Source organism: Ambystoma mexicanum, chromosome 6q, assembly GCF_040938575.1.
Source record: "Ambystoma mexicanum isolate Mex_15411 chromosome 6q, UKY_AmexF1_1, whole genome shotgun sequence".
NCBI lineage: Eukaryota > Metazoa > Chordata > Amphibia > Caudata > Ambystomatidae > Ambystoma > Ambystoma mexicanum.
Window position 1 is genome coordinate 1,093,643,473 of NC_090937.1, and position 144,179 is coordinate 1,093,787,651.

At 46.5% G+C, this 144,179-nt stretch overlaps 1 protein-coding gene across 2 annotated transcripts; it reads right to left on the reverse strand.

The window, feature by feature from the left end:
• Window positions 1–1,921: 1,921 nt before the first annotated feature.
• PDGFRA (platelet derived growth factor receptor alpha) lies at window positions 1,922–74,708 on the reverse strand. Of its 2 annotated transcripts, none has more exons than XM_069631648.1 (23): window positions 74,535–74,708; window positions 49,323–49,386; window positions 46,316–46,627; window positions 44,659–44,925; window positions 41,697–41,827; window positions 36,295–36,466; window positions 34,519–34,708; window positions 32,617–32,732; window positions 32,036–32,162; window positions 31,704–31,897; window positions 29,889–29,983; window positions 27,654–27,786; window positions 26,760–26,864; window positions 23,936–24,046; window positions 23,536–23,689; window positions 22,141–22,307; window positions 20,070–20,185; window positions 19,374–19,496; window positions 17,409–17,520; window positions 16,449–16,548; window positions 16,232–16,337; window positions 5,638–5,873; window positions 1,922–4,377 (listed from the first exon to the last, which is right to left on the reverse strand). In XM_069631648.1, exons 2-23 carry the CDS (start codon window positions 49,372–49,374, stop codon window positions 4,230–4,232), a joined length of 3,267 nt encoding a protein of 1,088 aa, XP_069487749.1. In that variant the 5' UTR covers window positions 49,375–49,386; window positions 74,535–74,708; the 3' UTR covers window positions 1,922–4,229. The 2 variants fall into 2 exon arrangements, with proteins under 2 accessions (XP_069487749.1, XP_069487750.1); XM_069631649.1 differs by lacking the exon at window positions 74,535–74,708 and adding an exon at window positions 72,666–72,774.
• Window positions 74,709–144,179: the final 69,471 nt, after the last annotated feature.

Sequence of the window (144,179 nt, forward strand, 5' to 3'; positions counted from 1 at the left end):
CATCAATGGAAGAACTCTCCCAATGCTGTGAGGAAAAGAACTTGTTCCCGACCCAAACAACGCTGTTGCCGGGCAAACAAAAATGGCTGCCACGTAGAGCACCATTGATAGGTCCTTTCCTCAGACCTGCTAGTTGCTTCCTCCAGCGTCACCAAGTGTGTGCGCTCCGTCCCCCATCTGAAAACTGAAACACCGGGGACACCACCCGGACCTGGGACTCCGGGTATACTGGCCAACTGGCACTGCTCACTTTGCAGCTGCAATGGCGTACATATGTTTGTTTGTGGCCCGCTGTCCACCAGTTGTGCACTGCCCGCAACACGTACGTGGGTCTGTGGGGTCCGCTTCCACTTTTCTTGTGGAGTGTGAAGTAATAACATGCAGTCGGGTAAGTGAAGACTTCAGAAAACTGGCACCATGGCTGCCTAGTCACTGAGCCCCTCCCACATTCAGAACGTGGAACCTTGGCCATGGAAAAACACACTAGGGTTACATTACAACATGATGTCCACCTATTCCTAATTCAATCTACAGTACATTTTGATGCCAACGTCAGATTCACATGGTTCAATGTATTACAAGGTGAAGCCACCAAAGCTTTCCGAGTCCTGAGGCATCAATTCAACTTTTATAATTCACAAAGTATTCTAGAAATTCGGAAATAGGTAGAGTTTGCAGTCTGCGTTGTAAAATGTAAGACAGGATTGCCACTTAGGTGCTGCTGGCAATGGTCGAAGTGAGCGGGAGCGGACAGGAGCAGTGCTCCTCTACTTTTTTAAATTACCTTTTACAGCTCCTGTACTTTTATTTTAAAAATAAACTGTTCCGGAATGGTTTCGTTTTAAAATAGAAGTGTAGGAAGAAGTTGAAACTTACACTTTCAGTGCACTGCACTGGACGTTGCCTTAATCAGCAGGTGCAAGTGTTTGGGGTGTGTATTGTGTGTGGGAGGGGAGGTGGTGATGGGGTTTGTGGGGAGTGGATGCAGACCGGCAGGGAACATAGTTCCACTACTTCTTTTCGTACACTTCGACCACAGGCTGCTGGTTTTCATTAAGGACAAACCTAGATGTGAAGAAACATAATGCTGTACCACAAGGAGATACAATAATAGGGTGCACTAATAGGGGCACGATCAAGTGTGTGCTTTGAAGGGCATAGAGAGACAATATACAAAGGGTTACAGGCAAGGGACACACGCTTAGGAGAGCCTGGTATTAATTAGTTGATGAACCTGCAGCTATGTTCTCGCTGAAGATATAGTCCCATGGGCTTTGCCAATATGGGTCTGCATCAGTGATTCCCTGCCTTGACTTCTTCGGCTACGAGAGAGGAAGCAAGTGTGGTCCCTTTTAAACCCCACAGAATATCCCCAAGACAGCAAGATCTCCTCACACATCAATGTATGCACCCATTCCCCATCTGACGTTACTTTTGTACGTGTTAGACACAGTAATGCAGGACAGGTCTGTCTCATGTTGAGCAAGGACTACAAGCATACAAGGTCAAAGGACAGTGGCACAAGAGCGAAGACAGCAAGTTGGAAGGGATTCAAATGTAGACGGTTCTCATAAAAAACAAGCAAATGAAATACTAGAGCAATAAGAAAAGAACTCAGGGCACATTTGGATGACGTTTAAACAGAGCGCAAAGGACATGCTGTAAGTCAAGTTGTACATTTCCATTAGGCAAGTGGGGTAGAAAAGAAGAACGGCTGAAAATTGACACCAGTGAAGACCAGAGATGAAACCTCACAATGAAAAGTAATGAACATAAAGAAGGGGAGCGGAAGTGTGGACATGCAATGACAGATTAAAAGCAGAACAAAGAAATGGCAGGGCTGTGGACAGACTAATATGAATATAACATACTTCAGGAAGCCATGCCAAATGGTGGACATGTAATGAACAGGAAACACAAGTTAGTTATAAAAATGTTTATATATAAATATATATATCCATTTACACCATTTATTGAAATATATAAATCTTATTTTACATGTTTTACGACAAAAACAAACAGGGCAATATTCGAAATAACACCTTTTCCTTGTAACCAGTCATACCGTGATAATGTTTGTCAAAACACCAACTATTTGGAAACACTTACTTTTTTTATTATTCTAAAATAGAACTTTCAGACATTCAAAAGTGCAACAGTTACCACACCTGTGTAGTATATCACAGTCAAAACTATTATGGACAACGGCAGTGATGCAGCTAGACGTACACATTTTGGCAGTATTCTGTAAGACTTCATAAAGGAACATATGTACATATGGATGTATGACATCACTACAGCTTGCGTCCCCTCATTATATAGCAGGGTCCATTTCTCACAAAGCGAGCAACATGGTACAGGAATCCGTGGTGGCCGAAATCCCAAGATGTGTTTCTTTGTTGATTTCTGATTGTCATCTTATGGACAAAAAACAAGAGCTGCTACTCTTTGTCAGAGGCACTAATAAAAGTAATACAAATACAATATTGCATATTAAGCTCCACAGAGAGTTCACTGGATCTGGAAGCTGAGTGGGCAAAACTGAGCCAATGTATCCCGGGTCCGGTACAGCAGAGAAAATGCGTATATGGACTCATGGTCCCAAGACCGCAACGGCTTATAATGAAATTCATTGTTATGTCACGTTTTTGCTTGCATAGTTGTTGTTGGGGTAAGATGAATTTATGAGTTTCTTGATTCGGAGAGGGGCTGCACACATGCTAAATAAAACCCAATGTGGGCTTGGATACGCCTAAATGAGCCCTCTACAGTATTCAGTTAATTTGTACCATTTCACAGAGCAACAACAACAGAAAAAGTAAAGTAATCTTGGTCGTATGATTAAAAACTGCATAAAAACAGCTATCTATTTTCACAATACGTGTACTTATTACAGCACATAAGTGGCATAACAATGCGTCAGTGAAAACTGAAAAGAACATATATGGTTTCAATTCTGGAAAAATGCAAATAAAATGCATGCTGTTTGATTCAAATGAAACACTTAACAAAGTAACAGATAGCAAACAAGTTACATTGTAAGCAGCCATTCCAGTCCAGTTCAGTTTGCCTTATTTGCCCCTTTTGGTCCACAATGTAAAACTTCTGTGCTTGGAGCAGATAATTTTCATTGGTGAAGTTTGCATGTAAAAATGTAATACTGTTAGTGGTAGACATTCTGTACATAAACACAAGAAGCGGTTCAGCAGGGGACATAGTAAACTAGCTTGCAATTTTTGGCGAACGGTTTAAGGAAAATCTGCCTGTAAAAAAATATTATTGCATCTCTTGCAATTTCTTATCACACATTTCATTTAGTGGTCAGAACATTTATGATTTTCAACATGTTTACGTTCCAGCACTGATCTAATGCATGTTGCTGGTGAATGTTGTTTTAAAAAAGACTTTTCATAAATCATGCATTCACAGAAACAACTGTGTGTCTACTTCTAAATAGAAAAATTAGAATGGAAGGTACTTGACATATTTACAAAAATTGTGCTTTTCCCGAAGTACAATGTTATCAAAAATACATTTACTATTCTCACAGACACTAGTAATAATTGTACAAAACCAACATCATTCACAATGACTTGGTACACACGTATATCTGTTACCCACAGGCTATGAAAAGTCATGGTTATTATTTCCTCCGGACTTTTTCTGAATCTACGACAAACATATTCATAGTATCTGTACCGTGGCGTTTTTTCGAAAGTGGTTTTGTGTGGGTTGTATAGAAAGTATTTAACAGCGGTTCTTGCTCTTTAAGAGAAAGCGTACGTAGACACCTGTTTTGCGCGGCGTCCTGTGAATGTTCGAGGTTGACCGCTTACCTCACATCTGAAATTATTCTACTTGAGACGCAACTATTTACATATGTACAAGGTAGGGATCAGCCTCATATGGGTCCTGTTCTCTAGAGTCATAAATGCCCTTGAAACTCAATGTTGCTTATGGCCTTTTCCCTTTGTTCATCCATTCAATAAAACCACAAATAATGTTGAGATGCTGCTGTACCGGAAAAAAAGCCAGCATACTGTAGGCGCTCGGATGTGATGTACTGCTGTTTATCCAGCAGGAGGCAGCCTTCCTCATTCAGGCTCTTGAAAAATCACATTTCTTGTTTTTATTTCATTTTAAGTGGTTTTCTTATGAAAAGTCAGATGTAGCCAGCATAGCGGTTTCCTTCTGGGTTTGCTCAGTGATAACAAATGGCAGCACAGGGTTTACAGGAAGCTGTCCTCAACCAAGTCTGAAGAGTCCATTCCAATGTCTTCCATCATCTCGATATCCTCGATAGTCTCGTCCTCGCGCTTCATGAAAGTGGAGCTGCTCGAGCCAGTTTCGATGGCGCTTTCATCAGATGTCTGTGAGCTGTACAAATGAAAGACCAATAGCGGTAAAGCAAGCTGAAACAACACACATCTCCAATGCCTACACATATGACAAGTCATCAGCAAAGCCAACTCAATAATTCCAAAACTGATTTTCCAGACTCTCCTTTAATACATTTTATATCGATTATATACCTTCCTTGAAATCCTTGCTAATTTTCATTCCTTCCTTTCTCCCTCCACACGTTTGCTTTCATGTGTATTGTTTCCTTCTCCCATTAAACATTCTATATCATTTCTATTAATTCCCCTTGCTGTGTTTACACATATTTGCGCTCATATTACTTTCCTCCAACCATCATAAATGTAACTCCACTTCTAGTCTTTCCTCTCTTCAGTTTTTCATGCTCATGTCATATCATTTTTCTCACTTACATTACACATTCTCTATCCTTCTACTCATGTCACCCTCCAAAAGAAATGTTATTCTCTTAAATGTGTTTTCTTCCCGTACCTTTCTTCCATTATACATGGATGTTCTTTTCCACATATTCCTTTATCCGTCTTTTCTTTCATATCTACTCATTATTTGTTCATATTATAGTTTATTACCCGTACACTCCTTCTCTGGCATCAGACATTTAATTTTAATTGTATTCCTTCCTCCTAACCACTGCACATTTCTTGCAATGAAATGATCTCTCTCTTATACATTTTCTATCACTTTTATGCATATCTTTGTTCACGGCTAGCTTTCGTTATGGTGACCTTGTAATCCGTCCTTTCTCCATCATAGAGAGTGATCCCCTCATACTGCTCTTCCTCCTTGCAACACTTTTGTTTCCTTGAACTAATCTATAAGACAGTAGTCCTAACAGGGGCTTTGTTTTCACTATACCTGTAGACAGGTGTTTGCTGCAACCATTACCTGGCCTGGACACATTATCCAGATCATACTTCAAAGGACATTTGAATGATGATTAAAGATGCTTGTTGGCATACTATGACATGCTATTAAATACCAAGGCTTCCATTAAAAACCAGGATGATGACCCCCACCCCTATCTTGGGAACAAATGTCAATAAGAAGCTCCAGCTGCCAAGGTTTTATAACATTGATTCCATCTTCTTTGGCAAGATCAAAAAAGCTAAGACTTCAAAGGTTGAGGAGGATGGGGTCAATTCTAGACTATTTATTTTAGTAGGGATGGAACACAGATTTTGAAAACTTTACTTTGATATGGTTTTCAACTAGCAAATATATCCACTACTGTTGATAAAAGCTCTACTGAGTACATACCTATGCCTGTTTCGTTTGCCATATTCATCTTCTGAAACTGGATCAAGGTCGGGGAGAGGGATTATGTACCCGCTGTCGGCACTCAATCTCTGCTCATCAAATCCACTTTCCCGGTCCTTCATTTTCTCCTCATTTTTGTAAGTGACGCCGATGTAGGTGTTGTCCGAATCGATTCTCATGCGTGTAACGGCAGGGTGGTCACTCTTTAGGAAGTCCAGGTGGATTTTCTCATAGCACTGTAAGGCACAACAATACACGAAGCATGATCAGACTTTTCACACAGACTCCCAAATGTACAATAGGATCTGGGTTCACACAAACAACTGCAAATCTATCAATTCAACACCATTGTAAAGCCTTCAGGTGTTGTGTTTGGGTAACGGGGCTTAATTTCGACAGGAATCTCTCCCACTGGGAGAAGTGGGAACTTTTTAAAGGAGAAACTGTGCAGGCAGGAACTTGAGGTTGTAGAAACTAGAAAAAGTAGGAAAAGACTGAAAAGATGGAAAGAGCAATGCAACGTCTACTGAAACGTGTATGTGAGTGGAATCTCAGCTGGTGAAGAATGGTGATCAGAATTCTTAACAGAATAGTTTGGATATCCTTTGGTTCCTCTAAGAATCTTTTTTATTGACACATCACAGAAAAAATGAAATATTATTCAGAGATCTTCAATATTAAGAACTTGATGGATGCAATAAAGGAAGTTCTGAAAAAGGAAAGCATCTTCCAAAAGAAAAAGCAAATACACGGTCAATGGAAGTTTACAATTGGTGCACAGGATAACATACTGCTTTGGAACAAAGCAGAAATATATGATGTAAGGAAACTTGTTCTTAGAGCAGTATTTTCATCGGCAAATTAACTTATGTATCTACATCATTTAATTTACTTTTTGGATACTCTTCACTTGTTATACCATTAGATATAATAATGTACCTTTATGTACCACTTTCCCATTGAGCGTGTTGCTATAATAATGGCCTATAACATTTTATATATTGGTCAGAGTTTAATAATGTCATATTTACATGTATTTAGTTTCATACTTAAGGTTTTGTACTTTTATAAACAAAAAAATAGATGCGTTTCTTGGTATTTTACTAGACATCAAAAAATAAACATTACATAAAAGAAATTGGATATTAGGCAACATCATGACCCTATATTACTACTTGAGCTACTTCAAGAAGACTGTATAGAAAGGCTGCTGTGTCACATAGATATAAATAGTTTTCTGCAAGTGTACACCTCTCGCTGAGAAGTGTCAGTGATGGGATGAAAGGCCAGGCTATATACACATTTCTGCAAATCTGTGTGGTGAGCGTTTAATAGCCCAGTGTGCAATGCACCTTAATTCTTCCCTGTCCGGATGATACACGATGAAGCACTGATGCTTCTCCATTGGCTGGCTCTTTAAATGCACTGTCAGTATGGAGACATATGTGAAGGCAGATAGCATTTACCAGAAATAAAAAAGTACAACCTTTTTGTATGGAAGATTGTTCATAATTGGACAATATATTTTCATCATGCTTCGACAAGGGATCGTATTTATTCAGTTTTATGAAGTCTTCATAGAGACAAGGAAAGGACACGGATAAATTGATTGGATTTATTCTTGTAAAAATTGTGTTTTAATTAAAACAAGTAAATAAAAAAATGTATATATATTTTTCATCATTAGAAGATTCTTCTTTAGATGTTTTTACAAAGGAAATCTTGATGCATCTGCACTCAGAACTCTGCGACTGCCTGCATGAAATCTATTACTTTCTGAAAATGTACAGGCAACTTTTGACACAGGCTTCCGATCACCGTAAATTATAAACATGTGGTGTGCAGTGATAGTTTCCCCATTTTGTGTTTGGCATGTACAACTAGCATGCACAGAGGTATCTATTCTATAAAATAAAAATCACATGTAAAAAAATAAGATTGCCATAGGAGACTGTATACCCTGTGTTGCGGGTTTGTGTATGCTTGCATGCGCTATATGTATTTTTTAGTCAATATCTTTACTACTTGAACCAAATCCCACCCCTTTCAGACCTTTCTATCCGGTTTAGACATTGCTTATATAATAAACACATGCCAGATGTTCGTAGGAGGAGGATGTGAGCTGTAGGTAACTACACTGAAACCAGTACATACAAAAGTCCAAAGAAACACTTACACACAAAAAGTTACAATAAAATATATATATTTTATATACACAAGGTAAGAAAATAGTCTTTTAACATAGGCTATATGAACAATACTTTCAATAGTCAATGCTTCAATACTAGTTGCTTGCGCTTACAATTGATACAGAAAAAGACACTAATTACATTTCTACCATATATCTTGTAGTGCTGTGCAGCCACATTTGTTACAGATAAATGATAGGTTCATTAATTTATAAAGTTACACAGAAGAAGTCTGTAGGAAGGGAAAGGAGGGTTATCCAATACCATTAGCAGTAAGATATTTCTTAGCAACACGTTTCAAGGATTCTAATGCTTTGGAAGTCCAAGCCCTAACTATCCAAAAGTCAGTGTAGGACTGGAACAAAAGTGTTATGCAGCAGCGGGAAAGGCAAACATCCTCAGGATACTTTAGTCACTTTAAATAAATTACTTAAGTAAGATAACACAATGTCTAGGCACCCTGCAAAGGGCACCCTAGTAAGGCACAAGCTGCGAAGCCTGGGCAAGAGGTATGGGTTCACACCCAAACGCCTTATAACGCACTCCAGTCACACTGGAGTGACTAATCGGCTTGAGGTATGTTCTACCTTGAGCCGCACAGTACCTTTGGTTAAAAAAAAGTGAATGCAGCTGGGTTATTTCCTGTGCAGCAGCAACTGACCCAGTCTCCTGATTCCTCGGTCTGGTGATGAAATAATGGACTCTGAATGGTGTCACAGCAGCAGTCGTGGGAAAGGACTCTCAGCACGGATTTCTTCTGTCTCCCACATCGGTCTGTGGTTTTGGTGTCTTTTTATCAGCTCCAACAAAGGATGGTTATCGCCCAGTCGATCTTCCTCGGTTCTTTTGCCCTGCACTACGGTGAGGGGACTTGGATGAAGAGGATTATGCCTCTGGAGGTCCAACTGGAGCTCACCAAAGTTCTGGGTGGTTTCGGCCTTGCAAAGATGTTGCACTGCAAATGGGTCGGAGGTCCCCTGGTATTCGCAGTTTGCAGCCCTGGAAGGTCACAGGGGATGGCTCAATCTGCAGTTTGTCTTAGGCCTGGTTCATCCCACCAGCCAAAGGGAAGAAGTCGTCCTCTTCAGAGCTCCTCTGTCGATAAGAAAATGGGGTCAGGACAGCAGTGGTCAATTCACGGTTACTGGAAGGCTCGTCATGTGTCTCTGGTCATCTTCAGCTTCAGATCTTCAGTTCCAGTGGTTGACTTGCCTTCTGCCTCAGTAACCTCACCTTCTATTAGGATTTCCCATCCACTCCTCTGCAAACTCTCCCTGTAGTTTACAGAAATGGGCGGGTGGCTGTCCAACCAGGACAGCCAGCCCCCCATTGGGAACTGGTTCCATTCAGGCACTCTGGCAGACAAAGGACAGGGGAGTGTAAAACTCCTCCCCACTTCCTGCCTTCACAGACACACTGGAGCCTAGGCAGGGACACCAAAGGGTTCCCAGTAAAGGCAAAACACACATTCAGGCTTCTCCCTCCCAGAATGGTAGAAGAAGGGCTAACAAAGGACAACCATGCAAGAAATGGCAAAAAATGAAAAGGAGTCGCCGTGTTAGGACATAGGTGACCCTTTGATGCATAACCGAGTCTGTGAATACAGTCTGCAGTAGAAAATAGCACCAAGGTTGGTAGAACATGTCCACTGCCGCCAGCCACAACTTTAGGGTTGTCAATATGACTAGAAAGTCACGGGCAAAAGCACATGTTCCCAACAGGTTAATTCAAGAACCATATAATTATTTACATTCAATATAGGTAAACAATTTACCTGACCATTAAATGGAATTTCCACTTGCGAACTTTGTTAAATACATTTATAAACCATATTCATTGAATAAATCAGTGATCAAATTTATTAGGAACGCAAATGAAACTAGAAAAAGAAAAAGCATAAAACAGTCCATGAGGACAACAATATTCAAATATACATAGTCATTTGAAATTGATATACAGAACAAATTTGGAACAGGTTCTCCTTTCTGGTTCCTAATCCCACCTTCCATAACAAAAAAGGACTACACATCCTATTCTTATTCTAATCTGAGAAATAGAGAGGGGAAAAGAAGGGGCGAAGAAAGGAGAGCATGTATAAAACTAATAGACACATCCCAGGACCTGGGACAGTCTATGGACGGTTTCATTATTTTCCTTTTCTGGTTTCATTTGTGTTTCTAATAAATGTAATACAAGAGAGGAAAGAGTCCTACACACACACACACGCGCACACACACACACACACACACACACACACACACACGCGAAGAGGAAATATACAAGTAGCCTCTTGTTAGAGTAGATCTCCCTTTTGAATGAAATTCTCTCCACATGTGAGTACACTTTTTGCTGCACTCTCGTTATTTTACCTAATTCTCTTGAGTGAGTGGGACCCTTTTGCCCCACTCCCTCATTCTTTTACTCGGTACTTGGGAACCCTTTTATTTATCCCTTTATGCTTTCCTCCATCTTCTCTGGCATCTACATTCTACTATTGCAGCACACAGTCCTTTCTGTGCAGTGTTGCTGGAAGCTCCTTGAACTTTCCTTTTTATTTTACCTGGGTTAACTACTGTTACCAGGGCAGGGGGGTAGCGTTTTGGCCCTCATGTGTTTTATTTTGTAAGATCAGCACACCCCACCTTATGTAAAGTGCTGATGAGAAACATAGGGCCTCATTACGAGTGTGGCGGTCCGGAAACAAGGGTGCCGGTAAGTTTACCGGCACACTTGTTTCCGGACCATCACACTACAAGTCTGCCTTCCAGGGCTGTTGTGCCTGACAGGTCTGACCCTGCCGGGCACATAGGCCCCGGTAGGCAAAGTCGTCACGGAAGCACTGGCACTGTTAGCAACGGTGCCGGTGCATCCATCTCCCCACTCCCAGAGAGTCCTATGGGACTCTATGGGAATGGGGACTTACTAAATCCAGGGCCTGACTTCCTGCGCCACTGGGACTTGTAATGTCCCAGTGGCACCGAGAAGTCAGGCACTGGATCCGGTGTTATGGGGTTGGTGGCAACCTAGTAATGAGGCCCATTGTCTCCCTTTTCACACTGTTCCAGTAACTTTTATTTACTGTTAAAGTTCATCTGGCTTCTGGCAGTGTACCTTTTTGCACAACTTTGAAGCTGCAGTAGGGGATACAGGGTTCACCAGTTCCCTAAAATAGTAGCTGTACTTTCTTAGGCCCTGTTAATGATGACTTATTAGTTGTGCCTTCTCCTACCTGCCTGCGTGGGGGAGGCCTTGATGTTAATGTTAATGTTAATGTTACTACAAAATTAACATTAACTTCAGTGACTAGTCAGAGCACTTATATACATTTTAAACAGGGACGACACCCCCTTTGAGCCTCAGTTCCATGGAAAGGGTTACATGAGCTTCCCTCCCACGTCGCACTCCACCCTGCATATTGGTTGTATGTGTCGTCAAGATTGCATGAAAAAAGACTGGGTTTAGCCTGTTTTTATGGTACATTGAAGGAATGGAAAATCAGCAGAACAGCTGACGTCAACGGTACCAGATGCGAGCTGCCAGGTGGGAGTGAACTGTTCATTAGGAGCCTTGGTAAAGAACAAAACACGACACTGTAATAGAAACCCGGAAGAATCGAAGGAAGAGAGGAGACAAAACCTACACTGGGAACCAATACATTCATGTTTCTCTCTTCGCATCTCTACTTTTTTCTTTCACTCTAATTGCCCATTAAATCATAATGTTATAAGATTTGTAATTTTAATGTCTGACATTCCTGTACATGAAAGGCCAGCTGACCAAAAATTTTGAAAATAAATAAATCCTGTGTGTCCCATAGCACTCCCCTGTTATTTACTTGCAAGTTAACACATCCACCTGTTCCTTGGCCGGGGAATCCAAAATGGAGGAGTTGGATGTTTCCATGTTCTCACTTAACGACTGGCATGATTACAGCCTCACTACATGATGATGTGGGCGTGCCCACTTCCAGGACCACAGGACAGTCATAGCCAAAAATAAAAGCCACAGGTCAGGGTGCCCCTAAACAGGTTAATAACGGCCATGGATAGCTGCAGCCTTTGCCAGATTTCTGATCTGCCAGGGCCTCCTTAGTTAACATGAGTGGAAGGGAATCCGCACAACTGCTCTCCAGTTGATCAACTGATGGCGGTGTACTCTTAGATTGCAGGAACCAGGGACATAGATCTCCCTAAGGTAGATCCGGGGCTAGGCTAATGTCGGGACTGACGGGACTCACCTAAGCATTTGGTTGTAGCCCCTGAGCTTCTATCCGGGGCTGCAAGCAAAAGACCCAGGGCTGTAGCCCCCTCAGCTCCCCCAAACAACACCTCTGCGAGTCGCACCCCTTAGATGCTGAGAGAGTGTAGTCCTCCCATTTGAAATCTCTGTTGCGCCCAGACTTCAGAAAGCTCTAACGTTATTCTGTGATCCAGCCTATTTGAGGTTGGTTCATTCTAGGTCCCTGCTGTGTCTTTCTTCCTGTGGAGCATGTCGCCCGCTGCTAGTGTGTTAAGTGAACCAATAACAGCGGTCCAGTCAGTGCTTAATTTGTGCCAGTGGTTGCCGGTGGCCAACACCGGCAGTCTTTTTTGGGCACCGGAACATGATTGGGCCGGCTGGCCACGTGTAATTGCTTCGGCTTCGTTGCAATTGCTTTGTTGTTCAACTTTCTTTCCTGCAAGCTTTAGCTTCCATCATAAATCATTCATTGCTTTGCAGGGCCTCAGCCTGGCCGGGCCTGGGAGTTCACGACAAGGACAGCCAATGAAAACCAACATTCTGTTGTGTTTGATACATTCTGTATAGTAACACAGAATGTATAGTTTTCATTGGCTGTTCTTCTTGCGAGCCACTGAAATGACATGGTGACGTGGGGGGGGGGGGGGGTGGGGGTAATGTGGGTCTGTTGAGTGGCGCGCCACCCTCACTTCACTTGTTGTTGTTAAGGCGTGGTTCACTGGTTGCAGTGACTCGTGAGAGCAGAGCCTCCCTCAGTCTCCTTGCACGAACGTGTGGTCCCGTGACGTGCATTGCGGCCTAGAAGGTCTATTGCCTAGTTGCTTCGCGTATGTTTAATTTCCAGCTCAGTAAGTAATTTCTTTTTGGACTGTGAAAAAAATGATGCATTTTTTGTTTGCAAATATTTTGTATCATCATGTCGGCTGCCGCCGGGCCTACATTACATTATTATTGCGGCGGCTCCGCGGCCGCTGCCGTGGATATGGTGCCGGGCCCGTGGCCGTGGCCGCCGGCGCTGCAATAATATTGTAAGTAAATGCTGCAGCAGCCATCTGATCATGATCATGATATGAGCCTCCCTTCTTCATGCCTACATGCGGCGGCCCACCGTAATCAGATGCTTAACCTGACAGCCATGATGCCCAGCAGACACGGACATCCATCCAACACCCCCACTTTCTAAAATGAAGGCCCGCGCCGCGTTCCTCCCGGCTGCAGCTTCTGCCTGCGCCTTGCGCTCGCGTGCTCTGACCGCTTTGGGCTTTCTAAAATGTCAGCAACCTGCCAGGTTTTATTCATGAGAATTTGGGAACCTCTGCCGACCTTTTCATTGATGAGGGGGTGTATTAAACGGCTAGAGGTATTATTAGAGGCAGTGTGAGTGGATGGACGCTCCCGTACCATGAGAGATGAAGTGGCGTATAGATAGGCCTCTTCAAAGCAGGCTGCGGCCTTTCATTGTGTCAGAAACGACACTTCCCGCCTGCACTTTCCACTGTGTTGACGCGAACAAACGTGCTATAAAACACGATTTATCACCTCTTCACGAGTAAACATCAGCCACGGCGTTTCTTTTTTCAAAGCCCGTTTCCAAGAGAGCCAGAACAGATAAAGGGGACGTGCAGTGCTCCTTTCTGACAAGCGTTTAGTCATAGGACGCAAGTTTCAGTGCTTTCTCTGAAGGCACTGCAAATGTAATAAACAATGTCAAAATCTCCCATAAATCTATACAAAGTGGGTTTATTGATAATGATTTGTTACTGAAATAGCGCTTTCGCAAAAGCGCTGTAAATAGAGAATGTACATACACATTGGAAGCTGCAGAGGAATGCAGAGGAGTTAACAGTCCACTTTCTGTGATGTTGTCAGGGTGAAAACGGTGTGAAGTCCCTTCCCTATCAATATATTCAAAGGGCATATGATGCCATTTCCTGTTTGTGATGGTGTCCAACTAAGGGCACGTGAAGTCCCCTCCAATACAGCTGCTGTTTTGGCAAACTGACAACGTTTCTCGCACCCAGTAGCATGAAAGCCAGTTCCTACCTCCTTGGGGGGAGTGGGGGGTTGCGGCGAGAACTGCTGACTTGCCATGGGGGCAGATTGCAGCCCAACGCATCTGCCGAAACTGAATTACTTCAGCAAACCTGGCGCACACTTTTCTCCCGCTATTGTTCCTAATTCTTTTACAGTGGCTAACTACCATCAATTAACAGAAATAAAGACAGTTGATAAACAAGGTGCACAGTGGGGGAGTGGAGCCTGCTTCAGCATAAAGTGCTGGCATTTGGGACACTAGAAGAGGTTGGGGGCATCCCATAATGACGCACTAATATAGCACAGAAGACACAGCTGAAATGTGGATGTGACGGGTGTACTCCCCTCACACGCGACCTTTTTTTCCTCTAAGCCCCATTTATACATGTTTGAGTACACTTCATTGGCGTCCCTTCCAGGTAAGTGCCACAAAAGATGTATGATGTAATCTCCATCACCTCAATATAGATGATGGATTAGTTTCTCACTCCGCAAGCAATTATTGCTGGGCTGGTTTATTTATTTTGCATTTTTTAAAGCACTCACAGCCCCCGGGCATGGAGATGTTGTTACAGGTATTGTTTGTTTTTCAGTATCGTAATTGTTTTTTTTTGTCTTGGCTGCGTATTTATAATGCGCTTAAAAACCCAGAGGTTTCTAAGCTCGGACCCCGGGATCGAACCTGTGTTCTTTCGTGTAGTCTTGCTTCCACAGTGAACACGTTGACCCTGTGCTACCCTCTACTTTTGTGGCCGATTGTGAAACACTGGTTTACTACTGTCAAACTACATTTGCGTTTTTTTGTCTTTAAACGCACCGTTTTCAAATGGGATTACCGTACACCCTGGTTCAAAAAGGCGGCATCAAACACGTTCTCACATTTGCCAGAAAAAAGGCAAAAACGTGTGTTGTAATGCTTGGATGTGTAACTGGGGTTTATTTAAAGCGGGTGATGTAAATCTCAGTCAATAAACATGTGACCCAAGAGTGCCAGAATGAGTGAGCGATAATCCATGTTGGGGCCGGATATGGTGGCCGTGGCCCGCGGCCGCCGCAATAATAATGTAGGCATGAGCATGAATTGATTGAATCAATGATCATTCATGCCTACATTATTATTGTGGCGGGCAGCCCCGGGCGCCGTGGATATGGTGTCCTCCGGCCGCCCGCCGTAATAATAATGTAGCCCCGTGGAATGGATATTGTGGCTGTGGCCCGCGGCTGCCACAATAATAATGTAGACATGAATTGAATTTGAATCAATCATGCCTACATTATTATTGCGGTGGTCATGATGCCTACATTATTATTGCGCTGGCCCCAACCGCCGTGGATATGGAGGCCCGCGGCCGCCGCAATAATAATGTAGGCATGAATTGATTGAATCAATCATGCCGCAGAATACATTATTATTGCGCCGCCGTGTGGATAATATGGTGGCATTGGTGGCCCGCGCGCGGCCTCCGCAATAATAATGTTGAAGCAGACTAGTCAGCAGAGCAGAGGAATCAAGTCCAGTCATCAGCCGCCATTTCAAGTTTCTTGGCTATGCACTAGTCTTGCCGCTTGGTGATGGACAGTGTTATGAATGCCAGTCAGGATTAATGTCTATCCTAGAGTGAGGTGATTGAATGGTGATTTTGAAGGTTTGTACTGGAGCAAAGTGATTCCGCGTCGAGGGCCTCCATACTACAGTTGGGTGATTGATTGGGGTTTAAAGTCTATCCTAGACCTAGAGTGTGGTGAATGATAGTTTTCACGTGTTGTGCTGGAGCGGGGTTGTGGGCTGGTGGTGGGCCGATCTAGGTAGGTCTAGCACTGAACTGGCGCGGGCCGCGCATCCGCACTGTTGGGCGGGGCCGCGCCCGGCATTAAGGGGTCAATATTTTTTGGGCACTGGCACTTATTTTTTTACAAATTAAGCACTGGGTCCAGTGAAGGTAGGTATGCCGCTGCATGCACATGTGCAGATCACAAAATGGCAGCTTTGTACTAGAGTTTCCCATCGTACCACTTTAAGTTGTAATGCTGTAAAACACTCCAATATGGTGTCTTCTGCTGCGAGTGGTGTGCCTTAAACACCTGAAATAAATGACAGAATGCAACAACTGTGTGCTCCACAATACACGCACCTTCTTGTATTCTCCAGGCAACAGACTTTCAACAATTTCGCTCAGGTTGTAAAACGAGGGTCTTTTCTCGGGCTCTGTGTTCCAACACTTTGCCATGATGTCATACCTTGAAACAACAGGGGAGAGAGCATTACAACCAACACATGGCAGGGGTCACCCAGGCCTAAGCGGCTAAAACAGGATTTGACCAAGTGCATCTCTTCCGGTCAGTACTTACACTTCATGGGTCGCGTGGTCGGGCTTGGCCATCCTGTAGCCGCTCTTAATCTTGTTGTAGAAAGAAGAATCAACCATCATCCCTGGATATGGGGTGCCACCTAAAAAGAAACCATAACATGTAACCAACACAGTAAATGTAATTTGTACTGAAACGTTCATGCACACACTCCCTCTGTACCTGCTTCGCCGAGACAAATGGAAATTCTATATCATGGGCCATAGCTCACACTTATGAAATAATTTCCACACATTTCAAACTCTCGGCTAACATGAACTGAAAAATGATTAACAATTTTTTAGATGTAAAAAATCATTTTTTTTAAAGGTAGCATGTTTTGATCCTGTAATGTAATTTTTCTGTTTAAATTCCATTTATGAAGCACTTGAGACTTTATGGTTTATTATTACACAAGAACTTCTCAAGAACGTTATAGAGTCAATGGTTCACCTGGTTTGTGCTATTTTGCACTCAAGTGTTAATAGAGTGAATTGTTCTCTATAGCTTAAGGCTAAACAATATGCTAGCAGACAGCTCCCTAATGTACATCGATTTGAGTTTGCTTGTAATCAAACCCTTTTCATGACATTGTCCAGAGACCCACAATGCGCCATAGCTCGCGACAATCATCAGAATGTTAGTACAATCCCTCATGTGCGATCAGCACAGCCTTTTTAGACTCATAAACCATATAGGAAGGTTTGGAGTCATTTGAATAAAAACAAGACACCAACCAACAAAATTATGGTTACAGTTGAGTAACGTTTACTTGGCACTTTCACACTGGCATGGGTGAGCACAGAGAGTGTCCCTTTCCTCATAAGACTTCTGCAGGATTGGATGTGTTGCCTCTTATTGGAAACGCACACTTGAATAACAATTCCTCAATTGACTGGAGCATCGGAGCTGTATTCTTGCATGCACAAACTTCTTGCCAGACAGGAAGTTATTGGTACATACCCAAGGAGAAGATTTCCCACAAGAGGATTCCAAATGACCAGACGTCACTCAGTGTTGTGTACAGATTGTCAAAGATGCTCTCGGGGGCCATCCATTTCACGGGAAGGAAGGTCTGTGGAAAAAAAACAAGTTTACAGTTAATACTGATATTTCGCAACAAGGAGACAGAGCCAGGAAAGCAGGTGGTGCATGAAGAGTATATGAGTCACCCAGCTTGTGGCCTCTCCGCACTCAATGAACAAGCGCACATAAAGGATTTAAGGTTTTGCTACATGATTTCAACTAATTAATCAACCATAGCCTCAAACAATATTAACTTCCCTGAAGTCTTTCCACCTGTTCCAGAACATGTTAATGTGCAGGTCGGATGCAGCACCAGTGTCAAAAGTAAAACCACAGTGCAAGGTTTGCTAAAGCCAGGGGTAGATTGGCCTATAGGGAACTCTGGAGATTTCCTGGTGGGCCTCTTCACCCGGGGGCCTCTTTTGTATTTTATTTTCACATTTTCTCATAGGAAAAGGCTGGGGCTTGCTGAAAATATGTTATGTAGGGCCACTTTGAAAATTATTTCCGGGGCTTCTTTTGGTTTCCAGTCCACCCCTGGCTAAAGCTCTCGTCTTCTCACATCAGGATGGCCGAGACTCCGTTCATTTCATTAACCAATCTACTCATGCCCCAGTTAGTTAACTGGCAGATTTGCATGTTTGTAGAATGCAGTGTATAGTGGGCAGAGACATATTGTGCAGAGACAGCTGCAAATTACTCCTCAGATATGAGACTGAAAACATAGAACAGGCTCGGCAGGCGAATGTGCCTCCATTGTTCGATAATGGCCAAAAAAAGGATAAAAATCCCCGGCTGTGCATTCTGTGTGCTGCAGAATCACCATTTAAAAAAGAAAAATACTTGGAAAGGTGCATTCATATTTTCTTTTCAAATACATCGTCAATAAACTTACTTAAAGCAAAACCCCCAAACCTTCAGAGAAATTTTATTCAATGGTTTGCCAGAGCCTAAAAAGCAAAGCATTATTTTTGGCTATAATAGGCCTTAGTTTTAGTTTAGTTTTTAGCATTTATATAGTGCTACAAACCCTCAGGCATCTGAGCACTGCTTATTATTACCCATGGTGTGTGGTGTTCATTTATTGACCTCGGAAGGACGAAAGGCTGACTTTGGCCCTACAGGGATTCGAACCCGCGTCAGCAGGCCCCGCACAGATGTCAAAGCCAGTGCTCTACTCGCTGTGCCATCAGCCCTGTTAGTAATTGATTTGGCCACTCCGATATGACTCAGGTGCTTGTGGACACTACCACTGCTTCTTTAAAAAAAAAATCTGTGCCTTCTCATTCCTACAAAATATGACCATAGGACCAGCAACCAAATGCTGGTTGGAGAAGAGGTTTTTAATTTGAATTGGACAAAACTATATGGGAAGAAAGACTGGCCCCAAAGGTGGTGTAAACTGAGGAAAGCATTAGCACATTTTATCGGGCTGCGATTTGTTTTATAAGTCTCCATTTAGGAATGTAAAATAATGCTCTGCAGTGGAAGTGGCCATCAGGAATGACTGTGCACGATAACCGTGCAGTCGCCCCTCGATGTATCCTGAAGCGAGGGGCGTTTGCTTCAGTGGCATGTTTGTTTTTGTTAGACCACGAGCAAAGTGGGAGAACTGGTTTATTCCCCAGTACTTTCCTGCCGCCAAGATACATACGCCACACAAGACGACATGTCTGCTTTATAATAATAAAACCCAAGTGATTTTCACCCAATCAATTTTGTGGATATTCATCCGTCCTAAAGAAGCATATGGGATCTGGGACTCTGCCTTTTACTCTTTACAAAATGAGGTGAGGGCACCACCCCCAAGAACCAGAGACCTTGCTGCTAAACAACCAATTCAGTATATTATAGAGCGAAGCGCTGGCAGTGTTAGGGCCCACCCCTCTTCAAGATACATACGCTGCCTTTGGAAACGTAGTTGGAGTCATGCATGATGTCTCGCGCCAGCCCAAAGTCACAGATCTTCACAATTTTGCCCTGAGCCAAGAGGACATTCCGAGCTGCCAGGTCACGGTGCACACACTGCGGAGGGAGAAGGATGGAGATGGGAGAGCGATATTACAGGAGCATTTCTGGAGATGGAGCAGGCATAAAGGACGACTTAAAATAACGACACAAAGGAAGGACAAGAAGCGATAGTTGGCAAACATTTAAGATACTGCAGTCTAATTACCTCAGCAGTATGGATACAACGGAAGAAGTGATCATAGTGTAGAGGCGGGGCCTCAAAGGATTAAACATGTAATCAGACTAATTGGTGGGGGGGGCTAGGAGTAACATAAGAAAGCACTTCTAATAACAAAAAGAAATGACATATTAAGGGAAATTTTTATGGGAAGTCAATACAAATACAGGGACGGAAACAATAGATTACTAATAGCGTGCAGGCAAAGGCTAGGCTGCGTCTACAGAACAATGGCTGCCGGCCAATGGGAGCTTTAGAGGGGCCAAGTAACCTTTACTCAGTCATTATTAATATAGGCAGCATTTATTAAAAGGCATGGCCCAAACATGCAATTAAAACATCTGCATGCTGATAATGACTAAGATTGATGAGCCAGAGCCAATACGCTCACAGCTTTGTAGTGTGCTTACATTTTTGGAGGCCAAGAATTCCATTCCACGTGCCACCTGGTAGGCAAAGCTCAACAAATCCATCAGGGTGAGGCCATCAAAGTTCTCATCTGAGAGGAGGCTTGTGACCTCTGCTTCTGTAGCAAGGAAAGAAGAGCCGCATGTTCAAGAAAAAATAACGGGGTACTTTCCCTTTGAGAATTTACATACATAGTGCGACAAACAACATAGGCACCGGACACCCTCAGAACATAACTAATACATACATTGGACCTCATTACAGGTCTGGCGGTAACCCCGCTGGTGCTACCGGCGGGTTGCTGCCGGACCCGTAAATAATTCCCGGTGCCACCGGGCTATTCCAAGTCTGGCGGCCGGATAATCAGGTTCTGGCAATTTCGTTAGTACCCATTCCCATAGAGTCCCATAGGACTCTATAGGAATGGGGACACGGGGGCACAAGCACTGTTGCTAATGGTGCCGGTGCTCCCGTGAAAACTCTGCAGGCAGGGGCCGTCGCGCACGGAAGGTCTGACCTGCCAGGCGGAAGGGCACTCGCCCAGCAGAGTTGTAATGTGCTGGTGTGGAAACAATGGTGCTGCTAAGCTTACCGGCACCGTTGTTTCCGGACCGGCACACATATAATGAGGTCCATTGTGTTAAAAATGACATGTAAATTGAATAAACTCGTTTAAAAAAAAAATGACATTCACAAAACACACATATATACTTGAAGGAATTACAATGGAGATGTATTATTGTTTTGCACAATAACATTGAAGGACATAATAATTAAAAACCTCAGGTCACTCCTTATTTCTGGATTCAAAGTTAAACATATGAACTACAAACAAGCCTTTATTAATACTGCACCCTTGGTAATCTTCTGGTTAAAGCTAAAAAGGTAAGGCGTCTATAATAATAGAGTTAATTATTACTATCATCTTTATTATTAGCAGTAGTAATAACAGTGGCAGAAGCAGTGGTAGCAGTAATGATTGTTGTAACTTTAGCTGTAGTACTTATTTTCAAAGTATTGGCAGTAGTAGTAGAAAAGTAGTAGTCGTAGAAGCTATAGTACTCTGCTATAAGGCAGGTTCTTGGCATATCACAAGGAGTAGTTTTAGTGGCAGTACTGTGTGTATTAGAGGTAACAGTATTACCAGTAGGACTAACAGTACCACTACCATTACCAATAGTAATCATGCTCAATAGGGTCATTGTATCTGTGGTTCAATCAATAGAACAAGTATTATTAGAATAATAGTAGTACTACTACCCTTAGTAGTAGGTCAACTATTAATGGACTATAGAGGAAGCATTATTAGTGGTAGTAGTTATAATACTTGTGAAAGCAGCAGTAATAGTTGCAATAGCAGCAGTACTTGTGAAACATAACAGGAGTTGCATTGTAAGTAACAGCTTATTTTTTAGGAATGATTTTTGTTGCCAGGGGGCCATACATCCATCCTCCGGTCCATACTCAATGACTTCAATCTCTGCCGTGCACTCTTCTCGTTTTTGTGACAGTGCTGGCTAGTGCTGTAAAGCAGTAACCTTATGACATGATTTGGTTGTCATACAATACAGCATTTATGTTGTTTCATTTATATATTTTTTTCACAAATAAGCTAGGCTCTGGATATGGGGCTGGTGACTAGAAAATATCTTTGATTGTTAGCTGCTAGACCGTTCTGCTACGAGCGCCTTAAGCAGTGACCGAAATACACGGCAGTACACCCAGCACCCACTATTCTTCTTAAAAGGCAGAAGCGGATAGAACATTCGGGCTGGAGGAGCATTGAAATTTGGAGGCTGTCATCCCAGAGAGACACCCACACAGGCCTATGCAAATCAATTATAACACGTTCTAAGTTGTTAGTCGGGCAGTGTTCGTACTGCATTGTGTAGCCTTTGGCCTTTGTGTAGACTTTGGTCGGTGTGGTGGCTGTCAATAATACTAGATTTTTCACTGACAGCTTACTCATGTTTTTACCTGCTTTGCACAATACTCAGTCCAAGCACCCAACCTAATTCATGATCTTCGGCATGCAGAAAGATGGACTGCTAGCAAGAGACAGTTGCCGGTTACCTGAAGAGTGTTTTTTCTTGTATGATGCGGGACGGTCATACAGTGATCGCTGAATGTCGGAATATTTCGAGCCCTCCTTCCTTTCCAGCATCGGCACATACTGCGTGGTGTCCGCTTGCTTCATATCCATGTAATCGCCATTGTTTTCAAAAGATAAGATGACATAGCTGTGAAATGAAAGAGACCGGTTACTAAATGCTCGTCATTGCCCACGGGTCTCAGATAACCCTGTTTTCCAAAATGGCGGCAAAGATTCAGGTTACAAAGTGGCAAGAGGTTACCACCCACATACAGTTATGTGCTGTTTTCTGTGCAGGAGGTTTCCATACACAGGACTAAATATAATTCTTGTTATTAGCCGGCATATAGTTCCACTCATGTAATGCAAACTGCTCCTTTTCTAAAATGGCTGGCTAAGAGGAGAGAAACAGTTAACTTTGTTTTTCCAATTTTAACTGTGGCCACGCCCAGCAGCTGGTTGTGGGTTAGGTGGATTTCTACTGGGCACAATTCCCTTTGGGCCTAATTAGCTGTTAGGCAGTAGTGGTAAAACATCTGGCTTTTTACAATACCGGATGTTTCTCTACTAAATTCAGAGTTTCAGGCTTGAAACACTGCCCGCCTATAACGCCACACAAAAGCATTACTGAATGCAGTGATTACCTCATGCGATAATTAGTTGTGCCCATGGACTTTATGGGGGCGGCATATCTTAAGGGTCTGAATGTTTAGAAACGTACAGACCTGTACAATTACTGCATGCTTACCACACGCGGTATTGATTTGACCGTGTGATGCTATTTCCATTCTTAACACTCGAAATGACACCCATGTGTTCTCCAGGGGTCCTTCCTACCACGACTTATTTCAATGTGTATGTTAAAACATTGAAAGTTATTATCCGGAGGCATGGTTCAAAGTGCCATTAATGTACTGATACCACCCACATTTATATCTGGTCCAAAGTCAAACCAGTGGCAGCATTTCTATCACTATGACTCTTAGTGGTAAATGTAACTAGGTGCGTGGCTGCAATCGTGTGTAGTTCCACAGCAAAAAGATGGAAGCAAGGACCTTTGAATCACAGCGCCACCTCTGGCTGTATTTTGGGAGTAGGAACTGCTAATATTCAGTTGTGTCCACTGCCGAGGGCAGAGGTATACACCCTCAGTGCCCTGAATGTGAGCACTCCAAAGGTTGCAAATGGCATGGGAGTAAGAAAAGAACAATACTTCACAAGACCACTTAAGAAATGGAATAAGACCACCTCATGGAGATGTGCAAAGGAAACATTCATAATGGTTAACATGTATAATGTTGAAATAAATTAAAACAATATGCAGATAATAAAGAAAAATTTACTCAGGAAGGAGAATGCTTAGAGCATGATCTTACCTTCTCGTGGTCTCATCGACTGGGTTCATCCCAAAGATGTCTAAGTCTTTTTTGGGCTTGTCTGGGTGTCGATTTAGGAAAGTGTCCCTGTTCTTGTGCAGGTAATTTACCAGATCTCCATAGAAGCAGTACTCGGTAATGATGTAAATGGGTCCTGCAGAAGGCCACAGAAACATACTGTTAAATATGGGAATGCTACAGAAATGCCAGCCGACACGCTGAAACTAACAGTCAGGTGGAGCAACATTTTTGAACAGGTCAACATGTTAAACTGAATGCTGAATTGACACTGAGCAAGCTCACCCAATTCCTTTCTATTAACATATGAACCAGCAATCCCACAGCATTCCAGTATTCAAATGAGCTCCCTTTCATGATAATCCAAGTTCTTCTGGGCTACCTGATTTCGTGCAGGCTCCCAGCAAGTTCACAATGTTCAGATGGGGCCCGAGATGGGTCATTATCTTCAACTCTGACATCAGGGCCTGTTTTTCACTCGATCGAGCAGTGGCTGTCAGAAAAGGATATCAGTGAAAGAGGGATCAATACCTGAACAGATCCATGAGAAATGCCAGAGTAACCACGATTTACAATCACCACAATACCAATTTTACACCTTGTAGTGTTAACCATTCTAGCGTGGGTTGCTACAGAAGTCGACATGTTCAGAGACACGACTGAGTTATATTACAAAACCCTTTGTTTGATAATAGTTATGCATGATTGAGCTCCACATTTTTTTACTTTGTTGTGAATTTTCATTGCACCAACAATGCAGATACATGTAGGCTTCCCAGGTTAATGGCAACATTCCAAACACTGATGCAGAAAGTTTACAGAAGATCAACTCGTTAGGACATCTCTCTGACTGTGTCAGGCAGGGATATATATTACATGCTATTGTGCATCCGCTGATAGTAGACCCTACCATATCCTTGAGCAAAAAGTGATGTAAGTTAAGTATGTATTAAGCAATGTATTTATCTTATTAAAGCTTTTTAGCAACACAGCTGATAATATCCCTTACTGGCTAGCTACCATTGTACGGTTACGTGACCAGCATACCAGTGGTCGCATATCCTTAGAGATATTGACATTCCGATAACGAACGATACTACTCCATGCTAACTACTTACGCGACCCCAGAATCTAACAGTTGCTTGTTTGGTGTTCAGGGCCCTTTTGCATCCTCGGGCCCAGACCTCCCACACCGAATCGCCCCCATCTTTTGTCTACCCTCAGCACTTGCCTCGGCTCACCCTCCACCCTGGAGGCTTGCACCTATCTTACATAGCACTTCACCTGTTGCTCATCCATGAGCACCCCAGTACCTATCCCATTCCCCCTCCTTTCTGCACTTGCACGTTCTGAACACTCAAAGGCATAGTAGGTTCGTCCTCCCCCCAAATGTATTTAAAATTTGTTATGTATTTTAATTGTTTTACTTCCCCTTGTCCCCACCCTGTTGCCCTGTGGGCACTTTTAAACAGAATTCACTTCCTGGATAAGCGCCTAACACGTGAACAATAAATGAATAAATAAAATTGGCCGTTTTGGCCATATGCCAACATTGGTTTAGAATATTTTTTAACAATTGAGGTTATTCTTAGTTTAGCAACTGATAACATAGCATTGGAGGGCATGAATTAAAACGGTCAACGCGCGAGAAGATATGTGGGTGGATCATCACTGGCAAGCTGGAGGTGGCTGGTTGGCATGTAGCGGGTGCATGATGAATTTGAGTTGTTTGCCGGAATGGAAGATCAGTGTTTTTGCGACGTTAACTCTTTCCCAGGATGCGTCAAGTGTATTTTCTGCTTTTCTGTTTTGGGTCATAGAATTTGGAGCAGAGAGCGGAAGTACTGTGTAGTTTGGGGAAGACAGAGAACCCACTAAAATCAAGCGCATCCCAGTTGCCAGGATTTGGGCTAATTTGAATAGCACTGGCATTGCAGTGTCGAAAGAAAACTCACAGGAAATGCAACTAGTCTTTTCACATTGAATAAAGGTTCGATCCTTGAGCTGTTACAAAAGGCAAAATGTACTCTGCCGCTATGGCCCAATGGGCTTAAAGCCCAATGTTATGTTACGTTGTGTGCCTTTTATATTGTGCACATCACCACTGAGACTTGTCTGTGAAAAGGCAACGCAACGGCGGTACCAGGTCCATGGTCTGTGCGGTGACAAAAAGAGCGGCAAAGGGGAAGAGTGGGAAACGTCGTCAAGACATAATTATAGACTTAACTCTTAATACTTAATAAAGAGAGGAAATTAAAAATAGAGGTGAGTGATGGTGATCATCGGAATGTATGCATTCGTTTTTGGTGTTACGTAATATACGCAATTAAGAGAAGGGATGACAGCTCCCCTTATTGGCCGGCAGAATGTTCATGGAGGTGATGGTGATATTAATTATGTTTAGTCATCTTGCGGGTGCAGAATGCCTCGAGATGTGCTCAAGAGGGCCTGGGGGCGTGAGGGCTGCTAAGCAGGTAGCCATTTTGAATTCGCTCCTGCTGATAGCTGGAGGCGGGGCTCTGATAAAGATGACCCGCTGACGGGGGTGTCAGACAGAGCCAGGAATTCACTGTGATATGATATTAAAAATAGTAGATAGAGAAATTCTGGGGTGGGGGGGCTCGTTTGGAAGTTATCTGAGCAGGTGCAGGAAATGGGTGTGCTCCCTAATCATAGAAAATGAGCATCCTTGACCCAATTCACAAGCAAACAAAGAAAGCGCATCACCCCAATTGTAGACTAATAGCAATGATGGATGATGGGGCAAAACTCTCCACATGTGTCCTATCAAATCTCGCAGCATAGTGGGGCTATTGGGAATAAATGATGTATAATAAAATGCCTTGTTGTATGTCTGTACGCATCTATTTAACTGTTTTTTTTTGGTGTTGGTTTTCTTATTTCTCTGAAATGTACGTGTCATCGTTTAGCTATGCATTTGTGTAGACAGATTGGTAGCATGGCCATGAGGTAAGTTAATTCTTTAAAAAAGCTCCACCTAAATGTATTAAAATGGGTAGGCATGGCTTTGAAGATTGTAACAAAATGATTCTTGTCTTTTTGTGTGCCAAACAAGTGGTAAAGGTTTCATAGGCCACAAGACAGCAACAAACCCAGAGTAAGTACATCCGATGACAGGCATCGTGAGGTCACCATTAAATGCAAATCTTTCAGAAGTGTGATTAAAAGGCAGGCCCACTACTTACGTTTTAACATTTTCACAGCCACCTTCATCACTGGCTGGGAGTGGCTTAAGCCGTACGCCGTTCCTTCAACAACTTTCCCAAAAGCGCCAGAGCCAAGGATTCGACCTGCGGAGAATGTAGCATATTAGGAGGGCTTGTTGCATGGCCAGCATTGCCAGAGCACAGCAGCCATGCCATAGACACGATAACAGACATTGGCCACAAAAACAGATGATAGAACCAGCCGGAGATTGAAAAGATGAAGTAAAGTGAAAAGTACACATGCTGAAGTCATTTAATCGGTTCCATGCGATAATGTCCCTGCAAAGATGTCGCTTGGCAAAAAAGTTGCTATAAAAGGGACGTTTTTTTCAGGGAAATTATCCCATTGAACATGCTGGGGACACCCTTGCAACCCCCAAAACCCTTTTTTTTCCGTGGGGTGCGGGGGACACACCCGCCACCCCTGCTTCCCTTGACCCCATATATATGGTCCCAATATACAATGTTGCTGCTGACTTTTCCCAGCCACCATATATATGGGGATAATATAACCGGATACCATTTAATCATGTTAATGTTTGTCCTGGGGAATTTCGGCAAAGAATTGGGTGGGCAGCACAAAGCAATTTGAAAGATGTAGGTGAACACAAGACAAAGTCAAAATGTCTCTTCTGGGGATAAAAAGCCCATTTAGATTTAGAGAACTAATAGAGTCCTTTAAAAGAAATAAAAGATATGAAAACAATGCAATGTTGTTGTTTTTTTTAAAAGGGAAAATAAGAGAAAATGTTTGTGCCCCACTGGCCTTGTAGTTATTGCTTCTTTCTGTAACACAGAGCTGCCCAGCTGGAAAATCAAGGCACTCTCTCACGGGCCACCTAGCTTTCTCCCACTTTTCAGGCCACCACTTACCGAGCACTAGTCCATCGCGAGGAAACTCCCATCTGGAATCGTAGGGTAATTGCATCGGATCCACATAGATGTACTCATGACCGTCTGGGCTGATGGACTCAATGACCCGCCACCTGATCTCATACCTGGGCTTCTGCAGAAACAATGTGTACAACATGTGACTCTGTGCCCCCTGGCCTGCAGACTGGATTTATCAATGCCATTCTTGGCCTGCTATCTCAAGCTCTAAAGATAGACTAGACCACCAGACCGCCATTTAGTTTCATACTAGGGTTTTACTAGGACATTTTTTAAACACAATCAACCAAATGGGAGTGGAATACATATTACTATTATTAGAGTTCGATAAAGACAATGTTGACCCTTGTTGACAGAGTGGACAGTCTGCTTGTGAGACTCTCCAGTCTTTGACTACCCTCCATTTGGATGTCTGTGATTTCAACGAATCCATTTCACCCAAAGGTGAAATATTTGCATTTTTTTTCTTCAAATTCTTTTTTAATTATGCGGGGGAGACCCTCCGCCCACCCTCTTCTCCCCTCCTTATCCTATCCTATTACCCCACCCCCATCTATATTTTAAAATGTACCTACTTACCTAACCAATTCGAAGAACATTTATTTTGAAGATTTCCGAGTAGGTGAAATCTGATTCAGTGAAATCTATGGCTACCCTCCATTCGCCTAAGGATGGAGCTGGCACAAATACCTATTCAGGTGGGCATCCGAACGCAGTCTGTGCACACTGCCAGGAATGTGTCACCATTGCGTGTTTGAACGTAGCACTCACTTTATTTCTTCATCAATGGAAGATAAATTGAACTTTACAAATGCATCAGAGTAATAAATCAGTGATTTAAAAAAATAAAATAGATAATAATGCCACAAAGTTCTCTCTTAAGGTTTAGTGGCACGTGGTTTTTCAGGGGTAGAACAGTCACCAAAAGGGTCTTTAAGGGAACTAAAATTGTGATATAAAGTCATATGTTCACAGTATCATGTGATTTGAGTACTGCATTCAAATATTTGAGTATGTATATTTATATCATTTCAATCCTTTTTGAAATCAAGGTATTCAGGGGAAGGTGGATGTGCTATGTATTATTGAGTATTACAGTGACCTCTTATGTCCTTTAATAAAGAAGGCACTTCTTTCTGAGGAGGAGCGCCTGATACCTTTTTTGAAATATTTGCAAGGAACTTGGGGTTGGTCACCCTAAATTACCTGGGGGCAACCAGACGTGGACTCCCTGCTCACTGTGCTCAGAGAGGCACAGCTTCACCTCACTGATGAGGCCCAACAAGGCTGAAACACGTGTATAGGGTTGCTGTTGGTACTCTTGTTGAGAGAGGAATTGCCATAGCATTTTGGTGCTGGACTGCCCATGTGGGCAGGACAAAGACTGATATGCAAATGGATAATTCCCATCTGTGAAAGGTACAGTGAGCAAAAAGTGTATGCTGCAAACTTCCATCTCAGAACAGGTTATCATGCCATGTTCTTTCTGGAGAGGAGCGCCTGCTACCTTTTTTGAAAGAAGGCACTTCTGACAAAGAACATGTGAGAACTATCCACCACGAACTTGCGACCCATGCTTTCATCACAGACACGCATCTACATTCCAAGGCGCCAGTACTGCTTAAGTGGAACACAGGCTCCCTTTCCAGAGGAGAGGGAGATTGGTTGGGATCCACAAGGATCAGATCCTTCACTCTGTGTTTCCCCATGGGATCAACATACATGTGGAATGGCTTTGGTAATCGGCTCCTAGGAAACAGAGATCCAAACCACAAACCCACAGCCCAACAATGCCTGTAAATATGGTTTCGAAATACAAAAGTTTCGACAACAAAGCATCGAGAAAAAAAATTCGAATGCATTTCTTTTTTTTTCTTTTTTTTATTATGGGGGGTCCCCCCTAATCCCGTTTTTTTAAAAAAAAAACACTTATTTTACTATACGAAACGAAACTAAACCCTTTAACATTAAAAAAATGCATTCAAATGATTTTTTTTGAAACTTTGTATTCGAATGTTTTGTGTTTAGGAAATTTTTTCCCGAAATTATAACTGGATAAGATAAATATGACACAGGCAATGGTGGAGAACGGAACCCTGGGTTCATCTGCCTTTGCTGACGCCGCATCACTGAACGGGCTTGCCTACCGCTCAGCGACTGTGCTCTCCCCTTCATGACTACTCGCTCATTCAGTTTCGGTGCATGTTAAGTGCTTACCTGCTTCCATATGATGACCAGAACGATGAGCGAGATGATGACAATCACAAGCAGCACCAGAACTGCGGCCGCCACTGTGAGTTCAGAATGTAATGCTGGCGGGGAACAAGAAGGAACAATGAGTAATATAGCTGTGTCCTGCTGCTGTGTACTCTGCAGGATCAACATGAGCAACTTTCTAGAAGTGAAAGGATGTACAGTGCTCTCTTGTTCTTCTACTGACTTCATGATTTCAGAATTCTAGGAGCGACATGTATGTTGGAACCAAATAGTGTTATTCCCATGGCATTTGGGCATTGCAGGACTTCCACTATGGGTGCCAATCTGCACGTATGTGACGTACCTATACCAGGAGAAAGGGCAAATGGAGACTGGGATATTGGCTAGTAGAGAACATAGAGTAAGTCCTGGCTCCTAATGATCGCTGCCAGGCCCCTCAAAAACCCAAGAAAGGGCTTGGCTGTATTTCTTTCCCCAAACTATTTTTTTTCACAATGGTGTTCTTATTTACACAATAATGACATGACTGAGATTCAACAGCAATACCCTGCCCTTTCAAGAGCTCAGAGGAGCAGTTATGGCCATCCACCCCGAATAAAGCAGTGAGAGCCGCAGTACAATATGGCCCCTTTCAGCCCCCAAATGTCGAGGTTATCTCTGCGGTACTAATCACATTTTAGGGTTTGTGGCTTTTTTTAGGCAAATGGGATGCGCACATATTGCTTGTGTCCATTTCCTTAAAATGTACGAGCTACAATAGCAGCCAAGTAAAACAGTAAAAGATCCCTTGTCTATTTCCATACAGAGGGCGTGCAAGGAGACAGCCTAGGAGTACGAGGCAGCAAAGGTAAGTTGGGGGTGTTGCGGGATGCAGGACTCTGGAGGGGGCTCAGTTCCCAGGAACAAGGGCAGAGGGAGAGTTGACATCGGGGAGTAGTTGCTCGCACACAAAAAGAGAGAACTGGGGGAGGGGCACCACAGGCCAGGAGAGAATGCAGGCAGTGACCAAGGATTCAGACCCACATTCCTAGACTCAAGTTTGGTCTGCACCTCTCCCCCGCGTGCAAAGGGTGAAAGTTCAGGTTAAAGGGAAACAAATAATATTGGAAGCCATGTTTTTTGATTGGTGAATGAGGAGAGTGCTGTGATCCATCAAGCCCTTGCAAAGTTCGAAGAAAATGATATAGCCGTGTGAACTTTAGGGAGAAGGTAACAGTCACAGAAAAGATGAAGCACACTTTCTGCAAGGTATATCTTAGTTCAATGGATGGGATTCTTTACAAAGGGCTTGAATGAAACCAACGTTTAAACCTTTAAAATACATGATTTGATTCACCTTCCCAATTCTGGCATTCTGCTCTACGATCCGTGTAAAGGTGGGGACACATTGTTATAAAAAAATTAAAAGCAGCAAGTGTTTGCCACTTAGGTCAACTTAAGCGTCTTTGGAAAGAAACCCGATCTAGTCCCGATCTCAATTTTCAGTCCATGTTCAGGGAAAGGTGGGGGGTTTTCTGGATTACCCAGAAGAGATCACATAGTTTTTGCACATTAGAGATACCTGAATCCTTCCGAGGCCTACCAATCTACGCAAGAACAAGGAGTGTGTGTTTTCGCAATGATCCCTGATTGAACCTTTTCGGAATTCCATAAAATGCAGGAACAGTGGTTACTTCGATGCGGTGTGAAGAAAATGTAGCGACAATGAATTGAATGCTTTGAATCTGTGCACCTGCCAGAGTAGTTTTTTTTCTTGGTGATTGGGTGACGGGAGAATGTGAAAACTGGGGAATTCCTTTGACTGTTTGCACTCACCTTGCGCCACTAATTTCATTTCCCGAGAAGAAAATCCAAGTTCGTTCCTCGCAACACATCGAATCGCCAGCGTCTCTTCCAATTTTGGAAAGGTCACCTGACTCTCTACGACATTCTCGTCATCCAGGTAAGTGTGTGTGGTGATGTCAGAGCCATTGGCATTCAAAGGGGACCAGTCGGAACTAGAATTGCACCTGGCAAATAAAGTTAAACACTGTTACAAATACAATCACAAAGAGCCTCACGGGCAATGGTCTTCCTTAAGCTGTTTCCAGCTGGCCACAAAATGTCTAACTTGAGAACCTCTGCTGTTTTGAAAAGTGTTTTCTTACTTTTTGATATCCCTGCAAACGAGCCACTCCACAACAGGTGCCGGGTTCCCTTTAGTCAAACACTCCACGGTCTGCCTACCAGAAGAACCGTGGTGCTCATCCGCCAGATCCAAAATGGCTGCCTTGACTGCAAGTAAACACACAAAAGAACAAAGATGTTCTTATTTTGTAAGGACTATAGAATGACTGTATTGGAAAGAGGGCAACAACCTTCTGATTGGTGAAGTAGCATTGTCTCTGAGGGATAAGTGGGTTATAGCAATGCTGCTTTACTGTGTTCTTGTTAACTAGAAGATATAGAATGTCTATGGGAGCTCAGGGGTTGTGCCTATTGACTTAGGAACAAGAAAATAACATTCTGCTTCATATTTTTTCCTAGCATTGGGACTTTTCAGTTGAAAACCTACATATTTTTTTACTGGAAGTAGTGCATGAGGCCTTCAACTAGGAATGTTTACAGCGGCCAGATAATGCTAAGAGACGAGTGGCATTAGAGATGTTGTAGGTGCACCTGTAAAACATCTTTACATATTTCATGAATATCCCCCTTAATTTGGAAACTATTCAATCAATGTTCTTACCTTTAATTTGCAATGAAAATGTGTAGTTTTTAACGTCCCCATCATTCTGCGCGATAATGGTGTAGTATCCGCTGTCTTCTTCTTTGGCACGAATCAGTTTCAATATGCATTGATAGCTGCAGAGGATTATATATGATTCAGTAGGTTTATTAAGCATAGGGCACAGCATAATCTTTATTCTTCATAACAATGAGAGAGAAAGAAAATAGCATAACTATGTACGTAAACTCATTAGGCATAAAAACACATTGGCAGTAACCCAATTACAGACCATCTGTGTAGGAACCACTAAGGTTTATTAAGCAAAATCTATGGCAAGCCCAAAGGGAACGCCTCTAAATTTCTGTAGGTAACCAATGCGTTGCAGGTATGTTCTAAACTTCATCTCAAGAGCATGATTGGGTGGTTTCTCAGGGTGGATCGTTGACATAACAAATGTGTTGCTGGATGGGTACGTTGGAGTTGTATTCAAGTGCTGGTAGATATCTCCAGGGAGATGTGTGTTCAAGTGATCATGCTCAAAAACTAGAATCCATACAATCAGGATAGGATTCGGCTCCTGGCAAGGGCTTTTGCAAATATGCCTTTCTTTCTTCCTGTAAGGCAGGACATCGGAAACCTGACCTCTGCTTTCAGACACGAAGGTCAAGATCAATTTTCCTTTGATCCTTACACCTTGAGATCAGAGCACGTGCTGGAAATGTAAGGCTCTCGGTTGCACACAGTCAGCCAATGGCCTACAAAGAAATCATCTCCCCACCCCGTTTATTGGTCCGTTTGTATGCGCCACCTCGCTATTGGTCGATTTATATCAGTCACCGTAATAACTCACTATGCGTATGTAGTGGAAAAACTAAAATATCTACATTTCAGGGAAAAGCATATGACGTGATTCCAACTGAACCAAATATGTGACTATCATTACAGGTTTGGCATAGAGAGTAGAAGGCATTTTTCTTTATTAATAAACCCCAAAACTCTCAATATTACAAGGTTTTTCACAAATGGCATATATTATGGGGCAATGACAAATCGAATAAATGTGGAGATGCCCGACTCTGTCGGCAGAAGAGTGAAATATCTCAGTTATTTCCTCCTTTATTGTTATTCTTGATCTCGCAGATGACTAACCGCGCTGTTTTCATCAATTCTTGGCAAAACTAAGGGATGTTTGGCAATTACCGAAGTAGAGAGTTCAAGCGTACTATGATTGGCAGGGAGATCAAGACACAGCATCAGTCGCAGACCATCTGTGAATCATGCCCTCATATGGCAGCGTGGCCAGGACATACAGACGCCGCAAAGAAGTCATTTCAGATGACAAAACACAAAGGAGAATTTACTCCTGTCAACTCTGTCGAGGCAGACACACTCGTAGCTGCATTTGCTTTGAGGCACGTCATAGATGAGAGTGAATGCTGTGCCAGAGACGGAGGAGGAGACCAAAGCCATCACTTGTGGTTGCTTTTGGATATTTGCTACTGGATAGAAGAACCCTGGTTTAAAAGGTTTGTACTGCTACGCGCTGACTTTGCCCGGAATTTGTCCGGCAAAAATACACTTTGCATGGTTCCATGAATCAAGGTTTGTGTCGGCAGTACAAAGTCACATCTCAGCAGTGCAAATTCACTTTGAACAAGGCAAATATTCCATCAATCGGACCCTTAATCTTTCTACACCTTCCCCTTTTCCCTTCCTCTGGTGCCTTTTTCTATTCTATTACAGATTAAGGCTTCGACTATTTGGTTCTGCCACAACACGCACTCTTTGGACAAGCTTCTGTGCTCTTCGACACCAATGGTGGTGACTGGGCATGGTATACAAAAACTCTCAACATAACATGACGTGACATAACCAGCAGTCGTGCACCATCTTTCAAACAGCCACAGCGCGCCGGCATACCTGGCTTCTTGCGTCTGGATTTTGCTGGTGAGCATCTCAGTGAAATTCTCGATCAGAGTCACGTTGTCCTTCAGCCAGGTGATTTTAGGCGGAGGGTAGGCCTGCACATCCACAACAAAGCTTTTCACTTGATGAAGATTTGCCGACTCCACTAATTCGAACTTGGGCTCCAAGTGAATGAATCCTTTATCTACAAAAAAACAACTTTATTTGTTTAATTTATTTATTGTTTTTATGAAGCACCCAGACCCAGGGGTATCACAGCGATTGGTACAGTGGTGGAAAAGCAGAGGATACATTAAATGAGTCATATTTGTCAAAGTTTTTACAAGTTTTTTGAAGGAATGATATGATATGATATGATAGTTTACGTATAAAGCACCTATGCACAATGTGTTTCAAAGTGCTTCAAGGCAAGGGAGGGAACAAGGGAAAATACAACCACATTCTTACAGGCCATGAACAGTAAGGATGTGAAATTAACTATCGTACTCGGCCTGATGACATTTCAGATAGTGCAAGAGCTAAGACATAGATAAGGAAGTAGAGTAGGAGTGTTCATTTCTGATGTTTGCTGGCAGAGAGTTCCAGAGGGAGGGTGCAGTGACACAAAGACGAACACCTGCTGCTCTCTTGTTCTTGTATCGATGGGTGAGCAGTGAGATACTGGTGCTGGATCTTATCGGGCGCACTGGGTGTTTCTGGGCAATGCTGTTGTTACGGTAGAGGACCGCCTCTTTGTAGATGCAGCAGTGAGCAATACTTAGAGTTTTGAAGTCAATGTGAGTTTTGCTGGGTAGTCAGTGGGCCTCCCGGCTATGAGCTGTAATGTGGTTGGATCGTCTTAGACCCAGGGCCGCGCAACCATCTTCGCTACTTATTAAGGGGAGAGGAAAGAATGGATGGGCATGAGGCAATCCCTGAGCCCACGAAGAAATGCAAGGAGGTGACAAAAAAGGAGCGCCCGGGCCAAGGGGGAGTTTGTAGTAGCCAGTTTCACAAAGTTTAGAAAGTAATGGCTATGCCAAAGAAAAAAGCCAGCCGCAGGGCATCATTGTGCTACGGATGGATGTTATGGGTTATGCTGTTATAATATGTTATGTGCTATGCTGTATGTTGGTACCATACTACATGTTAGTGGTGTTTTGAACAATGCTTCACACCACCAATTGGCTGCCACAGTCATCTAGATCTTTGATGTCGGGTCAGAAGCAATTTGATGTGCTTAGACTGCAGCTCGTGAACATTAAAGCGCTAGCCTACACTGCCTGGCAAATATTCATTTATGTATTTATTGTTTGCTTGTTAAGCTCTTACACAGCAAGTAAAATACAGTTTCAAAGCGCCCACAGGGCGAGGGGAGGGACCAAGGGAGTTAATACATCACAAAACACGATAATTAACGAGAGCGGTGGAGGGAAAAGGAAGGCAGGACGAAGCTACTATGCCTTGTGAGTGTCCTTTTGACACAGGGCTTGGATGCCTGCCATTAGACTACCATCTGCTGAAGAGGTATGAAAAGCAGTGGTGGTGAGACCACTGTGTGCCGCTGGGGCTGAAAGTTAAGCATGTGATTCCAGGGCAAGAAAAATGTAGGTTTATTCTTTGGGAACCTAAACAACATCCAGTTTTTGTCCACAGGTTATGTCCACATTTAAAAATAAAAGCAGCCACGATTAAAGCAAAACTTGAGTTCAAGTTCTCACTCATCAGGTGCCCATACTTAGAACACACAAAGGGCCTGTTTAGGGACCAGCACTTGGAATAAGCATGTACCATGAACTGCAATGTCGATTTTCTTCACTTTGTCGGAGTCCTGCGTTGCGTGTCTGACAGCACACTCGTACTCGCCGGAGTCCTTCACCGTGGCATTGAGAATGGTCAAGGTGCAAGTCAACTTCAAAGAGGGCGACTTGGATTCCACCATCTTGATGACGCCTCTTTCTTTCTGCATTAATGAGAGAAAAGCACATTTACAATTCTAGTGCAAGGGAAAGTTTACAAACTCAAATATGCCCAATGTGTATTGACTCTTCTCCTGTGTGAAAAGAAAATAATAAAATAATCACACCCTTGAATGCCTGATCTGCATGATTTCTGTCTTCTTAGGTCTGAATTCACAAGTGAGTCAAGTCGCAAAGACATGGTACTCTATGTTACACTGATTTGTCCACTGGAGGCCCTCCATTGCCGGTGTTGTGCCAAATACACATAAGGAAATGGCCCAGTTTGGGTGCGGGGCCTTTTGACCTTTAAAACTGAAAAGGACCACCACACCTTTACAGGCTCTTTGTGACTCAGGCAAAGAAACCTTAACAGTGCTTAATAGTTTTTCTTAAGCAGCCTTTCAGCATTTCAGCTCCCTAGTTATATCTCTTTCTTTATTCTACTGTGCAGAGGCCAATACATGTGTTTCCTTATAATCTACATCCACTAACACCCTCCGTCTATTGCTTTTGAAGCCTTACGGTGTGGTGTGCTGGTGGTATGCACATATTTCTGAAGGGGTGCACTAATGTTCACAAACGAAAGGCTGTGTCAAAGAAAGACCTCCCCAAAAGGAGTTCACTAATCACATAATATGCTTTACCCTATTTTAAGCTGTTTAGTGTAGAGGGTTTGACTACGGTTGGAGATTAATGAAGTACAAGGTGGGGCTCATGTAATGCTACCTTAACGATGCAACCCAGGAAATCGCCCCTGGAATTTACACACCTGCCTCCTCAACCGAAGTCCTTCTTCCCATTGCGTGAATATATTATATGATAAGATATGTGCTCCTGGAAGCCAAAACTGCACCAACTGAAATTGCTTCTGCCCTAAAAAACATATTTATCATTTTTCACTGCCCTTTTTGCATTTGAAAACCTTAAACTACACCAGATCGATGCATTTATAAGATTAGCACATGCAGGTGGGTATTTCCAGCTGTAGGTATTCTGGGATTTTCTAAGCTGTAGGCAAGGGCCCCTGCACCAAAACATAATGTTGACATGGGCCCGCTAACCGAGCCTGCAGTGGGTTGGGCTGCTCTGCATGGCAATAGGCCAGTGTAGAGTTCCTTAAAAAGACAGCAGGCGGAATGCCACGTTCATTTCCAAAGCCTTTGTGGCTTTTCAGTCCCCGTCAAGTTGACAACAGTAACAGATCCCCCAATCCTCTGATGCAGGTGCGGTTTGGCAATGAGCACCTGTACAACAGGTTTCTGTTCAGATGCAAAGTTATTTTGCGCCGAAACCTTCAAGGATTTCTTTCAAGAACTCGGTAAGAAGTTTAAACCTGTGTGTGAGGCGCAATGCGGTTGTAAAATGAACTCTGCTGATCTTGGAAAAGCAGGCAATTCTAAGAGATGGTTAGATGGGTGGGAACGTAGAGCATAAGTAAAGAAAATAGAAGAGGGACTATGGGAAAAGAAACAGGAAGTGCAGATGTACAGTGAGCATGGCGGTGTGGCGAGGATTTAAAGACAGCCCTCCTGAAATGGCTGATCTTTGCATTTACCAAGCAAGCAGTAAACAGGAATTGGCCTGAAATAAGCAGCCTTCGATGCTTGTATTTCATAGGGCAAGTGCGGGTGGGGGGAGCGGACGGACTGCAAGGGCAATGCCACATGGTAGTTCACTTGCTACCATTTTGAAGGTGCTGTATTTGAGTGTGAATATGGGTGGTGAGACGGGAAAAGAACATTCCTTCTTAGAGCGGTTGAGTTGGTTCGTCCTGTTAACATAGACTGCTATTTAAAAGGCTGCATTTTTTCGTGCACTTTTTGGTCAACATGAATTCGACCCGTTTTTTATTCTTTTAAATGAGGGGTCTTCCCAGGGCCCTAAACCAAGCCACCCCTCACCCCACAACTCTCTTACCCCTACATACAAATACACACATTTGTAAATGGTGGATTTAAACCAAAAGTGAACAAACAACATCGAAACGTTTAAATAGCAGTCTATGAAAACAAGCATTACGGATTGTGTTGTCATACAGAGACTATAATGAATTATAACTCTGCTGTGCACACTGCATGCCACAGAGTACATCCACCGTAGGCCTGCACTGTTCACAGTAACCGACCTCATTGCCCACTCTTTTATTGAATATTAAGCTTCTTAAGCCTTTGGGCTACTGCACTTTCACAGAGCCGTGGCACTTTAGTTGCAAAGATAGCTCAGCAAGGTAAAGGCTTGCTGAAGCGTTCTGTGTAGAACCCGTAGCTGGACCGACTCAGCTCTTTATTCTTCTGAGGTTGATATACTGAGTGCTGTGAAATGATATTGTTGTGTGCGTGTAAACGTTTGTTATAAACTGTAACACTATAAATAAATGAAAATAAAACCAGAAATGATGACAGTGCTTAGAAGTGAGAGGAATCTGGCAGGAAGCACTATATAACATGTGTGGTTTGGAGAGGCAGCTTTATTAACATTTTCAATATGGGGACCTGGATGTCCTTCTTTACGCGAACCAATGAATCAGATTAAGGTTTGTGACAACAAAGACAAGAGAGTCTCTAAAAAACAAACTACATTTTATCTTCACCTGGACCGCCCTTGCCACTCCTCTTCCCCCGGATTCCTATGCAGGCGTTGAGGCAAACAATGGGTGACAAAACATTTTTTTAAAAACGTGATGGGAATCCTGAAATACTATGAAGCAGGGCACAGGGTATCTCACGCCATCTTTCTAGTCACTGTGCCCGAGATGCTGCCTTGTCGCTGATGTGGTTTGAACACGCACACTCATACGCACACAAATATTTGCCTTAGCAAATATACTGTACCGTAAAATCACCTTGAGCAAACAGGCCAGAGCCCTGTATTCTCGTGAGCTGAGCAGGATGTGTATGTTTGCTGTTGTCTGGATAAACACGTATCCTGGCACCTTTCCAAGATGGACGCCAAAGTGCCACGGAACTGGGTTGAACAACAGAGGCACAAGCTTGCCACCTGCTGTTCACTCCGGTTATTGCTATCACTGAAACTGTAAATATTCAATGGAGAACTGTTGCATAAGTAGCCCATAAACTTCACGAATCCTGTGTTCAGCCGCCCCAATGCAGCAGAAGAAACGCAGAAATACCTCGCTGGCTTCCCAACTCTGCATGGCATCAGTGTGGCTTTCATCCCTGCCTCAGGGTCCCCAAATAATAACGTGGGCCCTTTGTAGTCTCTCTCCACATCTGACAGATATGAGGCTCAGTGGCTGAGCCCCAGACCCTTCTCTGCCGTTCTGGCGTAATGCAAGCCTCCATTTTGCCATTCAGCCATTGTCCAATGCTGAAGCGTCACTGCTAAATCCCTGGGCTCAACTGTGACAGAAATGACAGTGGAAGAGCGTAAGTATTTCCATGTGTCGCCTTCACGTGTTTCCAAGAAAATCTTCATTTTTTAGGCACTTCCTTCCTCTATAGTTGAGTTCAGGCAGGTAATGCTACAGAACCTTAAGTAAAGCTGGAGTTGTGAATGAGCTGTCGCCACGACAGCCAAAATGTCGTTACAAACTTGCATGGAAGCGATTTCTCCTGTCACATGTCCTCTTTGAATGGCCAGATGTTTTGTCGGGTGTCATGCATGCTTCAGTGTGCTTACTTCATGCCCATCACCTTTATCACCCCACATACTTTCAGTGTACACACCTAAAACACTATTTTTGCAGTTCCCGTCCTTCAATTGCCATGATCTTTTTTACGAAACGGAGACAGCAGGGAAGATAGAGAAATGTGGAGACAATCTCATGTTGAAGGTTGTATCTTAGATCTCTTTTCTAGTTGCAGTAGCCTAGTGACAAGAAGGCGGGAAGGTCTGAAGGTCGCCAGTCAGATTCACACTCCACATGGTCAGTGGCGTACCGAGTGGTGGGGTGGCAGCTTGCCCACCCCATGTCCACTTGGCTCTTTCATTAGCTGGACCGGGACATTTGAGCTGGCGGCTGGGCACAATTATTCATTGTCCTCCTGGCAGCAGGACACCTTTCCCGCTCAGCACCCTCATTATCAACGAGGGTGCAAACGGGAGGGGTTTCCCTGTGACAGTCTCCCCGCACGGGTCACTCGGCGGCTCCGCTGGTTGGTGGCAACCTTTGCCTGATTGTACTGGGAAACAACCTGCTGTACGCCAGGGCTTCCATACCAGGAACCACTCTGCAAGCTCAGTCATGAGGCCACCTTCTAGACACTGGGCTATGGTTGCCGCCATACTGTACACGCACGTGACTGCTGCTTGCCTCGGACATCGATGTCTACCGTCACCCACGCAAAATAAAACCTGTTGGCGGATGGTATCTGAGATTCAAACCCAATGCCAGACCTGACGGAAAGCCCAGCTAGGAGCCCATGAAAGTTGACTATGGCAGCCCCAGAGTAATTGAATGGCCTCCAAAGGCTTGGAACAGTGCCACCCTGTGACTAGGCGATGAGTTACTTTGGCAGCTCCCAGTTTCCTAATGAACCCATGGGTTGCCATGCTTACCTCATGGAATCTGGGGACATGTCTTGAAGCAGAGAGGGCGCGCTTACCCAAAGAGGAATGGTGGCGTATTGTCCCTGCACTCCTCCAGGAAGTGATAGGCTGGTGAAGCTTTTCCTGGTAGATCCAGATGCCAGACATCGACCAAGGGACCAGTGGAGTAAGATCCTTCAAACTTGAGCTATTCGGCCAACATTTGACTTTGGAGCACATCCCAATAAATCGGTTGCAACCCAAGAGCACTCTTACACACCTTCTGAACCCCAAAACCTTACTCACACATTGCATCTTCAACTTATTTTCCATTTACAAGCAATGAAGTGTATGGTTATAGTACCCATGTGACGATGCTTCCTCATTCAAAGTAATACAATGGTGTCTATTCCATCCTTTTCTCAAATGTGCCCATGACTGATCCACTACAGCTACCACCAGGAGAGCCAAGGCCATCTTAATAGTTGTCTGGTTGCCTGGGCTTGGGTGGGTAAACCACACTCTGTAAACATTGGGCTGTGATATTCCCCCTAACAACAGGTCTTAAAAGCAGTCATTACCTCTCAAAGTACGCGTTGAACCCCAAATACCCTTATAGGGTAGCATGAATCGCAGTCTTAGCCCCACCACGAAAGGACGTGAACAGGTGTAAAGCAAGTCCTATCAGGGCAAGGCTGGAGCCCGCCATCACATGCACAGTACAAAGAGAGAAAAGAAACTCACCGCTTTGCCGGGGTAGGTCCATTCGAGATCCACCACCTCATTATCGAGCACCACACAGGTGACTGTGATGTTTTCTCCCGTCTTGAGCACAGTTTTGCTGGCCTCGATATTAACAGGAATCTCAGATGTGGCTGGAGTAGAAAGCAGAAAAGCCACACATTAAAATCCCAGTGTGGTGCCACACTGCCGAGGCAGCTTCTCTCTCAAGCTCAATAAGTCATGCAAATAGGAACTCAGTCATCCGATCCTAACCCTCCACGTTATCAGTTGGGTAATCCCCCCGAAAAATACGAAAAAAACGAGGCCGAAAACACCGAATTTTTCAGATCGAATTTGTCGCTTTTTTGCACATTTTTTAGACATAAATACATGGGGCGTTGGTTTAAGGAATACATTAAGGCGGCGCAATGTTGGGGGGCTGTGTGGGGTCTCTCCCCACATTAAAATGTAAAAATGATTGCACAAAAAAAGAACTTTTGGGACCCTCTAGAGGAGAAAACAAATCGGTGTTTTCAGCCTCGCTTTTTTATTTGTTGTTAATTGCAGGTTCGGGGCCGGTAACTCGGGTTTCTTCTCCTCTCTGTCTTGCATATTTATAGTCTGTGCAGAGCGTACTGTAGGTCTGTGCTGGTAAGTTGACGGATCACATGAAGGCAACTAGTGCCAGAGGGGCTACAAAAAATTAAAAACCTTTTTTTTTCAGGAACAGATAAAAGTCTACATGTGTACAGAGGAACATTAAGTGGGTACGGCCCGACCATATACAAATGTCTCTGCGTTTCCTCCTTTGTGCTGAAGAAAGGTTCGAGGGGCCGTGCCTTGTGGATATGGGAACGTGATGGCCATGCGCTGAAGAAGTTATCGATAATAAAGTATTGAGTACATGTTTCAATATCATAAAATGTGTGATCATTAAAATTATGTCACTGGGGGTGAAATCATACGTTGTGTTTGAACTGCCTCAGAATCAACTACTGCACACACACACACACACTACCACACCAATCAGAATGCACACACTCTTATCGTGGCAACCACTCTCAGATCCACACCCACTCTAACATGTGCACGTCCAAATCCACTACCACTGTCACACATGCTGCATTTAGACATACCCTCACATCACCATTCTCTCCCAAGCTATAAAGCATCTCTACATCCAGACACAGTGCCAACCGTACTCAATCCTACCACCACATCTCCCACAACCATAGCTATCGCCACCACTACACTCTGCACAAGCACACCCATGCCTAGAAATCATCCACTACACACTACACAAACACACCCATTCTCAGAGATCATCCACTACACACTACACAAACACGCCCATGCCTAGAAATCATCCACTACACACTACACAAACACACCCATTCTCAGAGATCATCCACTACACACTACACAAACACGCCCATGCCTAGAAATCATCCACTACACACTACACAAACACACCCATTCTCAGAGATCATCCACTGCATACTACACAAACACACCCATTCTCAGAGATCACCCACTACACACTACACAAACACACCCATGCCCAGAGATCATCCACGACACTCTACACAAACACACCCATGCCTAGAAATCATCCACTACACACTACACAAACACACCCATTCTCAGAGATCATCCACTACACACTACACAAACACGCCCATGCCTAGAAATCATCCACTACACACTACACAAACACACCCATTCTCAGAGATCATCCACTGCACACTACACAAACACACCCATTCTCAGAGATCATCCACTACACACTACACAAACACACCCATGCCCAGAGATCATCCACGACACTCTACACAAACACACACATGCCCAGAGATCATCCACTACACACTACACAAACACACCCATTCTCAGAGATCATCCACTACACACTACACAAACACACCCATGCCCAGAGATCATCCACAACACTCTACACAAACACACACATGCCCAGAGATCATCCACTACACACTACACAAACACATCCATTCTCAGAGATCATCCACTACACACTACACAAACACACCCATGCCCAGAGATCATCCACAACACTCTACACAAACACACAGATGCCCAGAGATCATCCACTGCACACTACACAAACACGCCCACGCCCAGAGATCATCCACTACACACTGCACAAGCACACCCATGACTAGAAATCATCCACAACACTCTACACAAACACACACATGCCCAGAGATCATCCACTGCACACTACACAAACACACCCATTCTCAGAGATCATCCACTGCACACTACACAAACACACCCATTCTCAGAGACCATCCACTACACACTACACAAACACCCATGCTCAGACATCATCCACAACACACTACACACACATGCCCAGAGATCATCCACTACACACTACACAAACACGCCCACGCCCAGAGATCATCCACTACACACTGCACAAACACACCCATGGATCATCCACTACGCACTACAAAGTCACACCCACGCCCAAAGACCACCCACTACACACTGCACAAACACACCCACAGATCATCCACTACACACTAAACAAGCACACCCACAGATCATCCACTACACAAACACACCCTCACCCAGAGATCATCCATTCCCAACACCACGACGACTTCTAGCCCACACTAACAAAATCTAAAAATAATGTGCAGTACACATTCATATCCTATCCTTACATATCTTGCCACCAAATATACCCAAAGAAACCATTTAATGTACTACTCAATACCAGTTATTGTCACACCAAACACAGAAGGTGCTGGTTTTGAAAATGGACATGTAACCCAATTTATAATTATAACATTAATCGTGTTTGCTAAAAAAAATTAAAATAAAACACAGATCCTGAGATAACAACCAAATCAGTGAAAATTGATGCGTGCTGCGTAACAGGGCGCGTTTGACTATAAGGCTCTTTTCATCACCTTTTCTCAAATCTATGGCTCAAGTTATGTATCAAGTTATGTACCTTTCCATTTGTGCAAGATGTAAGTGTCTGTGTGGATCGCGACTCCGTTGGCGATGGTTTCGCACACGTAGGCTCCCGATGGAAAGTTGCCAAAGAACCCTTGCTTGTTGTCATAGTAGGCAAACACCACCTTGGAATCCTCCTTGTTAAGAAGAGAGACCTGCGCGTTCGGGGAGGTGGTACGACAAGGGATGAGCGATGAGTCATCTTCCTCCACCGCAATGAAGTGGTCCAGCATCATGGATGGCACGAAGGCCGTGTCTGGGTCTGTTGGAAAAAAGACTTGTTGGTTATCATGTCTACAAGATGGAATTTGATAGAACGAACATGGATATGTCTTTATAGATGCTAATTTGGAAGTATGCTTGTCCTCCTTTAAAAACATCTCATCTACCAATCTTATCTTCGCTGATCTAGCAAGCATTGAAAAAGCCAATCGTTTTATATTTTGTACAGGCATTGTTAGTGATTTAAGTGGGATAAAAAAAATCGAGGGGCCCTCTAACAAATAAAAAAAAAAAAATTTGGAGGCAGAGCCTAAGAAGTTCCTGCCAGGGAATTAAGAACAGATGTGGCCAAGTTTTAATTTCTTGCATAAAAGGGAGTGAATCTATTTCCGAAGGTCTGTTACTTGTAATCAGCTCTCATAAACGTGCCTTCAATAACAATATTCAATTATGAAACTAAATCAAATCAAAATAGGTCAATTAAAAGCCCAATCGTTCAGTTCTTTTAAAGGAAATGCATGTATGTTATCTTATAATTCATTGTATTCAGTCACTCCAATGGCAAGAAATCAATGTAATAATCTGTTGCAAAAGTCTAACAATAATTCCTTTACATGTTCTTTCTCTTTCAGAGTGTTACAAAACAAATAATCTGACTCCAAAAGTATGAAATGGTATGATGTGAGTATAAACATAGGGTGGCAGCGATATCTACTGATCAAGAATGGGATTTTCTTTTATCAGGCAGGGAAACTGGGTCAGGGACCTCACTTCAGGGAGTCCCAGAACGGCACCAGCTCACAGTGATGGTAGGACCTTGTCAGCCCCACCAAGCTCTGGCCCACTTAAAGCCCTGGGCATTGTAGAGGGGTATTCAAGGCATTCACCATTTGGCAGCTGTTGTCTGGTCACAAACTGCCACTGACTTTGAATCATTTACAATTCCAGTGGCCCCTCAGGAGTAACCTAAAGCTGCCTCTGCCTCCATTTGCATCTCTTTAACTCCCTTGAGAGGTTGCACACAAGTTTCTTGTATGGAAACAGGTGAAGTCAGTTGGTTATGACAACTCTGTGCACTGGACTTTTCTCTGAGGTCTCCAGTCTGTTCACTGAGACTTTGCAGAGACAATGTGTGATCTTTGACAAATTCTGTCTGATTTTCTGAACCCCCGCGTCCGAGCAGCAAATGCTTCTCGGCGGTGGCAGGAAAAGATAGATAAATACATGAACATTGTGATCAGTTGTCAAAGGCAGCGAAGAGGACGCAGGGCTGCAGGGACCAGTGGCAGCCATCTTTGAAGCTGGTGATGGACGCACGTGCATGTTTTCACGTTCAACCTATTGCCCCCTAGTGCTGCCTCCTTTCAACACATGCTTTGCCTTCACGTTGTCTCCCACAGTTGGGAATACAGCTTTCATTTACGACTCACCTGGCACATAGATGTAAATATCCTTGCCTTCGATCTCATTGTCTTCCAATTGCGTGTGGTTGTGAAAGCACGTGTACATCCCCGTGCCCGCAGCCGTGGCATTCTTTACGCTGAGCAAAGACACAAAGAGGCCACTGTTGTTTTCTTCCGTGCTAATCTCCACATCTTCGTCCATGCTATCCGGGTGCTGCCAACTCAGCTCACTCTCGCCTGTGCATTTCAGGGTGAAGGGGGAATGCAAGGGCACCACCATTTCATAATTGTTTGGGAAAATAGAGGGGATGGGGTACTGGCCCAAAGACTTCGCCGGACCTGTGAAAAAAAGATTTAGGCAAGATAAATGCATATACACTTAACGTCAGGGCTATTCACACTGCAGCGTCTAACACTCTCGGCATGATGCATGCTGCACACTACCACATCCCTAAGAAACGCTTCCCTGTGTTTCCTTTCAATGCCCTCCTCCTGCCATCTCCTTGCCCTATGGAGGTGGCTTTGTTATGTTATGTTATGTTATTGTGCTTATACCGCGCCAAAGCCCGTAGGCATCCAGGCGCCGAGAGAGCAGAGTACAGTGAACAGAGACTACTGCAGGGGATTACACTAGTAAAAGAGATGCGTTTTCAATTGTTTTCGAAAAGCAAGAAGATCTGTTGTCTTGCACAGGGATATGGGCAATGCATTCCATGCCTTAGCTCCCTGAGTGTGAAAGGCCCTTCCAGAGCCTCGGGAGCATTTAACTCGGTGCTGTACCAAAAGATAGCCTTCAGCTGACCTGAGGTTTCTCTTGGGCTGGTAAATGCCTATGACGTCCTTAAGGTAAGCAGGAGCACTGCCAAAGATGCATTTGTGGCATATAGTTATCAATTTAAATTGAATTCTGCGTTCCACGGGAAGCCAATGCAATTTTTTTCTGGCTTGCTGCACACTACTACATTCCTAAGAAAAGTATGCCAGTGTTTCCTTTCAATGCCCTCCTCCTTCCATCTCCATGCCCTGCTATGCAGGTGGCTTTGGTGCTATCAGCAGGATGCATGCTGCACGCTACACCATCCCTAAGAAAAGTATGCCAGTGTTTCCTTTCAATGCCTGACTCCTGCCATCTCCATGCCCTGCTATGCAGGTGGCTTTGGCGCTATCAGCAGGATGCATGCTGCACGCTACAACATCCCTAAGAAAAGTATGCCAGTGTTTCCTTTCAATGCCGGCCTCCATCCATCTCCTTGGCCTATGGAGGTGGCTTCGGTGCTATCAGCAGGATGCATGCTGCACGCTACAACATCCCTAAGAAAAGTATGCCAGTGTTTCCTTTCAATGCCGGCCTCCATCCATCTCCTTGCCCTACGGATGTGGCTTTGGTGCTATCAGCATGATGCATGCTGCACGCTACAACATCCCTAAGAAAAGTATGCCAGTGTTTCCTTTCAATGCCCTCCTCCTTCCATCCCCATGCCCTGCTATGCAGGTGGCTTTGGTGCTATCAGCATGATGCATGCTGCACGCTACAATATCCCTAAGAAAAGTATGCCAGTGTTTCCTTTCAATGCCCTCCTCCTTCCATCTCCATGCCCTGCTATGCAGGTGGCTTTGGTGCTATTAGCATGATGCATGCTGCACGCTACAATATCCCTAAGAAAAGTATGCCAGTGTTTCCTTTCAATGCCCTCCTCCTTCCATCTCCATGCCCTGCTATGCAGGTGGCTTTGGTGCTATTAGCATGATGCATGCTGCACGCTACCACATCCCTAAGGCACTTGATCATCACGCATCGCAGATTATCACCTTCTCATCACTTGTAAACAAAAGTCCAGGTAACTGACATATCAGATCAGTTACAAGTGACCCAAGGCATGTTTAAAGCTTCCTTTGAAACCCACTTTTCCAGGCCTCCCCAGTCAGACGAGTAATGTCATTCTCCACTGTGAAATGTAGAGCCTAAAGCAGACAGCAGTGTGACTATCCTCAGCTTCCTAGGATCCCCTGTGACCGCTGGAATAGCTGGCAGTACAGAGCCATGCCAGGAGCCGTCCATAGCCTGGCTGTCATTCAACGAGCACGTCTGGGATTTTAGGAATGGGGTCAGACTGCGAAGCCGCAGCCATACTGAAAGGTGAATTCAAAGGGTCTTTCTCTTATAAAATATGGTGTTGAGGCAGTCGGAAGAGAAGGAGGTGCTGTATGTATAGGAGCTATGTATTACTGGTTGCCTCGTTCAATAAAGGCCCTTAAGAAAGAGGTTGGAGTTAAGCGTTAATGACTTAGGGTCCAAAGCCAGGACCTGTCATGGCGTTGGTTCTGTTGCTTCAGGGTCATTCAGAAAGTGGCCTGGCTGGATTTTCCCGAGCGCACCAACCTCAACCACCGGGGTCTTCTCATTTTATACAGAAGTGAGAGGAAAAGAACCCTTCTCCTCCCTGTGTCCTTGATCAAGGAAGACACTATTTGCGCTCAATGCTTCGACAACGTCTGACATGTTCTCTGCGGCCAAGTGCCCACCCCAGGTTCCTCTCACGTTTATCCCTCCGACCCCCCTTCGCCCAGTCCCCCTGCCCCTTTGCCTGCCTTTCATGTTGCTATTTACCTTGTTTCTGGCTTATGCCAATGACGTGGGGTTGCAAGTCTGCAGGTAGAGTGCACTACTTATCACTTTGAGTGGGCACTCATTCCTCTTTTACTTTTCTTAACCTCGAGCAGTGTTTGTTTGATCTCAAGAGCTCTTCCCTGTGATATTAGTATTGAGATGAAGAGGTGCTGGGGTGAAGCAGAGGGGAGAAGAGACAGCAATGTGATAGCAGGGGGCGTGGCTGTGCTGTCACTACCGCGCACTCCTGACATCTGGCCTTGGAGACGTCACTAGTGCCCCTTGCCGCCCCTTCCCTTACTCACTTTCCCTTGGGTGTGGCTTGTGCTCGCGCAATGCATGTGGGCTGTTATTTAGGATTAATGACTGGCTTCAGTGTCGTTAATGACGCAGTGGACCATACATAAAAAGGGTGCGGAACCTTACCTGTCACCAAGAGACACCCCAGGGCCAGGAATGTCTTCAGGGAGAGCGCCATCGCCACATGCAACTGCAAGAGAGAAAGTCATGATGGTTACACTCTGGGGCGACACTATGCATCCAGACGAGGGGGTGCATGTTATATAGAATGCGCACAAGGAAAGTCTGGGCCGGTTTTGGGCCAAAGGCAGCCTACACCAGGTGCAGGCTATAGACATTCACATTAAGGTGTAACATTTGCCTCAGAAGTGCCCACAGACAGGGGCGCCGAGTATCCGAGTGCTTCAGAGCCCGGACACAGGGACGTCACTTCACCAAAATGCCAGGGGTCCTGGAAGTGACATCACATGACCCTTGACCTCTGATGACATCACAGGAAGTTCTGTAATTTGACCCCAACTCAAAGTGACATCACGGGACGCGATGGAACACAACCTCTCACCCCTTGACGAAAGAGGAAGTGGCAACACATAGCATTGTTCTCATGTACACTATGAAAAATATTGTTACGATATCACTGTAATGTGATGTACATTTCATACAAGAATGGATCACCGTATGTATCATTCATATCAGCGTGTATAGGCTCACGTAACCATATTACTGTGAATTTACCCAGACGTCCAAGACCAAATGATAATGACATGTTATTATATAGCGCAGCCAGCGCACGAGCACCCTCCTGGGCCGCTACCACTGCGATCCGCGTGTGAAAACCAAGATGGCCGCCGGCCGTGCGCGCGAGTCCGTGTCGACACGGAGCAAAAGCCCCGGGCACCGATGCCGTTGCAGCGGAGATGTAAACCTCCGGAGTCGTCCTCGTCGCTTACCAGGGCCCACACCAGCATTCACACTCAGCCACGCATTCACTCGCCAGGGACCACACGGGACAGGTGTGTGCTGCTCAGGTCCCCGGCTCGAACTGGCGGGCTGACCGTCTTTATTTTCAACGCGCATGCGCGAGCCTCGTTGTCGCTCGCGCATGCGTAAACAATGCGTATACACTACGCAACAGCAGTTACACGTAAGTGCTTTATATATAACAAATATACATACAATATCACCCAACCTGTGTTGGTACTCATTTATTCTCGGGATCCGGCCAGAGTCAGCGCCCAAGCCCATGAACTGCGCTGGAAAAAAGAAAAAGAAAAAAAAAAGCGTCCGCGACGGCAGCATTTGCCGTTTACTGCGGCTTTGGCACTGATGTGTAATGCACAATGCTCACTGCATGTACAACTGAAAGGAATCAGTTGTACATGTAGCGAACATTGTGCATTACACACAGCGAGCATTGTGCATTACACACCAGTGCCAAAGCTGCGTAAAAGTCAATGCTACCCTCGCGGCCGTTTTTTTTTTCTTTTCCTTTTTTTCGCACAACAAAATGAGCCAGGGCTCATCAAGGGGGTCTGGCCTAACTGCAGGGGTCCTGCGGGCCGTTAGGCCACGCCCCCCTGACGAGCCCCGGCTCAATGGGCTAATGGCACCTCTGCCAGGCAACCTTTTGTAGTGATCAACACCCTCTCCCCATGGGGGAGAGGGTGTTGATCTCTGCATTTATATTCTATAGGCTTGCCTGGCAGGGGACAGGGCCTCGCCTATTCAGCCTTAATGGTGGCGCTGCCCCTTGCCAGCTGGGTAGGGGCAGCGTCACCATTAAGGCTGAAAGGGTGAGGCCGCTGGAAGCTGAGGCCGTTTTCCTGAAGACTGAAACTCTCCAGGAAAACGGCCTCCGATTCCAGCGGCCTCGCGTTTTCTCCATAATGGTGGCGCCGGCCCAGGGGCATCTCCTGCTTAAAGGGATGCCTCGCAGGTGCAGCGCCACCATTATGGCTGAAAGGCATTTTTTTCTGGAGCCTGAAGCTTTCGCACACGAGCGAGAGCTTCAGGCTTCAGAAAGTGCCCGGGCCTGGCAGGGGAGATTAGTGGGCCCCGCAGGGCCCCGCCTCAAAGGAAATTTCGGAGCCTGCCGGGGCTGAGCCCCGGCAGGCCCCGTCCCACTTAAAGCCCTGGCCGGCGGTAAAAGGCAACATTACTGTTGTGGGCGCTTATTTTTCTTTCTTTTTTTAAAAGTATTTATTTGATCGTATGGCCACTACCAACCCCGCCCCCTCCAGACCATGCCCCCTATGTCCCCCCAACTCCTCCCCCACCCCGGCACTCTTGGGATCCCCCACCACATTTTTTCCATTTCCACCACTGTGTGTCCATGGGGGCCCGTGTCCTGTCCTCCTAGACCCTTGACCGCACTGGGAGGGGCAGAGCATCCCTGCATTGCTACACAGGCCGCACCCCTCCAGGAGGGCGCGGTGCCACGGGTAGATGGTATTTAATGGGGCATGCGCCTAGGTATGTAAAAGTAATGTAATGTAACGGTGGTCTTGTACAGTGCACTTCTGCCATCTTGGTGGCCTCGCTGTGCTGGGCCCTGAAAGAAAAGAGGGGGATACAGGTTGTAAGTGGGGTCGAGGGAGAGGCAGATGCAAATCGTAAGCACTTGATGAGTGCAGGCCGGAAGTACTCGAGTCCTTGTGCCAGCATGGTTCTTTGTGTTTTGGACGCAATGGCACTTGGCTGTGAATTCTATCTGCAGGGGAGAGCCTGCGACTTGTTAAAGCACAGCGCTGCGCATCTGGAGTAGCCTCTGCATGGGGGCCTGGGGGATAGAGTTTGGGCCGCGCTCTGTCAGGGTAATGTGGTATAGGTGGGTGTGAAGGTGCCAGGTGTGAGAAGAGGCCTGTGTGTGTAGAGTAAGCTGATAGAATTGCATGGGGACGCCATCATGCGCCAGACTCAAAGATCTCCTGCAGGAGAGTGCATTGCATTGTCCTCCCAGCGCACAATGCGCAATGCGGCCTTAAATGCGTCTTCCAAACGCCGCCCGGACTTACCAATAGATGTCGCCAAAGCGCTGTAACAATGCTTTGCTGCCAAAGCGTTGAAGGAGAATGTACAAATATAACTACAATAATGGTCAGTGATGCAGCGATGTCTATGTAGAGCCCCAGAATGCAGTTTAGAGAAGACAAAACGCAGCTAGTGTAGCTATGAGATGGACATGTTTGTGCCACTGATGGTTCTTGGAAGGGACTAGTGGGTGGGACAGCAGCAGAGGGAAGTATTGGTGGGAACTGGGAGATGGGATGTTGGGGGCCAGGGGCGCATGACGTTGATTTCTGTCTATGTTGTTGTTTGTTGTTGGTGAAGTTCTAACCAACTTGGAATTGTGTGATTTGTTTGGTTGCTTCTATTTACAAATCAATATCATTGTTTATAGAAACATGCATTCTGGGATCTGTAGTCGTTTAAAAAAAAAACTTGAACCAAATAGAATTCAGTATCAAGTAACCTCCTTTTGGTAAAAGATAAGCCAGGACTACCTCTGTGAAGTAGCATGGAGTCATGCCCTCCCTCCCCTGACTCCGCTGCTTGGGCACGCAAATTGTCTTCCATCCGCTGTATTGCCTCCCCCGCCTTGCACGGTGCTCCATTAATGCACAACTAGGTTTGTGTATATAAAACATCATACTTGCGTTCATACTTAATATCTACTTCATAATATGCACACGTCCCCTAAAAGCTGAGTTGGCAATTCCCAAATGTTGAATCGAGCCTGCATTATCTGAAGGAACTCCTCGATTCATTTTTACCGTTTTGTTTCTTACTAGTGTCTCGTTCAGCTTTGGTGCAATCCTCTATGTGCATGACCTTGTGAATAAGATGCTCGTCTTCCAACAAGCCTAGTCTCTCCTCCTCAATTCACTGCCTTAATCATTGGCCACCATACAGGTGATTCGGTCAGAGAAGAAAACGGTAAGAAGCCATTATTCAAAACGGAGTCCCTTCTATTGTTCATAGTTACCCTATGAGGGACGGCGCCAGGGCCTTTCAATCATTTCAATTGAAATGGGCCCCCACATGTTGGGGGCCCTGTGACTCAGACAAAGAAATCCTAACAGCGTTCTCAAGTGGGGATTTTAGGCTTCAGCTCAACAGCTTGCTGCCTTTCTTTGTTCTGCTGTGCAGAGGACAATAATCATGTCACTTGATAATCTACACCCCTTTCATTGTTTTATTAAGGATTTTGCCACAGAATTGAGGCACGGGGTGGGGTTGGGGGGGATGCACATGTTCGTGCGACAGGCCACGTTTTCATCGGTGTGTTGATCTAGCAGAGGTGCATTTCCAGCAAGAAAGAAGGCAAAAGTATTATAGGGATTGTGTAGTCAGATAAATGCATGCAGGACACACAACTGCACCAACTGAAAAGTCATGTGCCCGATGGAAGTGTATATACTGTGTTTCTGTGGCCCTTTTGCTTCTGAAAACATTAACCTGCATCAGATCAATGAATTGTGGTTGCTGATATTTCGAGGGGCTGTTTCCGAGCTGAAAGTAAGGGGCAGGCAGGAGCAGGCTGGGAAGGGGGGCAGGGGAGTAATTGGCCCCCAGGCTGGCTGGGCCCTTGCTCCCCAGGCCAGAACTGCAATCCAGCCTGCCTCGAACGAACCGAGTGTTGAAGGCCTGCTCGACGTCGTTGCAGATGGGGTGAAGCACTTGTGTGGATTTCAGCAATGTTGCAGATGTGCCCTTGCCGACTGCACATGTGGGTCGCCACAGTGAGTGAGAGGGAGAGGCGCAGAGGCTGCAAATATGTGTTCATACCATCTAGTGCAATATATGCATTTAAATGACAGATTCTGTGACCCTGTTGGTGATGTTGGCACCACTGTGGCCCATACGCCATTGGTATGTTACATTTCACAGCTGTTTATCACAACTCCTGCTTGCCAAGGAAGTAAGAGTCCATATCATATTAGAGTTTGTCCATGGTTTCATTCTGTAAGAGAGTTTCCCCTGTGTTCTGGTGAGTTTCTTGATCACAAGTGAGTTCAGAACAAAATGAGTTTTATTAGCTCCCTGACTAGCACCTGTGCTATATGGTGGTTATAGAAATGGCTGTTGGATTGTTTGTGGTCTTCACTTTTGGGCAGAGTTGAATAAATATGCACCGAAAGATGTAACATTCAAGTATTAATTATGAATAGACTACAAACTAAAGTGGGCCTTTTTTTGTCAAATACCGCCGGAGAAAGTTATTACCTCTGCCAGTGTTATTGCTTAATTCCTCCCCCACCCCTTTCCACCAATTCAGAGTTTACCACAGGTAGGGTGGTATTTCTGGAATAGAGGTACAGATCTGGAAAAGTATGTCAGCAGAATTAGTGACTGCGGCTCACATCTGTGTCTAACCTGAATGCCACCGCACCTGATTGTGGGACTGGCTCTTTCTTTTATTTTTTTCTGATAAAGTGATGTGTACTTGCTTTATGAGCATATGTTCCAATTAAGGTTTTCTTATTCATTTGACTTAGTGCTTTGAAAGCCAGGTATATTGAACAGTGTACTCGTTGAGTACGTGTATGACAACTTTGCAGAAAGTGTTTTGTTGGTTCTAATATTGAAGATGGAATAGGAAAAGATGAAGCCTTCACTGCTGTCTAAATTGGAAACTGTAGAACCAGGAAGCCAGGGCTCAAATTCCCGCCTTGCACAATTCACATATTAAGTGATCCTGAGAAAATCACTTTTCATCAGTGTGTCCAATTTACCTTAACAATCTGTAGTGAAAGTCTAACTCATATGGGTTTATAATCTATCGCGTTACTCTTTGATTAATTAGAACATTGACAATGTATACAGTGCATACAAGTGGGGAGGAAGGCTGCCAAGTGAGGGTTTTATGTTGTGTGGTGGGCTGCGGGGAGTAGACAGTGTGCCAGGTATGGGGTTTGTGTTGTGGGGAGGCAGGAAGCCGTCTTTGCCGTGCCAGCGTTTGGCTCTTAGAGCAAAGTAGTGGAACTGTGACTCGGGTGACTCGGGTGACTCCCACTTCATGGCCCAGCTATGGCTCGGCCCTGCTAATGAACTCTCACTTTCTCACCTCATTTTCTGTGTATTATTAATTGTACATGGTTTCAAATAAACCTTTACAATTCTTAAAACAATAAAATCCAAAATCTTCTCAATACAGAATCTACTTACAAGACACAATATTACTAACATTTAAGAACTGTGTTCTATAAATACATTCTTATAAAATAATCAGAAACATTAAAATCCAGCAGCAGTCTGTGCTTTGTTAGAAAAATTACAACACTGAAGACACCTTTCCACTGTAAGGTTTAGGGCCAAAGACTTTCCACTCGATAGATTGTGCCACAAAGTTTTGGGATCTACCACACCTACGTCGTATACAGATTTCACAAAATATACACAATCGCAGTGGCAATAAAACAGGGAATACTAACAGCGAGTGATGCATATTTTTATTCATGAATAGATCTTTGCAGACTCTGGAGAAGGCCATCCCATAGGGTGAACGTATTTCATTCGTTCAAAGTACATTGAACTGAAAACGCATATCATTATTTCTAAAAGTTCTGTCTGGAAACTTCTTTAGATGAGATCCGACAGATGGAGCTTTTTTATGAAAGATGCTCGAGTGGGCATGCAATGAAGTATCTACCAGAACTTCCTGTGTAGAAGTCCAATCCCTCAATGTAGTTGTTGCTTGGAGTTTAACAGGGTTATCAATTAATATCTCCACGGTCGCACAGTGGTCGAAGTGAGCGGGAACCGTCGGGAGCAGTGTTCCACTACCTTTATTTGTTACTGTTAACAGCTCGACTACTTTTTGCAGCCATTTTCACCATTCCAGAACTGTTCTTTGTGAAGTTAAAGCACACTTCTACATTTTATCACCTGACATCAGTTACAGCTAAACTGAAATCCGTTTAAACTCAATTGGTTGTCAACCAAAATGACTGCAACCCTTGAAAAATGTGTTGTACATTTCTCACTTTCTTCCTACCCGTCCCCCGCCGGAGTCACAGTTCCACTACTTTTTTGGTACACTTCTATCACTGCGGCGGGTCTCATCCAAGTAATCTTACACATCAGTCCCCGAACGCTTTCCCACCTCTTTACATTGGTCTACGAGTAAAGATGGGCTCGGGTTGGAGGAGAGGTATCCTGGACACGCGGAGGCCTAAGCTCCAGTCCCAGCATTCCCATGTTACTAAGTTACGCTATTCTCGCGAAATCATTTTACAACGGTTGGTATGTGGGTGTGGCTCCCTGGGGCCCGGGTCTCTCTAAGAAACTACAAACATGGCTGAAAAATGAGCTGCATGAAAGGAAAGCAATGCCCATAATGTCTGCTATACATTCTTGAGAATGATGTGTGGCTGGTGGAGAGGTTGGCATTTAGTTTAGCTGTTCTGGAGGTTGAGACAGCTGGGTTGAGGGCTTGGCCACTTAATGATGGGCCAGAAAATTGTACTGGCCCCTTAGGCCAAAAGTTGTTAGTGCTCCCCTGGGAATAAGGGGCAGAGCATAATGTTCAAATGGTCCTGGTGAATTTACAGCCAGCCCTGAATGACTATGGTATTGAAAAGTATACCATGCATAAAATGACACCAAGCGAGAGGACATTACATCGGAGTTCGAGCAGACAACACTAACACAATATATACGATACATTCCAAGGCTTGGAGGCAGATTTAAGATGTACACGCAAAGGTCTGTATCAGGGGTATTCCAACATGTTTAGGCTGAGCCCCCCTTGAGTAAAAATATTGTGGCTGCCCCTCCCCCCCATGCCATATCTGCTATATTTTCTATTATAAGCAGTCACCGTAATCCATTTTGGAAGAGCTGAGCGCTCCCCTAGGTCCCTGGGCATCCTTCTGGTCCCAGCCCCACAGTTTGAAGACCACTGGTCTACATTGTACTTATGTGTGTTAAAGACAGCTTTGTGTAGACTACGGCGCTGCGGGTGGCTCGTGGTGCCTGGCCGTTCGCAAACAACTTAAAGCGTGTTAGGGGATGTTCGTGAGTAAGGGGTGCGAACTGCGAAGCCATGATCCTGGGCTGACGACACCAGTCAGTGGAGCAAAAAAGCAATCGCTTAAGGACAATGATGCGGACAGGGGGTGAAATTCTCCGATTCGCCACGAGAGGGAGCACTTTACTGCATGTTTGAGCAACTGTCTCATGAAACATTGCACTTTCCACCTTACTTCCAAACTTGTAGTTCAGAAGCGCAGTGGTGTGGCAGTAAGGGAATTACCCCTGTATTACCGTCAATTTTTACCACACTGCCCAGTGCCCAACTTGTAGTGAGGCCCTTTGAGGTTAAATGGTGTCAACGATCAAAGGTACGAATGGGACCGTTCTACACAAATAACCCCCTAGGTCCCCAAGAGTAAATGCTTATTAATCACAGTTCCCCAGGTGAGCTCAATACCGGCCAGGACAGATAATACAGAATGCGCATGATAGGCTGTTCACGAAGCCCAATCAAAGATCTAGAAAACACAGACTACAGGATTCCAAAGAGCGGAATTATAGAAGTGAGCCGCGTAGGCTGCATGAGTGGAGAAGAGAGGCGCGGGGCGTGGGTGTTGGGTTGCACTGCTTTTTAAAAGAGTATGGCTTCAAAAATAAGCTCAGGGAGGGTTGAGGTAAGGATGAGCGACTTGAAAGATCCTTTCAAAAGAATTCATGGCAGTTTATCTTCAACTTTTCAAACCATTCGATTTAAAGTTAGATTGTATTGCACTTTCAATCGATAGAAATCCTATTGTCTGCGATTCATTTTTTGGCCTTAAACATTTTCTAAAGAGGCTATACCAGCCCCCTGCGCGAGAGCCAGGGGTGGACTGGCCTATAGGCAGTTCTGCAAATTTCCCGGTGGGCCTCTGCAGCCTGAGCCTCTTTTGTGTGGTATTTCCACATTTTCTCAGAGGAAAAGGGTTGGCTGCGTTGAATAAGTGTCATATGGGGCCTCTGTGAGTATTAATTCCAGTTCCTCTTTTGGTCCGCAGTTCAGCCCAGGCAAGAGCCACGCTAAACCGTGGGTCCACGGGCCATTGCGCTGCGACCACTTTACGTGCCCTCGGACTCCAGAACCCCACCGCAGACTCAGCCCTCTGTTTCTTACTAGTGGGTGCTCGTGGGGATCAGATTCACGTCCAGAGAGCACGAGCCATTTGTACTCCATTCTTATTTTCTAAGCTCAAATATTCTGAATGACGACTCAGCCTGGCTGTGATCGAATCACCCGCACCCAGGTGCACACGGGCCCCGTAGTTAGTGAGTGGCATTATTATCTTCTGACAGGCATCGATGGGGGCCCAAGGAGCGGCTCAGTTTGTGATGCGCACTGTGGAAGTCTTCCAACTCATTCATCCACTCGAGGTGTGTGGCGCCCAAGGACCCGGTCCATTCTGGGCCCATATGGGATCAGGACAAGAAATGTCACTGCGGGGTGTGTGTGCACATATACCTCTCAACGCACGCTCATTTTCAGGGTGTCACCATTCTGAGGCTTATTTTCATCCTTCCAATATGTGATAACCTTCCTTGGGATAGTATTCCCGGAAAACCTCCATCACACATACATGGCTGCTCTCCATTGCCTTCTATAGGGTCACCATTGAGAAAAATCTAACTTCACTCCACTTGGAGACTCAACAGGATGACGGGTATGTAACAGGAATTATACGAATAGTGGCTATGTCAAGTAAGATAGTCGAAGGTCCAGCCAGAGTCAAAATCCACCCGTAACACACGCCAGTACCTAATGATGTAATACCAGGACCTCTTTCGATTGAAATGAGCCCCCACACCCTGAGACCCTGTCAAACAAAATGTAATAGCTTTTCTTAAATTCTCATTTAGGGTGTTAGTTCCTCCACTGGATGACTTTCTTTGTTCTGCTGTGCAGAGGCCACTAAAAGTGTTCCTTAATCATCTATAGCCACAGACCCCTGCCTCCATTGCTTTATCTAGGTTTTTCCCACAAGCTGAAGCCATTTAGTGTGGCTGGTGGAATGCACAAATGCCCTAAGGTAGCATCAGCCCTCAGAAGCTAGCGGCTGCATCTCTTTAAAGTATACATTTGCTGGTCCAAGGCTGACCGCTTCAAAAGGTATTCAGTTATCACGCATGTGGTTATGTTATGTTATGGGTTTTTGAAGCACACGTACGCCAGAGGCATCTTGGCCATGGAGAATACAACAGGGGCGGTTTTCAGAGCGCGGCGGAAGATAAGATGATCGACTGCGTCTCGCCGAGTGGAAGGAAGAGAATTCCATAGCGGGTCGCAGCGACGGGAGAGGAGCGACCATGGTTGGCCCTGCTTTCGGGACTTTGGTGTGGGGCAGTGGATATTCTTAGAGATTGATGGAGCTCAAGGTGGGGTTCTATGGTGTGGTTAAGCATACAAAGGTTCTGGAATGATCTGTTGGCTTGTGCCTCTTACTAGTGAGTAACCTAACCCGCCATAACTGCCAGCTTGCTGGGCGTGACGTGGGAAACCTCTGAACACTCTCGTTGAAGAGGCGACGCACGCAAAATCAATAAAAAGGAGCAGAAATGTTACACGTAAGTAATAGTTATTCAGTCCCTTGTAGAACACGAAGTGTTAAATAAATGGGGCGGTGCCATGTCCAACAATCCTCGAACATCCATATGCAGCGGAACGAAGGCAACGGGGCTACGGCGAAGCCTCGCGATACTATCTGTCTGTTGTTTAACAGCTCGTGAACGTGTTTGGTTCTGTTCTTTTCTCTTCAATCCTCATTTTGATGAGGCTGAAAACGGTGTAAATCAGTAAAAAAGAAGAAAAAAAGACATGTACACAAACTCTATGCGTGTTTTGCAGACAAGCCCTTTATCCCTTTCGTGCCACTGTCAGTCAGGTTGGACTGACAGAGCGGGACACGGAAGGGAATTAAACAGCCTCTTCCCCCGCATCTGGTTTTGCTGCGACAGAGAGGTTTGTATCGCTCTACAGTTCTGCTTTCTTTTTATAACTGCAAAAAACTGCAGGAACTCATTGGGATTCATGTACAAGGACAGCCACCGTGTTTATAGATTGTGGCCGCCATTACCGAGGATTTCCCGGCCAGGGCTTAAAAGGCACAGCACCCGCTTAGATACCCATGCCTTTTTACTGCCTGATCAAAACACGGCTGTGGAATCCGTCCGCTCTTCCAGATTAACTGTCACACTTAAAATAGACGGGGGTGGAATTCCCCCTCTCTCTGGAGCCTTCACCCGCCATATCTGAACCACAAAGATAGGCAGATGGAGATGAAGAAAGCTAGGTGTGAACCTGTGTGCAGCCAGTAGGGGCGCTATTCATGCACAGTGGGCTGGCGCTGCTAGAACGTGCAGGTGACTAAACAAGAGAGCTCAGATCCTGCACAATGGCTTGTAATAAAATGCTCCCTCCCTAAACAATGCTTTGTCTAAGGCATTAACCAAAGAAAGGACGCCTCCAGGGGACAGAAGGACACTATAACATTGTAGCTAGAATAGCCCCACAGGTCTGAAGCTGTGTGAGTGACACCGCAGTGCTGCATTTGGGGTTTGGTCTGCTTCGGAGGAGGCTTCACTTGGAAGGCTGGTGGGGCATACCTGGATGTTCATCGTATGCAGTCTGGCCCCTTATCTATAAAAGAGCCCGCAAAGAGGCACGGCTGCTATACATCATGCAATGCCTTCAGCAAGTATCCGTTTCTTAAACGACATTGCATTCAGTGAGAGAACGCATGCCCACCAGCGTGCGCCACCTAGCACTCAGAGAAAAGGACCCTGATGTTCTCTTCCAAGGCCGGGATTGGCTGCTCACTTGGGCGGGTCGTCCTCATTTTGTTCTACAGGGACCAGTATTGGCAACTGAGGCGGGTGTCTCGCCCTTCCAATGTTACTCTGGAGTCAGGACCGGCTTCCTGCTCAGACGGATTTCCTTTCTTCCCGTTCGAGGCCGGGATCGACTGCTCAAGCTGGGCGGATTGCCTTTCTTTTGTGATCTGTGCTGTACATGGGATGAAAACAATGACAAGAAGTGCGGCCAGCAGGTGGCAGGTGCAAGGGTAAGTGCAGACAGCAGGTGTCCAAAAGTGCAGGTAGGGGGACTGCAGGGTTACAGATACAGACCCAAGTGCAAAGGTTGCCGGGAACACAGTGCGGGTGTGTAATTGGGTGGGTAGGGACCTGGGCCTGAAATCAGAGGGTAGCCAGGTGACCAGCGCAGTTTCCCTGCGGGAACAGAGCATACTGGCAAAAACATGGCTGCATCTTCCCAGGTGTGGCACGTAGCCATGGGAACGCATGCTGCTCTGGGAGGGTGCATCCACCTGCTTCAGGGAAGAAGAGAAGGCGGACTCCAGGAAAGGTCAGATCTGACACACTTTCCTAATGGCGACCACAAAAGAAAGCGAGACCAGTGGTCACATCACGATTGCTGTTGCTGCCCGTTAATGAATATTGAAACTTCAACACATTCTGCTCTCACATGTGGGAGATTTAACAGGCTCTGGCTGGAGCGCCCGTTCTCCTTGTAACGCTGCCTTCACCGTAGAGTTTGGGAGGGCTTAAGCCCCCACAAGCCACTGTCTAGCTCTACCACCACTGCCACCATCATCGCTGACCTGCCCGTGCCCCGACTTTGATAGGGCCTGGGCCGCCCTCGGAAAACACTCTGCTTATCTGAGAAGGAGAGAGACGGCTACGAGGACATGGGAAGCTTTTTCCATTGATAAACGAGAACGTTATGTCCGCTATCTTAAGCCCGGCAGGGCTGCCCTTCGGGTCTTCCCCAGGGAACATATCTCCTAAACACAAGGACACCAATGCAGGCAAATGTAAGTTCCCGGTGTATCTGCAGATAGCGTTAATGTTATGATTACTTAATGGCAATCTTCATTATTCCTAGTCCTACTCTTCCTCGTCACAGTACTGACGAGGCAGAGGGATGTGGAGGTCATGTGTTTTAGGTTGCTGCATTCTCTGTGATATGCATGTTTTGGGGGCAGAGGCTCCAGTCTGTACATCCACCCGTTATCAGGATTGGTCAATTCCAAAGTGACAATTTACTGAAAAAAGATAACAGGGCCATGTTTCTAATGCAGCACTGAAAGCAGAACTCATTCTACTGCTTCGCGGAATTCAATGGATCCGCCTCCTGCATTTACATTCAGAAACTTGTGTAGAACAGACGCAACAAGCATCCTTCCTTATGCAAGGTTGTGCACTGCGCTCCTGCGCATGCTATACTAGGATACTATTGTATGTAGATCTCAAATCAAGGCTACACACGGGTGGACGGAGTCCCCCCTCTTTTTTCAGGAGCCCCCCCCCCCACTTTTTTCAGAGGGCACTTTAATATGCTTATTTCTGGTGACACCACATTCGATTGGTATTTTTTATTTTTTTTAAGGACTTGACCCCTGATTGTGTGCACTCCCAAAGGAAGGTCGACACACACCACAACCCTCGAGAACCTACGGCAGCAAGAATAGGACTCCTCTCAAAGCTACTCAGGCATCACAGGGTTTGAGAAGCATGAAGAAATACTAAAACGTCTGATGTTCTGGCGCTCAGTAGAAAGTGAAAAGAGACTACCCCCAGCGGTGGTGATGCACAGGGCTAGCATCTGGCCTCGTTCAAGTGAGCCCTCAGTAATGGACGTGTGTTTATCTCTCTGTCTCCCCGCGATAGCCGTCTCTGCGACTTCAAAGGGGGGCCCCGGCTGCAGGCCCCTTCCTCTGTTAATCACACGTCTGACTGTGTATCTGGCGGTCTGCTGCGCGCCCACAACACTGCCAGAGAGAGGCTGGGGCGGGGTCTGGGTTTTAAAGCAAACCCCATCAAAATAGAAGCGAAGCTTACAATTCTACGCAAAAAAAATACCGGAGGGGAGTTTGGGAGCTGAACGCAAACCAACCTATTGAATTAGTCCTGGCCCCTCCTACTTTTGAAATCTCATAGCTTGTTCCACACAGCGCCCTCACGAGGTGCCCGCAAATTCAGGTGGCATTTTTATGAAAATCGTCACTCGTCATGCAGAATGATTCCGTTCTGATGTGCTTACGCACGCCTGATTTTCGCCGTTACAGTCCTGTATTTATAAAGATAAACGCAAAACGGAAAGTCCTAGACTTCAGATGCATGGAATGGGGACGGCCGGTGTGAATTATGGGGTGCGCAGCAGGAGATGGGCTCCTTTGCTATTCTGAGTCCGAATTTAGCAGCGCGTCCCTTTGATGTGGGGGGGGGGTGCCTGTTCGAGGCTGAGCCCTGGACCCAGATTATGGCCCTGGGGTGCTCCGGGAAGTCAAATAAGGCCCGCGGGCAGAGGGCTCCTGCTGTGAGGCGCCCGGCCCCTGCTCTCAGCTTTTTCTCCGTCTCTCGCGGCGGTTGCTGAACACAGGCATTGCTTTTAAAGCAGCGTCGTCAGCAAAGCAAAAGAGCATTCAGCAATAGCGTGTATGCCGTAGGTGTGTATGTCTTTTCTACCGAGGCCTGCAGGGGTCCATGGGCATGTACCGTTGTCTGTAGCCCACGGAAGGGTGAAAGGCGGAGTGGCTTAGATTCGAACTTTGCTGACAGGAAAGCACGCAGGCAGCGCATGTCGCGCGCATACATAGGGTGGTCACAAAGATGCTTCGCACTTTTACGGGTGGGCTTGAAAAGCAACGCGGGCTGGACGTGTGTGATTGGATGAACTCCTAGTGTATTGGCAGGGGGTCGTGGTGTGAAGGGCTGCACGCCGGTGCACGACCTCTGCACGCTGGCGTCTTTCATTCCGTTTAATGGATGCAAAATAATCATAAAAATAATATTGGTAATGGGTTTCAGGAGTACGGACTTGATTTATTTTCCTAAGGGAGTTCTATAATAAACGCAGCCCCCCCCCCCCCCCCCCGGCTTGTGCGCGTTCGTTCGTCTTTCTGCTCTCACAGAGCTTTGAGGTATAAGACTTTAAATCTGCCTGGCCCCCCTTTTGGTATTTTAGTCTGTCCGGGACCACCTCGTTTTCTCCGTCCATCTTGCCGTTCTGCAACAAGCGGGGTAGGCACGGGAGCAATACATGTGTGTGTTTCTGTTGTCGCAACTGTCACAACTATGTGTTATGTTCCTTTATCCGGCTACTTCTTCGCCCTGAGATTCGCGAATATTATTGCACTGTTCCATGGTGAGAAAAATGAAGAAAAGCGGCGCTCTCACGCACAATGCCGATGTTTCCTGTAATATATACCCAACGAAAGGTACATAATTGCAAAACAAATCAGTATAATAATAAATGGTATTATAACAATATTTCAGCTAACGATTTTGAAAAGTCCGTATCCTTTGCTGTAGATGTGAGCATTGTGCGACGTGTTCAGTTAGTTCGTGGTCTCGTCTGCTGGCCCTGGGTGAGCTCCTGGTGAGGGCCACGGCCGGGCCCGCGGTGGCGCCTGGGAGCAGGGCGGGCCCCATGGGGGTGCCCTTAATCTGCAGTGGTCGCTCCCACTGGAGCGTCGCCTGTTAGCGACGGGTCGCCGCTTCTGCGTTGGGGCCTATTTCGTGCTACCAGTCTTGCGTGGATGCGCGCAATGGGAGAAGGCCCTGCTCTGGGGAGGGGCATGGCGTTACAGAGAGCAGACTAAGCCCCTCTTCCTCGGTAAGGAGGAGGGGTGAGATGGCACCCAAAGCGACGGCAGCCCGCCATATACACGAATTCAGCGCAGCAGCCGGCGGTATAGCCGTCTGCAGGACCGCTCCTTGGGTAGCCTCCCTTACTTTCCAGATAATGCACAAACAACGATTTTTTTAAATGTATTTGCTGTACGACGTTTTATATCATAGCTTTAACTGAACTATGCGGCAAACAGTCACGGAATACTAAAACACGAGGTTCATACTTGATCACTAGATACACTAGAAATCAATTCATTATAAAAACGATCTTGCAATCGGTGCGCTCGTATATGAGGGCCCGTCTCGCGCTATACAGACCATTGTTATAAAAACAGACAACGAATTTCGTGCATGTTAAGCTTCCGCGTGCAGCGTCTGGAGCTTAAATAAAAAAAAATTGATGTCACGGGGCTAATAAACAGTAGTAATACAACGATTACAAAACAAATTGTAAAACTGAACTCGTTTTATCCCTAACAACTCCGGCAACTTAAACTAAAAAGAATAAACCCCTAATGGTCGCTAGGGGGCGATATTGCACTATTTACCCGATGTCGAAATTGTGTGCATTTCACGTAATATATTCGGAAAGTTTGTGTCTGTGACTAACAAGCGCCATTTTAGAAAAAGTGCGTTTCACAATAAATGTGCGGCCGTGACCCGTTTAATGTGACATTTGTTGTCACTTTGCACGTCAAGACAACACTGATGCCCGTGCTCCGGACCGTTACTTGAGTACACATGTGCGCACATCTTCATCCGAACCGATTTACGAAAGCACCGCATCATCCTTCGGAAATTCGGATTAGGCGTATTTGTGGCGATTCCAACAGGGACCCCGTTAACCAAGAACCCGAAAGACTTAGGGCCTCGTTGGCGAAGTGTTTTTAATGCAGCTTTGTAAATCAGGCCCGCAGCCTCTCTCTAATGGCGGTTTCCCATGGCGCCCAGTGGGCGTTCCGGTGCATGCCGCCTGTTCTACCCTGAGCACGCCGTATTGTGATACACTGGCGTGACTCCACGCAGCGCCCACCAGGCCACCCTCCACCTGCTGCATACCATTACCAGCGACGTCTGAGTGCCCAGTTACTCAGAATAATACAGCCACTCGCTGATCGAAAATAAATGGGCAGCCGAGCCTCACTCCCACTTTTCTCGAACCCTCTCTCCCCTCTGTGCACTTCTGGTTCCAGGCTGCTTTTGTTTAACTCGTATGCACCGGCTGTTCCCCTCTCGTAGGGTGCGCCTCTTGTTTCTTTCCCACAATCCTCCAGGCCTGTCCCTGGCACGCGTTGTTTGTAGTCCACATTTCTGTGTGGTGAGTCCCAGTCATTTTCATACCCATCCTTCCCTCATTACCCCGTGTATCATGGCTCGCATTGGCTCACTCACAGTTACTCATGGATGGGGATGGCATGTTCTGCAACTAAACCCAAGCAAACCCGCAGTAAGCTGCGCCAGCCGCCTCCTCTGTTATTTCGCCTCCCTCCCTGCCAGCCCAGCGCCCACCTCATTCACGCTTGCATGTCATTTTTCTGAACACATCGTCTGTAACTCACACACGCTGTCTTCAATATTTTAACACAAATCGTCTGTGCCATCCTCGTCGTCCCGCGCTGTAACCGCCTCTTAATGCCCTCACTCACCTCACTGGCTTGCCGCGTTTCCTTCTCTGTTCCGCCCCACTTCCTGCTCTAGTTTCTACCCACCTCTTCAAAATGTCGACGGCGAGTCGGGTTCGCGGACTCTGCGCCTCTTCTTCCCCCGACTTCATTTCTTTGAAATATGCTTTCTCGGTTCCATGAAGTTGCGTACATATTTTGTTTAAAAACAATTCTCAGTGGCACGCGTACCAGGGAAGGTGCTGCAGTTTTCATCCCGTTGCTGTGTCCGTATTTTGACAATTTGTCGTGTGTAATAGTTTTGCTACACAAGTGCGACGTTACTTTTTTGCGAATCACTTTGCATACATGAGACTTAAGCATAGCAATAAAAAAAACCTCACCCCTATTATTGCTCACCAGCCTATCCCACCATCCAGGCAATCAGCCATCGATTCCTGTGATGGTTGATACACAGCACCCACACAAAACCAAGCACTTAGCGCTCCGACCATGCGGGCATTCACCCATCTAACACCTGTTGGCTTACAGGCGGAATCCGACATACACACCTTTAGCTGTGAATGCGTGAGTCGTGTGTTACTGCCCGGGTTGCAGTAACTAAGTGGCACCTGTGCTTGCGCGGGTTTGGTTGCAGCGGGTGATCGCCGCTAAACGGGAGGGTGGCGATGCTGCTCAGTGGAATCGCTTCTAGTTCCAGATGTGTTGTTTGTTCTCCTTGCAGATGTCCACCAGGGGGCAGCAGAGCACTACGCTTCCATTTACAGGAGGAGCCCAAGAACAAAGCTGGACAGTCCGCGCAGCGCTTTGGGCGCCGGCCTTTTCGGCGCAGCGCTTTTGACGCAGGTCCCTTTCAGGCTGCCCATTTATGCACGCTCCATGCAGAAATAGGTTGCAGTGTGTTGCGTGTTATTGTTTGCAGGGCACAGCAACCTATTTCTGCATGTGCAGTCCCGTGTGCTCAGCATCTACTGTTGCTTAAATATACTGCGAACCAAAGACTGCTTTTTCCTTGCTTTGGTTAACAATATATTTGAGTCATAAATATCTTGGCAAGCAGGTCCCTACGCCCTGCTGGCTGCAGCCATCAGGACGTGCCTAAAAGGGAACTGCGCCAAAACAATGTGCGCCCAAAGCACAGGGCCAAAACACGGCATACCGGCCAAAGCAAAGTGAGATGCAGCGATCTGCACTTGCGCATATCTTCTCTCCAGACAGAGGCTATCCTGTATCTATTTGCTGCAATACCCACTGATGGCGTCAGGCCCACTGTCGCCCGCACAGCGTCCACAGACCTCTATCTGCCACTGTGAAATCAATGATAACTTCCAAATGAGCATCGACCACCTGGCAACCCCTGGAGACCAGGCAACTGGGTGCAGTGCAAGGAATGCATCCCAGTAACACCAAAACACCCAGGGGCCCGATTCATGGAACTTTTAGCGTGGTGCAAAGTGACTTTGTAGTGCCAACAAACGCCCCGGGTGCAAAGTGTATTTTTGCAGTGCAAAGTGACTTTGCACCACTTTTGCATCTGTGAATGTGGGTGTTTGTTGGCAGTGAAAAGTCACGTTTCACCAGTGCAAAGTTAATTTGCACTGCGCTAAAAGTTCCATGGACCATGGCTTCTCCCAGCCTTTATGCAATGAAGATGTCGGCAGAATTTAAAGACACATTTCCTGTTTCAATGCCACCTTTGGCAGGCAGGCTCAGCAGGGAGCTTTTCCAACCAGCCTGGGTGTGGGTATGGCCTCTGTGAGTGGTGGTACACTACATCAGAGGCCTGCAGCACTATTACTCAGTGAGGAGCAAAGATTCGGGGAGCAGTGTGGCAAGCCCCTGAGGTGCAGACTCCAGGATTGCTACAGTAAAACCTTTGAGGAGCTGGCTACAGCATAATCGAGATAAAGATCAGATGAATAGCCGCCAATTATCACGAGATGGTGAGCCAGCAGGAAGCTGAAACACTGAATGCCCGCTGAATAACTTTGATTCCTTCTTTGTAAGCAAGTGGCTGATGTGAAGGAACCAGTGTTGAAAGACAACGAGGTGATAACACTTCTGTTTTCACCAATGGATGTTACAGTCAGAAGAGCTCCAGCAAACGCAGCTTGCAAGGCGAGCCCTGCAAAGCGCACACTACAAGCTCCAGAATGTAAGTCATAGATAAAGGAATACATTGCTGTGTTATTGGTCTACGGACTGGCAATATGGGAGCAGTTGCTGGGGGCCCAATAGGCTTGAGGCCCCATTAATTTGAAATGGTTGAAAGGCCCTGACGCTGTACAACCCTTGAGGAGCAGACAACAGCATTGCTGCACCGCAACCTTTTAGGCTCAGACACCAATACCTTCGTAGTACAACCCTAGAGTAGCAGACACCAGCTCTGTTGAAGCCTATTCCATTTTGTTCTTTCATGAGCAGACACCAGCAGTGCTGCGCGACAAGCATCAACAAGCGGACTCCAGTGCTGCTGAAGCATACCCGAATGGTTGCACTACTCCACTCGCCTTGAGGAGCGGAAACCGGGCTTCTGAAGCATATTCTTTTCATGAGCAGCGCCCCCCTCTAGCATAACCCTTGAGTAGGAGACACCAGTTTTGCTGCAATGTAGCCCCTCAGTAGCTAACACCAGTTTTGCTGCAATGTAGCCCCTCAGTAGCTAACACCAGTTTTGCTGCAGCATAACCTTTTTAGGAGTAGACACCAGTGCTGATATGATGGGTTATTTATAACGTGCATAATACCCAGAGGTTTCTAAGTGCGGACCCAGGGATCGAACCTGTGTTGCTCCGTGTCCTCTTGCTTCCAAGGCGAGCATGTTGCCCCCTGAGCTATCCTCCCGAGACAATGATACTCTTGGTGGAGCAAACATCTGGGCTGTGGAGCCTAACCTTTGAGCATTAGATACCACAAATGCTGCGGGCAACAGCATTCATACTGCATATGCCCAGAGGAGCAGAGTCCAGGGGCCAGATCACAGAAACTCTGCACCGGTGCAAGTGCACGTTTGCACAGTATTAGCACTAGGGCAAAGCGTGGCCTGTTTTTAAAAGCACTAGGACATATTAGAAAACCTGAGCACGGTGGCTGACAAGTGCTGTCTGCCATGTTATAAACACCAGGGCAAGCATCGCCCTTATGCAAAAAAAAGTACATGTTCAATGCATGTTTGCACCAGGGCCCTAGTGCACATGTGCATTGAAACTGTATCTCTGTGGCACTCTAGAGAGAACCCCGGCCCCTGAGCTCTAGAGGAAGAGAACCAGCTGGGCCTAGGTGAAGCCCCCAGCAGAGAGCTTGCTCTGCAGCCCCCGTCCTGTCGGTCCCACCGGAGCCGGCATCTCATTCTAGAGATGAAAGGAGCTTTATGCCACCGCTGGGCACATCAGGGGAGGGGTTTTTCTGTGGGTCACCCAACAGTAGGAGAGGCCCCTCAGTGAGCGCAGGTTATTTCGTTTCGGGAGAATGCATTACAATCATATTCTCTTCAACAACATCTGTCCTCCAAAACCTGGCACCATCTGCCATCCAGGCTCCCACCAGAAATCCAGTAAACACAGCATGCCGCCCCAGGGCATGTCAGGGACCAGCCATGCTATCTGCACGTGGCATCCCTGGAGGTGCTGCGCATGCGTCCCGTCATTCCCACGCAAGAACATATGTACACAACAGTATGGAGACAGAATACGTTGGCACAGAAGTGCAAAGCTGAGCCTGCGGTGCGGGCCTGGCAGCACTCTGACAATGTGTAGCATGGTGTGACAGTGTGTTCTTCACATGTGAGATATTGTGTGTACTATAACTGTGACGCTGCGTGCACCCTGGGCGGGCTGTGCTGGTATGTGGCCCAAGATTACACCAACATGTTCACAATGATCTAATGGTAATACTCTGTGATTGTGTGTGTGCTACTATGTGCACAACGATCATAACAATGAGTTTAGCACGACCGTGACACGGCGTGCAAAGGTATCGCACCAGTCTGCTCAATGGACGTTGCACCGTGTGCACAAGGAGTATATGTGTTCACAAGGATTCTAACAGTGTGATCACAATGTTTATGGCAGCGTGTGCACCTGGGTTATGCCAATGGGTTCACCATAATCTGATTGTGATATGATACTATTGTGAATGGGCGTATGAAACTATGGGCACAACAATGATAACTATGAAGGATTCTAACAGTGGGATCACAATGTTTGTGGCAGCGTGTGCACCAGCAGTCTAGCAATGTGTTCACCATACTCGGAAACACTCTGTTCATCGAGGGGGTGATACGACGCCCACAAGGAGTGTATCGTTTTGTTTTTCAAAATTGTAGATATGCACAGTGTATAACAATGTATTCACTGCGATCATTTGTTCACCACGATCCTGCCACTGCATGCACCTGGATTAAAACAATGTCCCCACCATAATCAGGACACTGCATGTTCAAGGATTATAACAATGTGCTCACCAGGATTATTACAATGTATTCACAAGGTTTATAACAATCTCGTCACACTAATCTGGACACTATGTTCAAGGAATATAACAATGTTTTTTACCAGGATTCTAACAATGTATTCACAAGGTTTCTAACAAAGGATTATAACAATGTATTCACAAGGATTATAACAATGGGTTCACCAGGATTATAACAATGTATTCACCAGGATTATAACAATGTGTTCACCAGGATTATAACAATGGGTTCACCAGGATTATAACAATGTATTCACAAGAATTCTTGCAATGGGTTCACCAGGATTGTAACAATGTGTTCACCATGATCAGGACACTGCATGCTCAAGGAGTATAATAATGTTTTCACCAGGATTATAACCATGTATTCACAAGGATTATAACAATGGGTTCACCAGGATTATAACAATGGGTTCACCAGGATTATAACAATGTGTTCACCATGATCAGGACACTGCATGCTCAAGGAGTATAATAATGTGTTCACCAGGATTATAACCATGTATTCACAAGGACTCTAACAATGGGTTCACCAGGATTATAACCATGTATTCACAAGGACTCTAACAATGGGTTCACCAGAATTACCACCATTTTCACGATGACCAAGGCATCGATTGATCCAGAGTACCAACACTGGGTTCACCAGGACTATAAAGATTTTGAGTGAGTGAGGATAAAACTTACTCGTGCTTTGGGAGTTTGAGTGCATTCACCACAAACAGCCTAATTGGTCAGTGCTCTGTGGTGAAGGAAACAGTACGTGGGTGCGTGCACAACCCCTGTACAACGGCTAGTCAGTCGAAAAGCAAATTGCATAGTACGTTAAAAAGTAACCATGGCAAAAAAAACCTCTAAAACAATGTTCCGTGCAATTGCAAATATCATTTCGAATTCACCCTGCCTGTGATATAATACCCTCGTATTAGTGGGCTTTGGGGCTGCCCACCAGGCCATCCTCTGGATATCAACTGCTCAGGTGCGGGCAGAGCTCGGACCTTCCTTGTGCCGCCAGTGCGTGTCCAGGGGCGTGAGTGTGCGTGTGTGCCTTCCACGTGAAGCGCCGTGCTTCCCTGCATGTTGGTGTGCTGGGCCCGACATGGGACCGGGCTTTCGAGAGAGCACTCTGCAACAGCCCCAGATTGCACAGACCAAGCCCAGAAAATGCCAACCTCTCTCACCCGTAGATCTGCCAGTGCACGCGCAAAGTATGGTGGGTGTGCATCTAGCGAATCCGAGATAACACAGGCTGGCATGCATCTCTCCAGGGCACCGCTGGCACTCGTCCGGCCGGTGCCCCACGCCGGGAAGTACCAGGATGCCCTCCTATGCGCCTCTCTCGCGGGCACGTGACCCGCGCCCCCTCTGCACAGCCTCGCCTCCGCTCCCGGAATATGCTGGCGTCCCCGCCGTACTGGGCACCCGCCAGCTGTAAGGGAGCGGGTCTATACCCTGTTGGCAACGTGGGGGTGGAGGGGTGCGGGGGTATACTGGCCTGCCCCGTCAGGGGAGACCAGCCGGGAAAGGCTCTGAGCTCAGTGGGGCAGGTGAGACTGTTCGCCAGCCCACCTAGGAGGAGAGGGCATTCCAGATATACAGGACAGAGGGGACCTGAGGCCGGGCACCCATGGTCAGAAATGTGGCCCCAGGATGGGTGACAGGCAGTGAGGGGGCTACAGACCCCCAAATCCCGTAATCAACCAGTGGCACACACCTGATTGAAGACTTGCACCCGGGAGGAGGCAGGCGCCTAATTACAGCTGGGCATCCTTCTGGTGCCCACAGCCTGGTCACTCGACTACCAATGCCCACACAGAGACGACCGCTCCCGCTGGATGTCCTGTGCACCCTGGCCGGGGTACATAAACACCTATACGCACGCCCCCACCCGCTGCGATCTCGCCATCTCTCTTTCCCTCCCACTCTCTCTCTCTATGCCACCCCCTCCCCCCCCTCTCTCTCTCTCCTCTCATTGTGCAATAGCTTTTATTTGAGAGCGAACACGACGTGAAACAAAGGGCGGGCGGGCGGAGAATTAAAGACAAAGGCCTTGCCCAACTGAAGGGCCACATGGTCGTGATTTTAGGGCTGGGGGGGGGGGCAACCGCGTTTGTCTCCCCCACACCCCAACTTTTGTGGCACACCATTTTATCCCACTCATTTGGTAGGGGCCCCTTTCATTTAGATATCATGTCCCCCAACAATGTCTGCAAAGTTACCCCACTGGATCGTGGCTGAATGGAAAACCAGCTCTGGGGTGTATTTATTTAGTTGTACCTGTGTATAGCGCTCCGAACCCGTAGGTATCTGGGCGCCTGTTTGAGGGTTGGGACCGAATATAGCGCCAAGAACTGGAAAGAGTTTTCTGGGAAGACCAAAAGATCCCCGTTCAGGAATTCTTTAAAATGTAATAAAAGTTTGAATGTTGGGATAACTTGGACGGTGTTGACAAACTTTCTGTCCCTTCCAGCTTCCCCCCAGAGTTGGGCCAGTCCTCGCAGAGCAGTCCCAGCTGTGGGACCCCAGCGGCGGCCTGCACAATGTGTTAGTCATTAGCGCGGCACGGCCGCGGGCCGGGGGGAGGCAGCGCCGGCCGCCCTCAGCGCGGGGCCCGTCCCCTGGGGGCCCTGGGCTGCAGCCGGCCACTTCCTGAGCGCCGCCGGGCTCACAGGCAGCGCTCCCCGCGGCGGCTGTGTGCAGGGGCGGAGCGGGGGCTGGAGCGGATGAAGCTGGCTCAGAGGGATGCACAGCCCCCCCCACTAGACCCCCCACCCAGCGCCGAGCCTCCGGGGCTTGGAGAGTGGCTTAACGGGCCGAAACCCTGCTATCTAGAATGAGGCTGAAGAGGTTGGACGTTTCCAATCTCTCGCGAACTCCGCCAGAATGCGCACACACACTCGCACATCCACCCCCTGCCGCACGCACCCCGATCCCCCAATCTCGGTACTGTGGGGGGAGGCGCAGCCTCGGGCCCGTCTCCCCGTCCTACTCTGGTGCCGACCCGCATACGTGGCTGTCTCCACCTTGCCACATATCACCTCGGAGAGTCCCAGCTCAGCATCCTCTGTGCCGCGCCGTGTGGCTATAATGCTTCGAATAGCTCCGCATCGCGACTCGTGCGGGGGCGCCCCACGCCGCGAGAACGCGTAGGACCAACACACTCAAAGGTGCGTCCACCTTAAACTCCAGCCCTACTCGGTGGGGGTCGCATATGCTTGTAGAACGCCCCCAGTCGGCGCTGGTGCCACGACAGGACCGGGCACCGGGTCTGCCTTCATCCCGAGATGAGCACCCACCGAAACTCCGAACCGCCCTGTGCTCTGCCCATCATCACAGGCAGCAGCGACACCCCGGCCCCACAAGGCACAGAGAGGAGAGGGGACCGCCTCACCCGGACCAGACCCCCGCCTCTCGGCCGCACACCTCCGCATCCACCCACGGGAAAGTGAACCCGGCCTTTCACGCGGGGTTTCATGATGTCAAAAACACATCTAGAACCACGTCGTTCTTTTCAAAATCTGCTCTCCAAGCAAACTTTCTTTAAAGAAACAAAGCAAGAAAAATATATAACATAATCCCTTACCTTATTGGGTCCAATAATCCTAAATTGTACCAATCCAGAGGAATGAACAAAAAAAAAACCACAAAAAAACCAAAGCAGTTCCAATCCTGTGCGCCTGGAGCTGGCTGCCTCTCTCTCCCCCTTTAGTTTCCCGACTGTAATCGCCCCAGAAAAGCGCGTCTTGTAATTGATTCAATGTTATAGCCCATCCTTCCCAAACGAATCATCTGCTTTAAGTAAATAGCTGTCAGGAAACCGAGCCCCCGCCTCTGCCCTGTCAGAGTAAGAGCGCCCGCGCTCGCTCAGGCCGGGGCGGGACGGCAGGGGGACTCTTACTGTGACAGGGCGCGGCCTCCTCCTCTTGCGCCAGACTGCTGCGCGCGGCGGGAGGGGGGCGGCCATATGGGCATTTTGAGGTCTTGCAGGGAGTGAAGAAAAAAAAAAAACAGGGTCTGTTGAGATTTCACCATCTCGCAGTTTTCATGAATGGGCTCCGCGAGGCTGGTTGTAGTTCTGGGCAGGGAGGCTGCCTCGCCTGACCCAAGGGTTTCACGCAGGATGTGGGTCGTTCCTGCAAAGGTGGCAGTGTGCTTGCTGTGCATGATGTGTTGTGTGGCTCGCTGGGGTCCGTGTGGGTTAGGCTTCCCAGCAGGGCATGTGTCAGGATTCACGGACAAACGAGTTCAAATCGGTTAACTATTTCTGAACGTTCTCTGCCCCCTATAACATCCCCCCAAATGCAGGTACCCCTCTTTCTGTCCCGGGAGCCCGTGCATGCACGGGGACGTTCAGGGAGCGCTACAGACGGCAAGAAAGGGTGCTGGTTGCTCGTTAACTTGTGTGTGTGTTTTTTTTTAGCACCCTTATTATATCTGCGGGTGGCAGACACAGTGGAGTAACTTTGCTGCATTTATTTTAGCGGGGCATGACATCCAAATGAAGGGGGACCTGCCAAATGAATGGGACAAAGTGGTGTGCCACAGAAGTTGGGGAGGGGGGACAAACACCCTTGCCCACCCCTAAAATTACTCCCATGGGCAGACATAGGAAAACTCTCCATCCTGGATTAAAACGGGGCATGCCCCAGTCATCCGTGGGTAGAGCTGGCATTGGCGCCCCTGGCATGAGTGCCTTGTTCCATGATGGGTGGGCATACGTTTCGCGTGCCTTCAGGCAGAGGGGACACTGCTCGCCGCCACCTGAAATAGGTGGCGCGGTGGTGACTCTGAAGAGGGAAGCGGGCGAAAGACATTTTAAATGCCAAGTTCTAGGTGCCCTCCCCGGAGGGGGCGCTGGGAGGGGCCTCCTGCTGCACACTCCCCGGCAATGTGGAAAGTGCCACACCCGTGGAGACTCGCGCATTGGTGGAGCTTTGACAGCAGGAAGTGGGAACATATTTGGCGGGTTAGGATGCGATGAAGTAAAAACCGGTCGGGCAGGGGCGAGCGGGCGAGCGGGCTGGACCGGTGCACGGAGTTCGGGGGCCCCTTGACAGGTGGGGTGCTATTGTGCGGCGTTACTAGAGTGAAGCAGGCCCGGCTTGTGGGGAAGAGGGGGGGGGGGTCAGGGCTTGTTTTTCCCGTTTTTCTTAGAGGTATGCGCGGAGAGGGTCTGCCCTTAGCGCAGCTAAGGTGAAGCTGGCAGTAATTTGCGCTTCTCCCCAAGGAAAAGAAAACACGGCCATTTGCTGCTTGAATGGCAGGGGGCGCTCACGGTCCAGGAAACACATCTGGTCATTTTTCCAAATCCAGCCTCCATCACGGGGGAGAGGGGGAAGGGCGGCCTGTGCGTTTGTGTGTAGGAGACGAGTTTTAGAACCATGATTCTTAGCTGGGCACTACGGGACCGGTGCGAATGTTTGCCAGTCCCGTCCACGTAATAAGAGGAGTATGCCCTCTTACCGAATAAATATATCTTTTCTGTCATCACATAAACTGCGTCCGGGTTCAGTCTCTTAATTGCGACAGTATATGAATTAGATCAGAATATTTAAATTCCGTGTTCAAGCTATTAAAATAGCATATTTTGAGTTTCTGACCTCCCCCGCTCACTACCTTACAGGGCCACGTGAGAGCCTGGAAGCCACGCAAATGATAGCGGTGCGCGCTATAAATCAACATAACATGTCGGAAGTAGCAGCTTCATCGAGCTTTCATTTGCCGCCTTTGCATGCACGCGTTTTGCCACTATTCGGCCTTTTTCAAGGCTGCAACTGTCCACAATGTTACAATAAAATCATATTCGTGGAACGACAATTCTGCTTTCCAAGTCACATGTTATGAATTAATTATATGTGTGGTAGACTTGCTTCTTGGGGACACAGAAGTATCCTTAGGCGAAGGCCAGGGCATGAATTCTTTTGGCAGTCAGTTTTCAAGTGAGGCATGCGTCGGATTGGCCCGCTAGATCTACCGTCTCAGTTCGGGGAGGAAGGAAAGGTCAGGGGCAACGGTTTGTCTGGGAAGCAAGACGACGCAACACTGCTCCGAATCCCGGTCCCGCGTTATAAAATGAACAATAATTCAAATAAAAAAATAATTCTCATGTTGGGCGAAGTATGAGTCCTGGGAGGGTCCTCTTTTGTGAAGGCACAATGCTTCTGTTTTATATTCTCATTAGCCTCGAGGCTGGAGTGACTTAGTCCTGTAAATGGGGCGTTGGAGGGGGAGGGGGGGCTCATTTGGCAATGCATGTTTCGTAATGTTGGGGAGCGTGGTCCCCGGGGTCATTCGCCTTCATCGATACACGAGCCAAAGTAATGTCCATAATGACAGCAAAAGGCCGACTTGATATGTGTATTGTTATTATATGTTTTTTTACTATTATATATTTTTTTTTACTGCAACTGCCGATAATATTGACAATAACAATAAGAGGAATACCTTTGTAATTGCAATATTATTAATAATATTAGTAGTATTACTACAAATGATTTAAAACATAAAATAATTAAACGAATGCTATTAGTGTCCCTTCTAATTTGTGTCATAATTATAGGATTAGAGGGGCGCTCGTAGTGTCCGTTTACTTATGTTCGTGATCATTATTTGTAGTAGTTAATACTAGTTGTATTAGTTATAGAAATACATGTTCTCAGCCCCTGATAAGGCAGTTCATGGCTTCCTTTAAAAGTCCCGCATATGAGATGTACCCTGCGGGGGACAGCTGTTACCACACACACGTTTAAGCAGAAATCGTTCCCAGTTCTGTCACGTCTGTTCTGGAAGTGGCAGCTTCCCGCACGTGTGCCAGTGCACCTTTGATAGCCTAGCGTACCCCGCCATTTGGATAAGTCGTTTGGATAAGTGCTCAGCAGGGCACCGAGCGGCCGCCAGCAGCCGCCGTACGACCTCTATTGGGGCACCGAGCAGCACAGAGCCCCCCCCCCCCCCTGGGAAGAAATACCAAGTGAGGGGAGAGCTGGTGCGGCCGGGGATGGATGCGCCCTCGCCCTCATCCACCGTTTGCTCGCAAACTTGTTTTTCGCCTCCTGACTCGTTGCCTGCTCACACCTCCCAGCTTGGGGGGACTACTCGCCCCTGTATTGCTTCCACATGTCCCCGCAGGAAATCATAGCCGGCTGCAGAACAGAGGCCCTTGTTCGGAATGCGGGCAGGATGTACCGTAAAGCTTAGACTCAACGCGCCCACGAAAAACGTTGGTCGTTCGTGCGCCGAGCCGACTTTCCAAATCCAGCTCTTCTAGAAGTGCCCCAGGTAGCCCCTCTTTAAGGGGAACTCGCCCGATTCCGAGGCTCGAAATTGACCATTCTCAACCATCTGAAATATTTACTTTTCAAGGGGGAGTAGAAAGGGGAGGGGGCGCTTCGTTAGAATTGGACCAAAATAGAGCAACAGAGATGCTGTGAAATTTGGCCCTACCTTTTGTTGGACCAGAGAGAAAGAAAATATATATATATGTACGTAGGCAAGTCCATTTAAACCAAGTCACACATTCCCCAACACCACCTAGCAGCCATTGCTGGAAGTTCACCTCCAACCAGGTATGTAGTTGTCCTGGCAGCCTTGCAAATGTCTGTCTTGGGGTGATTACGCTATCTATAAAGCAGCACTGCCCTCTTTGACAAAGCCAATTTCCTGGAGAAAAAGGTTTGCATTTGAGCTAATTTGCATACCCACAATGCCTCGCTGTTGTGGCTCAGAAATGGAGGTGAACTTCCAGGGATGGCTACTAGGTGGCGTTGTGGAGTGTGTGACTCGGCTCAAATGGATTTTCCTACGTTCACATTTCAGGTGAAAGGGGGTTTTTTTCAAACCTTTTTTTTTAATCCACCATAACTTTCTTGGTGTTTAAAAAAAAAAAAAAAGTTTATTTATTTATATAGTGCGCAAAATCCTGAGGTATCTAGGCGCTTGCATTTAAGAGATTAGTTTCAGTGCTTCAGGTTACAGAAAAGGAAGCGTAGGAGGTGAATTGCAACTTCGTGGAACATACAAAGGTGCATCATACGCAAAGTGCAAAAGAGAATTACAAGACGATCACGTCCATTGACCCTGACCCCAGGTTGCAGGATGGCAGCAGCACACAGATGCAAAAGTCAAATCAGTGGGCAAATGCATGGCACCTACCCTAAGTTACAGGCCGACCGAAGCACAGGAGATGTGAAAGTCAAAACAATAGGCAAATACATGGTGCCTACCCCATGTTGCAGGGTGGCAGCAGCACACAGATGCAAAAGTCCAGAAAGTTCAACAATGGGCCAATACATGGTGCCTACCCCATGTTGCAGGGTGGCAGCAGCACACAGATGTGAAAGTCCAGCAATGGGCAAATACATGGTGCCTACCCCATGTTACAGGGTGGCAGCAGCACACAGATGCAAAAGTCCAGAAAGTTCAACAATGGGCCAATACATGGTGCCAACCCCATGTTACAGGGTGGCAGCAGCACACAGATGCAAAAGTCCAGAAAGTTAAACAATGGGCCAATACATGGTACCTACCCCATGTTGGAGGGAGGCAGCAGCACACAGATGCAAAAGTCCAGAAAGTTAAACAATGGGCCAATACATGGTACCTACCCCATGTTGGAAGGAGGCAGCAGCACACAGATGCGCAAGTCCCGCAATGGGCAAATACATGGTGCCTACCCCATGTTGCAGGGAGGCAGCAGCGTGCAAATACAAACATTAAATAAAGGGCACTATCAGGCTGGGAAGAGTGGGATGAGGGTAGGGAGGGGGGCATCAAGGCCAGGAGAGGGGGCAGGGGCATACACAGCATCACAGACAATCAGTGGGGGGATCTGAGGGGCACACACAGCATCACAGGCGATCAAGGGGGGCACACACAGCATCACAGGCGTCTAAGGGGTGTGGGGGGCACACAGCAACATAGGCAACCAGGGGGAGGGTGGGTGTGGGCACACACAGATTCACAGGCGACCTGTGGGGGTGGAGGGCACACAGCATCACGGGCGACCAGTGGGGTGTGGGGCACACAGCATCACATACGACTGGGGGGGGCACACACAGCATGATACGCAAAGTGCAAAAGAGAAGTAGAAGGTGATCACATCTATTCAGCCTGACCCCATGTTGCAGGGTGGCAGCAGCACACAGATGCGAAAGTCCAGCAATGTTCAAATACATGGTGCCTACCCCATGTTGCAGGGCGGCAGCAGCACACAGATGCGAAAGTCCAGCAATAGGCAAATACATGGTGCCTACCCCATATTTCAGGGCGGCAGCAACACATAGATGCAAAAATCAAACAGTGGGCAAATACATGGTGCCTACCTCATGTTGCAGGGTGACAGCAGCACACAGATGTGAAAGTCAAACCAATAGGCACGTACATGGTGCCTACCCCAAGTTACAGGGCGGCAGCAGCACACAGATGCGAAAGTCCAGCAATAGGCAAATACATGGTACCTACCCCATGTTGCAGGGAGGCAGCAGCACACAGATGCGCAAGTCCAGCAATGAGCAAATACATGGTACCTACCCCATGTTGCAGGGAGGCAGCAGCACACAGATGCGCAAGTCCAGCAATGCGCAGATACATGGTACCTACCCCATGTTGCAGGGAGGCAGCAGCACACAATTGCGAAAGTCCAGCAATGGGCAAATACATGGTACCTACCCCATGTTGCAGGGAGGCAGCAGCACACAGATGCGCAAGTCCCGCAATGGGCAAATACATGGTGCCTACCCCATGTTGCAGGGAGGCAGCAGCGTGCAAATACAAACATTAAATAAAGGGCACTATCAGGCTGGGAAGAGTGGGATGAGGGTAGGGAGGGGGGCATCAAGGCCAGGAGAGGGGGCAGGGGCATACACAGCATCACAGACAATCAGTGGGGGGATCTGAGGGGCACACACAGCATCACAGGCGATCAAGGGGGGCACACACAGCATCACAGGCGTCTAAGGGGTGTGGGGGGCACACAGCAACATAGGCAAAAAGGGGGAGGGTGGCTGTGGGCACACACAGATTCACAGGCGACCTGTGGGGGTGGAGGGCACACAGCATCACGGGCGACCAGTGGGGTGTGGGGCACACAGCATCACATACGACTGGGGGGGGGCACACACAGCATGATACGCAAAGTGCAAAAGAGAAGTAGAAGGTGATCACATCTATTCAGCCTGACCCCATGTTGCAGGGTGGCAGCAGCACACAGATGCGAAAGTCCAGCAATAGGCAAATACATGGTGCCTACCCCATATTTCAGGGCGGCAGCAACACATAGATGCAAAAATCAAACAGTGGGCAAATACATGGTGCCTACCTCATGTTGCAGGGTGGCAGCAGCACACAGATGTGAAAGTCAAACCAATAGGCACGTACATGGTGCCTACCCCAAGTTACAGGGCGGCAGCAGCACACAGATGCGAAAGTCCAGCAATAGGCAAATACATGGTGCCTACCACATATTTCAGGGCGGCAGCAACACATAGATGCAAAAGTCAAACAGTGGGCAAATACATGGTGCCTACCTCATGTTGCAGGGTGGCAGCAGTACACAGATGTGAAAGTCAAACCAATAGGCAAGTACATGGTGCCTACCCCAAGTTACAGGGCGGCAGCAGCACACAGATGCGAAAGTCCAGCCATAGGCAAATACATGGAGCCTACCCCATGTTGCAGGGCGGCAGCAGCACACAGATGAGAAAGTCCAGCAATAGGCAAATACAAGGTGCCTACCCCATATTTCAGGGCGGCAGCAACACATAGATGCGAAAGTAAAACAGTGGGCAAATACATGGAGCCTACCCCATGATGCAGGGAGGCAGCAACATGCAAATACAAAACTTAAAATTAAGGGCACTATCAGGCTTGGAAGAGTGGGATAAGGGGGGAGGGGGGTAGACATCAAGGGCAGGAGAGGGGGCGAGGGCACACATAGCATCACAGGCGACCAGGGGGCCGGGGGGCACACAGCATCACAGGTGACCAGGGGGGGTGGGGAGCACACACAGCATCACAGATGACCAGGAGGGGTATGGGGGCAAACACAGCAACACAGACAACCAGGGTGGTGGGGGCACACACAGCATCACAGGCGATCAGGGTGGGTAGCATACCTGTAGCAGACAAGGAGCTGACAGGGGCCTTTGTGTGGGATTAGTTGGTGTGCCCGGCTCTCGCCTCCCGGCTGCTCTGATTGGGCTATCAATTAATTTTACATGTGATGTCATCAGTGATGTCATCAATGACATGTGTGATGTCACCTTTGATGTCCTGGGTGTTAGTCTTAGCAGTGCATGGTGGTGGCACGAGTTATGGTTGGTTAGGTTACCATAACTGCCACATTTCTGTGGTTTTTTGCTTTTACTTGTAACCATAACATTCCTTTAACAAAGTTTTTTCATAGAATTTCATAGGTTTTTTTTCACTTTTTTTTTTAGTTTATTACAAACTTTTAAAAAGCAAAAAATGATATACAAGTGAACGTTTCTTCCACATCACAACATTATCTCGGAAAAACGAAAACCATACAAAGAGCAAGGAGAAAAGGGTACATAAACATAAGTAGCAAGGCTAAGCGTAATCTGAGCCTCAGGTTGGGGTGCACCAAGTCCACTATTTTCTACTAATGTAGATATTTTGGTCATGACAAAGGTGTAATTTCCAGTTTTAGGCACTATCACGAGTCTTGGGGCTCCATTCTCTTATTCAGATGGTCGAGATAATATTCCAAGGCGAAAACCAACTTATTGTTCTCTCCATTTGTGATGTCGTGGGTGTTAGTCTTAGCAATGCACAGCAGTGGCGCGAGTTATGGTTGCTTAGGTTACATAACTGCCGAATTTCTGGGGTTTTTTGGCTTTATTTGTAACCATACGATGGATAGGTTGTTATTAGTGCTAAGTAAGTGTAGTGTTCCTTGCAAGTACTTGTTCCACTGAAGTTGATCGTTTTTTTTAGGGCAAGTGAAACATATCGTCCCTTTAACAACGTTTTTTGTCAGTGAGTTTCATAGCTTTTTAGTAGTGCAACTTAACCATAACGTCCCTTTAACAAAGTTTTTTGTTTGTGAATAAATATATATATATATAAACATATATATATATATATTTTTTTTTTTCTGAATTCATGACATCTTTCTTATTGTCCATATGTGGACAGGTGGCTTTCTCGTCCATTGGTATTTTAGAATTTACATTAGCGGGGTGATGACGAGCCAGCGCCCATCTGCCCAGGCTTGGTGACACTCTGCAGACAATCGTTGTAATAGCATTAGATGTATGGGGAGCCGTCGGCTCCTCAGCACCCCTGCGGTGGCTAAACCCCGCCCGGACTTTGCCTGTTTTGTTTCAGGGTAAATGGCCGCGGGAGGGGGGTGATTAGATTAGCTGGTATCAGGGGGCTGGACGGGCTGCCATGTGATAAAGCACCCCGGCCCCCCGCACCGGGAGGAGACTTCTCCGAGGGAGGAACAGATGTGGAGGCCGGGCGGGTGGAGCCTGCACGCGGGCTCAGCATATACCTGGCGGGCCCCTCTGCTGCTTGTAATTACCGAGTTCATTTGAATAATGTCTTTGTTTTTCATCATCATTACTGAGTGCTTGTTAAAGGCTTCCATGTGTGCAGCTGCCAGCAGTGAACGGAGAGCCCGCCCCGCCCCCCCTTCCCAGCTCCGGGGCAGAGCGAGGGACATGTCACCGGGGATGACAGCCTGTCCCATTACACCTCGGGTGGACCAACACCAGGCATCTATCACCCATTCACCAATGGAGCAAAGCAGCACGATTCGGGGCTATTCACAGGCGCTGTACTGATGAGATGACGCGCAGTGAAAGTCACGTGTGCGTGTCTGTGTGTACACACACACACACACAAGTTAGAAGTAGAGATCTAGTACCCACTTACAAATAATGAGCCAGCAGCAGATACCAGTTGTTTGTATAACTCGATTTAGCGGGTTTCAATACCTGACCCACAGGAATATGTGTGTGTGTGAGCATTGTACAGAGCACAGGTTGATATGCCCTGACACAGGGTGTGTGATAGCTTGACAAAGAGCACACGTTACTTTCCCCCCACACATGGGTGTGTGAGAGATTGGCACAGAGCACATGTTGCTATGCCCTGACACATGGGTGTTTACAAATATGTCACAGATCACAAGTTGCTACTCCCTAACACAGAAGTGTGTGAGAGCATGACACAACGCACACGTTGCTATGCCCTGGCATAGGGGTGTGTGAGAGCAAGCACAGAGCACAGTGCCCTTACACAGAGGTGTGTACAAATATGGCTCAGACCACAAGTTTCTAACCCCGGACTCAGACGTGTGAGAGCATGGCTCTGGGCCAAAGTTGCAATACCCTGACACAGAAGTGTGTGTATAAGAGCATGGCAGAGAGTTACAGAAAATGTTTGTTGGGTGAACATGTTTTTATTTAGGAGTGGGGATCATGAACCAGGCTGTGATTCACTGGTGAAGCAGGGACCCCCTCTTGTGGCAGGCCCCATGTAATATGGGGGCCCTGCCACACCAGGTCTGGGGCGGGCACAGTCCTCACCCATCATGGTGAAGGCTGAACCGGGGCAAGCAGTGTTTGGAGGAGGCACTTTTCCTCCGGCTCAGTAGAGGCCAGAGCCAAAAGTTACATGTGAAACGTGCCAGAGCATGCCACGTCTTCGCGGGCATATATTAGAGAAGATATTTTTACATGTTGTGGCATGTGTCACATGTCACGTTGAGCTCTTACCCCTTCTCCTCTGGCTGCCTCGCGTTGCGTCATATACAGGAACCAGGAAGCTCTTCCAGCTTCCTGGTTCCTGTTTGTAAGCAGCATGAAGGAGCTGGAGGACTGGAGTAAAACTGTGGTCTGAAGCTTCTGCAGGAAACAGGTAAGAAGGCATTTTTATGTATTTTGTATGTGTAATATGTGTATTTTGCATGTGTGAGGTGCATGTCAGATGTATGTATGGGGTATGGGCCAGTGACTGGTGGGTAAATGAGTATAACTGTGATAGTGTGTGTTTGAATCTTCTGGGTAGGTGGGTGCCTGTGTGGAGAATGCTGTGTGAGTGAAAGTGAGAGAAAGTATATGGTTGAGTGACTTGTGGGTGAATGAGTATGCAAGTGCGTGTTGGTGCAGCCAGTCTAGCCATTGCTTACTGTAGAATTACATTTATTACTTGGCATCTTTGCTAAAGGAAGCATGACAAGTGGTATTACATTGCTTGACCGGCATGTTGGTGCAGTGGTCTAGTTATTTCTTACTGTAGCATGACTTTTTGTTAACTGAGTATCTATGATGAAACAATCTTGATAAGTGTTCTTGCGAGTCTAGACTGACCTACATTGGAACCAGTATTGGACATTGCACTTTTAATGACCAATCCAAAAGGAATATGTTCTTATAGAGAAGTACTGGCAAATATTGGCTGAGCCAGCTTTGAAATGTGTTTTATAGTATTCTTACTGGCATTATGCGCCAAGGCGAACATCGGTATGTTGATATATGGGAATACTGGCATATGTTGGTGAAGCCAGCATGCAAATGTTTGCGCACAGCCAGCATGAACATTTTTTTTACACTGGCACATATTGCGGGAAAGGCCTGAAAATGCAGTGGGAAATGTTCCTGTTTACTGTTAGTCACTTGCATTTTGCATGTGTGAGGTGGATGTCAGATGTATGTATGGGGTATGGGCCAGTGACTAGTGGGTAAATGAGTATAACTGTGATAGTGTGTGTTTGAATCTTCTGGGTAGGTGGGTACCTGTGTGGAGAATGCTGTGAGAGTGAAAGTGAGAGAAAGTATATGGTTGAGTGACTTGTGGGTGAATGAGTATGCAAGTGTGTGTTGGTGCAGCCAGTCTAGCCATTGCTTACTGTAGAATTACATTTATTACTTGGCATCTTTGCTAAAGGAAGCATGACAAGTGGTATTACATTGCTAGACCGGCATGTTGGTGCAGTGGTCTAGTTATTTCTTACTGTAGCATGACTTTTTGTTAACTGAGCATCTATGATGAAACAATCGTGATTGACAGATGAATATGTCACTAATGGCAACTGCCCCCCACCCCTCAATTTTATAAAGGAGAGAAACGCTATGCACTAAGTCGACCGTACCGGCCTTATCCTGGATCGATACAGGATGAGATGGACCGGATTTAACCGAAGATGGCAAAAGTAAGCAAACCTGCTGTTAGACTGACATACGCACCTGCAATAGACACAAAGCATATACACATTCACTATGAAGAAACACAGACATTAGGTGAAACGTGCATTTCGACACAAAGAATATTGCATGCACTGTAAAGACATGAAGAATATAACACAAGCAATGTATAAGCTGAAACGCAACACAAACGATATATATAGTTTTTCAACGTAGAAACGTAACTGTAAAAGGCTGCCATCTTTATAAAAATGGAAGTCGTAACACGCGTTGAAATGAATAGAGGTCTCAGAGCTTAATGAAAACTAAAACTGCTGAATCCACTGAAGTACAGAATCATGTGGCGGTGCAGGCAATGTCTGCGTGGCCCCTCTCCAAGGTTATGGAGCAAGTAAGGGAGGGCTTGAACAGTCTAGAGGAAAATATGAGATAAGAATTCCCAGGGCACAAGTCATATTTCTCTCAGATTAATTGAAGAACAAACATCCTTTAAATGCCAGGTGCTGACTAATTATAAGTTAAAACCTTATAATTAATGGATTGACCAAGCCCCCAGGGGTTGGAAAAGTATTAACACTCAAGTTCATTTTAGCTAAAATCTCAACAAATACAGGACGGGATAAGTCAGAACACGGTCTCCACACACACGACCCATAATACAAAGCCAGTGTCTATTCATTAAGGCTAGACACGAACCAGCACCTGCCCCGACTCCTACATGTTCTCAGAACCGAGGCACCTAACAAGGTCAAATACAAAGGAATATTTTTGGCTCATGGCCGAGGGATAATAGTGTCTTATTTATATGATGAATGCAGGTCTTGAACTTCTCACTCCTTACTCCCATTTTTACTTCATGTGCTGATGACCTGTCATAGCCAAGGTTGGTGAGCAAGGTACCGACCAATGACATTTCTTAATGTTGTGCCACCCATTATATGTTGCAGTAACCAATAGTCAACTTTAAAGATGACATATACTCTTGTTATCACTTTAGAGGTGAGGCCAGGTGGAGCCATCAGATAGCAGTATAACCTATATTAGGACTAACCTATATATTTTCTATATGTATGTACTCCCTTAACCAATCCCCATACCCCATAGGTTTTTGTAACCAAGATTGTAACGTAACGTCAAAGGTGATGTATTTTCTATTTTTAAACCATTGTTATGCTTGAAAAGAACGAGAGCTCACAAGTATTTTGCTTGTATGCTGTCCCTGCCTTATGTGGATTGTTAATAAAGCAGGGATTTGTCTAGTTAGCCTAGAGCACACCTGTTTTAAATCGAATTAGTTAATTTATCAAAATGTGTGAGTTTTGGTTGTGCTTACAACATTAGGGTGTGCAGGGGACGGGAGTGTTCCACAAGGTTGTGGTCACCTGCTGTATTTACAATAAAGCAGGGATTTGCCATTTCCCTTGGCTATTTCCATTATTGGGTGCAGGATTTTCAGGCCTATCTGTTCCGCTCAGACAGGGGTTCTGCAGTCTACCTTTAGAACGATTTCCCCAACAAAACCGATTACAAAATATCTGGCTTTTTCCCTAATTTTTCACTGAAAATGTGCTGTATAAAACACCATTTTAACCCATTATTTAAAAATAATATGTGTTTCCGGACTCCCTCGCTACACTCTGTCGCTCTTTTATTATTGTTGCAAATATTTGCGCCCCTCCAACGAAAAAAATCACCAGCCGCCACTTCTGGCTGGTACATTTGGGTGCCAGGCACCGCCCCCATGATCTTGCGCTAGGTGAAAGATTTAAGCTTTGAGTAAAAAACATACATCTTTCACCTGGCGCAGCGTGCACACGCCCCTGCAGAAGCTTGATCATCATGGACATGCACGCGTGGCGGTCCAGGCTGGCCCAGAGTGTGACGTGTTCCATGCGCTGTTGGGGGGCTTGACGTGGAGGGGGGGGCCCTCATCATGGCTCCTGAGGGGCCCGCAATGTTTGTAATCCCCCACTGGTGGGATTTGGATGGAAATGGTGGGTGTTGCTCTTAGCAGTAGCAGCCTCCGGACACTTGTGGCAAGGCAGACCCCTGGAAGGAAATCAAAGGAGTCAAGAAACTTAGCAAAACATCCTTGGGCACTTGGGGGCCCACTGGATGTGTGCATTTATACACAATGTGCGGATGTGAGTAAGGTGTGATTTGCAAATTAGTAGACAATGCAGAGCAATATAATGCGACAAAAGAGTTGCACACTGAGAGTGGGGAACACTGCACAGGTTCAGCTCATGCACTGTCTGTGCCATGCAAATAGACTAAGCAGCTAAAGCTTCCACCCATATACGCTTTAGCTGCTCTATGGCTCCTATGGCTGAGTGTTACACATGATGTGTGCCCTCAGGCCATGCGTTGTGTGTACTATACTCATGTGCTAAACACATCTGTATCCTGAGGCTACAGAAGGTTATGGCCCATGGACAGGCACTGTGCGCTTGAATCCTCGATCAGTTGTACGCACAAAGCAGGCCGTAGATGTGGTCTTTTTTCATCATGCACTTGTACTCAGGTGGCAGACGATGCTTGGCACAGCTGAGGATTGCACTTTTCATAGCTACACATGCACTAATCGCACTTCATAGCCCAAGGCTGTGGCTCTGTTTACTGTTTCGGAATTATAGATGTAGTAGAGAGTCCCATCCTACACTCTGTGAGTACCAGGCACATGTGCTGAACGCACTCTGCCACTTAAAGCCGAGGCCCATGCACGCTATACCAGAGCATATGTACTGAACACGATGCACATATCTGAGTAGAATGTCGAGTAACTGCACAGGCTATGTAACCTGTCAGCCGCCATGTACATGCTTTGAAACAGACTCAACATCAATGTGTGCAATCCTTGTTTCAGGAAATGTATAAATATGTGTCGGCATTAACAACCAGTCGACTAAATAAAGCCCTATCATATGGTTAAAAATAAAAGAAAAATATATTTTTACAAATTCTACGATCAAACTTCATTTGAAGAGCCAGTACAGGGCTCGTGCAAACATAAACAAGGCACACCTTTATTCAGTTGAACTATTCGAGCATGGCTTCCTCCAAACTGTTAATTACTTCCCACAGTATATCACACATCTTCCATCCAAAAGTTTCAAATATCCAGGTTGCCACCTGTCACCTAGGCCCTGTAGCATATGAAGACAGCCACCGGCCAAGAGCGATGACTTTGAGAGAGTCATCACCACTAACATTAGGCTAAAAAAAGGAAAGCGCTGAATACATGAGAAAGTGGGCAGTTATTGTGCAAGTGAGTGGGTTGATGGATGAGAAGGTGAGTGAGTGCTCACTTGAATGAGTCAGCCTGTAAGTGAACCATCGCACTCCTCTTCAACCCTTGTGTGGCCCGCAGACATTACCAGCACACAACGCAGTACCCTTGTTTTATACTGATGCCCAATCTACCGGCCAGGATGCTTCGAGTCATTCCCCCATCACTAGGTGTCATCTAGAGATGCAAACAGGACATGCTAGATACATATCAGATGCTAGACCCATCCACACCATGACGTATCCACCCATGGAACTGGGATCCTTAATGGGGCCCAAAACGGAGCTAGGGCCTAGGATCCCAGAAGCACCCAAAACACTGCCTAGCGCCCAGGTCCCTACAATCCATGAGACACCACCGGTCTTTGCGTGACCCAATTCCACCTCCTATTGTCATGTGCTCTCCCCTATCCCCCAGGATTTGTCCCTATACCTGCCCAATCCCACCAGTGACAATACCCAGAGATTCAGCAGCCCATCGCCTGCTTCCAATGACCCACCAGTACTCTATCCCTGGTTTCCGTAACTTGCCTGAAGCCCCCCACCCCCAGTCCTGTACCATTCTAAAGTGGCCCCACCGCCACCCCAATTCGGGTCATTAAGATACAGTGGCGGGGGTTGGTTATGTGGGATACAAAAGACGTGAGAAGCGAGACAAGCCCCTGTTAAGGTGCGAAGGAAAGATGCCATGAGTACCAAGTTTTATTCATTTAATGCTATTAAATACGAGAAAAGGAGATAAAACATGGTCTACTGTCACATGGGGTAGATGGAAATAGAAAATGGGCAAGCTACGCCGAGACTTGAAGATAAGTACATGCTCGTACTCCCTACTATTCTCAGGAGCAGTGATGCTTTGCAAGGCCAAGTTCAAAGACAATTCAAATGGCAAAAGACATGAGTGGTGATGTATGCGAGGCTAATTGGGTGGGGAGACATGGTCAAGTCCACCCACTGGGACTTGGGGTTCCAGCGTGTGTACTGCTAGTGAGTCGAATATTCCAGAAGGGTGCAAGCATGTCAACTAATTATAGAGGGCCACGTAGCAAAGAGCCCTAGAGGGCCAATGAGACATTGTGTATTTGATGACTGTGAAGATGACTTGTGTTAGGGGTGGGCATTGTTGTCCACCTGACTTTAGAGATCCAATCACAATTCAATCCCCTAAAGAAAGTATACCTAGATGTTCCACGTAGACAAATCACAATCCCAAGTAGGTTGTCTTAGTTTGCCACATAGTATGACATCACAGATGATGCGTTTTTAGTACAAAAGTGTATTTTTTCATGAAATATTTTGAGATTATGCTGTGCGGCATCAGTTGATGTCCATTGTACTCCCTGTTTTAGACAATTGAGGATAAAACAGATTACTTTGCCAACTTCCTGAGTTGGTCCTATTATTTGGTGTTAGAGTTATTCTGCATCCCCATCGGTATAATAAGGCGCTGCCTCATTTAAAGAGCCACGCTACATGATCCGGGGTGTGAGCAGTGTGTATCTGTGGGCGATAAGAGACGGTGGCACAGTTGAAGAGCACTTGAGATTTTTGGGGTATTTCACAAACAATCTGGTTTTAGCAAGGTATTCTGTTGCTGCATTTTCTTAGCAGCTCTTGCTGGTATAACACATTGGTGCATTTATGCAGTGCCATGAAGTAAGGACTGCAGAATGGTGTCCTTTTACTGGAGGTTGCAACGTGGACTGTTGTTCAGCATTGGGTTAGTTCTGCAATCTCGCAAGGTAATAGTGACAGACAATGCATTGCATTGGGTAATTGATAGCAGGAACGGAAGGATAAGTAATTCTGAAGCTCTCCCATGATGTAATCTACCATGGACATAATATTATCTCAGCGTGTGTACTGTAAATGGTATAGCAGAAACTTTGCACCAGTGCATGGAAATGACCACTAGGGCAAGAATTAGAAATAGTTTCCTGTGTTGGGACGTTTTTATTGTTATGGTTGCATAGGTGCTTTTTATTAGTGTATTTGTTGGATGCAAATGAAGCCCAATGGTCCAGAAGTTGCTTGTGCTGCGGTATTCTGGAACAGCTCTCTTGATGGGTAACAGTGATTTGTGGGGCTTGGGAGGAGGCCAGGCTGCCCCAGCCTCCCCACCCCACCCCGTGGTGGGGGCCTGGCTTCTCTGGTTAGCGACCGACAGGGTGTGTACAGGCCAGGAAGAGTGCCCGCGAGATTGGGATAAGAGGGCCCGTTGTCACACCGCATAATATTCTGCATCTATGGATAGTAAGGGGTCATTGATTTGTTCCATTTGGGGAAGCGGGGGATCGGTCTCAAAGATGGAGGGGAGTGAGGGTCTGATCCTTCCGGTCAATGTGCACCGGTACCACAAGGGGCGATGGACTTTCAGGTATTATCTCCATGAGGGTGATGGTGTGGTGGAAGGTCCCCACTGTGAGTGGGAGCTGTAGCACGGTTGTTTTCCATGGTAGCCAGTTCTCGATCAGTTGCCCCCCGGCTGCAGCCCTGATCAAACAAAAGGAATGTGTGGTTCAGGTGGGGGTGTATGAGGACCCTGTTTGAATGGGGCCAGAAGGTGCTTGTCACCTTTTTGCAGTGATCCTGGTGGTTGCAGCCATGTGTGTAGTATGTTCCTTACCGAGGAGAGGCTTCAGACAGGTAGGGTTTGCAGGGGGCCGGCCTGGGACCCCATGGCTATAAATTCTCAAGGAATATGGCGGGGGAGGAGCTTCACCTTGCGGCTGAATGGGTGCCCATTTCTAAGAGATAGGCTTTCTCATTTTGGAGTCTTTCTGGGTGCATGGTATTTAATGCTTGCCCCCTGGCGGCAGTCCATGTGTCCAGAGCCATGTGTGTGTGAAGGCCTGTGGTAAGATGGACCAAGGTCTTCAGGTAGGCTGGGTCTGTGGGGGCTGGGAGATCAGGGTACAGGGGAACTTGATGCTGGCAGAGGGTCCACAGGCTCACCAGATACTGTTTCTCAAAGGGGGTGGCAAGTGATAGTCCTCCCCCTTTTTTTGCTGGGCAGTGCACATATTGCACAACAGGTGGTCAGATGTGGTTTCTCGGTGGGCTTAGGGGAAAAGATGCATGTCCTCTGGCAGTGATTGTGGTGTCTGCAGCCATTGGTATGTGTGGTCCCACAGTAGTGGGTCCGGGGGGCCAGGAGATCGGGATCTGGGGTGGACATATGCAGGCCTGGGTTGGTGCACCCCTAGTGTGTCGTCTCTTGGGCCTGGCATACCAGTGGGGGTGTGCCAGGGGTGAGGATGCCAGTGAATGACCTTTGGCTGCTGGGACACAGGTGGTTGACTGCGAGGGGCATAGGATCCCACAGTGTTCTTTTTTGCCATGGGGCGCCTCGCACACCAGGAGTTGGTGTGGGGTTAGTGTGGCCAACATTGGCTGTCCAGTGGCTCATGGGGGCGCCTCATTGGTGGTCACGGTCTCGGTATAAGGGCCAGTGATGTTGCCATACGACGAGTGGGGTGTTCCCACAAAAGAGGGAAGGTGGTCAACGTGACACATCCCTGGTGACGCGAGTCAGTGGTGGTCTTGGTTCCTGTGTCAGGTGAGGGAGGACCAAGTAGAATAAGAGCTGTCCCCCTCAATGGATACCTTGCCTCAAAGGCTTTTAGGGATATATGCATCATCACCGGTATTTTCCATGTCACAATTTCTGGCTCCTCACATATAGGTAAAATGGGGGTGGGACTTCTGGTAGAGGCCTTTGGCTCCTCCTCTACACTCCCCCCTCTGGTTTATTCATCGACCACTCTCCCATCAATCTTCACATCTAGACATCCTCATTTAAACAAGTGCCTCTAAGGAGTCCATATTTTCATCACTCCTTTCAAAGATCTGCTGATTTACATGGTCATCAATACTCCAGGTCATATGGCTACATTGTCAATTCGGATTACAATAGATCCATCGTCCCACATACTTCTTGTGGTCCCTTGGATACAGGAACTTTGTTCCCTCAGGTGCTTGAATACTGGCTTCTATGTATTTTCTGATTTCTTCATCTGTCAACTCCTTGGGCTCAAAACCTGATTCAACATCGATCATAACCTTCATTCCTACTGTTTTTTTCACCGTCTTCTTACAGTGTGTGATTATTATCCTGATCATACAGAATCCAAACATGATCATCACCAATAGTGCTCCAAGAAACTTGAAGATGTTCACCATCCATTGTAGAACCCATGAGAAGATTGCTGCAAACCAGCTGTCATCTGCAATGTCTTCTCTTTCGAACTTAAACCCAGTTTCTCCAAACTTGGCCAAATCAGGGAGTCGTAATTGTCTCGATTTAGGTCTAAGTAAAAAAGCTCTACCACAAGGAACACAAACCAAAAATGATGTTCTCATAAGCGCAACAGCCAGTACATCTCTGTGGTCACACTTTGACGTGGGAATAAGAAATCTCACTCCAAAAACGATTGAAAATGAGCAAAAAATTGATAATCAAGCGAACCCCCAGATAAACATAACGGAGTTTCAACAACCAATCGGAGAGAGGCATACATGTAATGCTATAAAAGGATCAGCCGCCTCCATTGCCCGGGAGCCTTCAATTGTGGCATCGAGTAACTCCAAACTAAAGGCGTCCTTCGGAATTTATTATGGAGGGGCAAAAAACTTTCAACCTGAAAAAAATCCAGATCCAACTCATGACGACGGGCAAGGAGGTACAACAAGTTTACTTCAACACAAAAAAAGAAAAGAAAAGACAAAAAATATAGCTGTCAAGAAACATACCTCAAACTCGAGGAAATTTCTTAGAAACTTAACAACCCCTCCTAAACCTAAAGTCTTCGTCGATGGAAGGCTGTCAGGGAAAATGACGAACAAACAATCGTCAACGATCGCCTTGGGGTCAACAGTGGAGAATAAGCTTGGAAAAGATAAACAAAAAACAAATGACTTGTTTCTGGCTAACAACGATGTAAGACAGGCGCCTAAGAAAGATAGTAAAAATCCAAACAAGCGGAGGAGAGTCGATTCTGACTCTAGCTGTGTTTCAACAACTGATGACATTGAAGAACTTTGCAATCTATCTACTTATTCTTACGAGGAAAGTGAAGAAGATAGTAGTGCTCCATATGATAACACTTCGTTTGAAGGAACAACTCTTCACGATGATCAAGTTCAGAGCCAGCAGAATTTACTGAAAACAAAACAGACTCATCAACGTTTTCCAACACAAAGAAGAGAAAATTGTATTACAGTTCCCGTGGAGCATGACAAACAAGGAAACGGTTATAAGTTCAAAAATCCTTGCAATAGCAAAGGAAACCTTGTAACAATATTAAATCCAAAGCGAACAACTGCTCAAAAGCAAAAAACTGGAGAATTAAAATCGAGGATATCCAGCTCTGGGCAACAAGTGAACTCATCAAAAAAAATAAAACTAGTGAATGTGTTGGCAGATGATACTGATGTGAATCTGAACCGTGGTAACGTAATGCGTTTATTGCACTCAGTACCCTTACTACGGACGATCACCTCCGATGATCTACAAATCGTGGAATACATCTCGGAAGAACAAGTTGACTGTGTATTTTTACACATTAAGTCCAACGCAGTAAGAAGACTATTGATGAAGGCAAGGGATGACATCCTATGTCTCGGTTTCGAAATTTCAGAATATTTCGAGCCGCTAAAATTGAACGCTTTAGACGGCTCAGTCAGGCACGAGACAAAGAGTTCCCTGAGACAACGGCGTGACCAGATTCGAAAGTACCTGAACTCAAATTCGATATCTGGAAAGAATAAGATCGATGTGCAAGAGGGAAAAAAACACTAACTAGACAACGATGGATTGGACACTGTTAATTCCTTGATCTCGTGGAACACCAGAGGCTTTAGCCATTTATATAACAATTTCCCTGTGGATCTATCAGACAAATTTATAGTATGCTTGCAGGAAACTTGGATGCGCCACCCCCCTGTAAAGGATGGATATCAAATCTTGATAAACCCTGCAAGGAAAAACACAAGAGGACGTCCTTTTTCTGGCCTCCTGACGTTAATAAAAATAGGAACAAGTTGGGAAGTGGCAGAGTCAACAAATCCAAACGGATATGTGCAATCGACCTTGCTGATAAGAACAACCATAAGAGCTGGAAAAGTGGAACACCCACCTCAACACCTGTTGCTATTCAATGTATATTGGAATCCTGCAAAGATTTCGACTGGGACTTTTATCCAATCAATAACTACAATAATTGACAAAGAACAAAGACGTCTTCAAAATCTCTGGATAATTATATGTGGTGACTTTAACATATCGTGGTTCAATGGAAATCAACAGAAAAATATTTGCTGCCGCGAAGAAGATCAGAAGTCTTCCTCCAGAAGAACACGATGGTCAGAGGCAATGAAATCCAGAGATTGTACCATGGTAAATGGAAATGTGTCTGGTGATTCCCCACCACAAATTACGTGGCAAAAGATGGGGTTAAAAAAAACTCTGGATTACATCTGGGCATCGAATAACGTGATGCATAAAATAACCAACTTACAGATAACGCCATTGACCAATAGTGACCACTATCCATTGAAATTGTTGTGGCAACCACGGTGCAGATATCTGAGTGGCACAGCGAGTACTCAATTAGAAGTAAATCCTGGTCGAAACAGACTCAGGATGAACATAAAACAGATTCAGCAATTGACTTCTGGTTTTCAATATGAAAATAAAGTCTCCTCAGATTTCATAAATTATCCAGTCATTCTTCCTAAGCCGAATATAGCAAAGGCAAGAAACCCTCTGTTGGCTTCAAATCACAAACATATGTGGAGCATGAGTCTGACTAATGAAAAGAAGAAACTGAGAAAAGACTTAAAGGATTTACGAACCAGATTCGGCACAAATAGTGCCGAAAAAATAATTAAACAACGAAAACAAAGATATCGAAATTGGCTAAAGGCATTTGTGCACCAGCGAGATCAGGAACATGGGGAGGTGATGCTCTCCTTGATCAGAACAAACAACACCAGAGATATTTGGAAAATTCTGAACCAAGGTTACTCAAATCAAGCAACATCAATGGCAAATGGAGTACCTGAGGCGAAATGGGTGTGTCACTTTCAGGAAGTATTCTCATCCAATGTTCAACCTAAGGAGACTGACTCTGTAGATGTAGCCTGGCACACAAAGGAGACGGTAGATAACATAGTAAGTGCCATAGTAAAGCTAAAAGATTCCCGAGCAGCCGGCCCGGATGGCATCTCCAATATGATGCTAAAACAACATCCGTGTGAATGGGCCATTTTCATAGGCGAATTGTTTGAGATAATAGCGAAATCCAGGAAAATTCCATCATCCTGGTCTGAGGCAATAATTGTTCCAATCCACAAAAAGGGCAGCAGGGATGTCCCCGCAAATTATCGTCCAATTGCCCTATTGGACACCATAGGAAAAGTGTTCGCAACCTTCCTACAAGAAAATATCTCAACTTGGGCCCTCGAGCTTGAATTAAATGATATCAGACAAACTGGATTCACGAAAAGAGTTGGAACCGAAAACAATTTAACCATACTGAATCTTCTGAAGTTAGAAACCTTGCGAGGAAAAGGAAAATTGTTCCTTGCATTTATCGACATGCAGCAGGCCTTTGATGGCATCAATCGGGTAAAACTCTGGGAGAAGTTGAAGAATTGGAATTGTCCAGCGAACATTCTGAATCCCATAAAAGCTCTACATGACCAAACGTCGATAAGAATAAGGTTAAATGAAAACGGAGACCTTTCTGTACCAATTGTAACAAACAAGGGAGTAAAGCAGGGCTGCCCTTTGGCGGCGATTCTTTTCAAACTATATATCGCTGATGTATCTGGAACACTAGCAAAAACTCATTGCTTTCCTCCCAAAATTAATGGCAATCCGGTAAATTGTCTTATTTACGCAGATGATCTAGTATTGATCGACAAAACACAAGTTGGTCTACAGAGGTTATTAAACACACTAAAAACATACATGGTGGAAAACGATCTGAAGATCAACATAGAGAAAACAAAGATAATGAAACTCGGTCATGTTGAGAGTCACAAAGACAAGAACTTCAAGTGGACAATAAATAATGCCCAGATTGAGGAAGTGAATGAGATCCGTTATCTGGGCATATATTTCAGTACCTCGATAAGAGAATGGAGCTGGGTGACTGAACTTGGAAAAAGAATTAAAACCTTGGCTCTCCAAGGATCCAGAATTCATTCACAGTACGGGAAATTCTCCTTGATCCCAGTACGAACCTTCTACATGCAAAAGGTGATTCCATCTATAACGTTTGGAGCCGAGACAGGCTGGAATATTGACCACAAGATCTGGGCAAAATTTGAAGGTCTGTTTTGGAGATGTGTACTAAGATTGCCTAAATATTTATCAATCATAGTCATACGCCATGAACTAGGGCTAGAGCCGATGCGTGGAACCGTTATTTGGAAATCGATGGCTCTGCTACGCAAGATGTCGTTGGAAAAGAGCGAACCTGCATTTAAATTATTCAGACCACAGACCAACTTGAAAACGGACAGTTTACAGAAATTGTGGTCAGAAAAAGTGAAGGCAAATATGCAGGTCGCCGATGTTCACATGGAAAGTTTACAAGAACAACCTCAATATGCAAAGAAAAAAATGAGACATTGGCTATGGATTGAGAATTTGGAAAAATACCACAAACTAAAAACTTCCCTGGATTTGAGGCCGATGATGAACAAATTAGACAAACTGCCAAAATATTTGTGTAAATTTCCATCTCGACGTCATAGAGATGGCTTTTTACATCTAAGAACAAACACATATAAGACCAGGCAAATGTGTTTTATCCGGCATATTGATAATATAAAGGACCCCTTATGTAGGTTCTGTGCCATTCTTCCAGAAACGCTGAAACATTTATTGATCGAATGTCAATTGCTTAAAGATTTAAGATCTGTACATCTACATAAATGTACTCCTCTCACTGACAGCATGGACGAATTGTGGTTACGAATCTTAGGTGGGAATTCAGTGCATTTGACATGTGCTGTCATAAATTTTCTAGAGAAAGCACTAAATGAAAGCCTACTAAAACCTTGAGAAATGGCACTTCATAAGATATGGAATAAAAAAAAAAGAAGAGACTAATCAGTTGATGTAAGAAAATCGTAATAAAAGTTTGTAAGAAACTAGAAATTACAAAAAAAAAAAGAAAATGTCTTCTACCTCGTCTTCCATTTTGTTGTGCAAGTTCATCAGCAACCTTATAGCCTCCGACAAGGTTCCATTCTCGTCATCGTGAGAAGGTTGAATGTGCAACATAATTTCCCTATTTTGGCGCAAACACCTCCATCCATTGCTGTGATCATATCAAGGACATATTTGTTCTGAAAAATCATCAGCCTTATGGCTCTCAATTCTTCCTTGATTGCATTGAATCGCTTTATGGTAGTGTTTATTGTCTGCAAAAGATCCCATCTGGTTATCTGTAACCATTTGGCATTTGCCATCGTCTGGATCCCAGGCATATAGATAGTCGTGAATATCACTGAAGGCTGACTGAACGACCAGTGTTCTTATGGAATAGCATCAAAAGCTTCTATTGATTCAACTGAAAAGTAATTCTCCCTTTTATTTCCGAATACAAAATCCAAACAATCTCTTCTTTCTCATGTGAGCAGCTACTTTTGGAAACTCTCCAATGTTCAGGTCACTTTTTGGAATCACTAAGGCTGGAACATGAATAAGTACTATGGAGCATGTTCCTCCCCAATCTTTCGGTAACTTCATATAGGCTCTGGATCCGCACACCCAGTATCGATCCATTAGGACGGCAGTCCCTACTCCCATTCTAATAACGTCAACTGTAGTCTTGCAACCTTTATTTCTTCCCACATAATTCTTTCCCTTTCTTTAAAATCATAGGTTGCATTTATCAAGGGAACCATCATCTTCGGACCTGATTCATCTTCTAGCCATATCAATAGTCTGGCGTGATTAGCCCACAATGTTAGACATGCATCGTTCACTTGCTGTACTTCTAGCAGATATTCTGATTTCAATAGAAGAGCTGTGCAGGACATCAGGCCTTCTTCCCATCCTATTGTGGATTTCACTTGTCCATAAACTAAAATTTTGTTTGTTCCCAACATCCAGGCCATCCAGCTATTTCCAGTTTATTGGGCCAATTTAATTTCTTCATCACTGCAACTACTACCTCTTCATATACTCTCTCAGGATATGTAAGCATCTTGTTTTTCCATGCAGGTTCCTTTTCCATCTGTGTCGTCTTGACATAATCATCCTGGAATGGAAACGACCATTTCGATCTCCATCGCAAAGTGGCCCAACTTCTTTGGAACTGGCCTCTTGTCACACATGCTGCAGGGCGAACAAGGCATCTAGCATCGTGCTCTGGGATTTCTCTGGCAATGAAAGTTTGTGCTGCATCCATGGCATAGGGTATGACAGCATAAACATAGCAACTCTCTTTGGATGTTCTCTCTCATAACCTTCTCATGTGCTGATACCAAATTATATTACCCAAGTGTGCTGTACTGTCTAAATATGTGTTTATCCCTTCATTATCTTCCTCTGTGTCTCTCCTATATCTTTCCTTCAATTTGTCTGCGACCCATGGGGATACCTCTACAGCAGCTCTGCTGTGGGGGGATAACACAAAATGTCTTGGCTTCTCAGTGGCAGGCAATTCTACATGAGCTACTGGAGCAGGGAGAATCAAAGGGATTTCTGCTATGCTTCTTATTTCTACTAAATCAGTGCTTACAAGATGATCGTGAAGTATATTAAAAAGAGTTCTCTCTCTGCTTGGGGGGAACCATAGGAGTTTCTACCTTCGTGGAAGTGAACAAATCAAGAGCAGCACTTGCAGTAGGAGGAATCATAGTAGCCTTTACCTCAATGGAAACATTAAGATAGTAACGAATGCCAAATTGGAAGAGCAAAAAGGCACAAAATGTGGTGACACATATGTATATACACATACGTATATTATGAACCAACACATTAGTCCCAACCATTTGCGACATTTTGAAATTCATTGGGCTCGTCCATTTCGTAAAATGGTACCACTGTTGCCTGTATACTGCTTTGAGGAAGGAAAAAACCTTTATAATCAGGCAATTCAGGTAGATCAGGTAACTGCAGGATCTCCTTGACTATTGCCACATGCAACCACCTTATTGCAGGGCCATTTTCAGGGTCATGCAGAAAAGTGAGTATGTCAACACTAAACCCAAGAAGAGCAGGATAAGCTCTGAGAATAAATATGAAAACAGCGAGCAAGAGCGTATGGGCATCTCATTTGTCAAAACCATAGACTCAAACAAACAGTTACGTTGTAAAGAACAGGTCAGCGTATTGTTCACACTTCCAACATTCCTTGCAGATGTTGTCATTTAAATATACTCATACCATACCAACAACTTTCTAAAGTTCATTTTCAAAGATTCCTGTGGCTCAAGATCTGAGTTTTGCTATAATATCTATAAAAAGTGTCCGGGGGAGCCACAGTCCAAATGGAAACTTGCATTTATTTAATCAGCAACCTTATCGTCCTTCTTCCTCATCATCGATCGGGTCTGCACACGCTGAACTTCTTCTTCTTGTCTTACTTCTGAAATGATCTTTAGGGGTACGCCGGTCTCCCCAGTATAGAGTTTGATGTCGTTAAGATGGATCCAGGTGTGTCGCACTTGGATTTTTACTGCTGAGGGAGTAACATTCTCCACAATGTAAGGTCCAACATATTGTGTCTCATGCCACGTTCTAGTAAAGTTCTGAATTAGTAGTGTATCGCCAGCAAAAAGTTTAGGTATAGGTAATAGTTGCGAAATTCTGGTTGCTGAATGGTCTTCATCTGTGTTCTGAGACCGACCCCCTGGTGCTGGAGCTGATCTGAAATGACAGAGATACTAGGGGCCATACATGTCAAGTACGCACATAACTCATTTCCTAACATTTCTGCAGTCTTCTGGGCATCACTTCTGCTCCTCTATGGAGGAGTCAAAGGTGTTCTCATTCACCTCCCTGTCATGGGGTGTGAGGTGGTTGTCCGACCTCGGATGATTTCTTAATGCATTATAGGCTAGGGGCAGGCAATACAGCCATCCCTTCTTCAGTGTCAATTTAAGCTTTGCGATCCTCTCTTTAAGAAGACCGTTGAGTCTCTCACAAATTTCCATTTGCTTGTGGGTGATAAGCAGAAGAAAACTTGTGCTTCATTTTCAGTAATAGATTAATCTGTTCAAATAGTTCATTAACAAAATGGGGCCCATTATCAGATCTCAGCACCTCATACACTCCACATCTTGGGAAGATTTCTCGTATTAACAACTTTGCTGTGCAAATGGCATCAGGGTGTGTACACAGACCTGCTTCGATCCACCTAGAGAAGGGACACACCACCCTATATCCATTACCTACTTGCAGCATATCAACATAGTCAATATGTAAATGCTGAAAAGGACCATTCGTTGAGGAATCACTCAGTGTATGCCCAGCGGTAGACTTTTGACATAAGATGCAGTTTACTACATAAAATGCAACGTGTTCTAACAGGTTCGGTATAAACCAATCCTCCGCAATAGTTGCAGCAAGGCTTTCCCTAGTTACATGGGCAGGGTAGTGCGCTATTGGCATCACCGGGTTTCCAGGGCTGTTTTGTCATCACAATGCTTCTCTGGGGGATAAGGAGCACCCCCTTTGTTTCCATAATTCCTGCTCTTCCTGTGGTGCACTGCCTTGAATTTCTATCAAGTGTGTCTTTGGTAAATGATTAAACCCTTCTCTCATTAGCATGGTCACAGTCACTCCCTTTTTACACTAGGAGTATCAAAAACTTGATATAGCTAAAAAATGTGCAACTCTTTTGGCCTCTTCGTCTGCGGTTTCTTTCCCACAAGCGATAAAGCCAGTATGTGTTGCGCATTTAACTATTGCAATGGCTGCTGGGAGCTCTAGTGCTTTAATGTCCAATAATGCTGCATGTTGGTACTGGAGTGCCGTCCGCTCGGAGGTAGCCCCACCTTTTCCAACGTGCTAATCCTGCATGTACAGTTGATGTCACATAGGCAGAGTCACTGTACACTGTCACTTCCTGTCCTTCGTATTTCTCAAGCGCGACAATAAGCACCACCAATTTTGCTGCTTGTGCCAAAAAATAAGATGGCAGCCTTATGCTTGCAAAAACTTCAAAGTCACCGTTTTCTCTGTCTCACTACAACTGAGCCAGAATGACTTTCTCCACTAGTTTGATCAATTTTTGAAGAACCATCAGTAAAGAGAATTTCCCCTCCTTACAATGCATTCTCTTTTACGTGTGGTATGTCATCATAGAACTCCCCATAGTTTGCGCAATCATGCACATGCTTGCCCTCTGTCACGGGTTCAGCTAAAAATGTGGCAGGGTTCACTATTTTACACCTAACTATTTATTTTCTGGATATGATATGAGCACCTCATATGCAGAAGCTCTCTGAGATGTTAATGTACTCTTAGGTTTCTCCAAAATAGCAAACAAAGCGTGCTCCCCAAAAAGCATCATCGAACAACCCATTACAAAACTGGTAGATTTCGCAATTGCAAACGCTGCTGCTGCCATCGACTGTTCGCAAGGAAAGTGTCATCTCATAACTGGATTTAGGATCCCATTGTACTATGCTAGAGGTGTATGCCCTGGTGTTGTCCTCTGTATAAGCACTGCTGTCATGAATGTCCCATTCATGTGTCAAAACAAGAAAAACTCCTCAGCATAAATGGGAATACCTAAAACTGGAGCAGTACAAATAACTTTTTTAAACTCTTCAAACCCTTCCTCCATTTCCTCAGTCCATTCTATTTTCTCTTTGTTTACCTGTGCTTTCTTTACAGCCTGCAAAAGGGGTCTTGTGTACGAACTATAATCAAACACCCATGCTCTAACATAGTTGCATAATCCCAAAAACTACAGCATTTGCTTTATCATGTGCAGTTTTGCTGTTTTCATGATCACTTCAGCTCTTTCAGGTGTAACCCTTTTCCCTCATGTGAGATCAACTGGCCTATGTACAACACCTCCTCTCGACAATATAGTAACTTCCCTTTGTCTTCCTTATATCCCTTGTCTGCTAGGATAGTCATTAACTGAGTCGAGTCTTGTCTGCACTCATGTTCTGTCATGCTACAAATCAAAATATCATCTACATATTGTATCACAATGCTTTTCAAATCAATATTGCCTAGGTCCATCTGGCAGACCCTATTAAAGATCAACAAGGACTCACAGTACCATTGGGGCAAACAAGTACTTTTCAGGTGAGTCTAGTGGAACGTAAATGAAGTAAAGTCTTGTGTGTCCTTGTGCAACGGGATTGAGAAAAATTCTTTTTTCAAGTGAATCACTGTGAAACATCACGCTTCAACTGGGATGCTACATAATATCATCGCCGGATTAGGAACTAAAGGAAACTCTGCCTCTACAATCTGGTCAATCGGTCTCAAGTCTTGAATAAATCTCCATGGTATTGCACAGTGATTCTGACAGTACTGGTATAGCCTGCTCCATCAGTGCTGAAATAGTCTTAAAAATACCCTCACCCGCCTCTCTAGACATGGGGTACTGTCATTGAGGTGAAATTGCTCCTGACTTCAGCTTTATCTTAACCTCCACTAACCCCTTCAATAGGCATATGTCATAGGGGCCTGTAGTACATAAAGCACTTGGCACTTTTTCCAATTTTTGGTCAAATAATTCTGGACACTGCTGTATGATTACCATAAGCAGTGGGATCTCTCTTTTCTCTATTCTGATCCAATATGTAAACTCATCTCAAATATCACTTCATCATCTGATGGGTCATCTCTAAACATGTCATCGTCAGTGACGTCAGTCAATCTACACCCTTCCCCAATAGCATTCACTGTTCTCCATGGCCTGCCTTCATCATCTGTCCCTCCAAGCATGGCCATGTCACCTCGTACTACAGCTGCATCTAACTCTAAGTAAATAGTCTGATCAGGTATTCTCATAGTCCTTCACACTAAGCCAGGTACCATGTTAAAAGAATGCTTAACCCGTAAAGAAAAACCTCTGGCTCCATTGGAACTCATCACAGAGCCATTTGCCATGTAAATGGCTACATAAATTTGCCCACATTCATATAACGTATCCCTGGAGTAGAGCACCCTATACATTTGTCAATGAAAGAAATCGTCATATTAAGCTTTGTCATTAAATCTCGTCCCAGAATATTAACCATTGTCTGCCGTTGATACAATAATGGAACAGACATTCTCCTATAGAGACTAGCAATTCATCAGTAAAAGAAACCCGGCTTGTAGCTCCAGTGAATCGCTGAGCATTCAATTTCCGACATTGGATATTTTCCCTCTCGTATACATGTGCGAGTTGCACCAGTGTCTACTAAAGAAGAAAAGTCTTGCCTCCTATCGTCACATCAACCCTTGGTTCCTCTTGGGGATCTGGTGTCACTGATAGTACTGAACACATCAAGTCAGCCTATGAGCTGCCCTGTTGTGGATATATACATATGCCCGTACCTGTGAAAGGACTTCCTCCAACCACAGTGACACCCCCTACTCTAGGAGTCAATAATTGTCCTGTGTTTGTGTTCTGCTGTATCTGCATGGGTGACTGCTGTGACTGCCCTTGCGGTGGATTCATCGGTGGTTGCTGTGTCTGTTGCAGTTGTGGTGCTTGTGCCTGATACACTGTCTGATCTTGGGCAAACCCATCCCTAGCATGTGAGCTATATGCTGGGGATAAACTGTCCCCCCTCTTGAGAATTTCCCATTCATGTACATACCCTTGGCTCCACATACACGTGCAATGTGCCCTGTCATCTCACATGTCCAACGTACAGGATGAAGCCTTCTGATTGGTCCCCCTTGGTTAAATTTTCCTTGCGCATTCTGATTATCATTTTGCATATTTGGAAGCCCGCCTTGATTATTCTGAAAGCCACCTCTTCCTCTATGGCCCAAACCTCTGCCTCCTGGCACAAACCCATTCCCTCCTTGGTTCATCGGGCACTGATTATTCACCTGCAATGTGCCCACTGCTTTCTGTATGCCCAGTCCTTCTCCGCTTGTCAATACCACCCCTTCTATGGCATACTTCGACAATTTCTTCTGAACTAACTTAGTTTCCTCAAGTTTCTAGCATCTTCCCTTTTCGTATTTTTCTCCTGTAACAGCCGACAGTGACACACTATGGTCAACTGTATTTCTGCCCATGGTCTCGCTTACATTTCCACTAGTTTCTTGAGTTGCCTCTGTACTGGTTCAGGCAATCCCTGACATAATATGTGGTAAAATACTGCCACTGTTTTTCCCCACGGTTCCCGCATTTCAGTGCTCCTGAATACTTTGAATGTAAGCAAGCAAATCTTCGTCTTCTTTCCTCTTACGTGCCATAATTGCACTCATATGTGATGTATCAGGATATTGTACCCTGAGAGCTCTCCAGACATCTGCTCTACAGTTGTTAAATGGCGCTCCATCATGTGCTGTGTTCTGTGCCATGACACTTGAATAGCCTGCTCTCATCCAAATGTCATCAGCTCTTTCCCCAAAAATGGCTACTAAGAGACCCTTAATGTCCCCTACAGCCAAAGTATTTCCCCCTGTTGTTTTTTCGAACTCATAGATCCATTTTCCCGCAACCGCCGTTAAACTGGGGAGTTTTCATCTTAAATTATCCTTATCCATCTGTGGCCACAAAATATATTGTGGTCTTGCTCCTCCTTTTTCTAATAAAGGGAACTGCGTGAACCCCAGTCTGCAATCAGCTCCCATCGTCTGCCTAGCCGTAGTAGGGACAATGGTTCCTGATCACCTTCTACCTTGTAACGTCCTTAATCTGCTCAAATATGGCGGCGACTCTCCCATCTCACTATACGATCATCCTTTGGGACACTCTGGATATTCCATGGGGTCTGGTGTCTTGTCCTTAAGCTGCTCGAAATCAGACCATCTTACTTCCTTGTCTGCCTGCAGGCATTCCTCAGTGCGCATGCACTTTCTCCCTCCTCCCCACGGAACGGTTCTCTTTCTTTGTCCGACATATCTGGCCCCCAACTGGTATGGCTATCATCTCCTTATCCTTGTTTAAGGTCAGTCTGTCTAAGGACAGCACTCTATGCTCGAGAATGAATGGGTCTCTTTCTTGGCTTTGTGATTGGTGGGCCAGGGAGTGATCTCCCTTCGCTCGGCTTCCTGATTTACTCCCTTCCCTTAAGTTTTGATGGGCCTTGTTGATCCTATTGTCACGACCCTCAGCCCTGACCCCTACTGGCAAGCGCACAAGCCAGGTGGGATCAGGGCTCGGATCTTTGATAAGGCCAGCTTTCCACTTTTCAAGCCCTCTTGTGGCTAGTCCTGGCGCCCTTGGCGCCAGGCTCATCAGTTGGAAGAGGCATCTGCTCAAGACTATTTTATTAAGGCTTTCAGCCAACATGGAGGCATCCACATAGCTGGGTTCCTAGAACCAAGCTATGCGGTCTAGTGTTTTGGGTGTGGTGGCCTAGGGACTACTTTACCTGGACTAATTTACAGTGGGTATTTAAACCACACCCGAACAAGAACACACGCTTCGCGTTACTTTGCTTCTAGCAACGTGACGCTGACCGTGTCCAGCTTCTCGTGAACCCGACGAATTCCGGACCTGCAGAAATAACAAAGAAACATCGTTAGCAGCAGAATCTTACCTGCAATCTTCATCTATCTCTGCTCACAGCTCCTGGGCATCTCTGTTGGAGGAGTTCGCCGCCCGGATCTAGGGACCTGAGAAAAGGAGAAAGACATTAACAGAGGTACTAGAGACATTACAACCATAAAAGCGCTTAAGGACTTACCAGGCTGGCTACTTCTTGACCGGCACTGCTCCGGAAACCCCATCTGCGCTGGCTACTCTCCGCGACCTACGAAAAGGGACAAACACAGATCAGTGAGGACAAGGCATCGCTGCGCTACGCAAAGCGCCTCCTTACCGCATCATAGCGCTATAGCGCGCCATCATCTCCCAGTGAGAACCAGCACATCCCGTTCTCCGAGTGGACACTCCACGCTCCTAGAGGAGATAAAAAAGAGACATTAGAACAGACAAAAGGCATGCAAGAAATACAACACCATTAATTGCAATAAGACCTACCTGAAAGACACTACAAGGGCCACAGTCAATGAAGTAACTGGACCGCCAGCGCCCACAAAAGCCAACGCGCCCCTGCCCAGAGAGCAGGACGGAGAGCCGACCGATTCCGGCAACCAGTTGAGAAGGGAACCTGGAGGGCCTGGAAATATATGGAGGTGGGGGATTAAACTGCTTACCTCGGTCACCCAGTCCTGACATAGTCTTCATTTTCCAAGCAGAATTCCCTCGACACCGAGGCCACATGGGAACCATCAGGAAGGGCATCAGCGACCAGCTGGCTGGGTGGCGTCCCCGTGGATACCAGGTGAGCGTAACAGAACGCAAAGCCTCACATAAATAATCCACCTGGGCGCCAGAAATTGAACAATTGGCCCAATTGTTGGGGGACCTTCGTGCTGAGGTTCTTTCAGCCCGACAAGAGACTAATGCACTCCGGAGAGACTTAATAGTGACCAGGGAGCGCACAGACAAAATCAGCAGACAATTCTTGCAATCGCAGGCAGGGCAGACTCCTCTGCCTGGGGGAAATCCACCGACGCAAACTCCTGTTCCACCATCTCATGCACCCACACCAGTACAGATCACGCTGCCTGGAACAGTTCCCCTGGCACCACCAGAAAGGTTTTCAGGGGACCCACGGAAGTATGCAGCATTTATAAATCAGTGTCGCTTTCATTTCCTTTGTCGCCTTGGAGCATTTCCAAATGACCAAGCTCAGGTGGCTTTCATCCTATCATACTTGAGTGGAAGTTCAGCGGATTGGTCAGTGCCGTTGGTGACCCATAACGATCCGTTATTACAGGACTATGGGGGGTTCCAGAGAGAGATGGAAAAACTGTTTGCTCGCCATACCCAGGAACAAGCAGTGGATAACAAACTTTTATCCCTCCGACAGGGAAACCAAGACTTGTTAACACATATTGCCACCTTCAATAGACTGGTGGCTGAAGCCAGGTGGCCAGAGAACAAAAGAACCACGTTATTCCATCGAGGCTTACAAAGTGAATTAAAGGACGTCTTGGCCCAGGTAGATGATCCTCCCAGAGTCTGTACCGAATTCATAAATCTAGTCGTGCAGCTAGATCATCGTTTGCAGGGCAGAAAAGCAGACCGGTACAGAGCAGACTCACGGATAGTTTATGTTCAGCCTAAAGACAATGAACCACAGGGGGGGGACAACACTGTAGAACCCATGCAGATCAGAGGATTACGACCTCCATTAACAAAACAAGAGCGGGAAAAGAGGAGACAACAGCAACTTTGTTTGTATTGCAGAAAACCAGGACATTTCCTGAAAGACTGCCCAATTAAACCCCCTAGGAGAACAGTCTGGGCCACAGAAAAGGAAGAAGGTAATGAATTGGAAAACTACCAAGCTCGGCAACCGTAGAGGTCAGTTTGTCGAGTGATGAAAAAGAGCCACTGACCTCACACTTTGCGTTACCCGTGATCTTAATAAACCACCAACAATCGTCAAAGATGCATGCCGCATAGGCGTACATCGACAGCAGAGCAGTTGGGAACTATATAGATCAAGAGTTGGCAGCAGAGAGGGGGCTCCCTTTGTGTTCTAAATCTGCCAGGGACAGGGTGACGACCGTGGATGGGACGGAAATCGCCTCCGGGCCAGTAACCCAGTGCACAGCAGTAGTAACCTTGCTGTGCCAGGATTGGCATCGGGAGTGTACCTCGTTCGATCTAATAAAGGCACCTCAATTCCGGTTGATACTATGGATGCCATGGTTGGTTGCTCACAACCCTTTGATAGACTGGCGGGCACGAAAATTAACCTTCTCCAGCAACTGCTCCACATCCTGCTACTCTCCTGACCCGAAACCCGACTCCTGTGTCTCCAAAGCTTCCAGTATTAAAGCCTCTACCTTGGGAGTAACTAATACTTTGCCAGATGAATATCGTGACTTTCAGGATGTATTCCAAAAAGACCAGGCTAACACGTTGCCGCCGCATAGGCCTTATGATTGTCAAATCGACTTTGTTCCTAGGGCACAAATCCCATGCGGTAGGATTTACGCTCTCACCGAGCCAGAAAACCTTCACCTAAAAACCTATTTGGACCAGTACCTCGTAAACGGATTCATCCGCCCATCTAAGTCTCCAGCAGCCAGTCCTTTGTTTTTCGTACCAAAAAAGGAAGGGGACTTGAGGACCTGTAATTGATTATTGCGCAATAAAATAGATAACTGTGAAGAACCGCTACCCCTTGCCTCTTATCCCGGAAATGCTAGACCAAGTCAAAGATGCCCAGATCTATAGCAAATTAGACCTTCGGGGAGCATACCACCTGGTCCAGGTCAGAAGTGGAGATGAGTGGAAAACCCGCTTTCTGTACCAAATATGGCTTGTTCGAATATCAAGTCATGCCCTTTGGCTTGTGTAACACTCCTGCAGCGTTTCAATATTTCATGAATGATGTCCTGAGAGAACTGATTGACGTTTGCACCTTAGTATGCATAGATGACATCTTGATGTACTCAGCCTCAAAACAAGATCATATCAGGCATGTTCGTTCAGTCCTCACCAAGCTCCGCCAACATCGTTTGTACGCAAAGCTGGAAAAAAATTTTTTCACGTCACCGAAGTAGAATTCCTTGGTTTAATCCTTTCGCCGAAAGGCATCAGAATGGACGTGCATAAAGTGAACGCAATTTTAAAATGGCCATCACCAACATCTCTGAAGGGAATACAGAGCATGTTAGGCTTTGCAAACTTTTACCACCGATTTATTCCAGACTTCTCTCAGGTTGTGCACCCGATCACGGTATTGCTGCGAAAAAGCAATAAAAAGTTTGCATGGACTGAGGAAGCGGAAAAAGCCTTCAAGGAACTAAAACAAAGGTTTACCTCTGCTCCAATCCTGCGGCACCCACGTCCAGACCTCCCTTATGTCATAGAGACCGATGCTTCCAGTATGGCGATGGGAGCGGTCCTGTCTCAGAGGGACCCAGAAACCGGCCAGTTGCATCCTGTGGCCTTCTGGTCGAAAAAGTTTTCACCTCTGGAACTAAATTACGCTATCACGGATAAAGAACTCCTAGCCATCAAGTCCGCTTTTAAGGCGTGGCGGCACTATCTTCTGGGAGCTAGACACACCATTACAGTGATAACTGACCACCGGAACATGCAATATCTCAAAACAGCCAAAGCCCAGTCTTCACGCCAGTTACGGTGGGCCCTCTTCTTTGCTGAATATGACTACGTAATCACCTTTCGACCTGGGGTCAAGAATGGGAAAGCTGCTTCCTTATCACGAATGATGAAACAGTATATACAACTCCAGACCTGGTACCCATCATACCTGAAGGCAAACTCTTGGGCATCACAACAGCCTTATCACAAGCCGAATTACGGGACAAAATTCATCAGTCAATGAACCCGGATGCTTTCCTTGCATGGCAAACTCAGGGCAAGCAGTATTGCATCAAGGATCAGTTGCCTTACTTTGGAGATCGACTATATGTACCAGAGAAGGAGTTGCACCAGCATATCATTTCAGGTTATCATGACTCCCTGATCGAAGGACACCCTGGAATCACTAAAACTTTAGCCAAGGTAAAGAAAAACTTTTGGTGGCCTACCTGGCGTAAGGATATTGTTTAGTATGTTCAACCCTGCGGCGTCTGCGCACAAATCACAGAAACCATCAGGTCTCCTACAACGACTGGACATCCCTCCCACTCCATGGCACACTCTTTCCCTCGACTTTATCACGGATCTGCCACCAAGTCAGGGCTTTACCACCATTCTTGTAATCGTGGATTTGTTCTCAAAGATGGCACATTTCATTCCTCTCAAAGGCCTCCCGGACGCATCCACTCTAGCAGGAGTATTTCTGGAAAACATTGTCAAGCTGCATGGCTTTCCATCAGTTCTGGTCTCCGATCGAAGCAGCCAATTTATATCCAATTTTTGGAGAAAATGTTGTGCGATGGCTCAGATTGACGTCCGGTTATCCACCAGTCACCACCCCCAGACAGATGGCCAAACTGAGAGGACCAACCAGACCCTCGAGCAGTATTTGCAGTGCATGCTGCACCATGAATTAAGAGATTGGAAGGATTTACTGTGGATAGCCGAGTACGCATATAACAACTCTGTACATTCTAGCACAGACCAAACTCCCTTTTACACCTTGTATGGCAGACATCCACGTACGTCAGAACTGGACCTTCCTGCCAACTTGGAAATCCCTGCAGTAAAGACTCTTCATACAACCATCACTCAAGTGTTCAGAAAGGCAAAGGAACATCTTATTCATGCTAAAGAAAAACAAAAGCACTTTGCCGATCAGCATTGGAAAAAGGCTCCAGACTATCAAGTAGGAGACCAGGTTTGGTTAGCCGCCAAATACATCCCCATCAAAGGGACCCAGACCTTCCAACCTTGATATTTGGGACCCTATACTATCAAGGCAATTATCAACCCAGCCGCTGTCAAGTTAAATCTACCACCTAATCTACAAATCCATCTGGTATTCCATGTATCCCTCTTAAAACCAGTACAACCCAGTACACGGATCAAAACACCACATCAACCTATACTAATAGATGGAGAACCAGAATTCGAAGTTAAAGGCATCCTGGACTCTAAGTACTCTAGAACCAAATTGTACTACCTCGTCGACTGGAAAGGATTTGGGCCTCAAGATAGGTCCTGGGAACCCAGTGAAAACATTCACGCACCATGTCTGATCAAGAAGTTTCATCGAAACATCCCAACCAAAACTGGACCAGGCAGAAGACATACCTTGGGAGGGGCCTTGGGGGGGAGTGCTGTCATGACCCTGAGCCCTGACCCCCACAGGCAAGCCCACAAGCCAGGTGGGATCAGGGCTCGGATCTTTAATAAGGCCAGACTTCCACTTTTCAAGCCCTCTTGGGGCCAGTCCTGGCGCCTTTGGCGCCAGGCTCATCAGTTGGAAGAGGCATCTGCTCAAGGGACTATTTTATTAAGGCTTTCAGCCAACATGGAGGCATCCACATAGCTGGGTTCCTAGAACAAAGCTATGCGGTCTAGTGTTTTGGGTGTGGTGGCCTAGGGACTACTTTGCCTGGACTACTTTACAGTGGGTATTTAAACCACACCCGAACAAGAACACACGCTTCGCGTTACTTTGCTTCTAGCAACGTGACGCTCACTGTGTCCAGCTTCTCGTGAACCCGATGAATTCCGGACCTGCAGAAATAACAAAGAAACATTGTTAGCAGCAGAATCTTACCTGCAATCTTCATCCATCTCTGCTCACAGCTCCTGGGCAGCTCTGTTGGAGGAGTTCACCGCCCGGATCTAGGGACCTGAGAAAAGGAGAAAGACATTAATGGAGGTACTAGAGACATTACAACCATAGAAGCGCTTAAGGACTTACCTGGCTGGCTACTTCTTGACCGGCACTGCTCTGGCAACCCCATCTGCGCTGGGTACTCTCCGCGACCTACGAAAAGGGACAAACACAGGTCAGTGAGGACAAGGCATCGCTGCGCTACGCAAAGTGCCTCCTTACCGCATCATAGCGCTATAGCGTGCCATCATCTCCCAGTGAGAACCAGCACATCCCGTTCTCCGAGTGGACACTCCACGCCTCTAGAGGAGATAAAAAAGAGACATTAGAACAGACAAAAGGCATGCAAGAAATACGACACCATTAATTGCAATAAGACCTACCTGAAAGACACTACAAGGGCCGCAGTCAGTGAAGTAACTGGACCGCCAGAGCCCACAAAAGCCAACGCGCCCCTTCCCAGAGAGCAGAACGGAGAGCCCACCGATTCCGGCAACCAGGTGAGAAGGGAACCTGGAGGGGCTGGAAATATAAGGAGGTGGGGGATTAAACTGCTTACCTCTGTCGCCCAGTCCTGACATAGTCTTCATTTTCCAAGCAGAATTCCCTCGACACCGAGGCCACAGGGGAACCATCAGGAAGGGCATCAGCGACCAGATGGCTGGCTGGCGTCCCAGTGGATACCAGGTGAGCGTAACACCTATCTCTGATGCTCCCTATATCAAAATTCTCTTCCAGGGCTACCGTAGATGGTCCTCGCATTGTCTCCTTTAATGGAAGAAACTCCTCTATACTGCCCTATTGTATTAATGAATTTGGTTCCATTAGCTCTTTTTGCATGCGGTCACTATCGTGTTCCCGCTGTCTCCTCTTTTGTTCCAATTCTTCATGTAATTCTCTTTGCTTTCTTGAACACCATCTAACTCTTTCCTCTTCTCGTCTCCGCACCCTTTTAGCCCTTAATTTCTGCGCTTCCTCCCTTTCTTGTTTCCTTTCTTGTCTATCCCATTCTTCGATTGCTCTCTGCCTGTTGTCATACTTTCTTTGCTCCTCTGCCCTTTCTTCCTTTCTTTGCTGCTCTTCCTGATACATCTGTTGTCACCGCTATATGTTCTTTCTCTAATGCTCATCTTCCTTTGGTCTCTTTTCCTGTTCCCAGTCTTATCTATCCCGTTCGTCTTGTTCTTCTCTTTGCCTAACCTCCTCAATATTTTCCCATCTAGCTTGAGTAAAAAATATCCTCCCATCCATTCATTCTGTACAAGTTCTATTTCTTCAACTCTATCCTTGTCTCCTTTCCATCTCTTAATCTCTCGTTCTATGTCTGTTGCCACATTCGATCGCTCACTATTCTCTTCCTTGTTCTGTATGATCTTAAATATCTCCACCTTTCTCTTAGTCTCTTCTGGACTATCGTCACTGCTATAAGCAGGTGGTTTGTATATCGGATTACTATACCCCGTCGCCACTTTTAGTTCCTTTAACGGATACAATCCTGTGTCTTCCGTACTATCGCCATTTATTTCATGCGAGACAAGAGGAGAAGAAGGCTCAACACCTTCCTCCTTACGCTGACTAAGCATCCACTCCTCAGGTGGCGGATCCTCTCTCTCTTCTTGGTACATCTTCCAGAGCTCTAGGAAAGCTAGCCTTTTCTCCAATTTCTTCCCTGTGTACGCAGCTTGCAAGTATGTGGTCATGTGTTAGATACCGCTTTTGACAGCGATCCCCCTTGTGGCCATGGCATGAACATTTTATCCACTGTGCCCTTTACCCATTCTGCACTATACTATTTCAGCTTAAACATATGATTTAGCAGTGTCTTTCATGAATGCATCAGCGGAGTGACTTCACCCATTGTGACGAGTCTCAATTGACTGTCAATAATTACCAGTGTTATACACAGATATGTTTAAGAAAAACAACAAATATGAGCGCGCTCCAATATTCGCAGCTCAAAACCTCTATTTTTTCAACAATCTCAGCCTGTCTCTCGTTCGTCACTGACAATGACCCTAGACAGGCAATAGCTTTTTATCTCTACTTCAACCTTAACACAACTTATTTTTTACCTCTTCTACCCCTTTTTTCAATACAGAACACACAAACAGACAGACTAGTCGACACTTTTACATTTAAACCATGGTACTCATCCTCTTCATCTCGCCCCTAAAAATACTCTGATTAGAGTGTAGGTCATCACCTAACATAAACCTGTTTATCCGCTGCCTATTTTAACCCTATCGGTGTGTGTGATGACCTCTTCTAAAGTTCCTTGAGCTAGAAAACCAGGCCTTATTCTCTCTTATTTACTCTTAAAAATGTGCTTCATTATTTTCCTAAACAACCCTGTTACTTTTTCTAAAATTACCACAATCCCATGCCCTTAATTTGCCATTCCCCTCAACCTACTCAACATTCGCTCATTCATCTCAAGGCCTTCACTATCGTCTCCCCTCTCCAATCAACTATTTTGCCTTCCGTCCACAAAGCGCCTGTGGAAACCGGGAGGGATTTCATCAGAGAGGGACCCATCCCACCGTCTCGATTTTCTTGCAAGAATTCAATGTCTGCCGCTTTTAGATGGCGAATGGTACTCGATCGTCTGAAACTCTAGAGACCTACTTGTCGATGGGTTCTAACCATCCTATCTCTGCTACCACATGAACCGTCATGGCCCTTTAAATGATTTAGCACTTTATTAGATCAATGGGGATGCAGAATAACTCTAACACCAAATAATAACCCCGACTCAGGAAGTTGGCAAAGTAATCTGTTTTATTCTCTATTGTCTAAAACAGCGACTACAACAGACGTCGCACAGCATAATCTCAAAGCATTTCATGAAAAAATACACTTTCATACTACAATCTCGTCATCTGTGATGTCATATTACATGGCAAACTAAGAAAACCTACTTGGGATTGTGATTTGTCTACGTGGAATATCTAGCTATGCTTTCTTTAGGGGATTAGAATGTGATTGGATCTCTAATGCAGGTGGACAACTATGCCCACCCCTAATCCAAGTCATCTTCATAGTCATCAAATACACAATGTCTCATTGGCCCTCAAACTATAGGGCTCTTTGCTACGTGGCCCTCTATAATTGGTTGGCACACTTGTACCTTTCTGGAATATTCGACTCACTAGGAGCACCAAGCTGGAACCCCGGGTGCCATTGGATGGACTTGACCATGTCCCTTATCCACCCAATTAGCCACACATTCATCACCACTCACACCTTCTGCCATTTAAATTGTCTTTGAACTTGGCCTTGCAAAGTATCACTGCTCGTGAGAATAAACGGGAGTTTGAGAACTTTTTTTATCTTCTAGTCGGCATAGCTAGCCCAGTTTCTATTTCCATCTACCCAATGTGACAGGAGACCATGTTTTAGCTCCTTTTCTCAAATCTAATTGTATTAAATGAATAAAACTTGTCACTCATGGCGTCTTTCCTTCGCACCTTAACAGGGGCTTGTCTCGCTTCTCATGTATTTTGTATCTCTCTGAAGATAGATAACCAGTTATTGGCTGCCCCAACCCTAAACACTGGACAGGCAGCCTTCTCGATTCTTTCTCGATCGTCAGCTGTTTTTCCCTGCTGCGCCACACTTCCAGTCCTTCGTTTCACGGGTCCTGGCTTGCTAAAATGCAACATCTAATATCCAGATTCTATATAATGGCATCTATATCATGGTGTCTATGTTATGGCAGCACAGCTTCAGTCCATTCACCACATATAGCCAGCTTTTATGATTACTTAGTCTACTTGCAGTACAGCGTCTGTACAGTTATAAAACAGCACGCATTTTCTTCAGTGCTCTTTGAACGTACAATCTTCATTCTGCACATAAAGGATTACTCAATTCTTCACTTTGTTATAAGATTCTGTACAGTCTATTCATTTTCTCCCTTGGTCACACTTCTCAGTGCGTCATCTTTAATTCGTTGTGGTGTCACCAATCTTCTCTTTCACTCCTCTTCAGGAATCTCCCCAGGAGACTGTCAGTTCTCCGAGGAGATATCAGATAAGGCTTCCTCCTTGTCTCAAAGGCTTTTCGTAATATAGGCATCATTAATGGTTTCTTACATGTCACAATTTCCGGCTCCCAACATATAGGTAAAGTGGGGGTGGGACTTCTGGTAGAGGCATTTGGCTCCTCCTCTACACTACGTTCCCCCAATGCATCCGAAACCGCATCTGACGCCCGCTGCTGCCACACCCTTATGCCGCCTATGTGAGAACAGGCCATGCTCCAAATCATCCGTGACATGCAGTCACTTTCCCTTGTTGCAGTCTAGTTCGTGATGCAATACGAGGATCCTGCCCCCTCGAGCTCTGACCCGGGTACATTTTCGGCACCAGTGTATTATTGGAAATGACAGGTTCGGAATGGTTCGGAAAAACCTTTGCGACAACCCAGCCTTCCATCTGCCGATATTCAGTCATGAAGGACCTCCCTTGCCAAACTTTGTATCTATGAGCTTGTTCCCCCATAATTGCTCACCCCACTGTTCCATTCCTAACATGCCCCACATCAACTGAAACAATGTGACCTATAAACCCTTACTTTGCTGGAGCTAACCAAAGTATAAAATACATTTTATTTTGCTTAACAGTAGTTAATGCGTGTTGAGCCCAAGCACTGTTTAATGACACAAAAGGAAACAGGGCAGTCAAACCCTAAAGGTACTTGCTCAACCGAGCTAACCGAGCTAACAGTGAACTTGTGTGTTGTTATTATTGTTATTATTATTATTATTATTATTATTATTACGTGAAATTTCTTAAGCGCAAACGGTCGCCCATGGCATCTTGGCGCTAGAGAGAAAGGCAAACTGTCCATATAGAAAGGTAAAGCCAACAGGTAAAAATGTATAGGAGGTGGCAGCTCGTTCCATGCAATGGCAGCAGCTATGGAGAAAGAGCGACCTCCTATCCTTCCGAGTTTATATGGCGGTACCACAAACAGATCAGCAGTGGCAGAGTGAAGCTGGAGGCTAGGGATTAGCGCACAAACTTGGCTTGCAGAAACTCTGCTCCCAAATTGTGTATCGCCCGATGAACGATGCACGGAGCTTTAAATCTGATACGATGATACACTTGCAGCCAGTAAAGGGAGCGCAAGACAGGGGAAATATGTGCTCCATAAAGGGAGCCAGTAGCTACTCTAGCTGCCAGCTTTTGTAGGCGCTGTAGTCTCTGGATGAGGCCCCTCGGTTGGGCTAAATATAGAGAATTACAATAATCCAGCCGTTATAGAATAAGGGCAGCTACAACGGGGGATGAAGATGTTCAGAGATTAAAGGCAGCACTTGTTTTAGAACTTTCATCTGCAGATGACCAGTTTGACATACATTAGCAACCTGACTCTCGATAGAGAGAGAAGCTGTTAGTGTAACACATAGGTTCTTTACCTTCCCTGTTGGAGTGGTGAGGTTTCCCAAGGATGCAGGCCAGAAAGAAGACACCCAGAGTGACGGATCAGGGGGACACCCCACAAGCAGTCTTATCTCCGTTCAGTTTGAACCAATTGTGGTTCATCCACTTACCCACTGCCGTCAGGCATTCTCGCAAGCACAACGTCATCTCAGCCCGATCTAGATCTAAACGATTCAGAATCGGAGTGTCGTCAGCGTACGAATAACACCTGACGCCAAAGGAGCGGATGAGACCAACTAATGCCCAAATATAGAGGTTAAAGAGAATCGGAAATAGGGAGGAAACCTGCGGCACTACACAGCTAAGAGAGCATGGAGTAGATATAAAAGGAGGTATGGAGAGAGTCTGAGTACCAGGAATCAGGTGAACCATGCCAGTACTTGACCAGATATACCCAACTGGGCAAGACGGGACAACAGGAAGGGGTGGTTGACAGTGTCGAAGGCTGCTGATAGATCTAGTAGAATCAGGGCCTCCAACCCACCCGAGTCCACCAGCCTGGCCATATCGTCCTGGACGGAGATCAGAACACTCTCTGTACCTCTGCCAGGTCTAAAGCCAGCCTGCGCGGGGTCAAGAAGGAGAGATGATTCCAAGTAGGAAGAAAGTAAAGTAAAGACCAAAGGTTCCAGTAATTTAGCAAGGGAAATAAGGAGTGAAATGGGATGGAAATGGGCCAGAACCGTGGGGTCCAGAGTGGGCTTCTTTAAGAGAGGAATCACTCTAGCAGTTTTCAATTCTGGGGGAATAGTCCAGATTGGCAAGAGTTGTTAATAGCTGCTGTAATTTCCCTGTATGTGTGTGTGTGTGTGATCCTATCCTATAATCCCTATTATCTCAAAGGGTGAAAGAGAAAAGGAGAAAGGGAGCTGTTACAACCTGTCGCATACCTGGAAGAAAAAGTGTGACTTCCTGCATTGTCTATCGATTGAGACTACACTGCCTGGGTATGTCATGTACACAAGGACAAATAGGACAGAGAAAGTTCTGTCTATTCTTGCCTGTCCTATGAACTATCCCTTGTCACTACTGGTGTGTCGCCTGTCTAATTGTGGCTAGAATAAGAAGATGTAAATTACGGTCTATACAGCTATTTATTTTCTCATAGGATGGTAACTGGATGACGGACAGTCCATGCAGTTTATCACTTCTAAACAGTCACAGTCTAGGCAGGGGTATCAGCGTACATTGTCTTTGCAAACTCAAATTGCAGGGTGGGGCTAATTCGTGGTCAGTATTATGGCAATGATTGCATTATTGGTCAGTACTGAAGGTGAATATACCCAAGTTAAAAATGTAACTCTAATTTGTGAACTCAAATCGATGTTCTATGAAGACGATGCCAGGGGGATAGGCAAGGTTCCTAGGTCTCCCTGCGGCTGTAACGTGGTACGCGGCAGGAATCCTCCCACCGTCTCCACGTATGTGTTGACCGGTTTCAGTGGTCTGTGTGATTAGTTGTACATTCTTCAGGTCTGTCTTCTAAATTTATTGCAAGACCTTTGTGCTTCTAGAGATGGCTACAGCTTAATTGGCCACTATCGATGCATATCCACTATTCAATTGGAGAACTGGAACGATCTCACCTCAAACATGTTTTAAGGAGACATTCACTCTGGCCCTGTAAAATTCAAAGGAAACAGAATTACTAATAATAATGCTATACTGGCATTTGATTCATTTTCATCTTGTTAATGAATTATACAACAATGGGTAAATGCAGACATATGGAGGAGATACTCACATGTCACATTTGTGACTAGGGCTCAGAATGGCCATTCGGCTGAACGTGGCAAGTCACACAAGTTACTAGCTACGGTTGGGCCCTGAGGGGTTAAAAAATATTTAAATATATAGATTTCTGATTGATTGTACTCACTCCAGCCTGACATGTACGACCATGGGCATTCATTTACAACCGATACGCCCTGGCCGTTCTCTCTGTGATCATGCAGTCACTTCTCGAATGCACCTACTTGGGCACTGATATCAATGCAAATGAGTCCTAGTTACCCCTAGGACTATTTGACCCAAGTGGCATGGGGTTATCATTGTCAACCTTCGATCACTTTGTGTATTTTTGAACTGTTCTTCCTGGGCTATAGCAACATGTGCCACCATACAACCTATGCCCTCCAATAAATGAAATGTTTCAAGTATCCCAGCCATTGTAGGAATTGTGAAATTCTGCATTTAAAAATGACTCCCACCCCACATAGTTGTGTCAACCTTATCATTGTCTGCCACCCCCCCCCCATGTTGAAATGTCAGACTTTAACAAAGAAATACTACATCTTCTTAGAGGGTTGAGCGGCCCAAACTGCGCTACTCACCCAACAGTGATAAAGAAGCTGCCTCTTTAGTAGCCGGTCTGAACAAGCTTAATTATGCTATTGCCAACATTGACCTGACCTCAGTGAAAGGCAACATTCTCGACTGGGTCGTGGCCAGAAACATAGAAGTACAGATAATCAATACTACTCCCTGTGTCTGGTCACATCACTTTATAATTGACTTTGATATTAAGTTTCACGATCCTCTTCCGAAGGCTAAGAATCTCCCATGGAAGGTTTCCAGTCGTAACTATAATAAACTGCAGATCTCCGATCTACAGGAATTCATGGAGAACATTATGGCCTCTAGGCAGGACACTGACTCCCCAGAAACCTTAGTCAGTGTTTTCAATTCCAAATTAGGCTGCTTGCTGAACAGACTCGCTCCTATGAGCACTAAAGCCATTAGAGATAACACGAGCAATCACAAATGGTTTACTCCAGACCTTAACATACTGAAAAAACGTAAAAGGAAAGCCCAGTCTATATGGCTCAAGTGCCTGTCTGAGGCAAATAAGACCAACTGGAAAAACTTGGAAAAAACATATAAATCCTCAGTTTTTGAAGGACACATCTTTTTTCTTCAATCAAATCCCTGGAAAAGCCAAAAGCTGTGGCCCAATTGGCCTTTAAAACAAAGGCACTGGAAAGGATCAAAAATAACTTAGCTAAGGAACACCCCAACACATTTCCTATGCCCAAGCCTTTTACGGAAGAGTATCCCAGATTCACATTTACCCCAGTCACCATCCTTGAGATGGGTAAAACATTCGCTAATATACAGCCTTCAGCCTGTCCAGAAAATATCCTTCCACCCAACTTGTGTTTGCGAACAAATACATATTTGCTCCTTTCTTTGTTCATTTTGTCAATAACACTTTTCAATTTAAACTAGTGCCTGTATCTTTTAAGGCGGACACTGTATTTCCTCTTGTAAAAAATAACAGTTTAGACCCCAACGATCCTAACAATTTAAGACCAATCATTAACTGCAACTTCTTGTTAAAAATCCTGGACAAGATTGCAACCAGTCAATACCAAATGTTAATCGAAACTACTGGGATTTGCATTCTTTGCAACCAGGCTTTAAACCATTCCACAGTACTGAAAGATCCCTTATTGACCTTTAGTCTTACATGCTTAACATTGCAGACAAAGGTAATGCAGGACTAATGGTCCTATTAGACTTGTCGGCCGCTTTTGATCTTTTGGACCATGAATGTCTCCTTTCCACCTTGAGAAATATTGGTCTATGCTGCGCGAAGACTCTATCAATTGTATTCAGTCCTTACTGTCTCACAGGGTCACTAGAGTATGCTGGGGTGAGGATGTCTCTCCCCCATCACCTATTAACTGTGGCGTTCCTCAGGGGGCCTGCATGTCTACGCTTCTTTTTAATCTCTACATCATGCCCCTTTTCAATGTCTTAGAAAAGAATGAGATCTTCTTGACAAACTACACTGATGACACCCAGCTAGTTCTGGAACTCTCTGGGAACTATGACCAAGGCTTGACATGTCTTAGATACATCTACTCTCAAATTGAGTCCTGGATTAACCATCACTGGATGTGCCTAAATGTCAATAAGACTGAGCTTCTGATTTTTGGACTTCCCCATGTAAGAGGCAAGCTGGAACCTGGCTACCAATATTTTGTCATTCATGACTGTAGCATTCCAGTTGCTGAAAAAATAAAGATCTTAGGGTTCTACTTGGACTCCTCTCTCGGGGCGGACAGTTATGTCGGGTAGATCTCTAAATCCTGCTTGTACCATCTCCACCTACTTAGGAATATCCACCTGTTTCTCTCTGCGACTAACTGTGCCTCTCTAGCCTGTGGTACTATTCAATAGTGCCTAGATTACTGTAATGCCCTTCTACTTGGTGCAACAAGACATTTTTGGCTAAACTACAAATTGTCCAGAAGCTGTTGTGCAGATTGTTAAAGGAAAATCCAGGAAAGATCACATCTCTAGAAGCCGACAATCTCTACAGTGGCTGCCAGTCCTTGCGTGTATACAATTCAAAGCAGACATTTATTTATTTTGATTTATTTATATATGTATAAGGCGCCGAAAGACTGCGGGCGTCCGGGCACCATAACAAAAACACAAAGGACAGTGTGAAGACCGGACAGGCAAAACATAGCAGAAGGCACCAAGACTCGATGAAAGATTAAGCCATGCTGGTTCACAAATGCTTATAACGCTCCAGTGTACCTCAAAACTATGGTGGCCCCCCATCTTCCAGTAAGTGCTTTACGCTCTTTGAATCTATTCTTTGTGACACAACCTAATTTTAAAAGAGTAAATAGTTTTAGAAAATCTTTCCCAGTCACTTCAGCTCGGCTCTGGAACTCTTTATCTTTGGCCTTGAGACTCGAAATAAACAGTGCCAGGTTTCGTTGACACCTGAAATCATTTCTATCTGAGTGACTCCTACTTCCTTGCTCTGGTAGCATAATCTGATTTGTCCTGTCATTTTGTTTGCTGTAATGTGTTAATGTCTTCGCTCAGCGCCCCGATGCCTGCGATCTTTCTGCGCTTTATAAACAAATGCATTAATAAATAAATAACAAGTCACTAGAGACATGATGCTCTACACTAATACCGTTCAACACAAGTGCATTGTGACCTACAAATTATAGCGAATTTGTTGGTCAGGCAAGCATTGCAATGTGTGTTTGCTTTTGTTTTCTCTTTTCCTTAGGTGGTCCACAATACAGTATCTTGTGTGACTCGCCAGATTCAACCAAATGGCTATTCTGAGCCCTAGTCAGAAATGTAACATGTGAGTATCTCCTCCATATGCATGTACTCATTGCTGTTTAATTAGTTAACAAGATGAACACTAATCAACTGCTAATGTAGCATTATAATGAGTGATTCTGCTCCCTTTGGTTTTTACAGGGCCAGAGTGAATGTCTCCTTAAAACATGTTTGTGGTGAGATAGTTCCATTTGTACATTTGAATAGTGGATATGCATCGATAGTGGCCAATTAAGCTGTAGCCATCTCTAGAAGCAGAAAGGTCTTGCAATCAATTTAAAAGACAGTCCTAAAAAAGGTGGCACTAATCACACAGACCACGAAAACCGGTCGACACTTATGTGGAGACGGTGGGAGGATTCCTGCCGCATACCACATCATAGCCACAGGTAGACCTAGGAACCTTGTCTATCCCCCTGGCAAAGTCTTCATAGAACATCGATTGTAGTTCTCAAATTAGAGTTACATTTTTAACCTGGGTTGATTCAGCCTCAGTACTGGCCATTAATGCAATCATTGCCCTAATACTGACCGCAAATTAGCCCCACCCTGAGATTTTAGATTGCAAAGAAGTGAGGCTACAAGCGCTGATAACCCTGCTAGACTGACTGTTTAGAAGTGATATACTACATGGACTGTCCGTCATCCAGTTACCATCCTATGAGAAAATAAATAGCTGTATGGACAGTAATTTACATATTCTTATTCTAGCCACTATTAGACAGGCGACACACCAGCACTGATTAGGGATAGTTCCTAGGACAGGCAGGGATAGATAGAACTGTCTCTGTTCCATTTGTCCTTGTGTACATGACATACGCAGGCAGTGTAGTCTCAACCGATAGTCAACCCAGGAAGTCACATTTTTTCTTCCAGTTATGGGACAGGTTGTAACCATCTCCCTTACTTCTTTTCTCTTTCACCTTTTGAGACAATAGGGATTACAGGATCACACACGACTTCACCGTTAGATCGGTTGAGCAAATACCTTTAGGGTTTGGATAACCAAAGTATACCTTAACCCTCGATGCCCCCTGGTGCCCTTTCATGACACTTCCCAAATGCAATAGAGAGGCCCTAGCTGTCCCCCTCACAGAGGGAACTGCACACCACCAAGAAACTCAAGTGCATAAGAGACGTAAGCATCCTATCTCCCAGAATGCACAGCCTCACCCGCACTATAACACATCTTCCATTTCTCAGAATGTGCAGGGAATCCCTGCATTGCCTGGGGCAAAATCTCACATAACGCGTGACAGCCAAGTGGGCAGCGCGCAGGTTAGAGCAACGGGCGCCATTGTACATTACTTGGATGAATTTCTGTTCTCAGGCAGGGATGGCTCCAGGGACTGCGCTCATGCTATGTCTCCCTTCCAGTTTTTAATGAAGGAGATGGGGGTACCTTTGGCTCCAGAGAAGACAGAAGGGCCGTGTAGGGTCTTGACTTTCCTAGGAATTGAGATTGATACTACAGAGGGGACTTGCAGGTTGCCGGACAATAAAGTCAAAGGGCTGGTGGCGGAGATTGAGAATAATCTGGCAAAAGACAGAACTACCTTGGAAAAATGCAACAACTCCTTGGGAAACTTAATTTTGCGACCAAAGTGATCCCAGCAAGTAGGGTCTTTGCGCGCAGGCTAGCCAGGGCAACTGCGGGTGTGATCCAAAAACAACATCATATCAGATTAAGTGCTGCCCTAAAGGCAGACCTTAGGATGTGGCTCAAATCTCTGGAAATTTTCACTGGGGTGCAGATTTGGCGGTCCCCTTGGGAGACAAGCAATGAACTGCAGCTGTTTTCTGACGCAGCAGGTAGCGAGGGCTTTGGGGTGATTCTAGGACCTGAGTGGTGCGCCCAGCAATGGCCTCAACAGTGGCACAAAAAAGGCAGGACAAGGAACGTCCTGTTCTTGGAAATGTTTCCCATTGTGGTCGCACTGTTGTTGTGGCCCAAGAGGTTTGCCAACAAAAGAGTGCGCTTCTGGTCTGAAAACAAGGCCGTTGTCCAGGCTATTAATTTACAGTCAGCATCTTGCCCGGCAATGTTGAGCCTGCTCTGGAAATTGGTGGAGGTGTGCCTGTACAGTAATGTGGAATTTAGGGCGCGGCATGTGCCGGGTGCTGTAAATATTGCTGCTGACGCTCTCTCTCGATTTCAGTGGACCAAGTTTCGGGAGGCCCACCCGGTGGCCAGGCTGGAGGGAGCTCAGTTCCGGAGGAGTGGTGGAAGTTGGTAGCGTGGACAGGGCCCTCTATGAGTTAAGTGAGCGTTCGCTCACACCGGGCATAAGGTGTAGATACCAGCAGAATTATGGTAAATTCAGGGGTGTAATGGTGGCTTTAACTTGCATGGAGCACGATGCTGAGGACAGGTACGTGCGTTTGTATTTTGAGCACACAGGGAAGGGAAATCAAAAAGCTGGGCTGCATCTCACCTGGCGGCAGTAGCTTTTCATTTTAGACCGGAAGGTACGAGTGATCCCACAAAAGGGTTCCTGACACGTACTGCACTGAAGGGCTGGGCCCGATCGGAGCCTATTAGAAAGGACGTGCGCATGCCCATCGATTTTGTCTTACTGAAAAAATGACTTTCTGCCTTGTCAGGCGTATGTTTTAATGAATATGAAATATACCTATTCAGGGTGGCATTTGCATGGGCTTTTTTCGGGGCTTTCAGGATCAGTGAGCTGGTTTTGTCATCCAAAAATGACATATCGGGGAGGACCATAGCATTGGGTGATGTCTTTGTGTTCAGTGAGGGCAGGGGCGAAGGGGTCAGGATCCAGTTGAGGAAAAGTTAAACAGACCAGCAAGGTAGGGGTTTTAGTATAGAATTCCATGAGTCCCATCGCAAGGATAGCTGCCCCGTTCACCTCCTTAAGCTCCTCCGGGGGATCAGGTCCTCGGTGGCCGGTCCCCTGTTAATTCATGCCGACGGTTCCCCCCTTTTTGTATTTCAATTCAGGAAGGTGCTGGCAAGGTCCCTCCGGATGCTGGGCATTCAAGGTGAAGGGTGGTCCACCCACAGTTTTAGGATAGGTGCGGCCACCACAGCTTTCTAACAAGGCATGTCTCCTAGGGCTATTATGAAGTTGGGCAGTTGGGAATCTGGCCGCTATCGGCTTTATGTATACCCCCAGCCGGGCACTGCCCCGGAAGGATGTTAGTAGCCTCCCACTCCCACATGGCCATGTTGTAAGGTTTTTGGTCATATGGGATCAGAGGGATACTTTTGCCGACTTATGACATTCTATTTTCCTTACAGATGATGCAGTATGGGTGATCAGCCACTCATTCATAACGCGGGCAGAAAAGAGGGCATTTCAATCGATAGTCGGCCCCAACCTAGGATTCAAGGGGACCAAATTGGTATGGATGGGCACACCTGGAATGAGGTGGCACTCTTTGCTGCCTGCCATTCATTGGCAACTTCGTTGGTGGCGGGCACCAAGGATGATGGTAATCCATTTGGGTGGCAATGATCTGGCCAAGTTGGGTCATGGGCACTTGCTGGCCCAGATACAAGTGGCCCTGCATATAGCAGCCCAGGAGTTACCGGGCACTGACATTTTTTGGCCAGAGGTGGTACAAAGACAGGTCTGGAGGGATGCCATTTCCTTGGCAGGCATGGAAAAGTCCAGGAAGCATCTCAATAGAAGCGTGGAGAAATTCACAAGGGCTGAAGGCTTGGGTTATGTGGGGCACTGCTGCTTGAATTCCTTACCTTCTCATTTCCATGCTGACGGTGTTCACCTGTCAGCCAAGGGCAACAATGTGTTCTTGACTGCAATACAGGTTGCACAGAGAAGGGATGGCTGCAGATAATTGTGATGGTGAGTATGTCCCTAGGGTGGGGGGGCATTGGTGGCAGCGTAAGCCTCCCTCAAAGCATGGCGTAGTATCGGGGCGGTCCTAGCCAATGAGGGATTTTCACGCTGCAGCTTCGGCGGCAGTGGCTCAGGATTGGCCGGGCTCGAGCCAAATCCATCGATGAGCACTGACACCCCCTTTTTAGGGCCTTATGCCAACAACCACCTCGTCAGTGCTCCAAAGTGTCCCACTGTTAGTAACCGTTTGTAAAGACGCCGGAGGGGGGTGTCTGTACTTCCACTCTCTATATGGTAGAGGAGAGGCACAGAGGACCCCAGCCAAGATTCTCTACTATTGGTACGTGGTCAAGCAATCAAGGCCTAGCTTCTCAGGAAGTGATGCAGGCTGGTTCTTACGTACAGTGTAGTCCCCAAGCACCCACAAAGGAATGTCCGCACACTGTATCGGTTAAAACACAGTTTTTATATAATTAATATTCAAAGGAATATACAATATCACGATAACGCACTGTGTGCTCGGAAAATCAACAATGGTAAATATATACAGTTCTAAAGTGGTACCACAACGATTATTAGATCTCATTAAAGTGCATCAACTATACTGTCAAAATGTCACACAGATCAATGAAGAGGAAACCAGCAGCAGAGAGAGGAAGGAAAGTAAGATGGTTGAACAATTGGCAGAATACTGGTCCCGCTACCTAGATACAGTTCCGTGCGGAGATCCCCCCACCTGGGCAACCTGTAAAGCAAAGATGTATCACAAGCCCAGTCCGTGTATTGTTCACACTAGACTTCCCGATAGTTCTGCAACCCCATGTCGTTTCTAGCGGTGCTCGTTGACGGGGAAGTGTAAACGTCCTGCAAGTAAGAGGCGTGCGGGGCACCTCAGTGTAGATAGATCTGGACCGTAAAGAGTTTGAAGAACTGTGGCCCAGCAAGGGCGTTGAGTCGTCGGCGTCTCTGTGGTCTTTGGGTGGCGGGAAACCCACCGGTGGATGCTCTTAGGCGCGTCGACGGTCAGGCCTTCTCCAGCAGGATACAGCGACGACAATGCAGACAAGAGCGTCCTTGGATTCGAAAGTTCTTAGGCAAACAGGAGCACGGCGGCTCCAGTCGGCGACAGCGGTCGTCGACAGTGGCGAACAACAGTCCGGGCACTTCTCTTTGTGGTTCCGTGGCGGTCCCCGTCTCGGGTCGGCAGCCTGTCGAAGGTCTGTCTACCAGGGAGCTTTGACAAAGATCAGCTTGTGCACGATGGTCCCTCGTAGCTCGGGAAGAGGGCGCCTTACCAAGTCCTCTCTGGGTCAGTCCTTGGAGACACAGCAGCTTTCAGATTGTGAAGGAGAGCAACAGCAATTGCTCTCGTCCAGCAGGTCTTCAAGGTCAAGCATCAGTTTCACTCCAGTTACTCTTTGTAGTTTGGACTTCAGCTCTGAACACTTCTGAACACGATTCCTAGCAGTGAGAGGTCCCCAGATACACTGTTGATCTCCCAATCATTCCGCTGGGTCACACTTAAGCATCCAATCACTTCGAAGGGCATTCATGCAGGTAGGCAACTAATCAGGTGCATAGTGCATTCAGGCCATTCACTTCTCTCCAGACACTCACAACAAGTTATGTGTATTGGGACAAGTACCCATCCATTCAACACTCCACATTGCATTCATACCGGTTTCAGGTAGGGCTGTCTCAGTCATTGGCCCTCATTACGACCCTGGCGGAAATCGAAAAACGATGGCGGAAATGCAATACCGCCATCGAATAGCGCTCGGTGCGACTATGACCCGTCACCGCAAAGTACGATGCCATTAGCGACACCGTAGTGAACGCCAACGCTAACTGCACCAAGTACGCGCGCGCGCGCGCCATGCCAAACCGTAAAAACCACCATGGCGCAAGGGTACGCGAATTCCGACCCTAGCGGACATGTACCTAACGCCATCAAGCAGTGTAGATAGATCTGGACCGTAAAGAGTTTGAAGAACTGTGGCCCAGCAAGGGCGTTGAGTCGTCGGCGTCTCTGTGGTCTTTGGGTGGCGGGAAACCCACCGGTGGATGCTCTTAGGCGCGTCGACGGTCAGGCCTTCTCCAGCAGGATACAGCGACGACAATGCAGACAAGAGCGTCCTTGGATTCGAAAGTTCTTAGGCAAACAGGAGCACGGCGGCTCCAGTCGGCGACAGCGGTCGTCGACAGTGGCGAACAACAGTCCGGGCACTTCTCTTTGTGGTTCCGTGGCGGTCCCCGTCTCGGGTCGGCAGCCTGTCGAAGGTCTGTCTACCAGGGAGCTTTGACAAAGATCAGCTTGTGCACGATGGTCCCTCGTAGCTCGGGAAGAGGGCGCCTTACCAAGTCCTCTCTGGGTCAGTCCTTGGAGACACAGCAGCTTTCAGATTGTGAAGGAGAGCAACAGCAATTGCTCTCGTCCAGCAGGTCTTCAAGGTCAAGCATCAGTTTCACTCCAGTTACTCTTTGTAGTTTGGACTTCAGCTCTGAACACTTCTGAACACGATTCCTAGCAGTGAGAGGTCCCCAGATACACTGTTGATCTCCCAATCATTCCGCTGGGTCACACTTAAGCATCCAATCACTTCGAAGGGCATTCATGCAGGTAGGCAACTAATCAGGTGCATAGTGCATTCAGGCCATTCACTTCTCTCCAGACACTCACAACAAGTTATGTGTATTGGGACAAGTACCCATCCATTCAACACTCCACATTGCATTCATACCGGTTTCAGGTAGGGCTGTCTCAGTCATTGGCCCTCATTACGACCCTGGCGGAAATCGAAAAACGATGGCGGAAATGCAATACCGCCATCGAATAGCGCTCGGTGCGACTATGACCCGTCACCGCAAAGTACGATGCCATTAGCGACACCGTAGTGAACGCCAACGCTAACTGCACCAAGTACGCGCGCGCGCGCGCCATGCCAAACCGTAAAAACCACCATGGCGCAAGGGTACGCGAATTCCGACCCTAGCGGACATGTACCTAACGCCATCAAGCACGGCGGAAAGTACCATTCCGCCATGGCGAGAAGTACGGCATCGCGAATCAACCGTAAACGGCCCAACTGAGTGCCTGTACACCGCTCCCTGCCCACATAGTACAACTCCCCGTAGGTGCAATGAAGTCACAATGCAACCAGTGAAATGTACAAGTCACCCATGCATGCCAACGAACAAATGAATCACAAGAGTGGCCAATGGGAGCTGCAGGGCACAGATGGCACGAATACAGAAGCCATTCCAATGGACATGACCACAGTCCCCCACCAAGAAACGCACGCAAACACAGGCACCTGTGACCAGCAACATTCCGAAAATCACATCATTCCACCAGTCCACCTGGCTGACCGGCATCTGTTACACAAAACCTAATCCCCCGCCCCTGAGCATGACATCATTCAAACAGTCATATTGGCAGCCCTCATCCCTGACCTCACTGGGCTTCGTAGGCAAACGCGCCCAGCACAGTACCACGCAACTATACTCCGAAGCTGGAACCCAATGCAGATCTCCTCACAATACATCGCTCCCCAAATAGGAACATGCCACATCACTTGCAAAGAAGAACGCTACACGGCCCATATCAGAATAGAAATTTAATGCACAACAAAATCACCAAGCCTATACAGCCATTAGGCCATGAACTCCAAAACACATTTCACCATTGTGGGCTGCATCCGCAAGAAATGACCAGCTACTTCTTGTGTGACGCCCTGTTCCTTCATGGCACACAGAGCCACATTCACGTACGAAAAGGCAACATGGAAGCGCACAGAACCGCAGGGCCGTCCCAATGGGGAGGCACTAGTCCAGCTGAAAGGCCGAAATGTTGCTCCGAGCCACTAGTACTGCGTAAGGGCATGTGGCCCATTGGCGATCGTCCCATAAGATCGTAATGCTGCTCCACTGATTAACACGAAGCAGCAGGTGTCGGGAGTAAAAGCCATCTGCAGGAGTGGCATACAGATGGCAGTGGCAAAAGGGGAGGAGATACCTGTCAACCAAAAGAAAAGAAAAAGAACAGAATGGCCATCAGAACTACATTCGAACAACTCACTTCAATGATCACACTAAATCCACAGCCATATGCATGCTAGCCCACTCCAAAGGATCATCACCACCCCAAAACCACTTGCGACTCATAACTATCTATATCGAGGTGTAAACACCATCACACACGAGTGTACCTGTGCATGCGTCTGTGAAAACAGAATCCATCAGATGGGATTGGTAACGTGCATGGACACAAGTGTCTGAGGGCGCGTCGAGACAGGGAGGGCTCAACAAGGCCAGATAGACGATGGTCCCACTATGGCAGCCCTGCATCACATAGCGCAGGGGAGGCGGATAGATTCCAAGAAGCCCTGTACATGGCAAACTCTGTATCAAATCATCTGTCCATGCATCCATTCAACATTCCCTCATCCCGGGATAAAAACGCCTGAATATTTACTCACATAACATTAGAAATATCCATTGAGTCTGTGCGTTATGCAGCCTGCAAAATCCACTGTGCCCCAGCCCGTAATTCCAGTGTTGTGAAGTAACATGTATTTGGGAACGTCCGGCCTCATCGCCCACGTCGCTATTGCGCATCCCAAACTATTCATATCAATCATTGCATCCTCGCCATGGCCTCTGTCCCAAGGACATTGAACAATAGAACGTTATATTTGCAGTCAGACCTGTGGGCATCTCCTCGCCGCTAGCTGATAACCGAAAGCGCCGCCCTTCGAATTCCTCATTTGCAACATCACGTCGAAAAGGCATCTGTGGCCGCTTGAAATCACAAATTAATCCATCTAGTGCGGCTGTGTGTGAAAATGGCAACTGCCTTCACTCACAAATGGGACGCCCCGCCCGTCGTTGCAACTCGGTACAGTGATGCATGAGGGCCCACCGTCACTCGAGTACTACGTTCCACTGACCCCTCACAAGTCTGTTCGCGACTGCAAAGATTGCATGTGAAACAATGGGACCATAGCCGAATGAACATATCAACCAATGTTACACGGCCATCGGGTACAAATACATGATTGCAATTGCAAGATGCCATGCGTCGAAGTGCAGCGTTGTGTGCGGGACGTGCTCGGCCAAAGGGGAGAGCAGCTTGCACAGGTGGAATGAATCACCACAGGTGAAGGCCATACAGCCTGAAAACACATAAATTGCACACCCAGTCTCCTCCCACAACCACACCCACTCCGAAATGCTACCGGCAGGACTCACGATGTTGGCCCTGGGGGACCTGATAGCACTGCAAGTACTCCAACTCCAAGAAGAAGACGAACACCAACTACAACCGGCCGCACGGAGGAGACGCAGGAGGAGGAGGAGGGCAAGGCAGGGCCAGCAAGGGCCGCCAGCACAGCCACTACCACCACGCAGGCAGCCCGCAATCCCACGCCTCCGAGCACATCCGTTCAACCTCACTGATGAGCAGATCCACACCCTCTACCGTTTGGACCGGGACACCATAGCCGCCATCGTGGACATGACACAGGCTGACCTTGTCAGCATGATAGATAGCCCAACCGCCATCCCACCCCTACTGAAGGTGGTGTCTGTACTCCACTTCCTGGCCACAGGCACCTACCAGCACACAGTCGGACAGTTGCATGGCATTTCTCAGCCACTGTTCTCACGGACACTATTGCAAGTGCTCGATGCCCTCCTGCAGCACGCAGACGACTACATCTCTCTACCACGCTCGGAGCAGGAAATTACCAACACAAAAGTGGGATTCCATGCACTTGCCGGCATACCGGGTTGCATTGGTGCCATCGACTGCACCCATGTGGAATTGGTCGTCCCACATGCCATGGAGGCCCAGTACCGCAACCGAAAACAATTTCATTCTCTGAATGTACAAATGGTGTGTGACTCCAACAGGATCATTACACATTGTTGTGCCCGATTCCCTGGATCAACCCATGATTCTATGGTCTTGAGGAACTCTACAATACCACGCTACATGGAGCGACACGCAGGGAACAGATCATGGCTACTCGGTGAGTCTCATTTCATGCATGATGATGTGGGGTATGTGATTCGGCAATGACCTGGCAGGAAGGGGGGGGTGTGTGTGTGCGTACGTAGCAATGGCATTCCACATTATACGTTCATCGTCCACATACAGGTGATGCTGGATATCCACTGAAGAGATGGCTCCTCACACCAGTCCGGAACCCACGGGACCAGCATGAGGAGGACTACAACCATGCCCACTCACGTACCCGTGTAGTCATAGAACAGGCATTCGGCCTACTGAAGACTCGTTTCCGCTGCCTCAGCAGGTCTGGCGGGGCACTCCTGTACCGCCATGAGAAGGTTGCAAAGATGGTGATGGCATGTGTCATGCTCCACAACATGTGCGTACGTAGAAATGTGCCCATGCCCCCTGACGCAGAACTGCAAGCACCTGAGGATGGTCATGATGAGGGTGGGGATGTGGCAGCACCTCAAGGAGTCTGCGAGGCACAGGAGGGCCGTGACATTCGTCAGCATCTCATTGATGCATGCTTCTAGCACTCACGCCTGGTGGCTGATACATGGACACGGTACTCGTGGCACTGTGTGTGTCTGGTACATGCACAATATGGACTGTACGCCTATGATGGCCTAGTACACAAAGATCATTGTCCACACATCTCATTGGTTGATCGTGCATTGTTGATGGCATATGTGATATCATGTTAAACATCGACCCGCCACCCAAGTGAGCCCAACACACCCCCTCCACCCTCCTACCTCCCCCCCGAACACCAGTGTCCAAAGATGCTCATTGTCAGTGGGCAGTCGCTATTGCAAGCCCCCTCTGCGGGTATCAGGGGCACCCCTGCCTGTGGAGCGCAGGTTCCTCCCAGATCTACGTTGGGGGCTGCCCTGGACGGAACTTGCAACGGATGATGTTTCTGCCTGCTCACGTCCATGCATGTCCCTAAGGGTTTGTGAGAGCTCAGTGAGCACACGGCGCACTGCGGCAAGTTCGGCACATACGTCTTTGGACGTCGCATGCAGTTCCCCCCTCAGGCTCTCGGTGCTTCTCTCCATTTGGACTCTCAGGCTCTCGGTGCTACTCTCCATTTGTGCCCTTAGTGTCTCTGTACTTCTCTCCATTTCTGCCCTAAGTGTCTCAGTTGATGTTTCTATGTCTGCCTTAGTGCCCCCACATTCATCGGCATGGTCCTTGAGGAGCGTGGCCAGTTGCTGCTGTCGCACGATTAACTGGTCGAGGGACTGTTGCCTCTGCTGGGCCATGGCCATTTGCGGTGGTGTCACAGAGGGGCTGTTCGCCTCATGTTGCCCTGCCACAGGGCTTGTGGGGGATGGCCAGTCGTCGTCTTGTGGGTGCCCCTGCGTGGTATCCTCATGTTGTACGGGATGGGACAGACAGGGGGATTGGGACAGGTCATGGATGGATCTGACTTCGACATCCCCGTCTTCTGTGTCAGAGCATGCTGCCATCAATGGGGTGCTGCCTATGGTGCTGCTGCCACCAGAGGCAGTGCCTTCTGTGGCATCCATTGGGGGGACCTGTGGTGCTGCTGTTGTGGGCATGCTGGCTGCTGGGGTGCCTGTTGATGTTCCCTCCTCTGTGCTGCCACCTGATTTGTGCTGCTGCCGTGTCTTGATGCGTGCAGCTGAGGTGGAGGGTCTTTGGCCGTTGGTCTTGGCCCTCTTTGCAGGTGTGCTGGTAGGGGTGTCCTGAAGCTCGTCGTTTGGATCGGACCCTGTGGTGGAGTAAAGGAGGGCGAGGGTTATTAATGGGTCTGTGGGAATTGGAATGGCATTGTATCACATGCATTGGGGTGGTACCTGAGGGTGATTTGGGTCGGGGCCTTGGAGGTGGTTTCATTTGTGTGTGGAGTGAGGGTGCAGTTGTTTGGCAGCCTGCAGTTAGGGTGTGCCTGCTGCACGTGTAGTGGGTGTTTTTGGGGTTTTTAATTATTTATGTATTTATTGTGTGTTTTAAAGTGCGCTATCAGGCCAATGTGTGTGGACGTCCTCCTGGCCATGTGTTTCTGTTGCACTATGTGGACACATGGTACTTCACATGATTGGACATTGTGGATTTGGCATTGTTTTATTTGGGCCACCTACCTGATTCTTCGGATGTCTGCACTCCTTTCTCCATCCCTCCGACTCCCTCTATACTCTCCATTCCAATGGTGGAGGCACAGATTTCTTCCCAGGGGGTCAACTTGATGGGTGATTCCGATCCTCCCCCGGTGGCTGTGGCAATGTTGCGGTTGGCAGAAAGTATGCTACGGACGCGTATCCGCAGGTCGTCCCATCGCTTTCTGCATTGCTGTGGGGTGCGGGGTGCGGTCCCCACCGCACTTACCCGCTGTGCCACCAGAGCCCATATGGCCTTCTTGTTCGCAAGTGCCGTCCTGGTCATTTGCGTGGAGAAGACGGCGGCGGCATTCTCCTGGAGGGTCTCTGTTAGCACGGTGAGTTCCTCACGGGAGAAGTGGACCTGCCGCTTGCGGTCGCACGCTTTCTTCGCTGCTTTTCCCATTTTTCTTGGTTTCGCTAGGGTGGATGACGGGTTGGGGTGTGTCTCAGGGTGGTGTATTTAGTGGTTGTGTGGATTTTGTGGTTTTATAGGTGTACGGCGGGATGTTTCCCGTTCCGGGCCCATGTTTTTACTTCCGTTTCCGTATATTTCCGGTCACCGTACTTTCCGGTTGGCGCTCACTGCGGTGTCCGCTGAGATGGGTGGCGGTATTGCACCTAGGGCGCCGTACGGCGGCGGTGTGGGCCGTTTTGGGGTCATTTCCGCCATCGCGGACTTTGCACTTCCGCCATGCCGTGGTGCTCGTGCCCGATGGGTCGGAATGGGCCGCACTTTGCTCCATCGTGCAATGGCGGAAACGCTATTTACGCTGTGGCGGTCCGGTCAGTCACTTTCCGCCAGGGTCGTAATGAGGGCCATTGTGTCAAACACCAGATACTAGACACCCACAACATAGAATGTGTATTCGTCACACACTCCATTCACCCAGGTCCCACCCACAGGCATACCCACAACATACGGTCATTGGGAAGGCTCCAGCCAGTCTGGTCAGCACTTCCCCACACTACAATATATGGAACTTCCACCCAACAGCCATTCAGGGGGAAGGGACAGAGTCAGGGCTTCGCGGGACTTCGGGAAGTTCAAGGTAATAGGCGATGGAAGGCAAGAGGCCACGAGGGCCATTTTTGTCTCCATCAGGAATCTACCGATTCCAATGACAGGGCCTGGGCATCCCAAAATTGAGGACGCTCAGGGCACCTGTCAATTCAGCACGTAGCTGCCACCAGCCTGTACCCTGCTCTGTGGGTCACACACAGGTGCCCAAAAACATACACTAGGGGCACAGGGTTGCACCCCTACCCATGGGTGCTAAGGGTATCCCATGGGTCTGTTCATCAAAACCAAAGGAGAGAGCTGCACCGCCAGGAGTCCCACATGAACTCCTACATGGAAAACACGACAGCACACACGATAAAAAGCAGTAAAGGACAAGGATACGGAGGCCCTGTCCCTCCGATGCATTTCCAGCATCACACCAGTGTTTGCCTGGTAGTAACCAGAAGCGCGGTCAGCTCTGGCTTTTGGCAGATAGGGTGACACGGTTCACCCTTACCTGAGTGTAATGTAATATGTGGCTGGGACCGTCCCAAGTTTATTGTTTGCTCCAAATAAACTGTGACCTTGTATATTCCAAACAACCTTACAAAGTTGTCTGTTGTTATTTCATGATGTGTGTGTGTTATACTGGCCACAGGAGGTGGGGGCGACCAACGGGGATCTCCCCGCTATGTATCCTTCTGCCTTGTTTCTTCAGAGTGGCTTCACATTCGCAGCCTAACGGAAGTGCCAGGCACCTCCAGTATCCTCTGCTGGGTTTCTTCTAGGTGGCTTCAGGGTCGCTAGCTGAGGCAAGTGCCTTCATCTTAGGTTTATGTAGCAATGTATCAAGAAGGCAGGTTCTGAAGGGGGATGAGGCCCTTTCCCCAGACTGCCCTACATCTGATCCATGCAATTTTCTTGAGAGGGACCTCCTTCACAACAGAGTGTCCTGGTCCTGTTACTTATGGTTAAGAGATATTTGTGTTGCTTTGCTTTGAATTTCCTGAAGTCTGTGATCTTTTTCTATGTTGCAAACGGGCATACAGGCAATTGCTGTAGTCCAGCCATGGAAGTGTAAAGGCACTGATGAGTTTTATGTGGTGGTTAAATTTGAATAGCGGCAGATTTGACATACTCTGCCTGAGTATGATGAGATGGTAGTTCACATTGCTTTGGTGTGGGAAGGTGGGGTAGGAGTTGAAAAGTACTCTCATGCTTCTAACCATATGAGTTTATATTGGGCAGTTCTGGGGTCTTACCCAAGCAACTATACCAGTGAAATGGTAATAGGTCCTCAGTATACCTTCCCAAGAAGGGGCCCTCGTAATTGCCTCATTCAGACCTCATACAAACTCCTTTATCGATAAGGAGGTGATATCAACGCCTGTCCCCATGCCAGAGTTATTTCCAGATCGTCCCTCAAGCTGGAGGTGGATCTGGATGTTGGCTCCTCATATCTAAACAAACTGGCAGAGATTCTTGATGAGCTGGGTAAGAGGGTGAGGGTGAGTGTGTTTGTAGGCAGTAGATGGTCAAGGAGAGAGCGAGAAACTTTGCCCCTGAGGTCCCTTGTACCGTTCCATTGGTGTATTTGCACATTTCTATTTCACTGCCACTGCATCTATGGATGCACCGCCCTCTGACCTGCCTCCAGCCCATGGCTTGGTGGGGACACCATGCAAAACCATTCGGACAAGCCTGAGTGCTATAAGTGGTGATGGACACAGAAGAAAAACATAGCCACATAACTTCAGTCTACTCATTGAATGCGAGGAGCCAAGTCTGAACAGCCTTCAGCCAGTTGGGCTTTGCAGGGGGTCACTGCTGGGGCAACAGTGAATACACTTGGTACCTTCTCGTTTTTGGATGCCACACCGGCCACATTTTTATTATCAACATAACACATCATAACTTAACCAATAAAATCTCAATACTGACACGTGGTCAAGGCGGATGATGACCCCCGCCCCCTGGGTGGTGCATGGTGATGATGCCTTATCCTCTCCCCACCTTGCCCTTCTCTGGGTGGGGGGCAATACCATGAGGCAGACCCTTTGTTCCCAATCTGCGCCCGATCCCTTCTCACTTTTCCTGCTCCATAGTCCCCCGGAAAGGGATTTCAATGTCCATATGGTACTCCCCCACCTGCCAAAAAACCCTTCTCCACCCCCTCTAACTCCGAAAATCAGGGTGGGTGTGATGGGAAAGCACAACAGTGCTGGCTGTTGAGTTGACGCGGGTCCGGACGGCAGGAACACAGTGACACGAAAACCCCAGAGTAAGGCCGAGAACTGTGTCCTTTGCATATTTGCCTCCCCTTTATGGGGTATTTCGCACCACTGTGTTCCACTGCTGGGCCCGAGCCTGCAAAGCCTGCCTCCCCGCAAGGGCAGGTCCTTTGCCTATCGGAAGGAGCCTTTCTCAAATTAATATAATATGCACAATTTTCTTCGATATTTGGGGGTTTGGGTGATGTGTATTCTTCAGCTATGCATGCCAGAGTGTGGCACAGGTGCGGAGAAGGACAACGGAAGGAGACCATGGCAAGAACTTGCACGGAAGGTGTTTGGATGCATGCAATCAAAATGCAACTAAAACAAATTGCCAATTTACTGAAAATGGTAACAATTCGTCATTACAAATAATGTTTAACATTTACTAAATAAATGTGCTGCACACCTGTACCCGTGGGAGGGTGGAAGTGGGGGTGTATTTGTTGCATGCACTCCACCCCATCCCAGGATTAGTCCTGGCGAACTCCGGTAGAATGATCCTATCCCGTTAGAGCAGAAAAGTTCCTCCTACCCCAGCATATCCCCTGGTACAACAACAGCTGGCGAGCAACCATCATGGCAATTCACCAAGATGCACTGCACGTCAGTCCACCCCAAAGCCTCACTCCCCCTATTTACAACCTTCTTCAGAGCCTAGTATATTTCTGGTAATGTGTCACAATAACTGGCAACCAAAGGACGTATATAACACCTTTAAAACCTAAAATTCATGGATCGGAGGGTGAGAAACAGAGGCAGAGTGAGCGACAATGGTCGAGGAAGTGAATGGAACAAAACCCTCCTGCAGCTTCCTTTTAGATTTTTGACTTTTCGTCATGCTTGAGGCCAAGCATGAGATGCCATCACTTCTGATGTGGTGTGGAGACTTCTGATGATGATGTCACCACTCCTCAATGCGTAACACATCATCACCACACACCGTGGGTAATAAAAAGCAGCGCTCAGATACCTGAGTGTTCGTAGCGCTATATAAATGCTATTTTTTTTTTATTTTATTTTTTATCATAACTGTTGCTACTGCTGATCTCCCTCCTTTACTCTTTGCCCACATCGCCCCCAACGCTGCTGTCCGGGCATGCTGCAGTGGGCTTGCTACCAGGAACTCTGTGGGTTAGGCCTATGTGACAGGTTGATATTATTTGATTTGATGGAGTTGTAGTGCACTACTGACAGACTGAACTGCATCCAAGCACAGATGGTATTCGGATAAACTCATCCACTCCAAGGACAACAATACTAATGGCTAGATGCACAAAAAGGGACCAGTTAACTAAACAGATGAGTCTTCAAGGTCTTCTGGAACTGAACAAATAAAGTAATACTATGAGTGTCTAGGGGCACGGAATTCCACATTCTGGGACCATAAATCGAGAAGCTCCCGTCACCCGTAAATACACATCTGGAAGGTGGATAACCAATAGATATTTGTCTGCGGATCATAGTAAATGCTTTGGCTCATAACGAACCACTCTATTGGAGAGATATCTAGGTGCAAGTTTGTGTACGCACTTAAAGACCAAGCAGAGGATCTTAAAGTCAATCCTTTGCTTGACGGGAAGCCAGTGGAGTGATCTCCAAAGGGCGGAGATCGCCACCATTTTGGAAGCTTTAAATATCAATCATACTGACACATTCTGCGCCCTCTGAGGCCAAGCCAGTTGTCTATTGGGCATGCCTGCAAGAGTGGCATTTCCATAGTCTAATCTAGAATTAATCAAAGCTCCTACCAAAGTCGCGTGATCTTTCTGGGGAACAAATGGGATGGCAAGTCTTAGAAGTCGAAGAGAGTAGAACACCAATTGTAACTTGGCTCCAACTTGTAGCTCACTGCAAAGGTTGGACTGTCATATGCACCTTAGGTTCTTGAGCTTGGTAGCAAATTCCAGAAGGGAGCCGAGGATAAAGGGTGTAGGCAGGTACCTGGATTTGATCTTCCATAATATACTTGGGACAAACAGAATCAGCACTGTTTTATTATGATACAATTGGAGCCGATTATGAGTCATCCATTGACCCACCCTTTCTAGGAATTGCACTACCTTATACAGCGACTCTGCTGTCTTGCTCACTCTAACATAGATTTTGGTATCATCTCCATAAGAGAGGAAGCCCAGATCAAATTTCCTGAAAAGAGCCTTTAAAGGCTGTATGTATAAGTTAAAGAGCGGGGTGATAACAAGGAATTTTTAGGGACTCTGTAATTCAATTGGATTGCATCAGAAAGATATTCTTTTAATTTGACTCGTTGGAGAAGATTAGAAAGGAATGATCCAAACCATTGCAACACATGATCAGATACTCCGCCCACTGAGGCCAGTCGAAGAGGAAAATCTTATGATCCGCTGTGTCAAACGCGTCCAGATATCAAGCATCACCAGTAGTGCTAGCTCTCCATCGTCAGACACTTTTAGGAAATCGTCCCAGACCGCCACCAAGCCGGTCTCAGTTCCATGATAAGGTCGAAATTCCGGATTGAAGTTTCGAGCAGTGAATGTTCGTCAACATGTACCTGAAGCTGGCTGGTTATTACTTTTTCCAGGGAAGGCCCGCCATTGACCGATAGCACTACCACATCCGAAAAATATGTCTTTGGCGCTCTTTAGCAGTTTTTTTTAAAGATACTATAGTTTGCTTCCTAGGAGCTGCATATGCAAATATTTGGATAGTTAATGTCGCGCTTGGTCCATGCCAAAGGCCGGTTTCACTCCTTGTATATCCGTGTCCTTGCTGCTCAAGGGGAGGACAGCAAATAAAGACTTAATAGCTCTCAGTCCATGAGTTCTAATTACGAATTTCAGATGCCAGTGTGGAATTAGGTTCTCACTGCATATATGGTATGATTGGGTCTAATTTCCATAAACCGCTCCCACCTACCTGTGTAAACAAATCAGTTCCCGAGTCCAAGCCACCTGTGTTTTTCTTCCCCTGAGTATCTCAAGAGGTACTGCTGAATATGTTATCGTCCTCCATTTAAACCCACGAATCTCGCGAGGATTCACAAATCCGCATTCAGAAGGGCCTTTCCCTTAAAAAAATATCCTACACTTCCTCAAATAAATGACCACTGTCATAATACGTTGAGCAATCGACCTCCCGGCCAAATTGTGCTTCAGTGTAAATATAACAATCTGAACTGGCACAACAGCTGCGCTGGTTAGAGCAGTACGTGAAGGGACTGTGTAATCTCGTATTCACGCACTCCAATTTTACAGACTTTTATTCATGTGAGCCATAGTGTTTTCAAATAAAAATGCAGATACCACGGGGCTGCTTCCACTACAATAACCAAACTATAATTATAAAATCCTCAAGATGATTGTACCATAAGCAAACAATAAAGCTATTAAAGCATTGCGCGAGGTGACGTAGACACGTCGAAGGGGTTTATACTTAAAGAAAGCACAATGCGCGCTGTTTACATCCGTAGCAGGCCTCGCTGCGAGTAAGCGCGCGTATCTCCACATTCTAAGACCGTCAGTCTCACTGAGTAGCGAGCCTGGGCGCTGTTATGACAGCATAAAAGGTCGTGTTGATGGAAGCGTGTAATGTGTGGTCTTCTGCTAGTAGGTTCAGGTGCCGGGGTGAAGGCTGTTTACGCGTCCGTGGCTGTTTACATCTTCGCTGCTCTCTCTCTGGGTAGGAAAACAGTGGAGATGCGCACCATATGCGCCCAAGGAGCGGGTGCCCTCCCCACCCCCGCCACCAGCCCACCTGCCTCCGGGCCATTTGTGGCTAGAGCGATGCCCCACTGCGTGCCCTGCCCAGCCCCCTCCGCTCTTCAAGGGAGAGCATTGAATGAGAATCGCTTCCTTCTGGGGAGGAATATGGGCTGGAAATCGAAGGGCAGCAGGGGGATGGAGCCGCTTATCTCCCGCGGGCGACCTCAGCACCAGGTTCGGACTGGCCTACAGGGCAATAGGGCAGTGGTATTCAAACGTTTTATGCTGGGCCCCCTCCTGAGGAAACATGTTGTTGTTGAGCCAACCCCCACCCCCCCACCCCCTTCAGTAAAAATAGTATTGCTGGGCTGCCCCAGATGTCATATTTGCTTATGTTTTCTAGTCAAAGCTGCCAGCTTATTACCTTTTTGAAGAGCCTCGCACGCCCGTCCTCACCCCACCCGCCATCCTTCTGCCCCCCTCTCCCCCCGTGGTCAGCTGCAGTTTGAAGACCACTGCAATAGGGCAATGCCCAAACCAAAAACGCAAAAAGCTACTGTAGGCCAGTTTTTTGGGTCAAAGTGGGCCTCCTTTTTGACCCATCTCGAATAGTTTGATCAGTTAATTGACTATGCGGCTAATAGTTTGGACCAGCGTAACTGAATAAATATTCTTTAAAATGCACAATTTACTTCACATTTCATCAAAAACCTCCCCCCTTGGGTACCGCCAAACAGTAGGTCACAAAAGGACTGACTTGACATTTTCGGCTGTGGGCCACTTTTTAATTGGTGCTCGAGTCAACTTTATGCCCAGTCCGACTCTGCTCGGCACTAAGCTACCTTGAGCACAAGTCCCTCCTGCACACTACTGCATCGTACTGAAGCCCTGAGGGTCGATGCAGTGGTCCCTCCTGCACACCGCTGCATCCCACAGAGGCCCCGAGAGCCACTTCACAGGTCCCTCATGCTCCCTGCCTCATCCCAACGAGGTCCTGTGAGGCGGTGCTCTGGTCCCTCCTGCACACCACTGCACCACACAGAAGCCCTGTGAGGCACTGCACCAGTCCATCCTGCATCCCACAGAGGCCCTACGAGGCGCTGCACCAGTCCCTCCTGCACACTGCTGCTTCCCACAGAGTCCCTGCAAAGTGCTGCACCAGTCCCTCCTGCACACGGCTGCATCCCACAAAGGCCCTATAAGGCACTGCACTGGTCCGTCCTGTACATCGCTGCATCGCACAGAAGCCCTGCAAGGCACTACACCGGTCCATCCTACACACAGCTGCACTCCACAGAGGCCCTGCAAGGTGCTGCACCAGTCCCTCCTGCACACAGCTGCACCCCAGAGAGTCCCTGTGAGGCACTGCACCGTTCATCTTGCACAATGCTGTATCCCACAGAGGCCCTGCGAGGTGGTGTACCGGTCCCACCTGCACACTGCTGCATCCCACAGAGTCCATGCAAGGTGCTGCACCATTTCTTCCTGCGCATCGCTGCATCCCACAGAGGCACTGTGAGGAACTGCACCAGTCCTTCCTGCACACTGCGACATCTCACAGAGGCCCTGCGATGCGCTGCATTAGGCCTTCCTGGACACCACTGCATCCCACAGAGGCCCTGCAAGGTGCTGCACCAGTCCCTCTTGCACACCACTGCATCCCACAGAGTGCCTGTGGGGCACTGCACCCGTCCATCTTCTACAAGGCTGCATCCCACAGAGGCCCTGTGAGGAACTGCACCAGTCCCTCCTGCACACTACTACATCCCACAGAGGCCCTGGGAGGCGCTGCATCAGGCCGTCCTGAAGACCACTGCACCCCACAGAGGCCCTGGGAGGCGCTGCATCAGGCT

What these genes read in the sequence shown, in the direction of transcription:
- PDGFRA (XM_069631648.1), bottom strand. Translation starts at nt 49,374, where the DNA reads ATGGCGCTCTCCCTGAAGACATTCCTGGCCCTGGGGTGTCTCTTGGTG. An exon ending in AATGAAATTAGTGGCGCAAG is followed by an intron (nt 29,984 to 31,703) that starts GTGAGTGCAAAC and finishes GTTCCCCGCCAG; the next exon opens with CATTACATTCTGAACTCACA. An exon ending in TGGTCATCATATGGAAGCAG is followed by an intron (nt 27,787 to 29,888) that starts GTAAGCACTTAA and finishes TTGTTTCTGCAG; the next exon opens with AAGCCCAGGTATGAGATCAG.